This window comes from Mustela nivalis (genome assembly GCF_964662115.1).
Source record: "Mustela nivalis genome assembly, chromosome: 10".
Lineage (NCBI taxonomy): Eukaryota > Metazoa > Chordata > Mammalia > Carnivora > Mustelidae > Mustela > Mustela nivalis.
This window is the reverse complement of record NC_139029.1, coordinates 43,914,233-44,058,411: the sequence shown is the minus strand read 5'-3', so window position 1 is coordinate 44,058,411 and position 144,179 is coordinate 43,914,233. Positions and strand designations below refer to the sequence as shown.

Here is a 144,179-nt window from a genome sequence, read left to right as displayed (position 1 = left end):
CTAGGAATGGTTATGTTCATGATTGCATAGACACATGTTCTCAGTGTGACCTCATTATATAAATAGAATTAGCAGAAGTTTTGGCCACACTGAGAACATGAGGGGATGGGCCAAAATTCCAATAAAATAAATTTGAGGCAAATAGAAGAAGCAACTTTCATACAGTAGAAAATGCTCACTCCTGGATCAAATTGCTACAAAATGTTACACAAGCTCTTCTGAATAAGAGTGGTTTACACTTTTTTTTTTTTAAAAAAAGATTTTATTTATTTGTCAGAGAGATAGAGAGAGTACAGGCAGGCAGAGGCAGAGGGAGAAGCAGTCTCCCCACGGAGCAAGGGGCCCGATGTGGGACTCAATCTCAGGATGTTGGGATCATGACCCGAGCCGAAGGCAACCACTCAACCAACTGAGCCACCCAGGCATCTCGAGTGGCTTACACTTTTTGAGCAACTAATAATGTGTCTGGGAAGGACTATATGCTTTTTGTCCATTGCCTTAGTTACTTTTCTAAACAACATGGGTAGGTATGTATCTTCCCAAATTAGAGATTTTAAAAGACACAAAGAGATTGAGTAACTTCCCCAGCCAGCAACGGTATTTGAGGTTTGACTTTTGAGTCTTACTCAACATAGTTAATTTTAATTGTAAAGAATAGTTGGATGTTCACTCATTTAAATAGTTCTGCACAAACAGTATTGACTTTCTCTCCCAGAACTTCAGTTGATCTTTGGTAATAAATTAGATTTCTAAGTTCCTCCGGTTTAATGTAAAAATAAAAATCCATTTGATGTTACCATCTTAAGTATGTGGCTAAATACATAATTTCTTTTTTAATTGCACTTTTGAAAGGGTATATGTCTGAAGGATAAAGAGTATACCTTTTGGTCCTACTAGTTTCAGTTTAGCTGAAACCAAGCCCTGGTGATTTACTTTTCCAGTGTACATGAATCCTAAAGAAGCGACAAATTAAAAGGTGTCCTATTTAACTGCTAGGCGGATGCCAAAATAAATCAGGCAGACATATCTGCTTTCATTCTGTGCTGGAGAGCAAACCCTTGTTGTTTTGACAGTAACTGTTTTTTTGTTTTACTGAGAATGACAGTAGGAAAAACGCCTAGAATAAAAACAGGTTTCATTGAAATCAACCTTCAAAGCTATGAAAGCTTTTAAAAGGTATTTAAATTCAAAGGAAATGTGAGCAATGGTGCCTGAAAGATTAGGGGGAGAGGATAAAAAAAAAAAACCTAAGCAGATCTAAATAGCTTCTAAGCCATTTAGTGACCAGTCCTCAGTATTTCTGTGAAAATCTGAATTATCACTGCCACTCTTGTGTTCCTACGCAGTGTCACTCTTGTTCTAACTCTGATCTCTAAATCTTTGTGCAATTGAAGAAACTATGCGGTCCTCATGTTACAGCCTAGGAAACAAACTCAGTGATGTTCTGGAGAAGGTATCAATGAACAGAGCCAAAGAGCTCACCCAGAGGTCCTCACAGTGCCCAGGATCCGATTCCCAGATCCCTCCTGTAGTTCATTGGTGCTTCTGTCTGCAGGGTGTTTGTGATGTTGAAATGTCCGTGCACCCCCCTATAAATACTTGGGGTCTTTCTGCATCCAATTCTTAGTAAGGACTATTCGATTAGAAAAATCACACTGAGCATTACCCTGACTGATTCTGGACAAAAACTGATTCTTAAGCAAAGCGACTGTAGTTGTTTTAAAACAAAGGGGAAAATTCGGTTTTATCCCCAAGAACAGTAATGGCTCTAACCCAATCCAATGAATACTTAATTTCAAAACAAAACCCTAGCCTTCACTTTATCTTCCAAGGTATGGAGATCTGAAGAGGGAAGCTTTTTGAACAAGGTTTCTGTGCATCTTTTGCTGGAAAATATTAATGACTGCCAAGTGGAAAACGTCTAAATATTCTTGCGAGACCACAGCCTCCGGTGACTTGGGCCTTTAATCTTCGGAACCCCTCTCACCACCTCTGTCACTCACGCTGGGGTCGCAGCCTGGAGAGGGAAGCAAGCAGGTGGGGTTGGAGATGGAATCCTTGGCAGTCCTGGCTGGGACACTGTCCACAAGAAAAGTGCTGAACTCCTCTTCTTCATACTCTACTCTTAACACTTCTGCTGTGTCTCCCCTTTGGGAGTGTGGGGAACCCTAAAATCTGTCCCATTTCAGATCATATGTCACTGACACTTATAGCTCAGAGCCAGGAGCTCAAGAATGCAAGAACTTAATAGTTAAAGGAAAGTTGTCTCCTTTTACCTGTCTTGTTTGCTTCATTGAAGGAGAAAGAAAGGATCCATGCTCACATAGTCCCATGTGTATCCTTTTGGGATAAAGCAGCATCATAATGTAAACTAAAAAGAAAGGAAGCTTTACTCAATGGTGCCCACGTTCATCCGAAGAGAGGCAGTTGGTACCAAAGGCAAACAGGTAGATAGTATCCTGAGTTGTTGTTGTTGTTGTTGTTGTTGTTTTGTTTTGTTTTGTTTTGCTTTGCTTCTCTCTATTGGGCACTAAACTAAGACAACACCAGGGAAGTAGAGATTTGATGGAATCTCCGCCCTTTGCTTATCATTCGTCTCTTTTGTCACATAAATGGAGCACACCCTCTTTACTGATGGACTGATACAAAGCAGCTTCCTGAGAGTGGACTCTGAATTCCAAAAGTCTTGGTTTTGGTTCTGGCTGCACAAGTTGCCCCTTGTCTGACCTCAGATGAGTCACTTGAGCTCTCTAAAATTCAGCTCACTCACATGTAAAATTGAGACAAGAATGTCTATCTCATTGGGCTATTATGAGAAATAAATTTGATAATTCCATACCTGGAACATAGTAAATGCTCAGTGCACATCACCTATTATTAATATCAAAGACAGTCTGATAGCTATTGTGTATTTTTGTGCTTAATTCTTTGACTTTATCCTTTATCCTTTCACATCCATTCTCCCAGCACAGCATCTCTGCTAAGTGTGCAGAATGGCAGTGAATGATTATTATCTCTATTTTATTGTCAAAGAAAGGCAAAGAAGCATACACATACCTTCTTTGAAATTTTTTCATTGGCAAAGCTTAAAGCAAAACGTACCATGGATTTGTTCATGTAACAAGGAGTTATTAAACACCTGCTGTGTGCCAGGTCCTGTGATAAGCACTGGAAATTCAGAAATTTCTCTTTTAAATGCATACATGCCTGTCCCTACTTCCAGAAGCTCAAAATCTGATGGGGAAAATAGGTTAATAGATGAGTGAATTATAGTAGGGTTAACGCTGGCATAAAGGCACATGCTAACATTATGGGAGTGGTCGGACAAGGCTATCCAAAAGTATTGATCATGGAGTTGGGTCTTAGGAGATGAATTGGGGTTCACCCAGAGGACTTGGCAGCAGAGGGGAGGTCTTGGCGGAACTGGCCGGGGCAATGAGCATGATGTGCCCGCAGTGGCTATAAATGAAGGGAGAAAATGACTCACTTTTGAAGCTGTTGAAAAACAGAAAAACACAAGGAAAAAAAATACAGTTTCTCAACTCATATTTCAATGTTAGAATAATAAAACATCAAAAAGTAGTGCAAATTATATCCTGATCTTTCTAATGAATAATCAAATTCCCAAATTAAATATTAACAAATTAAACACAGCTGTAAACCATGACTAAATAAAGTCAATTCTTGGAATGCAATTAATAGGTCAAGAGAAACTGTCTCATCTTAGTGGATGCCAAAAAGGCATATGATAAAATTCATTATCTTCTTCAGTTGGAAACTGAATTAAAGAATTCCCTTCACATGGGAAAGAACACCTATGTCAAACCAGCAGCGAGTATGAAACATAACAGTGAAACTTGAAGGCATTCCATTAAAATTGAATGGAAGTCAAAACTGTCAGCTGTCATCTCTATTATTAACATTATGCTGAAATTTGAGGCAGTGCAAGCACCAACATAAGAAAAAGAAATCAAGTATTTAAAATGAGAAAATTAGCAGTGTTTACAGATTATATATGCTTTTTTTTTTTTAAGATTATTTATTTATTTATTTGACGGAGAGACATCACAAGTAGGCAGAGAGAGAGGAGGAAGCAGGCTCCCTGCTGAGCAGAGAGCCCGATGCGGGACTCAATCCCAGGACCCTGAGATCATGACCTGAGCCGAAGGCAGTGGCTTAACCCAGGCGCCCTATATATGCTTTTTAAAAAAATATTTTATTTATTTAAGAGACAGCAAAATTTAGAGAGATTACAGAGGGAGAGGGAGAAGCAGACTGGCCAGTAAGTGGAGAGCCCAATGCAGAGCTCGATCCCAGCACCCTGAGATCATGACCTGAGCCAAAGGCAGATGCTTAACCCACTGAGCCACCCAGATGCCCCCAGATTATATTTTATAATGAGAAATATCTATCAGAAGCTGTATGAACTAATAAGAGAATTAGGATTGTTAGTTTAAGTATATAAAAATATTTTCAATGTTGTTATAAATAACCTTTTAGGACCCTTAATGGCATAAATAGATTCCATTAATTATAGCCATAAAAATATATACCCAAGAATAATTTTAATACTATAGATGTAAGATCTAGATTAAAAACTTTACAAAATTCTAAAACTTTGTCAAAGGGCATGAAGTAACTAAACAAATTGAGGAAAGAAGGTTCAACATTATAAAAATGTCACTTCTCCCTGATTATAGGTGGTCCCAGATTTATGACGGATCAACTTCTGATTTTTCAACTTTTACTATGTGTGAAAGCAGCACACATTCAGTAGAAACTATACTTTGAGATTTAATTTTTTTAAAGACTTATTATTTATTTATTTATTTTAGAGAGAGAGAGAGACAGAGACAGAGACAGAGAGAGAGATGCTGGGCAGGTCGCAGGCAGACACACAATCACAAGGGTAAATTGATGCACTTAAAACCATCCTGTTTTTCACATTCAATATGGTATTTAATAAATTGCTGGAGATAGTGAACATTTTATTATAAAATAGGCTTTGTGGTAGATGATTTTGCCCAACTGTAGGCTAATTTAAGTGTTTGAGTGCACGTAAGGTAGGCAAAGCTAAGCTGTGCTACTAAGTAGGTTAAGTGTATTAAAGGCATTTTTTGACTTACTATATTTTCAACCTAAAATGAGTTTATCAGAACATAACCTCATTGTATGTTAGGAAGATCTGTAATTTATAGAACTACAATTCCAATCTATCTCCAGTCACATATTCATGTTCAATCATATTCTGATGCAGATCTGAAGGAGAAAAGCTAATAAGAATATCCAAAAATATAAATTTAATGAGAAGAAATTTATACTATCAAGAAGATCTCAAAACATAAAGATAAAACAATTTAAAATTATTGTTAAAGGGTGAAAAATAGAATGATCAATGAAACAAAATATAAGATAAAAAAGTCTAAGAAATTATAATTAATTAATGTGTAATTGAAAGTATTCAGATCAGTTGGGCTGAAGACTATTCAAATAAAGGAACTGGGATAATAAAGACTATTAAAAAAGTTAGATTCCTGGGGCACCTGGGTGGCTCAGTGGGTTAAGCCTCTGCCTTCGGCTCGGTTCATGATCTCAGGGTCCTGGGATCGAGCCCCACATCGGGCTCTCTGCTCGGCGGTGAGCCTGCTTCCTCCTCTCTCTGCCTGCCTCTCTGCCTACTTGTGATCTCTCTCTCTGTCAAATAAATAAATAAAATCTAAAAAAAAAAAAAGTTAGATTCCTACCTCATACCATATTGTTAATGAAATTCCATATAAATGAAATATCAAATGTATATAGACGTGAAAGTGTTTGGGAAAACATTAATATTTATATAAGGGTAAGAGAGCTACCATACGTATGCAGAAAATTTAAAAAATGAATATGCAGATAGATTTAACTTCATAAAAATTTATACTTATGTAAAATAATGCCATAAAGAACATTAAAAGACCTTAGAAAATAAGGAAAATATTTATACTATACATTATAAACAGAGCCTTATTGTCCTGACTATACAGAAAGTTCCTAAAACATTTAGAAAGAGTTTATAGAAACACTGGTAAACAATATGAACAAATAATTCCTAAGGGAGAACTACAAAGGCCCATAAACAATAGCTAGATACAGAGAGCAACTTAATGTTTCAGTAGGGAGCCCATTAACTGGATGATGGTATTATGCAGCATTTTTTTTTAAAAAAATGAAGCAAGTCTAAATATATGAAAAAATGTCAAATATACATAAGAAGATTGGGTTTGGTAAGTTCCTGTTTCTATTAAAATATAAGAAGTATGCATGTAAGTGCTTATGTTATCCATAGAAAATATTTATTATGGTATTCAGGAAACTTCTCATTTATTTAATATATATTGAGTGCCTGCTATGTGCTAGACATTGTTCTATACACTGGGGAAGCCAAGCCCTCACCCTCATCTAGCAATGTTAGGCAGATGCTAACCTGGGGGGAGGGTGGCAGGGGGCTGGGGGGAACTTAAGGGGAAGAAGACAAATTTCTCATCTAAACCTAATTGCACTTTTTGAAATGTTATATTACTAAACACTTTACGTTTCCAATATTGCTAATGGTCAAAAAGTGTGTTTTAAATACACACATTTTTGTAGTAAAAGAAATTCAAATTAAGTCAGGTTCACTGTTGGCTATCAAATTAGCAGTGACTAAAAAGGTGATTGGTAAGGGTATGAGGAAACAGACACCCTCAAATACTTGGAGTGCTTAATTCAAAGATATTTTTAAATCGAAATCAACATGGTAATGTTCCACATGGTAATTCTGTGTGTGAAACTGGAATTTTAAAGATAGGAATTCCCATGGCAGTGAACAAATGTTTATGAAGATGTTCTTCACTTTTGTAATATATAAGGGAGAAATACTGGAACTCTAAATCACCAGTGCTATGAGACTGTAAATGTTATGTATGCCCAATGGGATGCTGTTCCCAAATGATCAGTGATAAGCTCCTTGAAGACAGGAGCCATATTTCTTATCTTCAACATCAGTAATTAAAAGTTTATGAATATGGACTGTGCAGTCATTAAAATAATGTTATAGAATCTGTATTTTGTCCTAGGGTTTCCCATGCCACTTTTTTTTATTAACAATTCAGTATAACAGAGTATAAAATCATCTATACATTATGATTCTAATTTGGTTGTATAAGTATATGCATTCACATACATTCATTAAAAAAAAAAAAGACAACCTACAAAAACCCTGGTAGTAGGACTACATATAACTTCCATTTTATCCTTTGTGCTGAATGTTTTTGTTTTATTTTACATTTTCCCGATGATGAATATCTCTTACCTTTTTAAGGATAAACAAATAAATTTTAAGAAACAAGGAGACAATATGTGTTAAAAGCAGGCATCACCATAATGGGTACTATTAGGTACCCATTTTTGTTTTTGTTTTGTTTCAGAGACAGAGAAAGAGGGCAGAGGGAGAGAGAGAATCTTAAGCAGACTCCATGCCCCGTGAGGAGCTCAATCTCTTGACTCTGAGATCATGACCTGAGCCAGAATCGAGAGTCAGACCTTAACCAACTGAGCTACCCAGTCACCCCATTTGTGAATTTTTACCTTGTGCCAGATACTATGTGAAATGCTTTACTTAAATGAGTCCATCATCCTCACTAAAGCTCTGAGGTTTAAATTCCTATTGTTTGTGTCTTTCAAATAATGACAGTAGGTTTAAAAAGAAAGCACCCAGGTTACAGAAGCAGCTGTGTAAGATTCACACCCAGAGTCTGACTCCAGACCTCGAGCTCTTAGTGATACCAGCTTGACCCTTCACTTAGCATCAGTACGAAAAGTACCCACTGGACTTTTCAGAGGTGGCTTGGTGATGTTGGACAATATGGAGGAAGAAGAGGGTTTGGAATCAACACAACTAAGTCAAGCACATAAGCAATTTTTCACTCTATGCTTCAAATCACCCTAATGAAGTAGTTGCTTACAATCTGTTCATCCTGTTCTCGAAGAAAGCTGATCTTTGGACAAGGTTTGAATGACTCATGATCATCCTCTGAACAGGTTCAAAGACGCCATAAGAATGACCCAGCCCTCTGCCCTGCATGCATTCTTCGAAAAGGTAAGAACAGTTTGGGGAGGACTGGGCCAATGCGTATGTTGCCAGCCATGAGTGCTAACACAGCACACACAAAATTCCACTGTGAAATTCCTAAGAGTCAGCAGCAGTGGGTGAGTTGGAAGAGGATCCAGAGGTTTCTATTCCCAAGCAGCCACCATCTGCCTTTCTTCTCATGGCTGTCCTAGTCCTACCACCACCTGCCTCCCCCCACCTCAAAAAGCCATGCCACGATCAAGGAAAACATCTAAGTCAATCTATGGAACCCATAATTTATGATTTACAGTTTCTAACAACATTCTCTTTCTTTAGCATATACTCTTTATTTTAGTAAATATAAAAATGAAAAACACAGTAAAGATAAAATATGTAACTATAAAGCTTGCTTCTCACCTGCGCTCACTGCCACCCTGTTTTGCTGTTTGTTTTTTGAATATGACAATAATTTTAACATTATGGAGAAAACTAACTCTTGACCATGCCCTTCCATCCTTGATCCTTTCCCAGAGAAAACCAATTATTCATTCAGCCTACTCTTCTAGACTCTTCTAGGTATTTATACTCACAAATGTTGACTATAGAAACACAGTTTTATCTCATAGGTGTTTGCTTTTTAAATATGTAAATAGTATGCTATGCCTGTAACTTGTTTTTCTTCACTGAGCCATGGATTTGGAATATCACCTTTCATGAACACCTAGATGAATAATGATAAGTGCATACGTATATGTGTGTGTGGGAAACTGAGGCACAGTGTTCCTACAGTAAAGCACACAAGTCTTCAGTATATGACTCAAGTCCTAGCTGCTCAGATCTGTCACCTAGTAGCTCTATGACATTGGGTGAGTTAACATCTCTGAGCTACCATATTGTCATCTGTACAATAGAGATGGGAATAGCGTTCTAATGAGGAACAAATGGGCTGGTATCTGTCAAGGGCCTAGCATATGCCAACTCTACGCTCATGCCTGTTATGTATTAATGAAGCACCTGAGGTCACGGTGAGGAGCAAAGGTCGATTTGTTCTTGCAGCCCTCCCTGGCTGCTGGTGCTCCTTATGCTCCATTAAAAATTCTCTCTCAGAAGCAGGAGTGGTGACCAAGCTCACCCTTCCTATGGGAAGCAGGAAGTGGCTTGAAAATCAACTATGGAGTGAGTCAGTGTGATCTCTCCTACCCTCCTTCCGAGGCTCTGCCTGGGCCACCCCATGTGGCCTGCTTCTCAGCCTTACCCCTTCTTACAACCCCAGTGGGCTTCTCCATTGCAAGGAAAAGTAGGGTGGGGATAGCAGGCCAGCCTTTACAGGAGAATTCTGGCAATTCTCCTTGAGCACTTGAGCACATGTGTCCTTCTGTCCCTTCTCCATCCCGCAACCACGGCAGGATATGCCTTCTGAGTGGTCACCTTGTCTTTCCTTCTAAACAATGTCTGATGCATGTTAAGCGCGGCTCTGCCCATGGAATCCAGTCTTCTAAGAGCTTCCATGGTTCCATGTTGTCTGTAGGAGTAAGTCCAGAGGAGTCAAATATTTCCACCGAGGCTTTCAAAGATGGAAGAATTAAAATCACCATAAGCAGTAAGGTTTCTGGAATTTCAACATGAAGCTATACCCTGAGCCGTTGCTGAGTCTCCTCCTCAGATGTCCCAGAAGCCTCCTTAGCACCACCCTGCTGGGCACTCAGCCCGTTCTGACCACAGAGGCCTGTTTATTAGGGGTTTGGAGCTGGCTTTGCTATCCAGTCAGAATGGATCCCCTCAACCCCTTCTTGGTCAGGTCCTGGACGCGAGAACCCAGTGCCAGTAGTGGGGTTTTAGTTCCAATATTTGATGCCTACACCAGTGCTGCAAAGAGACTGGAGTCCTTCCAGGGTGGCAGCCAGCCTGCTTAGTGTCCTGACATGCTTACCCAACCCAAGCCTCTGATCCCTACCCCCGAGAGACAGGATCCCATCCTGTCAGGATGGAGGGCTGCTTCAGGTCTCTCTTCAGTCCCCTAGAAATCTCCTCTAACTCATTCCAAGGTAGGGCAGACCCAGTTGTCCGCTTCCCCTAGATGTGGTAATTTGACCTTGGCCATCAGCCCCTTCCAGCTCCTCACCCTTGAATGTCAGCCCAGAGTCTCTTCCTTGGCCAGTTTGTTAGTCATCTCTGACATCCATGTGTCCCCTTTACCCCAGTCCTTCTTCCCTACTCCTCCTTATGATCAAGTCTTTTTCGTAGACACCGGTATTTGGGGCGAGGGTTAGCCTACCCACATTTTTGTTTTGTTTCCACACAGCTCTCTCAGATGAGTGTTCTTCACTAGCATTTTATAAAGGCAGAAACTGAAATTCAGGGTCAGGAAGCACCCCTTCTTATACATAGAGCAACCGGGATTTGAACACTGCCCCCACAGGCTCTTTCTATCTATGCTTCCCGGGGAAAGTGAGAGTGAGGAGACTGTCTTTCCCCTTCACCCACCTGGCTTTCAGGAGGCTCCTTGGCCATGGTTGGCTCTGACACCTTTCTCCAGTTCTTTCCCATTTACCTGAACAGAGAATGGGAAGAGCTTAGCTAGTAACTGTTACACTCATATGTGAGATTCACCACTAACAAGCCAGGTTCTCCCAGTGGAAACATCTGGCTTATGGATCATGAGGAAAAGGTTTTATCAAACTCTGCACAAGCTTACCCCAAAAATAATATTCTACAAAGCCATCCACGCTTTACCCTGATAGCGTTTTAGGTAGAGCAAGGATTGCATTTTGCAAATGGTGCTCTAATTTGCAAACCAAGTGCTGCACTGGAAACCATCATCTCAAGAAAAATGTGCCGTAGCAGGTCTGCTTAGCAGAATCCTCGCAGATTCATTCTCCACTAAAAGAAAGCTGACATTGCCAGAGACACAAAGAAAGTGGCCAATGAAAGTATCTCTGCAACTGTGCCAATTTCAAGTTAATTTCATTTTGTGGATGCTAGTGCTATCCCAAGAAATAGGGAGGAGTGTGGCAGGGGGAGTTTGTGAGGCTGAAAACTACAGGAGGGAGCCTTTATCAAGAAAGCAAAAGACAGATTGAGAAGAGCCTCATGATCACACAGGAAAGCTTGGGTACAAAATGTCAGGAGGAAGAGTCAGACACTCCAGAACAGGGGGCAGAATGTGGACAGAAACAGCTGTCAAAGTCAGAATACAAAGTGTTGGGTTCAGAATCAGGGGCATAAGGCAGCTCAGCACATGTGAGGACAGAGGAGCGTTCCTGAAGGAACATCTGCCGGCCTCTGTGACACTTTGGAGATAGTACCTTGGGGGATCAGTGGGGAATATGTTTTCATGGATAGTTAGATGATGTGGGGACATGGCTTTGCTCTTCTACTAGACTGTAAAGTTGGTGGAGTAGGGCTTGGGAGAAGGAGCCATGGCATGTTAATTCCATTGTCCTATACATAGCAAAGCCCAGCACATAGTAGGTGAGCAGCAAAGGATACCAAAGAAGCAGGACCGAGAGAAAGGCCCAGGACCCAAGTAGGAGTCCTGAAGTTGATGTGTAACTCTCTGTCTGCGTCGCCGGCTCGCCTTGGGTCAATCACTGTAGCTCTCTGAGCCCCAGGTTCTAAATTAAGCACAGAGGTTGGATGGTGAATGTAATGTGTTTCCATGTTATACCATAGTCCTAGTCTCTGAAGAAATCCGTCTGTGGATGACAAAGGCTGTTTTGATAGGGTTGTTACCATTCTTACCAACAAGGCAGTATCAAAGCCAGACTGCTCTATAAGTGCTCCAGGTATCAAGTGAATGAAGACATGTGCCTCCCCTTAAAAGAGTGAACAGGTGGAGGAAGGTGCAGCAACAAGTAGCTAAGGAATTCCAATCCAGTGTCCTAAAACCTGTTCTAGAGATAGGACTGTGGGGCCAGAAGAGGAAATGGTTTCTTTTCTTGGGCTAGTCAGGGAAGGCTTGGCAAAGGAGATGACCTTGGAGGTGGATCTTGAAAAAAATGGACCTGAGCTCCGGACAGAGAATGAAGTTCTGAATAAAAAGTCAATCTGAAAAACAATTCGAGGGTTTTGAAGGGGCGGGGGGTGGGAGGTTGGGGTACCAGGTGGTGGGTATTATAGAGGGCACGGATTGCATGGAGCACTGGGTGTGGTGCAAAAATAATGAATACTGTTATGCTGAAAATTAAAAATAACTTAAAAAAAAAAGCCAATCAGACAGAAGGCACCAGGATTCAAGCCAGAATAGAAAGCATTTTCTCATAGAAGGAAGGGAAGGGAGGGGTAAGAAAATGATGCCATGGGTACATTTGTTTTTGTCTTACCTACATTGTTGAGTAAACTGCAAGAGCTGAGAAAGTCATCACAGAGCATGGCAGTGAATTTCAGTTCTGGTGCACTAAAGCTATAGAATGTGAGTTCTGGAAGAAACTTAAAAATCACCCAAACTAACATTTCCTAACATGAGCATTTCTTCTTTCTTCTGTGCATCCTTCTCCCGCTGCCTTCTTCTTCCTCACCCTCATTTTTGAGGTTAGAAAATGGGGGGCTGGGATTTAAGTAACTTTTTGTTGTTGTCATTTTTGTTTTGTTTTTGTTTTTATTTTTGTTTTTTAGTTTCCAGCTAAATTTGGGCTGTGAAACACAAATTACAGGTGAACGCTCTCAATTTAAACCGGAGAAAGCTGGGGCCTGATTAAAGGAACTTACTTTCTCAAGGCCTCGGAAGTAGTGAGTGGCAAGGCTGGGAAGAAAGCCTCAGACCCTCCACTTCCTTGGCTCAAGGCAATGATCCCCATAACTTCTCCAAGCTACAGTGAGAACATCTGCACTCCTCACCAGCCTTTCACAAAGGAGGGCACTAGTATGGGGAGGATGCGTCCAGGGTCTGGAACTGTACCACTGTAGGCCAATTCCCAGACCAATGGCTGGAATCCTGCTCTAGAAAGATTCCAGGATATTCTTACGTATCCCATGGCTCTTTTTTTTTTTTTTTTAAGGTTTTATTTATTTATCTGACAGAGAGAGACAGCAAGAGAGGGAACACAAGCAGGGTGAGTGCGAGAGGGACAAGCAGGCTCCCCGCTGAGCAGGGATCTTGATGCGGGGCTCCATCCCAGGACCCCGGGACCATGACCTGAGCCAAAAGGCAGACACTTAATGAATGAACCACCCATCCACCCATGCGACCCCTATGGCTCTTGTTCTTTACCCTTTGTTTTTTACACAGCGCCCAAAGAAACTACCCAGGTGTTCCCCGGAAGATCCTTTGGTTTATCGCCATTCCCTGGGGGTTTAAAAGTTGGGGAAAGAAATGAGAGAGAGGGAAAGAAAAACCAGACCCTAGTTTCTGTCCAGCAGAGGAGAACGGAGGTTTGGCATAAAGCTCTTGGCTAAAATCCTACCTTTATTTTATGATTAATATTACCATCATTTTAATAGTCATAGCTAACATGTATTGATCTTCTGCTATGTGTCAGGTGCTATGCAAGTGGTTTACCCACGGCATCTTTAATCCTTACAAAGTCCCAGGAAGGTTTCATCATCTCTGTTTTGTTTGTGAAGAAAGGAATGGGCCACGGCTTGCTTAAAACCCTCAGCCAATGGTGAGTGCTGTGAAGTGTGTAAACTTGGCGATTCACAGACCTGTGCCCCTGGGGCTAATCATACATTATATGTTAATAAAAATCTTTTTTAATTAACAACAACAACAACAACAAAACCCTGAGCCAAAGTTACCCAGTGAGCAACTCGGCCGTGTCAGGATTTGAGTACAGAGGCCCCCGACTCCAAACCTTATTTTTAAGAGTGGTGTGACCTTGAGCGATGCAGGTTCCTCATCTGTGACACAGTGGGTGATAATAAAAATTCATGTGGTGGAAAGACTCACAGAACAAATAAATCAAAATAAATACAATAACTCCTACCTATCAGGACTGCTGTCGGAATTAAATGAGTTGATATGGGAAAGTGCTTTGTAAACTGCGATACACCATACACATTTTACCAGTATTATTATTTCAAAAAAATATGGCTGCTCCCATACAATAAAGCAGTCCACGGCATATATTTATGACAACATGCCGAAGAAACAATTTCCATTCTGATGGGTTGCCTCCCTATCATGTTATTAAAAGGTTAAGGAAAATGAACAACGGAGGATTAAGATTAGATCTTTCACACATGAAACCACAAAATCAATAGAGCCCCGGTAATCCATCCGGTGATAGGAGGAAATATACCCGAGGCGCCAGGAACGATTACTCAGAGAAATGTCAACAGGTATTGACAAGAAATCTGGCAAGACAGCCTTGGCCTGGGCGTAGCCCCTGCCTCCCTCACTCTAGCACCCTCCTGGCCACCGGAGCCTCAGACTCACCTTCCGGAAGCAGAGCCCTGAGGGGACTGGGGGAGAGGGGGTGCTTTTCCTGGTTCTGCAGATTTTGGTTTTTCTGCAACTGGGTCAGAGCTGCTTGGGAAAAATGACAGCCTGAGAAGCCCCGTGGGGACCATGTGATTACACCTTCTCCTGGTCGCTGGGAAGCCCAGTTTTTGAAGCCTGCTGTGATTATCCTGACGCTTTGGTGTCATTATCACTATCGTTCTTATTCAGTCTTTAGAGGACAGCGGCATTCTTCCTGGACACCTGTGGGATTCGGGTCCATGGCCGGAAACTCAAAGCAGCAAGTTCTCTCCAGAGGGTTTCTTCTTCCTGCCCAGCTGCAAAGCGATGCCGGGAGATCGAAGGAGAAGATGGAGTTCTGGTGAGTGCTGTGGTCAGGTTTTCTGTCTAGTCCGAGATTTGGCTGAGTCGCCGATCGAAGTCTGGCCCTGGGGTACCCTATGGCAGGGTGACCTGTTGATTGACCTGTGTGGCTGTAGGATTCCGCATCTGTGTGAGCCCCCTTGCACCGTCCTGGTGGAGGATAGGTCGTTGTAGATGGTAATTTAGTAATGGTTCCAGTAGGAACAGCAGCAGCGCGTACTGAATGCCTCCTGCACATCCAACACCGCAAAGGAAATTTACTCAGATTGCCTCAACCCTTTCAACCCCCGTACAAGTACTGTCCTCTCTGCTTTATGATGAAGAGGGCCAGAGAGGTAAGGAAAGCTGCCCACAGTCACATAACCAGTGAGTGAGAGATCTGAGATTCCAGCTGAGACTGTTGTGCCTCCGACGGTCACCCTTTGCCCACTCTTTGGCACTGCCTCTCAAGAGTACAGATTCTCAGAACGGAAGCAAGTGCTGGGACTGGGCTTCATACCTGGGCAGAACTGACCTCTCAGCAAAGGGACAGCAAAGCTCACGTGTCCATGGGCAGTGGAAGTAACGGGAACAGACACTAAAAAGAGCAGAGGTTGAGAGCAGATTGGAGAGGCCTGGGATGATTCTCGAGGGCTTCAGAAGGAGCCCCGCTACCGAGGGCAGCATGGGAAGGACAGGGAAGACTTGGGGACCCGCTTACTAACCCTTAGAGCCCACTTGCCAGCTGTCCTCCTAGCCTCTGGGAACACAGGCTGGTGGATGTAGGGATACAAGACAACCGAGGCACTTGCTCTGCAAGCCTGTGAACACAAGACAGCTGGTGGCCAGCCTCTTTATGGCTTTGTGTCCCCTGGGCCCCATATCTAGTGGCTGGGCTCCAGACCTCACCTACTTTCAAGTTTCTAAGGGAATCCAGGGGACTCTGGCTCAAATGCCTGGACAGGTTTGCCCCACCTCGGTGAGTCTGCCTGGATCTGCAAAACCCAGGTGTCCTGTCCATAGGACGTTTCATACATACCGTGCAGCTGAGAACCTGAGACTAAAAAGGGACATGCACGGGGGCATGCAAGTGGCAGGAATGAGTCCCAAGTCCCATTCTCTAGTGCAAATCCCAGGACTTTCCCTCCCCCTCTGCTCTGCCTCATAGAAGAATCTCAAAGCTGGGGCTGGCCTCTAGGCATTGAATGGAACTCCACCTCTGGAAAGGGTCCCCTTGCTGTCCCTTTCACACGTCTCCAGGGAAGTCCTTGGAGTTCAACGTCAGGGTCCACACAGGGGAGGCCTGGGGACTGGGGTAAACCCCTACACTTGATGTACAAGCTGAGTAATAATAATGACTAATACATATAAAAGGTACTCATCACATGCCATGAATTGTTCTAAATGTTCTACATCATGTTAACTCATTCACCTTCAGAAGGGTCCTATGAGGGAAATACAATTAGCCCCATTTTCCAGACAGGAAAACTGAAGGGAAGAAGCATAGCTAGTAGGTGCCAAAGTCCACTGCCATACACTGAACGTCTGTGCCCCCGTCCCCCCAAAAAAGTAATATGCTGAAAGCTAATCCTCAGTGTGTTGGTACTTGGAGCTGAAACCTTTGGGGCATGATGAGGTCATGAAGGTGGAGCCTTCTGGAATGCGATTAGTGCCCTTACAAAGGAGACCCCAGAGTGTTCCCTCATCCTTCCATCATGTGAGGACCCATGAAGCTGGAAAAGGGCGGCGTGTGATCCAAGAGGGAGGCCCCCATCAGACGCTGAGCCTGCTAACACTTGATCTCAGACTTCCAGCCTCCAGAACCGGGAGAAAGAAATTTCTGGTTTTGCCAGAAAATTTTGCCACCCAGCCTGTGGTATCTTGGTTTGAGCAGCCCAAGTAGTCCAAGACCCCTGATGCCCCACTTTTGCCCCAGGCAGGTCTCTTGCAGAGTCTGTACTTCCCACTGCCCCCACAGGGCCCTTCTCAGGAGACAGGGAATGCCCCCACCCCTGGCTCACATGTTGGGACTGTGACATCAACAGCCGGGGTCCTGGGAGCATCTGAGAAGGGATAGTCACAGAGCTAACAGTCTCACGTACTCAGGATGCATAGAAACTTGCAAAGCAGTATCTGGAATCATAATCAAAGCTGTCTATCTACATTCACATAGGATTCCTAAAATATCTTATTTGTACATCAAACCAACATTAAAAAAAAAATGTGTTGGGTTCGTGAGTCGGTATGACTTAGATACCCAGACGATTCAGCCTTGACACCAACCCTGGTGTTTATCAGCCCTGTGCAGGCAGCTGAGCTCGCGAGACCAGGCTTTTCCTGTTCGGTAAATGCCGCAAGGTTGCATGCCGGCTGTACGTTGACAGGTATTCCTGGCCCCTTCGGAAAAGAGGGCTGTTATTCTGCTTTTGCCCCTCCGGGTGCTAAAATCTTCACATCGATGGGCAGATATGGTGGCCCATCCAAGTCAAATAGCTAGCTGGGAAGATATATAAATTGGAAATTATGAAATTAACAATATGAATGTTAGCAGTAATGATAGTAAGAGATAACATTTATCAAAATCCTGTTCTATGTGGTGCTGTGCTAATAAGCACCTTGGCAGAAAAGGGAGGTAGCTTGACACAAGGCCACTTACCCGGTGAGGAGAAGAGGCAGACTTTGCACATTCTCTTTCTTAACATGGATAGAACGGGAGCCTAGGATTCCATGTCTTGTCAACTATGCAGTTCAGTGAAAATATGTAGAAATGACTATGGGGATGCTAGGCTGGAGTTCTGATGATGGAACAGACATCTTCCTCAGCTAGGGGTCCAGTCTCTGTCCAGGGAGGACCAGGTCTCCTGCTTTGATTTACTTTTAATCTGTTGATTCACTTCGGAGTGTCCTTGCTCTTCTCCCCCATGCTCTGTCTCACGATTGGCATCATTTCCATGGATTGGGGTCCTTAAACCCTTTGAAGGAATATCTTGGCCTTTACACCTGCCGATTCTCAAAAGCCAGTGTAAGCCCTGATCCCAAATGAGACTGGAGACAGTGTTTCCCTGTGGGTGCTGTTGTGGAGAGCCATCCAGCAGATGCAAGGAGTCACGTAGACGGGAGTGCCTGAAGATTGAGGAACTGAGAATGATTGGTTTAGGAGGATGCGGGTGTGCTCATGGCTGACACATGAGCAGCACCAGGAGCCAAGAGAGAAACATTATTACTGCTTGAGAACAATAGAGCCCTATGTGGTTACATAAGGGTCCAAGGACACTGCATGCACGGCGTTATGATTGGCCAAATAGGGAGGGGGGCGAGAACGGGTGAACTTTGTGCATAAATACTGCTGAAAGTGCTTGGTTTGCTGCGGCCGCCATTAGTCTTAGTATTAGTAATAAAAGAAGTTTGCCACTCACCTCGTCTGCGGGTCGTTCTTGCGGGCCGAGAGCGACATGCTGTTACACTGGTGTATTTAGATCTTGGTTCAAAAGCTCTGCCTATTTCTAGGAGCTGTATTTATTTTCCTAACAGGAGTAGTTAAAGAAAGGTACTTCCAGACTCTTTTGGGGGAGAAAGAGGCTCTTCCTCATTAAGACTTCTGTTTTAAAAACAAACAAACAAACAAACACCTCATTTTTTCTTTTAAAGATTTTATTTATTTGAGAGAGAGAGAGAGAAGCATAGGGAGAGGGAGAAGCAGACTCTGTGCTGGGCAGGAGCCTGATGCAGGACTTGATCTTAGGACCCTGGGATCCTGACTTGAGCTGAAGGCAGATGCTTAACTGACTGACCAATCCAGATGCCCCCCAAACCAACCTCATTAAACAATGTCACTTCCTGAATATGGTACCTGGTCTCCAAAATGGTTCCCAATGAACCACACCTCCCTGTGTTCATACCCCTGTACAGCTCCCCACACTGAATCTGGGCCAGCCCTGTGGCTCACTTTAACCAGTAGAATGTGATGGAAGCAGCGTCACACAGCGTCACACCCAGCTCCAGGCGAAAGCCTCAAGAAGGTCTGGCAGCTACTGCTTTTATGCCTTTGGGAACCCTGAGCTGCCACGAAAGAGGTCCAGCCAGGTGGTGGAGAGGCCTTGCTGAGTAGCCACCTGGGTAGGCAGAGGCCCTGAGGAGGACCAAGGGCACAGTCACCCTGACCCAGCCAGCCCTGAGCCGTCCAGCTTCCCAGCTGAGTCACCAAACTTCTGAGTGGTCATCTCTACCACCCCTGTTGTGCCACCTTCCACTTCTTGCCCTAGAGTCACAGTAAAGTAATTGATATTTTCAGCCACGAGTGTTGGGGTTGTTTTGTGTGGCGATACTGGAGAGCAGAAATGCCCTGTGACCCTGTGTCACTTCAGCAACTCAGAAGTCTGACCGTGCCCTCACTTCCCCCTTTGGTTTAGGGCTTCCAAGTGCAAGGGAATTTCCCAGAGTTCCTTCCCTCCACCCCCAGCCCCCACCCCCACAATGCCATCAGCAAAGTCTCCTTTACGACTTCGGGTTACTTAAGTCATCATTACAGGTGGAGGCGGGACTCCTTGTGTGTATTTCTTTGATGAAACCGGAAGCTGCACGAGAGCTGGGAGCCAAGAGCTGTATGTATCTCTGCGTCTCTCACTTGGGCACGGTCGGCAATGAAAATCTAGACATCCGAGTGAATACCAGTATTGGTGTGAAGTCCAGAGTAGCCGAGGCACAGAGATTGAGAAGTCATTCATTCGCCGGGCTGAGGAGTTTGTGCGTGACCCACTAGGGAGGGAATGAACAGATGAGCGGCGTGGCTGAAGTGGCCTATTTGCCACAGTTAATCCATAATATCAATGCAACTACATAATCCATCAGGTTGTCCAAAGTCCCTCAGGTAATTAGTTGCCTGGCACATTGCCAGGTGGAATCCCGTTTCCCTGCCTCACGTGTTTCTAGCATTCCTGGAAACATCTGATGCAGAAAATGAGAACTCAACATTTTATTTTTAAAGAATTGCCTGCACTTGAATATCACAACATTTACAGCAACGGGCTGCTCCACATTAAACTCGAGATGTTTCCTTGCCAGAGCCAATGAGACCAACAGGTGACCTGAGGTCAGTAAAAGATCCTAAGACGGCGAGAACCAAAAAAGGTGTTTACGAGAAAACATGATGGATAGACCCTGGGAACCACAGGTGACCTGTCACTCACCCACCTTGCCCACTGTGGCTTCATGGTCCATGCCTGAAAGCTTTCCCCGCTTTGGGAACTCTACTAAGAGCATGATTTTCACCACTGTCATCGCTCTCCTGTCTTCTGCTGTGTCTCCTTTACCCCTCTCCTCACACATACTGTGGGGTCCTCTCTGATCAGCACCCTGGTCAGTGACTGGGAGCCAAGGGACATGCCCACTCTAGGCCCTCAGTCACCAGCACCAAATCAAATGGCACCTAAAGGGCTCTCTCCCTGGTCTTCCCAGTTGTATTTGGCAACAGCCTCCCAAATGACGGAGACAAAGCCTGCAAAATCACTTCTCACAGCATGCTGGCCCTCCCTCCGTCACCTAGGAGCACACTGCCGGCCTCTTCTGCCGACCTCTCTTCACAGTGCTGGCCATCATCCTCGTTGCTGCTCAGCTGTTCCTGGTACTCTTTCTTCCTTGTCGTGAACTGCGTGCTGCATACTTAGTGTCCTGTATCTGTGCCTTCCAACTTACAGCCAGAGAGAAGTCTGTATCTGAACTTCAGACCGTACGCTATATGCATATGCCTGTACGACAGGAGAAACATGACACCTGCATGTCTCTGTGCAGAAATACATATCCATACTTGCATAGAAAGATACACATGATAGAGGGCATAGAATTCCCTCATCTGTCAACACAAAGGACAGACAAGAACTTGGAAGAGACCATGAGCCTCCCCTGCTAAGAGGATGCCGTCTCTCTGCTCCTACTAGCTGTGTCATACTGTGGGCTGCTTGGACGACTGTCTGGAACCCCGACTCCTCCAGCGAATGCTGGCCCATTCCTTGGAGTAGGGAATGAAGATGGTGAGGAGGGTGTATCCGTGTAGATAGTGCTAGCCGCCATCACAGGGAGACGCTGGAATGTCTGCAGCTGGAACACAGGAGAAGTCTAATTTTCATGGAGGCATGTTGTTCCGAGCAGGGAGTGCAATGGACTCGGCTCCACATGATGATGCAGGAGCCCAGGCTGCCAGATGGTCTGCCCTCTAGACACCAGCTTCCAAGGTCACCCTAGAGTCCCCATTCAGCAGGCAGACTCGGGGAAGAGAGGGTCAGATGGCACAGGAGAAGGAGTAATGGCACACCTCGCTTCACTTCTCCCTGTATTCCACATGACTTTCGTCACAGGGCCAACTTGAATCACCGGGGGTGCCTTGCAGGAAAGGATAGGGACCCCAGGACAGTTATTCCATTTACCACAAAACAAAGAGACTTTTCATTCATTTTGCTGGCTCTTTTTCCCCCTGTGTTATTCCTCCCCTTTGGAAATAGAGGTCTTCTTTTCTCCTTTGGATTGTTTTCTCCCACTTAGTCCTCCAGAGACCTTGCTGCCTGTGCAACCTGCCCACCTTCTTTCTGGCCCATTTTTTAAAAAAATTTTTTATTTTTTATAAACATAGAATATATTTTTATCCCCAGGGGTACAGGTCTGTGAATCGCCAGGTTTACACACTTCACAGCACTCACCATAGCACATACCCTTTCCAATGTCCATAACCCCACACCACCCTCTCCCAACCCCCCTCCCCCCAGCAACTCTCAGTTTTTTTGGTGAGATTAAGAGTCACTTATGGTTTGTCTCCCTCCCAATCCCATCTTGTTTCATTTATTCTTCTCCTACCCCCTTAACCCACCCCCCATGTTGCATCACCACTTCCTCATATCAGGGAGATCATATGATAGCTGGCTTTCTCTGATTGACTTATTTCGCTAAGCAGGATACCCTCTAGTTCCATCCACGTCATCGCAAATGGCAAGATTTCATTTCTTTTGATGGCTGCATAGTATTCCATTGTGTATATATACCACATCTTCTTTATCCATTCATCTGTGGATGGACATCTAGGTTCTTTGGGTGCACGTGCCCCTTCGGATCACTACGTTTGTATCTTTAGGGTAAATACCCAGTAGTGCGATTGCTGGGTCATAGGGTAGTTCTACTTTCAACATTTTGAGGAACCTCCATGCTGTTTTCCAGAGTGGTTGCACCAGCTTACATTGCCACAAACAGTGTAGGAAGGTTCCCCTTTCTCTGCATCCTTGCCAGCATCTGTCATTTTCTGACTTGTTAATTTTAGCCATTCTGACTGGTGTGAGGTGATATCTCATTGTGGTTTTGATTTGTATTTCTCTGATGCCAAGTGATGTGGAGCACTTTTTCATGTGTCTGTTGGCCATCTGGATGTCTTCTTTGTAGAAATTAATGTCTGTTCATGTCTTCTGCCCATTTCTTGATTGGATTATTTGTTCTTTGGGTGTTGAGTTTGCTAAGTTCTTTATAGGCTTTGGACACTAGCCCTTTATCTGATATGTCGTTTGCAAATATCTCCTCCCATTCTGTCAGTTGTTTTAGGTTTTGTTAACTGCTTCCTTTGCTGTGCAAAAGCTTTTGATCTTGATGAAATCCCAATAGTTCATTTTTGTCTGGCCCAGTTTTGAACTGCAGCGGTGCCCATACCCTGTCCTGGGGAAGGAGCTCCAGTGCATATAGCCTCCTCCAGCGAGGCTGTCATCACAGCAATTCTGCCATGGGCTTTTTGAAATCAGGCTCCCAGGGCCTAAGGAAAAGCCTGCAAGTGAAAATCCTAGAGATCAGGGGATCCCAGACACTGACTAGGACTCTGGAACAGTAGGACACCCCAAGCGGTCCAGGGAAGGTGAACCTGGAATGCACTTTAATCCACAAGACCCTGAGTGACAAAGAAGGAAATGGGTGGCTATGTGCCTGTTGAGCAGCTGCCAGGCTCAGCCCTGGGGACTTTATAGACCTTCCTTAACACAGAACCATTATATCAGTCATAATGACCCCACCCGTGCCAAGCAGCACTGTCCACAAAGCCCTTTACAAATAGCGTGTAATTTACTTCTCTGGACAGCAGAATGCAGACATTAGATGCATGCCTTCCTCCCTGATGGCTGATGTTGCCCGGGGTCAGCCCCCAGCTCCCTCAGCAGATGGTCAGAACCACCTTCCAGCCAGGCTCTCTGCTCCAGTTCCCTCCCTGAGATCCATCCTCTGCACTGCAGCAAGAAGCAAGGGTAATCTTCCTCCCAAAGAGAACTGTCCCCTTCCCTCCCCTCCCAGAACTCTTCAGTAGCTTCCCTGGGCACTTAGGATACAAATCCGTGTCATTAGCACTGCCCATGTGGCCCTCTGTGCCCTGACTCCTGCCGGCCTCCAGTCCCATTGCCTCCTGCCGCTCAGGCTGAGCTCTGTGCTCCCACGACACCATGTGGCAGATGGTTCCCTGAACGCTTGTGTCTTGAATTTGCTGGCCCTTCTCCCTGGGAGAACAAGTGCCTTCCTTTGGTTTGCTGACTCGTCCTCACCCCTGAGGGGCCAGCTCAAACATCACTTCTGAGAAGTCTTTCCCTCTGACCACACACATGCACACCCCCACACTCAGACGCACACACTTGCACATGCTCATCCACACACACTGTCCCATGTCCATGCATGCACACATTTGTGCCCACGTTATACACGAGGGGCTCGAGCAGCACTTTCATCACACTGTGCTGCCCTGATGTATTACTGTGTCTGTTTCTCTCGCCACGCTGTCAGCTCTTATGGGGAAGGTTTATTACGTATTCATCTTTCTACCTGGGCACCTAGCATTGTGCCTGACATGTAGTAGGCTTGCAATAAATGATTATTGAAGCATTATTTCAACAAGCCTGCATTTTAAACTAGGGAAACTACTGCTCGGAGGGCTTAAGGGATTTGTCCAGGATATAACCTCATAAATGGGAGAAATGAAATGCTAATCTAGGTCTGGCTGATGCCTCCGACACTTGCAAATGCTCCACACTCCCTCTAAAGGGAACACATGATTCTGGGAGCTGAAAAAAGTTATCTCTCTTGAGGGAATTTTGCCTTTTTGTCTTGTTTTTACTTCTTTAGAATCTCAGGTTTGTTTGTTTGTTTTTTAATATGAGGAGACCTGTGGACTTTTTTCCTCAGAAAATGTACATGCACACCAAATTTGGTGAAACAGAGGAGTGCTGTCAGTCAGAATAGGGTAGCTATTGCTGCAGTAACATACAAACCACACAACGTCATTGACATAACACAAGAAAAGTTTAATCCTCAGTCCTAAAGTTCTCTGTAAGGCAGCAGGGGCTCCTCTCCAGCTCCCTCAAGACACTTACCTCCACACATGCTTCCAAATCACAAGGACAAGAGAAGAGAGAAATGAAGAAGTCGCAGCTTTTGTGGGAAGTCACCTCTCTGTGGCAGACTGCAAAATAGCCACAAATTCCCTCCAAGCTTGTCTGCACACCCCTTTGCAAAGTGACTCTGCTCTTCCGCCTATCAACAGGTATGATCATTGTCTCTGTCTCTTGAGTGTGGATTTGGCCATTGCTTTGGTGAATGGTACATTAAGAAATATAATTCAAGCAGAAGCTTACAAGTCACTGTGCCTTGGCATCTGTCCTTTCTTGCTGCTCTTTGGAACCATGAGATCACCATGAAGAAGGCTGAATTAGTCTATCTGGAGACCTGTGGCTCCTTGACCCAATCATGTCAGTCAACAGCCAGCACGGTAAACAGAACGGAGGAATCCTCAAGCAGGTAAGGCCATCCTGTGTCAGGCCAGCCCCCTGTCAACACACCAGCTGGCTGAGGTTGCATGAGTGAACCCAGCAAGCCCAGAAGAACCAGCCAGCTTAGCCCAGGCCTACTTGATGACCCAAAGAATTTTGAGCTAGTAAATGACCATCAATTTATGGTACTAAGTTTAGGATTACTTGTCATGCAGCAAAAGCTAACTAATACAAAAATGGGTACAGGCTTGGGGGGTAGAAAACTGCCATGATAAAACCTAAAACATGTGGAATTGATGATGGAAATAGAGGATAGGAAATTAGCTATCAAAGACTGAAAAAAGTGATGTCTTTTTCGTGGATCCATAGACCTAAAACTGCGGATTTTTTTTCATAATCATTTTTGAAAGCTCTCTCTTGCTCAGAGAAGAAAGCTATGGCCAGAGAGTGGTGAGCTATGGCTATGGTGCTGATCCTGAATCCATCCTGGAACCTCCTAAGAGGAGGGCAAAGCCTTGGAATTACAAACAGAAGAATTTGGGAATCAGGGGGAAAAATTGTATATGCCCATAGATTTGCTACTTAGCAACCTTGGAATCAGTTATGGAACCCCATCTCAGAGACATGAAGGATGACCCTTAGTTTTTAGCTTATTGTCAAGCTCAAACAAGATGATATATGGGAAAAACTGTTAGATTCTAAGAACTGCCCATGAAGAACACATTTTATCATTGAGACCTGAGGCCACTGTTCTCCTGGCCTGTCAGCAGGTGAGCCACACCTGAAACCACCAGGGGGCGCCATGAGGTTGGAATGCCCAGAGACGGGTTGGAGCCAGTCAATAACTAAAGAACCCCAGGAGAGTCCCTTGGGAAGGCATTCTTGAGAAAGTGACATTAGTATGAAACATGAGTAACGAGTCCTGTTTAGCCAGGTGGCACCCATTCCGGGTGGAAGAAACAGTATGCACAAAAAAGTCTGGCAAGAGAGCACCCAGCCATTCAAGTAACTGCTCTCTCCACGTGCAGGTTCCTCTATGAGCCCAATAGGTTGAGGAGTGGAAGGGAAGCCTTATCTTAAATGAAGGCAGGTAAAGGAGAGGACATGGATCTTTCTTTAAATGCAATTTTCTGCTTGTTTACCAATGATTAACTACCACAATCAATTGTGGCAAAGTTCAGGTCCCTGCATCCTTTGGGACAACAGCGAGATCGTGCCTGGTGCCTGGGGTAATGATAACTGGGATGCGCCCGGGAGGGTCTGACAGCAGGGTTTGTGTTCTGTGTTCTGGACTCAATCAACGGGAAGGCATGGCCGCCCTCTGTGGCTTTGCAGCCACCCCCTCGCTGCTCTTCCTCGTCTGCTTTTCCAGCCCCAGCCGGGCTCCTAGGGCAGATGTGGCAGGAGAGGCGGCAGGCTGGCCCTCTTGAGTACACCGGCCTGTGTCAGGAGGGAGGTGAAAAGGCTTAAGGCTTTATACATTCAAACCAGAAAACCTTATGAAGTAGATATTCATGAGTGATTATCCCCATTTTTCAGATTAGAGGACAGTCTTAGAAAAATTGCGTAGCTTGTCTAAGGAGACAAGTGCAGTCTTTCTCCCAGCCCACCCTCAAGCTGCCTGCTGCCTGTCCCTCCCCCACCCCACCCCGGGTGCCCTTGTCTACACCGGCAGCATTAGCGGCAACAGGCAGGTCACCCACTATGTTTATCCAGTCTTTCATGGGCTGCAGATTGGTTTTGTAAATGCCAGCTCGGTCAGTGCTGTTTGGACTTTAATCTGTTGATTCTGAGGAATCAGGGATGGTTTTCAGCGAGCTGTGTTCAAGAGCTTGGTCATTTGCACATTGCCTCCAAGTGTGTGCTGGGCTGCTCCCCACCCCGCCCGCCCGTGCCTGTGCTCCTCACCACCCACAGGGCAGGTGCCTAGCCAAGAGGTGCCCCTGACCTTGGGTTCACACTGGAGCTGAAAACCTGAAGACACCCATCCGACATGGGGTCACGGGGCCTCTGGGAGTCATTTCTGGAGGTATTGCAGTGCCCTTTTGCTTGGCTTAGACCATTTGCAAGAGAGCCTTGGGAGACGTTTTCCTTTAATCCCACTTATGGGGGAGACCACATAGAAAGGACAGGGCAATTGGCACACTCTTCAGAATAATAAAGAGTTCAATGTGAAACACCCATCGAGGCTCAAGGCAAACGTTGGTTCACCATACAGGAGGGGCACCTGCCTTTGCAGTGTTCAACCTTAGCGGGAAGACAGTGAGGCCCCCTGCCCTGTGATGTGGGAGAGGCGATCGGTGAATGGGTATGGTGTGGATGGAACTCTCTCCAGGTTGCTACTGACTGTGTTTGTGTAGGGCTCCTAGCAAATATGGGAGACGTAGGTAAAGTCGGCCAGTCCCAGTCATCTACCGCACTTCCCAACGAGCTCAGGGAAGCTCTGCTTCCCCCTAATTACAGTCAAGCTCCACGTAGGTTATGCAATAACAAAACCACGTATTTGGATGATTATGCTCTTCCAGTTATCATTTTTAGAATGCCTACTTGGAATTAGAGACAGTCAATAAAAATACCAGTTGGCTCATAGAGAAGGCACCAAGAATGTGCCAGGCACTGTTCAAAGTGTTGTAAAGATTAAGATTTATTTAGTTTCTGCAACAACCTTGTGAGTTGGATACTATTATTATTCTCATTTTATAGATGAGGTTAAGTCGGCCTCAGAAAGGTTAATGATTGGCCATGCACGGCTCACACAGCTAGCGAAACACAGAGACGGTTGCAACTGAGGCAGACAGGTTCTAGAGCTCTTACAGCCTCTTGTGGGCCTGGCTGGCCTTCCGACCCTGCCTTCCACTTCGCAGTTAGAGCTCACATCTCTGAGGGTTTAACAAGGGCCCGTTCTGCTCACTTGGGTTACTTTACTTAAACCTACCCACTTTGCAAGTGAGGAAACTGAGGTGTGGGGGTAAAGTGACTTGCCCAAGGGGACAAAGCGAGCAAGTGGCAGAGAAAGGATTGAATGAACCCAGCATCCTGGACCTCAAGCCCATAGCCTTCACTAAACAGCCTGTCCTCTTGGTTGATCCACACTTAGGATTTTCCACTGTTCCACCTGGTGTCCAGAGTTAGAGGTAAGTACCCATCCGTGCAAAGTCTAAGGCATTTCCCGGTCACTGCTGGCTCTCTGTTGACTTTGCTGAACTGTTTGCTCTATGGGGACAGAAGCTGAGGGCAGTGCTCCCTGTGCAGACCTTTCGTGGACCTAGAAGTCCCGGAGGAGCTTGGTCCCAGACTGAAAATGAAGACAGCTGGGCCGCAGGCGTGGAGGGCCCTGGCAGAGCTGGTTCTTCTCTGTGCTGCTCTGGGTGCTGTCGGTTTGCCTGGCTCCAGGTAAGTGATGGCTACAAATGATTCCCCAATCAGTAATGTGACAGGGAGGATCATGCTGACCGCCTCTTTGTTGCGGGCCGATGGAATAAGGAACAGCTCTCAAAGCAATTTGTGTGCATTTGATAAACGAAGATCAACAACTGTCTTCATATTATTGTGGAACCAAGCATCTGACTTCAACAAACGTTCCCACAAGAAACTGACATGTTTAAATGTGTTTTGTCACGCTGAGAAGAATGGGACACTTGTTCTGTGTTCTGAACAAAGGCCCGGTGTGACTCTTTATGCAAAAGAAGGCTTGTTATGTATGGAAAAAAGAGCCAATTCATGTCAATGATTTTAATTTATGAGAGGGATCCACTGTACCTGCTCATCAACCCAAATTCTTTGGGCCCTCGGGTGTTGTCAGGCTCTCTCTCTCTCTCTCTCTCTCACACACACACACACACACACACACACACATACACATAGAGCCACACGCACACAAACACACACACACACACACACACACACACACACACACACACACACACTCGGTATGTTCCCAGCAGATAAATGCTAACTGATTTATTTCATCATTTTTTGTATTGTTAGTAGGATATAAAACAGGCTAAAGAAAATATCTGAGTGAAAGCTCAGAATTGGGCTCCAAGGAAGAAAGCGCCAGTGATTTGGCCATGGGGGAGGGGGGTCCTCCCCATACACATTGCTCCCCTACCTCATGGTAGGGTCCTCCCCTACCACAAACGCTGAAACACTCAGGTATCCCAGGTCACTTTGCAAGCAAACGTCTGGGAAGAAGGACTGTTAGGGCCATTCCTTTTGATCATTCCATAAATGTTGTCTGAGTACAACCTCCCAATACCCAGTGGGTACTGGCGCTCTATTGAGCCCCCAACTGTCACTGGGCACCGCCCCTGAGACCAGGATGGTGCATGTTCTCAACAAATTGGTACTCAACAAATTGATAATATTATGATTATCAAGATTATCAAGAACCTCAACTCGGCCCCAAGAAGAACCAAGCTGCCAAGGCCTGCCTTATGTGCACACACTATGTATATGCAGAGAAGGAAAAAAGACCCATGGAACTGTGTCTGGAACGCAGGGTGTAAGGGGCTCGTAGCAACCCTTTGCATAGCAGTGACGCCTTCACAAGGCTCCTTGTCAGGCTCTGAGGCTAGAGATGAGTCAGGCACAGAGTTCGTGTTCCCATGGAGAAAGCCAAGCTGTGAGCCCACGCTGTGTGTACTGTTGCGAGAGATGAAATAGGGACAGGTGGGAAGCAAGAGAGGGAGTGACCAGCTCTACTAGGCAGGCAGGGGGCCTGGAAAGGCTTCTAGAAGAGATGGTGTTTGAGCTGAATCTTTCTATAGGAATAGGTGTTTGCCAAATGGCCAAGGGGGTGAAGGATGTTCCGGACGGAGGAATCACCATAGACAAAGGCACAGAAGGAAGAGAAACCTGGTGTGTTTCTGAAACTTCGAGTCTGTTTCAGGAGGCCTTGAGCACAGGCCAAAGTGGGGTGCTGCCAACGACAGGATCAAGTGGGAGTAAAGCAGGATCAGAGCAGGGAGGTGCTGAAGAGCCCTGGGGTGCCATCCCAGGAGCTTGAACCTGACCCTCTAGGCAATGGGGAGCCATTGAAGGGTTCTAAGCCAAGGAGAAACACCATCATATTTATGTATTAAAAGTTCACTCTGATGAAGGAAGTGGAGGTAGGAGTGGGTAAGTAGAGTGCCTTGTTCAATCCTCCAGCCCTGTCTGGAGATGGGTGTTAATCTCTATCCACGCTATGTAGAATAGTAAAATAGCCTCAAAGAGAAGAAGAGACACCCTCAGGTCTCATCAGTCTCAAACCCATGCCTGGATCCAGGTTGGGTGTTCTAGGGTCTCCCTCTGATTTCCCCTGGGATGTCCCGAGCACAGCATGGATTCGAATTCCACGCTTGCAGTGGAGGAAGAGCCTTCAGCTCTGGAGCAGGAGAAGCTGAGAGCTCCCTCCTGTTAGCTGAGGAAGTTTTTTGTCTTTAGTTCTTACAATCAAGTCAGATGGAATCATCACATTGTCAGAAGACCGGTTGTTGATTTATTGCCCCTCTGGGCTAGGCACTTAGAAACATTAGTTCTAATCCCCCGCAACTATTTGAGGTAAGTGCTATTGTTTACGGTTCTACAGAGACAGAAGCCAAGATGGGGATATAGTGTAATTCACAAGGCTACTCACTTCATCTGGAAGAGAATATGGATTCACATCCAATTTTTTTTTTTCTGATTCTGGGGCTCCTGGGTATCCCTGCTCCGTCCTGCCTGTCACACGCATGATCCCCTCCTGAGCTGCAATGTGTCCCTGACTTGCTGGGTCCCTGTGCCGTTTCTCTATCGCTGGACCACACGTTTGTTGCCTTCAGATGTTGCTTTAAATTTCATGACTACAACCACCACTGACAGAGACGGGAGAAATTGAAAACCTGCCACCCAGAAGCTGTCCCTTGTAGCAAGGAGGAAGGATGCCAGTTGAGGAGGGAATGAGGCTGCCTAACAAATTGTGTGTGACAAGAAAGTTGTTGTGTCAGGGGATTTCTACAGAAAGCCAAAATATATTGACACACCCCATCTATATAAGCTGATGGCTTGCAATTTACTGCTGACCTAATCCTGCCTTACTCGATGGATCCATCTTTATTTTGATCAGAGACTCTGGTTAGAAAGAGACGAGGAAGACAGGGATCTGTGAAATACGTCCTGATGTCAGCCATAGCCTTCTATACACCTCGAGGAAAGGTGCATCCCTGCCACGCCTTCTGTAGATGGATATGTTCCAAGGGCTTGGAGAAGGGTGTTTATTGCAGCATTGTTTGCAACTGCAAAACACTGATCAAATGCAAATGTCCTTCAAAAAGAAAAAGAATAAATTCGATGCAATTTATGCCCTTTGATAGAAGATCTAGGTAAAAGAAATGAACTAGCTCTCTTTATGAATCTGCAGGCATTGGGCTCAAGACCTAGAGTTTTGGCTGGCAAATGCAACTTGCACAGTAATATACACGGTATGAGGAAAGCAGTGCTATGTGTTGCGCATACGTATGCATATGTAAAAATATTTAAAGGACTCGAGGGATACATGGAAATTCCTGACAGCAGTTTCTTCTGCAAAGGAGGAGAAGGAAATGGAACTGGGGCTGGCATCTCATGCAGATGCGAAATGTATAGGGTTATTTTTTATTTAAAAAAATGAAAAGACTAGGGGCGCCTGGTTAGACTGGTCGGTTGAGCATCCGACTCTTGAATTCGGCTCAGGTTGTGATCTCAGGGTCATGAGATGGAGCCCGGGGTTCGGCTCTGGGCTCCGTGCGGAGTCTGCTTGTGATTCTCCCTCTCCTCTTCCTCTGCCCCTCCTCCACTCTTGTTCTCGCTTTCTCTCAAATAAATAAATAAATAAGACTTGAAGATAATACTCCAAAACGTTAGTAATTGGCAGTCTTGGGCCGTGAGTATGTGAATGTTTTTTATTTTACTTTCTGTACTTCTCTGGGCATGTTTAAGTGTTCAACACTAAAAAAAGCGCCACATTTTGAATGACAGAGTCAATTCAATGGGTCAAAAGGTCCATCTGGTTTGTTTCTGTAAAAATCCACAGGCGTGAAAGGAACATGCTGTATCCCTACACAGAGGCTGGGATGTACAGATGTGACTTAATGCCAGCCTTTCTTTCAGATTTGCATTCTGCAGTACTAATAACCCACGCGCATCTTAACCGATGTAACTGACAAGCATACAATTTATTCAGCTGATTACTTCATTAGGCTGCCACCTCCATAATGAAAATGGGGTGCAAAACGGAGAGATCTGGGGGCTATCACCACTTTTTAACCAAGTCCTCTCTATAAACGATAATCTTGCCTATTAACGGGCTTTGAAATCTTAGAGAGGAAAATAATTGTGACGCTTAATAGTGTGTGTTTATGCATTACTTATCTACTCAGTCTCAACTGTGGCCCAGAATTGGGTTGATAGTTGCAGAAAACACAATGTTAACGGCGTCTGAATTGGAACAGGAAAGGGGTACCCTGCTGAGCTGTCAAATATATACTTAGGAGAAGCTGAATCACAGACAATATTGTTTGTCAAACCTGGGCAGAATAGTAGGTAAGAGTGCATTCTGAGCCCCCCCACTGGTATGTGGCATCCTGCCTCAAGTAACCGTTTTAAAGCAGCCACCTGTGGTTTCCAGGAGAGTCTTTGACCTTTCGTTAAAGATCCAACTTTACTAGGCAATTGATTTTTGCTGGTCTCTGGGGCAGTTGTGGAGATGGATTTCACTGTAGTTAATATTATCCTCTTTTTAGGACTTTTGCCAAGTGAGAATGTATTGTTAATGACCTTGTCTGGAGTGATGTACAATGTATTTGAGTCGGTGGAAACTACGTGATGCTCTCCCTAATGACTCAATCTTGGGCACGGGCATGGAAGAAGCCCTGCATAGAGAAGGAGGGTACCAGTGGAGTGGGTGCTGGCCCGGCTCCTTTGTGGGCAGCATGGGGAAATGCATCCAGAGGCTCTAGAGTCAAACCGTGAGCTCAGACCCCACGATCACCCCCTGGCTCTGTGACTCTCGGGCATTTCGCTCATCTGTACAAGTGGGATGTCTTCTCACTTTGCTGCGAGAACTCAGTGGGTCAAATAGCTCTCACAGGGCTTGACATGTCCTGGGTGCTCAGCAAATCTGTTTTCTTTCTCCTCTCTCATGCCTTGAAAAGGAACACAGATTACTAGGGAATCTTATTTTGTTATACACTCTTCTTGGTGGAAGAAAATTAAAATCATAATACACCCATCATGTTATGCATGGGGGAAATGGGATGCCTAGACAGATTCACTGCTGTGTTCTTTTATTCACCCTTTTACTGAATGTCCCACTAAATGCCAGGAACTCAAGAAAAAGCCACAGCTGGATGCAGAAAGAAAAAAGGGAAAGAAAAGGAGGAAGGAAGGAAGGAAGGAAGAAGAAAAGACCATCCAGTCCAACCTCTCCTTTCCCAGGGCATAATGCAAAAGTGCACAGTGACGGGGGAGTTGCTTAAAGTCCTGCATCCAGCTGTGGCTTTATTTCTTGTATCTCTATAGCAGGTTAGAGTTTATAAAGTGCTTTTACGTGTCCTCTCTTAGATAACCCTAGAAATAGCCTTGTGAGATAGGCATGACTCTCCCATTATAGAGATGAGAAAAGTGAACGTCACACAGGTGGACAAAGCAGACCAAGAGGTCCCCGCTGCTGACGGACTGCCTTCTGCTCGGAGTTCAGTTCTCTTTCAGCCGTAGCTAGCCAAAGTGCAAGGCACTCAAGTGTTCAGTAACGGTTTGCTGGATGAATTAACCGATACTTGAATGATAAACGAATAGCCTCGCACAACTGAGCACATACGTGTTTATGGAGTGGGGGGGAGGTGGCGGTATGTGTTCTTAATTCTCCTCTGACCCTGTCCTCTCGTGATGACCCCTTAGAGGTGAAAGGCCACACTGTCTGGAGTCGAACGCAGTCAACGAGAGCCTTGCCAAGAGCCGACAGACGCGGAGTGTGGGTGTTGTGCCGATGCCTCTTGATTGTGAACTCTCTAGCTGGTCCTCCTGGACCACGTGTGATCCCTGTCAGAAGAAAAGGGTAAGTACCCTGGCCTTGGGGGAGCTCTAAGCTTCGAGAACCCTTAACTCTCGGCAAGGCTGGCTGAGGCAGTGCTGACAGTGCTTGGCACATAGTAGGACCTCAATAAATGCTGGCTTATTTAGTTAATGCATTAGTTTCCTCTGTGCTGCCTTTCTTTGACCCTTTCTTCATCCTTCCAGTTATTCTCCTGGCACACCTCTCCTTGCTCGTGTTAACAGCCTCCTAGGGAGACTTCCTGCCTCTGACTTTGCTCTCTCACTCCGTCTTCGTGGCACAACCAGGGGAGCTATCAAAACAACAGAACACTTGTCTCTCTCTGACCATTTCTCATTCTTTCTCTGCCTTTATTCATGCTCTTGTGACCCTTCCCACTTCCATCACTGACCAACACCTACTCGTAATCTGAAACTCTACTGATAAGCCACCTCTTCTGAGACCTTCCTTGACTTCTCAGCCCGTTGCATAGTGAGATGGGCAACCTTCTGTGGGCTGTAATAGCTCCCTGTTCTTCCTGTCATATACTTTTCCTTAATTATTTACCTTTCCGTGAAATGAAGGTTTGTCCAATTCTGTTTCTTCAGGGTAGTCCCAATTTTTGGAACTTTTTAGGTGTCCCATAAATCTGTGATGTTTGATCTCATGATATTTTCGGACAACTCTAAGGAAGGGGAAGGCAACTGTGACACTTCCCATGAGGCAGGTGGGCAAACAGAGACTCAGACCCTTCTGGTGGTTCATCAGATTCACCTGGTAATAAGTAACAGGCCTTGAACTCAGGCTTCTGTCTTCTTGTCTAGTGTTCTCCCACCAAAATAAAATAATAATAATAATAATAATAATAATAAGCCACGAGGTCTCTGTAGTATTTGTCCTTCAGGTTCCCATGTCCTAAGAGGGCTGATCCAGGATCCCAGCTCTGAGCACAGCAGACTTGTCAGAGAAAAGAGAATGTCATTTCCCCAACTCCTCAGGACATCAAAGCAGCCATGGACTAAGACCCTAATGAAGCTGTAAAAGTGGGTCCAAGATATTTACACAGTTAACGGGATCTTTATGGAGAGCCGTGCAGGAACCTTCAGTTCCCAAAGTGAGCTTTATTGCTGAAGTTACCAACATCGATCCAATTATCTGTAGAATTGCTTCATCTGCACCATAAACCAGGACGACTCAGCATGAGTCAGCCAGTGAACCAGCCAGAGCTCTTTGCTCGGAGTTCGCGACACACTTGCCCGCAGTGGGTGACATCACTCTCTGCGGGGTCACTGGCTGGCGGCTGATCAAAACCTTTCAACCGGAATTTTGAGATGTCTCCCTTCCATCATTTCTGCACTCCTCAAACCCATTTTGTCTCTGGAGCCTGGGGCTGGTCTTCTAGCTCTCTTCTTTGCAGACCTCACTCTGTCCTGCCAGCCTCTGTCTTCCAGGAAGAAGGACCCTCTGGAAATGCAAAGGGACATGGGTGAATGGTTGTCTGCATTTTGCTGGGTGGCGGAGATTGGATTTCCAGATGCCATACAAGTAATAACTGTGGTTGGTTAACACGGCATTCTTCCAAGGGGTTGTTATCCTGGTTTGTATCCTTTCGTTGCACCAAACTCTTACCTACAACTAAGATTTGAAAGCCGCTAACTCTGCTAATTTTCCCCCCATAACTGTTTCTCATTGCCTCATAATGAAACACTAAATCTAACCTCATTGAAGCTTGGGAGACCCTGCATGACCTGCCCCCCTGCCTATACCTCCCCCCAGCTCTGGCCACATCTGCCCTCATATACTCATCTCTCCAGCCATGATGAACTTCTTTTTGTTTTCTGGAATGAGGCACACTCCAGTCTCTCAGGTTTGGTATAGCAATTTTCTCTACCCAGGTGACTCTTCTCGACCCTCCTCACACCACCTCTTCCTGTTTACCTGACATCTCTACTCATCTTTTGGGTCTCAGCTTAGTTGTGACTTCACTCTCTCCTGAGTTTGCATCGGGGGTGCCCCCTGTCAACGTACAGAGCGCTCTGTCCCTCCATCATGGCGGCCATCGCACCGTGTTGTCACTGCCTGGTGCTTACCATCATTACCACCACCATCTGCGACGACCTCCTTGAGGGCAGGCTAGAGGGCAGGACTATGATTAAAAACAAATAAGCGGTTATGGAATGAATGAGTTATGGGGATGAAAGGTAGAGCATAGGGAGTATAGTGAGTTGTATTGTGATAATGTTGTATGGTGACTGATGGTGAGTATGGTGACTGACTCACACTATGGTGAGCATAACATAATGTACAGAGTTGTGGAGTCTCTATGTTGCACACCTATACACCAATGAGTAATGCTGTCAACTATATACTTCGATTGAAAATAAAAGGAAGGCAAGGGTGAACACCTACCCTGTTCAACATTGGGTGGCTGAATTAAGGTTCTGGAAATTCAGTTTTTTTGGAATAAGCAAACAGGAGGTTAGAGAACTATGGACTGCTAAAAATTATCAATAATAATAAAGAAAAACAAGTACAAGAAACCGTGTGCCAACTATGTACCGGAAAACATCATGAGATTTCATATAGAAATCATATATGTAATTGAAACTCCGTCATTGTACATTTAGGTCATTCGTTACCCCTATTTTGTAGATTGATAAATTGAGATCACAGAGATAAGGTAACTTGCCAACATCATGTCACTCCAAGGTATCAGAGTTAGGTGCACCTGCTTTTTCATTTATAAGATATAGAATAAACAAGAATACATGAATCGACCTATTGGCTTGAAACTGTCAAGCAAAGCTGATTGCAACATGGACCCTTGAGTGTATCCCTCAGTTCCTGAGGCCCCCGGAGGCTCTGCCCTTGGTTCACCTTGCTCCTCTCTGCCATAGTACAGACATGTCTACTTGCTCCAGCCATCTCAGTTCTATGGGGAACCGTGTAACTTCTCTGACAAGGAAGTTGAAGACTGTGTTACCAGCAGACCATGCAGAAGTCAACTGCGTTGTGAAGGCTTTGTGTGTGCACAGACAGGTATAACGGGCTGCAAGAGTGGGAGGGGAAATGTAGCAAATGAGGTGATGACACCTGATGATGGGGGGACCAGCCGTTACCTAGTGCTCAAGGTCAGGGTCATGTATCAGGCCGAGAGGCCTCCTTGATATCTCCCTTTATGGGTGTTATTTCACAAAAACAGCCCTATAAATTAGGTGTTGATATTATTTCCATTTAATGAATTGGGAACTTGAGACTTGGGGAAGTTACTTGCTCAAGATCAGACAGCAGGTAAGTAGAAGAGCTGTGATTAGAAATTGGGGAATGCACATTACATCCATTGACATGAAGGCCACCCAAAGTGTCTGTGCTGAAATCAGTAATCCTGAGTCAAGTCTTCTTCTGACTTTGTGGCCTATGAGAAGTCATTTAATCTTTCTGCATGTTGGTCCTCTCAATAGAAAGTTGGAAGTGATGTTAACACCTTATAAGCATGCTCTGAGCAATAGTCAGTAAGAAATTTTTGATTAAGGGAAAGAAGGAGAAAAAGGACAGACGGACGGACAGGGGAAGGACGGAGCATACAAATGAATGATCATCTGCTGTGAAACTAAGTAAACACTCGTCTTTCCAACTCGTTTATCTTGCGAATTCAAGCGAACCCATGTCTCTCTATTTTTCCAAGTCTCCAGCAAAAATATGAATATTTGGATCCGAATTATCTCAATGGGAGATGCAGCTCTCCACATTCACTATACCCATGTGGACTGTGCTTTGGGCGTATTTAAGAAAGAGTTAGAGATTTTTAGAGCTATTTCCAGGGCTTATTGCAAATGCAGAGTTGTATGTAATAAATCTGAAAGATTTTACAGCGTGTCCATGGACTCATTATGGCCAGTGTTCCATGATTCTGACCGAAGCCATAATGGTTATTCAGGTAGGCTTTAGTTTAAGTGCCTTGTAAGAAACATTTGAAGAGCAGATTGACATTCTGCTTTTAATATTGGTTAAAAGTGATCGGACACATCTAAGGAAAGAGGGTCACTTGTCTTACAGGCTTTATCTCACAAGAATATACAAATAAAAGAGTCAAATCGGAGGTGGGGGGGAAGGGAAGCCTTTGAAGGAAGAAAAGTGTTACAAATGTTGAACATAGAGACCAGATATTTTTGGAGTTTAAAAATAAATGGCTGTGGTGTTGAAGGCAGTGCTATTTAGTGGGAAGCATTTGTGATTAGAAAGTTATAATTTCTAATCCTGCTGCAAATGTTTGCCAGTCTTGTGCATTTGGCCCACCAAAACAATAAGAAGGGTATTCACACTTACCTAGAACTTACCATGAGCCTTTACTCTTCCACTTATTCATTTAACCCACCAACAACCCTGGGAGGGTAGGTATGATGACTTCCCCATTTTACAGGTAAGCAAACTGAGGCAAGGAGGTCAGGTAAACTGTGGAAGGTCACCCAGCTAGCACTACTTGTAGGACCTTCCAAACCCACCTCACCTCACCAGCCTCAGGGAGAGAAGTCTAGACTTCCCTCCTGTCTGGCCATTTCAATCCCAGCCAGGCAGACACTTTCCCTTCCTCCTCCCTTAATAACCTCCCCTTCAAGAGCATTTAGAAGTGCAACACTGGCTTCTTGGGGGGGGGGGGAGATACACTGTTAATGCCTTTACTGATCCACCCTGATACACAAGGACTAATCAAAATGGCCTTAAAGGTCCAGCGAAATGTCTGGCACATAGTAGGTGCGCACACCACCTTTGTTCCCCTCTTGGCAGCCACAGGACTATGGGTAACGCCCTTTCTCCTTCCAGGGAGGTGTGTAAACCGTAGACTTCTCTGCAACGGGGACAATGACTGCGGAGACCAGTCTGATGAAGCGAACTGTAAGAAGATTTTAAAAAAATGTCAGCATGAAATGGAGCAGTACTGGGCAATTGGCCGTCTGGCCAGTGGGTAAGTTACTATCCTCCTGTTGTGTAGATGGGAAGGCACGGAATCAAATGGAAGTCTGGAGGGGAGGAAGGGAGCGGATATTAACACGATTCTTTCCTTTCTGAAAAAAGATTGTAGTGGAAGTGGACATTTGTAGCTGCCCTCTGAAGAAGGTTCCAGGGAGCTCCAGGAGCACGTCCCAGGGACACATAGAGGCCACACGGAGGGCTGGGTTAGGAACATAGGTGAGGAACAGTAGCTGTGCATGAAGACCATATGGGCTTTATGCCAGGGCTGGGGATGAACGTTTATTTAACACTTACTGTGTGACTGTATTATGTGCTTTCTAAGCATTACCTCTGAATCCTACTGACAATGTGTAGGAGAGACATTTTGTGTGTTTTTTTTTCCCTAAGATTTATTTATTTACTTTAGAGAGAGAGAGAGAGAGAGAGAGAGAGTGCACTCATGCTGGGGAGAGGGGAAAAGAGAAGGGGAGAGAGATTTTTTTTTTAAAAGATTTTATTTATTTGTCAGAGAGACAGAGAGACAGAGAGCACAAGCAGGCAGAGTGGCAGGCAAAGGCAGAGAGAGAAGCAGACTCCCTGCCAAGCAAGGAGCCCGATACAGGACTTGATCCAGGGACCCTGGGATCATGACCTGACCTGAAGGCAGCAGCCTAACTGACTGAGCCACCCAAGCGACCCGAGAGAGAGATTCTTAAGCAGACTCCGTGTGGAACCCATTGTTAGGCTCGATCTCATGACCCTGAGACTGTGACCTGAGGCAAAACAGGAGTTAGACACTCGACCCACTGCACCCCCCCCCCCAGGCACCCAGACAACTTGTAGGGGAGGTTTTATCTCTTTCTGTATCTCTAGGCCCAGCATAGGTTCTGGTCCAGAGGTTGGGTTCCTAGGTAGTTAGTGAAGAAATGGATCCCTGAGATGGGTTTTCAGTCAGTCAGGGTTTCAAACTTCTGGGGGCCTCTGAGTTGCTCAGTCCTCTGGAGATCAGAGAAGCAAGGTCAGAAAGGACCAAAGTAGCCTGGTGTTTGCCCTCCCTTTCTGCCACATTCTACAGCTCTTAGCCTCCAGGAGGAAACGTGAAAGCCTCCCCTCACATGCACTAGAAATCATTGTATATGAGGCAGCCTGGGGAAAACAGTAACCCTGAGTGGAATTCACCCTCTTCTTAAGCAAAAATCAAATCTCACTGCTTAAAGGTTGCCATTAGAGAGAAAGAGAGAGAGAGAGAGAGTCTCCTATGGAGAGAGAGAGAGAGAGAGTCTCCTATGGATAAGACCTGCTCTCAGCACCATCTTATAAGCTAGTTATTATAATCCACACCTCCTCAGTAAAGAAACTGAGGCCTGGAAAAGGTAAGAGAGTTCCTGGGGGTCACATAACTGAGAGGGTGATGGAGCAGACATTCCAAGCCCAGGAGTAGAGCCACAGCGGACCGTGTAGGAGGGGACAGAATGACTGCTCACTGGCCATGGAACCTCAGGTGAGGCATGCCTCTATGTGGGACTTTGGTTTTGCCACCCGGAGAGGGAAATCAACAATACCCTTCTCTCAAGTTCTATGAGGATCAAATAAGCTCATGGGATGGTAGCAGACAAGTGAGAGGCAGCTTGTGCAGGGGGAAGGATGCCGGCTGGCAGTGAGACCTTGTCAGGTTAGTTACCTCGCTTTCCTCCTCTGTGAAATGGGAATCATCATCTCCATCACTGTCTCGTAAGGACTAATCCTTATAAGGAACCAGTATGTGTAAGCTGACTACAATGGCTGCCTCCACTAAGCAAGCACCACACTGTACTGATTAAATAAAATATAGACATTATTACAGTACACGAAACTCTGATACAGGAAAGAGAGCCCAAGACAATTCTGTTAGGACCAGAATCGAGGCCAGTGCACAGAGCTGAGAGAAGACAGAGCTCTCAGTGGTAATCTGAGCTGGTCAGGAATGGAAGCCTGCCTTCAGAGGCAGTGAGAAATAAGGCTACAGACTGGATTTTCATCTCTTCTAAATTGACATAATGACATCTGCCCCGGGCTTGGCGGGACGCTCTGTAAGGTGATCCGTAGGTAGCATTACCCACTGCTGTGTCTGTTTCTAGTTGGCTCCTCAGTAAATGATGATTGTTTGGTGTCTTGTGATGGAGATCGTATAAAGTTTAAGATGGAAACCACCACCCTCAAGGGCACTCAAGGTACCATGCTGTCTTGGCAATCACAGCTTTGTATTATAGCTTGAAATCAGGCAACATGCCCCCAGCTTTGTTTTTCTTTTTCAACATTTCCTTAGCGAGTCAGGGTTTTTTCTGGTTCCATACAAATTTTAGGATTATTTGTTTCAGCATTTTGAAAAATGCCATTGGTAATTTGATAGGGTTGGCACTGAAAGTATTGATTACTCTGGGCAGCATAGACATTTTAACAAGTTTATTCTTCCGATCCATGAGCATGGAATGTTTTCCCATCTTTTTCTGTCTTCTTCAATTTATTTCATGAGTGTTCTATAGTTCCTTGAGTACAGATCCTTTACCTCTTTGGTTAGGTTTATTCCAAGGTATCTTATGGTTTTTGGTGCTATGATAAATGGAATCGATTCTCTGATTTCTCTTTCTACAGTTTCATTCTTAGTGTATAAGAAAGCAACTGCTTTCTGTGCATTGATTTTGTATCCTGCCACATTATTGAATTGCTGTATGAGTTCTAGTAATTTTGGGATGGAGATTTTGGGGGTTTCCATATAGAGTATCAACCACATCATTTGCGAAGAGAGAGATTTTTTCTTCTTTGCCAATTTGAATATATTTTATTTCTTTTTGTTGTCTGACTGCTGTTGCTAGGACTTCTAGTACTATGTTGAACACCAGTGATGAGAGTGGGCATCCCTGTCCTGTTCCTGATCTCAGTGGGAAGGCTCTTAGCTTTTTCCCATTGAGAAAGATATTCTCTGGGTTTTTCATAGATGGATTTTATGAAGTGAGGAATGTTCTCTCTGTCCCTATAATCTGGAGAGTTTTAATCAGGAAAGGGTCCTGTATTTTGTCAAGTGCTTCTTCTATATCAATTGAGAGGACCAGGTTGTTCTTGTCTCTTCTCCTCTTATTTATGTGTTCTATCACATTGGTTGATTGGCAAATGTTGAGCCACCCTCAACATTTAAATCCCACCTGGTCAAGATGGATAATCCTTTTAAGGTACTGTTGGATCCTATTAGCTAGGATCTTGTCAAGAATTCTGGCACCCATATTCATCAGGGATATTGGTCTGAAATTCTCCTTTTTGATTAAAAGCTTCTGCACAGCAAAGGAAATAATCAACAAAACAAAGAGGCAACCCACAGAATGGGAGAAGATATTTGCAAATGACATTACAGACAAAGGCTGATATCCAGATCTATAAAGAACTTCTCAAACTCAACACCCAAAAAACAGATAATCAAGTAAAAAAATGGTCAGAAGACATGAACAGACACTTTTTCAAAGAAGACATATGAATGGCTAACAGACACACAGGAAAATGTTCATCATCATTAGCCTTCAGGAAAATTCAAATCAAAACCACATTGAGATACCACCTTACACCAGTTAGAATGACAAAAATCAGCAAGGCAAGAAACAACAGATGTTGGAGAAGTTATGGAGAAAGGGGAACCCTCTTACACTGTTGGTGGGAATGCAAATTGGTGCAACCACTTTGGGAAAACAGTGTGGAGGTTTCTCAAAAAATTAAAAATAGAGCTACTCTATGACCCAGCAATTGCTCTATTGGGTATTTACCCCAAAGATACAGATGTAGTGAGAAAAAGGGACACATGTACCCCAGTGTTCATAGCAGCAATGTCCACAATAGAAAGAATGGAGACTCCCTTCAACAGAAGAATGGATAAAGAAGATGTGGTCCATATATACAATATAATATTAATCAGTCATCAGAATGGATGAATACATCAACATGGGTGGGACTGGAGGAGATTGTGCTAAGTGAAATGAGTCAAGCAGAGAATGTCAATTATCATATGGTTTTACTTCTTTGTGGACCATAAGGAGTAGCATGGAGGACATTAGGAAAAGGAAGGGAGGAATGAAGGGGGAGAAATGAGGGTGGGAGACAATCCATGAGAGACTGTGGACTCCAGGAAACAAACTGAGGGTTTTAGAAGGGAGAAGCATGAGGGTATGGGTGAGCCTGGTGATGGATATTCAGGAGGGCATGGAATGTGTGGAATAGTGGAAGTTATATGCAAAATATGAATCATGGAATACTACATCAAAAACTAATGATGTACTGTATGATGACTAACATAACATAATAAAAAAAGCACTCAATATAATGGGACAACAGATACACAAATAATATCAAATATTTATCATAGGCTGGGCAGTGTTGAATACCTAACAAACATGGGCATATGTAATCCTCACAACAGCATGAAGCAGGAATTGTCCTTGTGTGAATTTTTAAAAAGTAACACACAAAGTATTTGCCCCAGGAGTACAAGTCTGTGATTCATCAGTCTTACATAATTCACAGCACTAACCACAGCACATACCCTCCCCAATGTCCATCACCCAGCCACCCCATCCCTCCTACCCCTCTCTCCTCCAGCAACCCTCAGTTTGTTTCCTGAGATTAAGAGTCTCTTATGGTTTGTCTCCCTCTATGGTTTGGTCTTGTTTCATTTTTCCCTCCCTTCCTCTATGATCCTCGTCTTATTTCTCAAATTCCTCATATCAGAAAGATCATATGATAATTTTCTTTCTCTGATTGACTTCTTTTGCTTCGCATAATACCCTCTAGTTCCATACACATCATTGCAAATGACAATATTTCAATTTTTGATGGCTGCATAGTATTCCATTATGTGTGTGTGTGTGTGTGTGTGTGTGTGTGTGTGTGTGTGTATACATTCCACATCTTCTTTATCCATTCATCTGTCATCTAGGCTCTTTCCACAGTTTGGCTATTGTGGACATTGCTGCTATAAACATTCAGGTGTACGTGCCCCTTTGGATCCCTGCATTTGTATCTTTAGGATAAATACCCAGTAGTGCAATTGCAGGGTCGTAGGGTAGCTCTATTTTCAACTTTTTGAGGAACCTCCATGCTGTTTTCCAGAGTGGCTATACCAGCTTGCATTCCCACCAACATTCCTTTCTCCACATCCTTGTTAACATCTGTCATTTATCTCACTGTGGTTTTGATTTGTGTTTCCCTGATGCTGAGGAATGTTGAGCACTTTTTCATTTGTTTTTGGTCATTTGGATGTCTTCTTTTCAGGAAACCAAGGTACAGAGAGGTTAGCTGGTTTGCCTGAGGTCACATTGCTAGGAAATGACAGAACAGGGATTTGACCCCAGGTATCTGACCCCAGAGTCCCTGTTCTTACCTATTTTGCTTAACCATTCTCATATGGAAAGTATACACATATAGGGTAACCCTTGCTTGAGGGGACAGGCACAGGGTCTTAGGAAGGCCTCTAGCTTTAGCACAGCCAGTGTTGGTCGAGGCTTCCCATGAGGCAACAACAGAGCTCAATCTTGAAAGACAAGTAAGAGACAAAACACTGAGCAGCTAGAAGGGCATTCTGGGCACAGGGAGCAGAAGCTCCACAACAGAGAAGGAGCAGAGCAGATTGAAGGAACAGCAAGCTTCTCCCAATGACTGGGAATAGGGTATATGATCATGGTCTGGAAGGGCCACGGAGGAAGCCAGAAAGCTGGTTTGGACCACCTACCAAGGACCTTGAATGCTATACCAAGGAGTTTGGGTTTCCTGCATTGGAGTCCGCCAGTGAAGATGACATAGTCTGATGACCCTAACCTCTCCCCCCTTTCCATGCCTTCCCTGCAGGATAAATATGTTCACCAACAGATTTGAGGGCCCGGTCCTGGATCACAGGTATTACGCCGGTGGATGCTCCCCCCATTACATACTGAACACGAGATTCAGGAAGCCCTACAATGTGGAGAGCTACTCCCCACAGGTATGTGAGAACCAGGGAGCCTTTGCAGGGCAGTGGAGGGAGCACATACAAAGGAGCCAGCCAGCAGGGAACCGAGGCCCAGCCCTGTGGCTTGCTAGCTGGGGGCGTGTGGATGCATCCCTCTTTCTCTTTGAGCATCAATTCTTTATGCGTACAATGGACAGTTCTTTTCCTCAGGACAGAGAGGCCAGGCTGGCGTACCACAGGCGGTCATGGCAAGAGTTGCAGGAGCTGAACTGGGCAAGCAACAGTAGCAAAGCTGGCAGGGAAGACAGAAGTAGGGCTGCAGATTTAGAGTCTCATAGACCTGGTGGCTCCTCAGGAGGGCAGCTGAGTCAGCCTATGTGATCTGAGCCTCCGTTCCCCCCTCTTTCACGGGGGGGGGGGTGGGGTGGTGGTGCTGGGAAGGTTCTGCCCCACAGGGAGAGGATTAGTGAGACTCCATGTGTCATTGCGGAACACACACAGTCAGCACGTGGCTTCCTGGGGAGAGGGAGCATGCTCAGCACGGATAAACTGCTTTCCTGTGGTTACTGCCGAGCCCTCACCTATCAGAACCAGCATTCTGCTAAGGTTTTGAAGTCATAACGTGCTCTGTCCATCTAAGCCTGTGTTCCTACAGACATGCCCACTTCAAAGTAGAGCTCACAGACAGTGGGAGGCTGGGACAGGCTCTGACCACAGCGCGCGTGCATGCGCACCCGCACCCGCGCGCGCCCGCGCACACACACACACACACACTGGAGATCAAGGGAAGGACGTGGGTTCCAGGCCTGGCTCTGCCCCATCCCAGTCTTACTTTAGGTGGAGCTCCTTCTCCACACTGGGCCCCAGCTTCCTTGTCTGTGAGATAAGCAGGCTGGACTACATATGAGAGAGTAGTTGAGGAGAGTTTCTACTTTTATTTTTTTTTTTAAGATTTTATTTATTTATTTGACACACAGAGAGAGAAATCACAAGTAGACGGAGAGGCAGGCAGAGAGAGAGGAGGAAGCAGGCTCCCTGCTGAGCAGAGAGCCCGATGTGGGGCTTGATCCCAGGACTCTGAGACCATGACCTGAGCCAAAGGCAGGTTAACCCACTAAGCCACCAGGTGCCTGAGTTTCTACTTTTAAAATCATGCAGTCCTGAGGGTTAGGTTACTACTTCCTCCTCCTCCCACTCTTCCTCCTCCTCCTCTTCTCCCCACACATACTTACTGGCCGAAAAAGAGACATAGACAAGCACAGCCTGCCCCACCATGCCCACTGCCACCCACATGGTCTCTCCTTTCAAGGGAGGATCTCAGAGCAGCCATTTATCATCCTGGTTAAAGTAGCCCCCGACCTGCCAGGACACATGTCATAAGTTTCCTCTCTGCAGAGCCCGTGTCTTCTGAGGGCCGTGTCAGGTGAAGTGTGTGTTTTCCCCATGTAGACTCCATCCCCAGAATGCGCCAATGGGAGGAAAAGCCATCGTCTCTGTGTTACACATGAAGAAACTGAGGCATATGAAAGTCAAGTTGGTCACCCAAGGTTGTTCAGCTGGAAAACACGTTCTACCCCAGGCCATGCTGGGAATCCCTTCCTCAGCAGCTGAGTGTTTATGCAACCAGAAGCTGACATCTGGGGGGTGGAGTCCACTGGGGACGGGTCCCTCCAAGGCCATCCAGGCAGTGTCTTTGGCAGCTCCCCTATGCACAGAACAATGAGCACTGATTTTTGAGCAAACAGCTCTTCTACGTTCTCTGGAAGGCTCTTTCCCACCATGTCACTTCATTCCCACCTTTGACCAGACTTTGTCGGCAGTCGGCTGCTCCCTCCTTACAGCCTCCTCACTGGCCTGTCTCTCTGACCCCAGATTCATCCCCTCCAGTCCAACCCCTGTGTTTTACCAAAGGGAATTTCTAGAGGCTCAGCTATGCCCCTGTTAGCTCATCTTTGGATCAAGTCCAAATTTCAGAGCAAGTAATGCAGACACCTCAACATTTTGATGCCAGCACATTCCCTCACAACGCCTGTCCCTTCACATTCACTGTTGCATCTTCTGGGTCGACCACACCAGAATCCCAGCACTTTGTAGAACACATCCTGTTCATTTCCACCTACGTGCCTTTGCCTAAGCCATGTCCCCGAGCCCTCGGGAGAACCCAAGTCGAGCCCCCACCTGAGTTTTGCCCATAGTCTGTCTCTCCTTCTGGATTGGGAGCCATGGGGCTAGAAAACACAGTCAGCCTTGAGGTTTCTATATCCAGAGCCTCCAGTTGAGATCCTTACCATAAGAATATATTCTTACACCATAAGAATGCAAAGGATATCTGTTGACTTGTATGGAACTGATGTGAGTCAAATGAAATAGAAAGCATTTTCTTTTTTCCTCCTTTAGACCCAAGGCAAATACGAATTTGCACTGACAGAGTATGAATCGTACTCAGATTTTGAAAAAAATGTCACAGAGACCGAAGAAAGCAAGTTTAGTTTCAACTTTGGTTTTAAAATACCTGGAATAGTTGAACTTGGTATGAACTTGAAAGATGAAAATAGCAAACAATTTATTAGAAGAATCAAACGATTCTCTCACACTGTAAGTACCCTTTGTTGTTCTTTAATTTCTGTATATCCATTTGAGTTTTCATGCTATATTTTTTAGTTTTCTTCTATATTTGTGTTCTCTCACTTTCTAATAGAGTTTACCCCATGGTTTTCCTTTTTTTTTTTTAAGATTTATTCATTTAAGAGAGAGAGAGAGCACACAGTGGGGAAGAGGGAGAGGAGCAGGCAGGCTCCCCACTGAACGTGGAGTCCGACGCAGGGCTCGATCCCAGGACCCGGAGATCATGACCTGAACTCAACGGACTGAACCACCCAGGCTCCCTTCCCCGGGTTTTCATCAAGGTTTAGATTGTAGCTTTTCCAGATCAGATCATCTCGGGAGGTGTTCCAGCCCCCAGCACGTTAACTCCTAAACGTTCTGTGGAAGCTCCCTCCAGAATGTCACCCCAGAACTCTTCTTCTCTGACTTCTCAGAGCATTTGGTGGGGTCAACTGCGCCATTGCACACCTGCCCCTCCTGCGTGTTTGCTGCTCCTTATCGCTTCCCTTTCCGGGTTCTAATCTCCCCACCTGCTCTTTATTTAATTCATGACCATCTTCTCTTCTTATCCCTCGACCACGCCGGGTGATGACAACTTCCATTCTCCTCCCCTACCCCCATCCCCACCCCCCGCCACCAGGGCAAGCTGCGCGCCTTCCTCACTGTTTCTGACCTTCCTGTTATGCTTTGACCTGCACCGCACACTCTTACAGGCCTCATTACCTGAAGTCCTCATGTACACTCCAGAGCAAGCTCTTCCTCCCCTATTTTCTCCATTAAATAGCATTTGTTTCTTTCCAATTTCCTAGGCGAAGCATTGCAGAATCATGGTTTGCTCTCTCTCTTTTCTTCATTTCCACATTATTGGCCACCAAATCCTTCGGTGTCACTCTCCCATATTTCTTTTTTCTTTTTTTTTTAAAGATTATTTACTTATTTATTGGACAGAGAGAGACACGGCGAGAGAGGGAACACAAGCCTCCAGGGGGAGTGGGAGAGGGAGAAACAGGTTTCCTGCTGTGCAGGAAGCCTGATGCTGGGCTGGATCCCAGGACCCTGGGATCATGACCTGAGCCGAAGGCAGATGCTTAACGACTGAGCCACCCAGGCACTCCGACTCTCCAATATTTCTCAATCTAACTCTGGTTATATCTTAACTAGCCCAGACCTTGGACCTCTTGCTTGGTCCCCCTGAAGGGTCTCCTTCTCCCGACTTCTCCTTCAGATGTATGTGCTGCCAGAAAGACGTTTCTAGGATACTAATCTAACCCTGTCACCTGCTCCCTCTTGCCTGTAAGATGAGGGTCAGAGCCCATGAGTTGGTGGAAGAGGAGTAATTGGACCAGGAAGTAATGGGATATGATGTCGGAGAAGCAGGTGACAGGCAGCCTTGGGGAACCTTGAATTCCTCAGCCAGAAAGGTGCATTTTGTTCTCTTGTCCCCGAGCGTTTTCAACATGAGTGCGATATGTTAGAAAATGGATCTGAGCTGACCATGGAGGAGATCAAGTCACCTGTGATGCTTCATAGGAGGAAAAAGTGGTGAAGGGAGCTCAGAAAGGTCTACCGACCAACAGAAAATGAGTAGTAAACGTTAACGTGATTGTTACAGTCTTTGCATGTTTTTCCTTACCTTCTAGGCTCTGTTCCACTTGGGGGCACAGGCTGTTTCTTTTAACTTTGGGCTTAGGATGGCACTTAGTAGGTGCCTAAGATGGAAATAGAGTGATGAAGGGTGGAACTGATGAGAAGGAACGTACTTCATTGGGGAGCAAAAGAAGGGTGCCATCTGTTTACTCCTTTTCTCCTGCTCCCCACCGCCCCTCCCACGCCCACCTCCCTGATTCAAACAGCCAGTTACAGTGTGCTTACAGTATTCTGGGTGTTAGAGTAGACTTGAGGCCTAGAGACAGATCCACTCTCATTCTTGCCTTCAAGCTCACAGTCTAGGAGAAGAGGCAAACATGTATGCAGGTAACTAATGATTAATATATGCATCGGTTGTAATACAGGAGGGTGCGTGCTCTGAAGGAAACAGCAACAAAATGCAGTGCTGTCCTGGAGAATGGAGTGCATGTCTGGGAAATTCAGGGATAGTGTCACACAGGCAGCAGCTGCTGAGCAGTTGCTTAAAAATATAAGTAGATGTGCATCCGGCAGAAAAGGCAGGGAAGAGCATTTAAGGCAGAAGGAATAGCATGTGCAAAATTGTGTTATGAAGAGAATGGCAGATTTGAGGAACAGTGAGAAGTTGGACTGATGCTGATGTAGGGTGTGGTGGTGGGAAATAGGAAGGTATGTATGGGGAGGCGTACTCACTACCAGGGGACAGAGTGGGAGTTCCTGTGTTCACAGTAAGGGAGCAGATTTTATTCGGAGACAATGATAGAGAGCCAATGCAGGGTTTTGTTTTAAGTCCAGAGGTACCTCATAACCCAGGCATACCTCAAAGATACTGCAGGCTTGGCTCCAAACCACTGCAATGAAGTGCATGTAAAGTGAGTTAAGCAAAGTTTTTGGTTTCCCAGTGCACACACGAGTTATGTTCACGCAATACTGCCGTCTCTTAAGTGTGCAATAGCATTATGTCTAAAATTACAACGGACATACCCTAATTAAAAATACTGCTAAAAATGCTAACCGTCATCTGAGCTTTCAGCAAGTCACCGTTACTGATGACCGTACCAAGGATCATAATAAAGAAGATGTTGAAGTATGGCAAGAATCACCCGCATGGGGCACAGAGACACAAAGTGAGCAAACGCTGTCGGAAAACGGTGCCGACCGCTTTGCTTGACACAGGCTGCCACATACCTTCAGTTTATAAAAAAACATAGCATCTATGAAGGGCAATGAGAGAAGGCATGTGTGGGATACTCCCAGAGTTTTAAGACATCAGCTCTGATTGGAGCAGGGGAGGCAGGCTCGAGAAAGAAGGGAGATCCGCGGGAAGGCTTTTATCAACATCCGAGCAGGAGAGGACACCTGCGGTATTTAGAGAAATCCCAGAGCACGGCTCCACTTGGAAGGGTAAGGAAGAAGGGAGAGTCGTGAGTCTCTGGGATAGGACTAGAACGAGGCGAGCGTCAGGTAGGGAGCAATGAGGAGCCCGGGAGGTTGGCACCACGGGAGCTGGCATGGCCTTCTAGAACTGATAGGTCAAACTGGCTGTAAGTTTGAAGACTGGGGCAGAAGGTGCCTCGTGAACGCGACCTCTCTCTCGCATCGTCCTCTGCCTACACATCAGTGTAGGAACCTCTCACCTCGGATCCCTCGTACCTTCTGCTCTCTATGCTTCACCGAGCATCACCCTCTTTCAGTCTGGCCCCCACAGCTGGGGGCCGCAAATATTTCCTGTAAAGGGCCAGATAGTAAATAGTGTAGGCTCTGTAGGACCCTAGGGTCTCTGTCACAACTACTTACCATTCTGCCATTGGGGGGTGACAGCAGCCGTGGAGAGTATACGAATGAAAGGGCGTGGCTGCGTTCCAGTGAGACTCCATTCATAACCCCAGTCACGTGATTCGGGGTGCAGGCTGTAGTTTGTTGTCTTGTCGTACACTACAGTGTCTCGCCTTCCTAAAACACTTCTTTGACTCACTCTCGAGAGGCCTTTCTTCAGAATCTGAAAAGAGGCTGCCTTGGCAGGCAGGTAGACCCCCCCCCCCCCAGAGTGGTCCTGGGTGCACTTGCTGCTCCTCTCCATGTCTGCCTCTGGCCGTTGACCCTTCTCATCGCCGCTTTGCCGCTCTGAGGGGGTGAGTTAAGGGCAAGCTCTCCCACGCTGAAAGGACATCGAAATATTTACGAGAAACCAACCCTTGTCAAATAGGCCCATCTTCACCCAAGTATCCTCAAGGAATCGTAAGAGTGATGACCCCAGGCCAAGAACGTCGGATGGCATTTGCAAAGTTCATCTTCTCGTTCCAGATTCCTAACTTTAAAGGTCTGGTTTTCCCTTGTCGGTCTTTCATTTAGAAAAGCTCATTTCTGCATGCGCGCTCTGACCTTGAAGTAGCACATTACAAGCTGAAAGCCAGAAGCCTGATGCTCCATTACGAGTTTCTTCAGAGAGTCAAGCTGCTGCCCCTGGAGTATAGTTACGGGGAATACAGAGATCTCTTCCGTGATTTTGGGACCCACTACATCACAGAGGCTGTGCTGGGGGGCATTTACGAATACACACTCATCATGAAAAAGGAGGCCATGGAGAAAGCAGGTACACGGCCCTGGGGACTGAGATTTTCCTGCTGGGGCCCATGTGAGCTCTGCAAGGTGGTAGGGAGAAGCTTCTCTTAGTTGGTGGGAGAAGAGGTACAGACTCTGCTTCTAGTTCTTCTCCCTCTCTGCCTATAGTTTCACTAGCAGATCTCCCCTTTTTAATAACCTATTCCTGTGGGTCCTCTTCTACCCAACCCTCTGTCTGGGTGGTCCTCTTTTCTGTAACTACTATCTCTAGACAGCATCCCCCTAGCTCTTGACTTTAGATGCCTCCAACATGTGGAACCCCCCCCCATGTCTATTTCCACCCTGACCCTCCTCCCTGAACCCAAGAGCTTACATCCAAACGACTCCTTGATGTCACCATTGAGACGTCCATCATCCAGCCGCACCTTACCATGCCCCAAAAGTCAACTTTCGCTTTTCTTTCCCAAATTTGTGTCTTCCATAGTCACCCACATCTCAGAATGGTTTTACCATCCAACCAGTGGCTCAAGCCAAAGACCTAGGAGTCAACCTTGACTGTATTTCCTTCCTTCTAGTTGATTAGCAAGTCCCATCAGTAAGTTTGAGGTGAAACCCAGGATTCTGCATTTCAAACAAATGTGACATGATGTCAGTGCTGTGGATCCATAAGCCACATTTTAAGTAGCAAGTTCATAGATTATTACACTAGGCTCCAAACTAATATTCACCTCCTATTGCCCCCCTGAAGTCTCTTCTCCCTACACATAAAATTACAGGACTTTCGAACAATGGCAGGCCTAAGGTGTGACTCATGCTTCCCAATCCCATGTTCTTTCCTCCAACATGGTACTTGACAGCTGAGTTGCCCTGGGTCACACAGTTCACAAGGGCAGGCAGAGCCAGGGTTTGGTTATAAGTCCATTGTACTTGCAGGAGGACACATGGCATATGATGTATGTAAATTTAAGCCAGCGTGGCCCCAGTCCCACAAAGGTCAAAGAGAGCATCCTCCATCCCACTGGTTTCCACTGGTTTTCATATTTCTGCAAATATGATCCTGATACAACATTGGTCACACTTACTTGACCACAGAAGCATTTTTTCTTGTAATACTAATACAAAAATTACAAGAGATATTATCAAGAGATTTGTATTTCAAGGAATGTGTCTGGGGGAATACTGATGAACCCTAACACCACTAGAACAGCCCAGGCATAGACTTGCCCTCCTCTCCTTGCCTGGCCTCCAAGTGCCGACAAGTCACACCCAAGTTCTCAACAAGCCCAGGAGGGGAGGATGCCTTGTGGAGAATTAGGGAGGAGCAAGTGGGAAATGAGCCAAAATATGAATAAATAGGAGAAATTGGCCCCTTCTCTTTGCCAGGTCCTAGACTGACACTTTAAATGCATCACCTCAATTAATAAATGAGCAAGCTCTCTTTTCTATAGCCAAGCGTAAAAAAGAGAGGGTGAGCAGAAGTGGGACAGATGGTGGCAACCTAGATTCATGGAATCAGTCCCTAGAGGGTTGCTATCAGGAGCCACAATTTTAGAAAGCAACTGAGTGCTTCTGCTCTTTGGAGAGTGACAATGAGCCTCAGAGCCTCCAAGGACCCTGAGGGGAAGTTGCTGTCCATCTCTCATGAGGTCTCCATGCTGATGTTAGCCTCTCCTCGCATTGAGGTCACCAAGTTAGCCACCCTTTTATCTGAACCTGATTCCGTGGGGCTCCCCTGACATCCAGGAAGGGCAAGGCCTTTGGAATGGACAACAGGAGAAGGGACAGGGTGAATTACCTCTAGGTCACGGGCCTTTCTCGTGCTTCCTTCAGATTACTCTCTTAAGCATGTCCACGCCTGTGCCCAGATGGGTTTTAGAGTCGGCGCTGCTCTTAAGGTGGCCTATGTCAAGCTCGGTGTGTCGATGGAGCTATGCCAGGATATTCTGAGAGAAATAGGAGGTAAGTGGCAGGCGTATGTGACTTCCGTGGTCATCATCTTTCCCTTCCTCGAATCCCCAAAACTGAGTCACTCTCTAAGCCAAACACCGGATATTCTAAGACATTTCAATTAAAATAATGATTCATTCAGTAAAAACTTATTCAGCTCCTATGATACGCTGGACATACAAAAATGAATAAAATTGTATTCCTATCCCCAGGGCGCTCACACAAAGCGGGCAAACGCTTAAAGCAACAATGACAAGGCGGCAGTAAGCACCAAACCCAGTCTGAAGCGTCAGGACAGGCTTCCTAAGGGAGGGAGCTTTGGGACTGCCGCTCGAGGAATAAAGCAGGAACGTTGTTTTTAAGGCAGGAGGAAAATGACAATGGAAACTGACTCCGGGGGGCTGAGAGTTGGCCTATCTGGAGGTTGGAGGCAGGGGTGTCGGGGCCAGGTAGAGGAGGCGAGGGAGCAGGTGAGGATACTGGCCCTTCCCTGAGACAAGGGTGGGACAGAGACTAAAAGAGCATGTGAAGACGTAAGTCATGTAGCAGAGCCCACACGGCAGGGGAGCCCAGATTGGGGGCTGGCGTAGGGTCCAGGATGTAATGCCAAGTGTCCGGAAGCAGGAAACCTGGAGGTCATTCAAGGGAACTGGGAATCAGTGCAGCAGGTGGAGTAGGATAGAGAGGCCGATCCGCAAGGACTTCGTCCGTGACCTCCGCTGCATCCCGAGGAGCAAGCCTGCACCGGCTCTACTTCCTGAGCTTCTACCTGGGATGGAACGTGGAGAAAGAGTTCCCCAGCTACAACAAAACAAAACAACAAAACTGTAACTGCTGGTCTAGGACAATCGCTTGCACTGGTGACTGACGTCTGGTTGATACTGTTTATTTGCTCATTCTGGTGGGCCTGGGTTGGAAGAGACATCCGGCCAGAGACGCATGCATAGAACACAGGTGCTCTTGAAAAAAGACTTACGCGGTGCACAGCTGGCTCGTTCAGTGGGCCTTGCCCCTCTTATTCTCGGGCTTGTAAGTTCCAGCCCCACACTGGGTAGAGAGATGACTTGAAACTAAAATCTTGAAAAAAAAAAGTAAAGAATTAAGAAGACTTGTAAATTAACCCTCTTTCCCTCTACCACCCTGCATGGGTCCCTTGATAGAACATTGCCCAGGACCCCGGAACCCTTGCTAACTACAGCTGCTCCGTCCCTTTTGGTGAAAACACCATTCTCACTTCCGTGTTAAACTCATTTTTCCTGTCTTAATAGTTTTACTGCCATATGTATCCCCAACAAATACAGCTTAGTGTTGCTTGTTTTGGTTTTATTTTGTTTTAAAGATTTTATTTATTTATTTGACACACTCACACACAGAGACAGAGAGAGCACAAGCAAGAGAAGCAGCAGAGGGAAAGGGAGAAGCAGGCTCCCTGTGGAGTAGGGAACCTGGTGCAGGACTTGATCCCAGGATCCTGGGATCATGACCTGAGCCCAAGGCAGACGCTTAACCAACTGAGCCACCCAGACACCTTTGTTGCCTGTTTTTGAACTTTATATCGATGGGATGTGATCTTTTCAGTTCTGGGTGTTGGTTGTCTTTTTTTCCCATTCATCGTCATGTTTTTGTGTACAATGATAGTCTCTGTTGCTGCATAGTATTTATTGTATGAATACAACACTTTGTCCATGCCACTGTTGGATTTGGGTCACTTCCTGTTTTGAACAAGTATAGTCACTGGGGCTTTGAACTTTTTTCCGCAGCCGTCTGGTACACACATGCAAGGGTTTCCCAGAGCATGCACTGCGAGTGGGATTATTGGGTTGTAGACTGCGTATTTTTTCTGGACTAGTTCCAGCAAAACTGTTTTCTGCAATGCTTGTACCGCTGTGTACCCCTGTCAGCGATGTGCAAGACTCCCTGTCTGTGGTCCTCAGGTGTGGTAGGCTCAGGGCTGAATGGTTCCTCGACACCACCTCTTTTGGCATTGGGTCCAAGGACAGATGAGAATGCGAAGATTGAATGATATGCTTGAGGGCTTTCTGGGAAACTCTGTGAGAAGTCAAAATAATAACCATTTCCTAGTAGACACTCTCTAGAGGGTATCTATCACATATGAAGCCCAGCCTTTACAAATGATCCCGCCTCTGTTATCGCATACACAGAAACACTTTAGCTAGAGCTCTGCAGCATTACCAGGATAAACCTTTTCATCCTTAATGCCTAAAATTTCTTATCTGCAAGTAAGTGAGTAAATACATGTACAACAATTAGATTACAGGCTGACACATGAATGATCACTAACTCATCTCCCTGTCGACCTACATACCTATCTATGACCCATCTATCCATATATCTGTATATATATTTATACACGTGTGTATATATTTATCTGTCCATCAGCTCTCTATCTCTCATAGACTCAGTGACATTTATAGATGTCCCTTCCTTGTCCTGCCCCCAACTTAGGTCCAAAAGATTGAAAGAGCTGCCTTTTGCCCCTTGCGCCATGACTTCCTCTGCTGGGAGGAAGCCACCTTGTCCACCGGCACCTGCGGGATGAGTTTAATAAATATTGCGGTAATTAGGTAATTGATTGGGTGGCAGTAAATTCCAAGGTGCTGAAGTGGGTCCCTTGACATGCCAGTTCTCTGTGTCCATTCCAGAGAGAAATAAGAGAAACACCATGGTGGAAGACTTGGTGGTCCTTGTGCGAGGAGGGGCCAGTGAGCATATCACCACTCTGGCCTACAAGGAGATCCCGACGGCAGAGCTGATGCAGGAGTGGGGAGACGCGGTGCAGTACAACCCAGAGGTCATCAAAATTCAGGTACAGCTGGGGACGCCTGGGTGGCTCAGTCGGTTAAGCATCTGTCTTCAGCTCAGGTCATAATCCCAGGGTCCTGGATCGAGCCGCACATTGGGCTCCCTGCTCAGTGGGGATCCTGCTTCTCCCTCTCCCTGCTGCTCCCCCAACTTGTTCGTTCTCTCTCTTTTTCTCTCTCTGACAAATAAATAAATAAAGTCTTTTAAAAAAATGCCCGGGGCTTGGGATACAGAGCTCAATAAGACCCATGCCCTAATCTCGAGGCACACACATTATTAGAGTGGATAATTCATCTGGATCAGACCAATAACAATACACTGTTCAGTACCAGCTAGAGACCTTTGAGTCCCTCCCACTCAGGCCACCCAAGTTGCTAAAGGAAACTCACCATTGGCTTCTAATTCCAGCCCTCTGAAATTGATAGGATTTCCATTTCAGCAGAGAGCCACCCTTTCTGTTATTTATTTTAGCTTTCATTCATTCAGCCAACAAATAGTTGTTAAGTTCCTGTGATGTGACAGGAGTTAAGACACTGGAAGAGAACACAGGAAGCTGTGAGGACGAAGCCTGTGGCACATGCCGAGCTGTAGGACATATCCAGGCACGGCAGTCTGACAGGACAGGGTGGTACCTCATGGTGATCGCTGACATTTCGAGCACCTTCTACATCCATGACACTCTGCCAGGGGTTTTAGGAGTATTATCTCATCGAATCCTCATGCCTCTGCGGATTGCATACGCTGATTTCCATTTTGTGGTGGATGAAATTCAAGGTCACAGAGGTTGCGTCTGTCTGTGGCTGCTGGAAAGCCTCTGTGAGGTCTGGACCCGAGACTTTGACTTCTTCCCTCCCCTCCAGATTTTGCTGTGGGTTTGGTGAATAGCAATGAATGATCCCAACCACCTGTTGCCCACATAGGAGCAGTTTTGCAGCCTTAAACTAAGAAGATGTTTGCTCGAACAAGACTGTCATACACCTCCGTGGTTGTGAGTCCTTGCCTATGGGAACTTCTGCACAGGGTCCACGTTCCATCCTCGGCCAAGCTTTTCTTGCTGTTGTCTGTACAGTCACTGGTTGTCTGGCATCCACCACACCCCTGCCCCACGTCACTCCCAGAGGTTTAGTCTTGCTGCCAAGGAGAGGTGATGAGGGACTGGAGCTCCTGACAGGAAGCTCTGTAGTTCCCAACCCTGGTAGCTTCCCACAGTGTTTTTACTTGTATGTCAAATGTACAGTTTCTGCAGAACAAGAAGTCTGCCATTCAGATCCTCTGCTTGGCTATGTGCTCAGTAGTGACACTTAGGGTATAGCCGCTAACAAGCATCTAGGAGGATAAAGTCAGCCAAAGGTTGTAGGCAGCTCGAGAGAAATCTGGGATTGGTGAGGTTGTGGTGACATTGCGTGGTATCACAGATGGGCGTGGGAGTGAACAGAGTTCAAGAGAAAAGTAGATCCCTGGCCTTTACATGTCACTTATAGTTGACTTGCATCTTTTCCCTAAAATTGAGAATTAATGGAGTTTTCTTTGGTTATCCACCTAAATAAGTTGGGTGTGCCAGTCTGGGCATTGGGAACATCAGGTGCCAAGCATGTGATGTGATTATGGGACTGTGGGGGGAGGGGAGAGAGAGAGGGAAGGAGGAAGAGAGGTAGGGCGGGTCAGCATGCTAAACACCTGAGGCAGACTGGTACGTTACCCTCAGAGGTGCCGCGCTCTACCAAAGGCTAGTGGCTTCCCAGTCTGCGTGTGATACAGGGAAAAGTATCATAGCCACTATCAGTGTAGTGCTGGGAAGGGCTGTGTGGGCGGCCGAAGAGAAAGATGAAAGACTCAGAGATGTGTTCAGGAGCTGGAGAGGAGAGATGACTGGAGGCTCTTAAAACCTTCCTTTGTAAGTCCCGGACCTGAATTAGAAATGTACGATCTGGGCATCCCACTCTTGCACACACTCTTCCTGTCAGGAGAAAACTGCAGACGCTTTCACATTATCCCCCCATAATTCTCTGCGGAGTCAACTCACCAGGTGGAGCAGCGATTACTTTCCAGGACAGCAGAGGCCACTGGGTCAGCAATTCCTAGACACCAGCGTGTTGGCTGGGGCTTACAGCCATAAACCATGCTTGAAAGATCAAGACGCGAAACACGATTCCTGTAGGAGCTGGGTGGACGGGGAAGAAGAGCACGGAAGAGCCCATTCCCACTGTTTACTGGTAAAAATCCATCCTCAGAGAAATGGCTCTTTGCTCAAAGGACTAAAAAAAAAAAAAAAAAAAAAAATAGCAGTGATACATAGAGTCCCAAACACCAAAGGTTGAAATTACGTTCAAGACGTAGAAGAAGAGCCTCCATCGAAAAGTGGGAAAATAGAAGTCAATTGCCTTTGCTTTGTGTTTATAAGAAGATTTAAGAAAATGAACTAAGGAAGTCAAAAAAAGGAAGCTGAGCTATTGAGAAAGGTAGTGGCTGACTGTAGGAAGCCCCAGGCACAGTGGCAGATGAAAGCCTACATTAGAAACTGTAAAGAACAAATGGAGTCATTGGTGTGGAACGCACTGTAAAAATGTTCTTATGTAGAAGCAGAAGACCAAGAGATGAAAGCAATGACGTAAGAGAAATATAATGGAAGGAGAGTACAGAGGGAGACGCCAAAAGCCCAAGGACTTCTTCCTGAGAAAGCAGCATGATAAGAAAGTGAAGAGTTGACAGATTGGGCAAGTGAAGAGGCAGGACGTCCAGTTAAATTTGAATTTCTGACAAATAATAGGTAACTTTTTACTAAAACCATCCCCCAAATATTTCACAGGACATCCTTGTCCTATACACATATTTGTTGTTTATCTAATATTCAAATTTAGCTGGACATTTTTTATTTGACTGGCAACCCTAGTCACCTACTCTACCATCCATGTACATTTCTATCAGTAGTCAGGGTGGCTGAGTTGTGGTCTAAGGTCCAATGGCTGGTGGAGAAGCCATTGTACAGAACTCGGGCATTGCCCAGGGTAGAAGGAAATGATATAGTGAGTGATGCTCATGTAGAGGTCAGGAAGGACTTGGTTATGCTGCAGTAAAAATGAGAAGTCCCAAATCTTAGTGGCTTAGTACATCAAAACTTTATTTCTCAATCACACAACATGTCCAACGCATATTAAAGAGGAGGTTATTGGCAGTGCTCCTCAGCCCCCAGGTGATGGAGGCTTAATGTGGTCATGTGCTCCCAAGATCACCGCAGCGGTGCTAAGGAAGGGGAAATGTCATCTCACTCTGTCCTAAAAGCTTCACCCAGGAAAAGACCCTTCCTCTGCTTACTCGCCACTACTCAAAACAGGTCATGTTGCAAACCTGCCCTTCAGGAGGTCAGGGGATCTCAGCCCTACTAGGTACCCAGAAAGAAAACCAGCTCGTCATTAGCTGGTAACCAGTGATAATCACACCTTTCTAATGGGGTGATTATCTAAAGCAACGTACTCAAAGATTCTAGAAAGACAAATGATTCTGACTGAGAGAAGGTTTAAAATACAGAGGTTGTGGTCACCTTGCCTGGTAAGAAAATGTCACACTTGGGCTGCTGGATCTCACCCACAAAATAAATTGTGAATTTCAAATAGGGAAACCATGAGTATAAGTAAATGATAGCTAACACACCAAAAAAAAAAAAAAAAAATTGCCACAAGTGAAATTCTTAATGTACAAGGAGTGATACAATTTGTAAGAAAGACACATCTCAAAAGAAATAGACAACTTTCAGAACTATGATGGTGAATATATAGGCAAAATGTTTCACTTTTCTAGGAATAAAAAATGAAAATCAAACTAACAACATGTTTTACCCATCAAATTGACAATGATTAAAAATCTATAATACTCGATGTCACTGAGAGTGATGAGATGGACACTTTTATAAAATGAGTTGAGAATAGAAGTTGATATAAGAGTTTAGGCGAAGAATGTAACCATCTATAGCCAAAACATTAGAAATGTTTATAGCTTTTGATCCAATAACCTCAAATGCAATGATCAACTAAAGGCATCATTTTAAAAGTTGGCAAAGATGTATATATAAAAAGATACCTTCTTTTATGTTATTTGTAGTAGCAAAAGAAAAGAAGAAAAAGGAAACAAAAACCTAGTAACAAGAGAAGAGATGAATACCTTGTAGTTCATCTGTACAACAGGGTTCTAAGCGGCCCTAAAAAAAAAAAATCATTTTATCAAAGAATATTGAATGGCATGGGAAAATGCTCATAACAGGATATTAAGTGAGGTAAGTGGAAAACACAGCAGCCCTTCTCTTATGCCACTAACCTGTTATAAATACCTGCCCATTTATCCAAAAATATACACTGACAGGACACAATCCACAATGCTAACAGTTCGAATCCTTTTCTGCCACTTACTGACGTGTGACTCTGGTCTATCTGTTTAACTTTGCTGTGCCTCAGCCTTTTCCTGTGTAAAATGGGGAAGGCAACCTTCCTCATGGGATTGTGGTAAAGACTAAGTTAGATCATGTATATATTTAGTTAAGCACCTAATAACTGCTGCCAGTATAATAATTAAGTGTTATCATTAAGAATGGTGATCACCTGGGGCTCCTGGGTGGCTCAGTCAGTTAAGCATCTGACTCTTGATTTTGGCTCAGGTCATGATCTCAGAGCCATGAGATCTAGCCCTGCATCGGGCTCTGTGCTGGGCATGGAGTCTGCTTGAGGATTCTCTCTCTCCCTCTCCCCCTTGCCCTCCCCACTCACCCTCTCTTTCTCTCTATCAATCAATAAAATAAAGAAGGAAAAGAATGTTGATTACCAGGGTCTATTACAGGGAACCATGTGAAATTTAATAAATTTTGAGCACCGTCCCTTTGCTACAATATGATAAATAAAATTTTCACAAGGGGAAGTGTGCTTAGGACCCAATGATCAATATGAAGAGGGAAGACTGTGTATTGGGGGGAGAAAGAAGGGAGAAAGAAGGAAAGAGAGAGGAAGAAGAGGAGAAAAGAGAAAGAAAGATGGGCGGGGGTAGGGCCATCAAATGAAAGAAGGGACAATACTCCCTACTACGGTAGAACAAAAAGGGAGGTGTGGAATCCAGGGGTCGCTGCTGCATCCCAAGGCAAACCGTGGTCTGCAAACTTTGGAGAACATCAGCACAAAAACAGGAAATAGGAATAATCAAGCCATTTTTATCAATAATGATCATGAACTAGTAAGAAAAACAAAAGCTTTGGTTCAGATTCCTGGCTGTGACGTTGTTCAAGTCACTTAGCCTCATCTGAAAGCAGCGCTAACCATTGCTACCTCGTGAGGACAGAGTCAGATCACGTCAACCCCCAGCCCCAGCTGCTGGCGCGCAGTACACGTCGGAGGTTTATTCCGGCTCTGCCTTTGACTTGCTCTCTCTCCTGGAGCCAATCTCAGTGCTTATAGGAGAATGCCTGGGGGGTTAAAGGCAGCCTTTCACGGTGCTCAGGCAGTGAATGCAGATTGTCGCAGGAGCTCACACTGGTGAACAGCAAACTCCCCACTCCCCCCCCCCAGCCCTCCCCCACGTGTGGCCAGCAGGCTGGACTGTTTCGCAAACCGCCTCTGGATCAATTCATTGACCACAAAACGGTGAGACAATGGGACCACCAAGGGGCCTTGCTTTGCCCACTGGAGCGAAGGTCAGCATCAGATGCATTAAGAAATGGAAGCAATTTTCTTCCCACTGGAGGCTTCTATTAGGCATGATTGCCTGCATTTAGACAGACCCTAAACTCTCCAGTGCAGGATTAGGGCAGGATCACAAACGAAATCTGGAGAGGAACCTGGCCCTGGAGCTGAAACTAGGGGCAAGAGGTTCCAAAACATTTTTAACTACTCCTTTGCACTTTGCCTCAGACTTTTCCTAGCCCATCAGCACCACCACACTGGTCTGTGGCTTCCACTTGTGAAAACACTGCCATGTCCGCAGGAGACCAGCAGTGCTCTCTTTTCGTCTAGGTCCCTGCTGTCCACCCCCTCTCCTCCTGGCCAGCTGCTGTTGCCCTGGTGAGGCCTCCCATCCCCCATTCATTGGCCCATCCACTTTTTTTTTTTTTTTTTAAAGATTTTATTTATTTACTTGAGAGAGAGAGAGCACACGGGAGCCCAATGCGGGACTCGATCCCAGGACCCTGGGTTCATGACCTGAGCCAAAGGCAGACACTTAACCAATTGAGCCACCCAGGTGCCTCTCCCACCCACTTTTATTAGCTGTTCTCACAACCCTTGGGGCTGGACCCCAGAGATACAGAGCTGAGAGTATAGAGCCCTGATTTCCAGCAGCTTATCTTCTAACTCAAGAAGGAAAAAGGGAGATTTCAACTCATTAAAAAAAAAATGAATGACTGCAGAGGAGCAAAGAAATAGAATGTGTATCAGTTGAACAGGGGGTTGTATGCTGAGCACTTCATGATGGGAAGGTGTTCTGTGCACTTTGGAGCTCAGGGAAAGGCTTCATAATGGTGGCTCTTGCACAACGTGAATGATTTTGCCAGTTTTGTTAGAGGAGGCGATGTTGGGACAAAGCTATAATAGTTTCAAAGAGTGTCTTGAAAAATCACCTCCTCTTCCCCACCAAAGACAGATTAACTGCCTGCTCCTCCCCCCACATTCCAAGTTTGCACAAGCCCTGTAATTGCTGTGCTGTAAGCACCGGTTACTATGTATCTCTCTCTCTCTCTGTCTCTCTCTCTCTCTCTCTCTCTCTCTCTCTCTCGGGATTCCTGTGGATTTCATCTTACTCGTTACTTACATTTAATGCTTGGCACTTGGGAGGTATTCGGTAAGAGCTGACCTGAACTTGAGTTTATTGGTGGATATGTGGTGGGATGGGGCATCCACCTACACACTGGGGCATCCGTCCAGTGCCAGATGAATCCAGGCATCTCCAGGCACCAACTCCTTGCTCATTCCTGTGGAACCTTGCTTCTGCCTTCTATCTGATGAACGTTTTCTGTTGAAACGCCTGCCTTTCTGCTCCCCAGACAGAGCCTCTGTATGAATTGGTGACGGCCACAGACTTTGCCTTCTCCAACACAATAAAGCAGAACATGAAGCAGGCTCTGGAAGAGTTCCAGAAGGAAGTCAGCCCTTGCCACTGTGCTCCCTGCCAAGGGAATGGATTCCCTGTCCTGAAAGGTACCATTTCCCCGCAGCTGGCGTCCCTGTGGACGACATCATCTGGAGGGGTCTGTGCCAGGGCCAGAACATATCATCAAATCAGCATACCCTCCAGGGTATCTCAAGAAGAGTTCTAGGTCAATCCCTAGTCCTCTTCAGAGGCCCCAAGGACTGGCCATAAAGCCTTCTTCATTTTCTCAGAGGGAAAAAATAGCCCCCCAGACATTTGGAGCCTCTTAAAACTGAGCTTCTCCTCTCTGATCAGGCATTAGAACTCCCTGAGACCTGCAGAGCTACTGACGTTCAGGCCCCCACGTGGATCATATGAGTCTCGAGAAGGCCCTTCGTTAGGATGGGTAAGACTTCTCCAGGTAGTTCTAATCTGCAGCCAGGCTAGGACTCGCACCTGCCCACGTCCCCACCTCCCCGGAGCACAGTGAGGTGAGATGGGACCCAGGGGCCCCCTGGGCTCAGGTGCAGTTCCTAGGTGGAGAGCACAATGTCCCTCTAAGGCAGTCTCAGCCCGGGCTGCAGGGGAGAATCCTGGGCCTCAACCTGGAACACTTAAAGTCAATCACTGGGATTGGCCTTTGAAAAAGCCCGCCAGATGATTGCCCTGGGGAGTCGGGGCCGAGAAGCCGATCTACAGCTGAATTCACTAGCCCACAGGATCCATGACTTCATGAGCTTACAAACGAGTGGGAGGGCTAGAGCTGAGCAAAGAGTTACCCTGAAGTGTACCGAGCATTAGAACAGGGGTCAGTCTATCTCCCAAGAAGTCAAAATAGGCAGCTAAGTCGTGCTCCTCTGGCCGCCTGAATACCTAAGTTCTAGCAGCATAAAACTGAAGGACCAGGCTGGGAAGGTGCCATCTGCAACGAAGGGGAGGGGATGGACTTGGGGCAATTCTCTGGGCCAAAGAAGAGGCCCTGGGCTCTGCACGTCCTGACCTACACATGGTGAGGAGATTGGGGATGGAGGGAGTGACAGCAAGGATGGGTCACTTGAACTTGATCCCTAACTTTTGAAAGGGTCCATAGACAAAAGGACGAGACGGATACAAAGCGGAAGTTAAGCAGGGCTTTATTTCGCGCCAAGCATCGAGAATCAAACTGACCGACCAGGGCTGTCTCTTGCAAAGAGGCGACCCCTCCCAGTCTCACAGACTAACTGTGAGTAAAGGCCATGTGGTTGAGCCTGGCCACACACAGGTGGCCAATCGAATTACAATTCACCCCATGATAGTCATTTAATGCAGCCTATGATCTTGGCTGGAATCGGTGCCTTTGTAGGGCGCCGGATAGGCGGGGCTCACACTCCTTGGCAGGTAATCCGTGCGCTTTCCCTTGATTGGACATTTCCACCTGGCCAGACACGTCCTTGTATGTGGGCTCCCTTATCAGGGGCTGGTCAGTCATATTTCACCAGTTCTGTTTCTAAGCGCTTTTCTCTTGGGGGGAAGGGGAAGGTTCAATCTAAGTTTACTGCATAAACAACAAAATGGCTCGCTCTGGCTAAGTAGGGCCTTACACTTTAAGGATCATATCTGGGGCCACTGCCATGGGCAGAGCAAATTTGCAGTTGGCTGAGGCGGGGGATCTTATGCACCTGTGGTGATGGCTGAGGAAAAATCCAGTCCAGCAGGAAGCCAAAATAAGGTATACAGAGCAACTGGGTACAGCAGATCCCCACCCAGCGGGGGAGCTGCCTGGAGTTAGGACAGAGCCAACTCAACAAAGGGGACACAGGAGAAGACTCACTCCCAACAGATTGAGGAGTATGTGTCTAGCTTCTTGGACTGGGTGGATGGAAGCAAGGCAGAGATAGTGAGAGCCTAAGGTTGGGAAGTTCTGCCATCAGAATGAGGACCCCCCCCCCAAGTGGGGGAGTGGTCAGCAAGAAGTGGGGTCAGCCCATCAGCTCAAGGTCTTGATCTAGAATTGCTGAAATCCCCATGCCTTTGTGTGAACCCAGAAATTGGAACCCACCTGAAGATGTGCACTAGTGTGAGGGAGACTATGAAGCCAGAGACTGGTGCTTCTGGGCCTGACTTAAGGTGATCCTATGAAGGGATTCTGTGGGACCCAGATGAGAGTAACTCCCAGGTGACAAGTTACAGGTTAGCATACGGAATAACTTCCAAAGGATCAGAATTGGCCAAAGGTAGGATGAGATTTCTAAGGACAGTGAGTTCCCCATCACTAGGAGTGTTCAAGCAGAGGCTGGACAATTAAATGCATGGGGCGAAATTGAGCACCAATGACCAATGGCCCCAGTGACCTGTAATGTAGCTTCTAGCACTGGAAACTTACAAGGCTGGGTCAAATGTCGGCTCAGAGTAATTTTCCTCGGGAATGCTGTGTGAATCCTCATGATGGTAATAAATACCCTTCGTGAGCAAAGGGCCCTTAAGGAAGGAGTAGGTATTCTTGGCCCTGAACCTTTTTCTCTGAAACCATTCAACTAAATGTTTCTCCTATTTTAATCTAATGGCAGTGTCACCACTGTAATGAGGAGGGCTGAACTCGGGAGTTCTGTTTCACATGGTGTGAGTCACGTTCTCTCTGCATTGTCTTTCCAGAATCACGCTGTGAGTGCATCTGTCCTATTGGAGTCCATGGCACAGCCTGCGAGGTCACCCATGAGAAAGGTAAGCAATCTTTGAGAATTGGTCAAAAAAGGGAAATCTGGGGAATTCCAGGGGATAATTCAAAAGGGCATAAAGAGCACTGGGGATGTCAGGTTGGGAGCTGGATACTATGAAATTTCCATCCTGGCTCCTGATTTTATAATTCATTATTTTCACACCTAAAAGTGCTTTGTGTCATAGGACTATCAATGCATGGAATTTGCAGGTTATTTCTTTGAATCATTCTGGAATGCTTACCTTCCTTTTTTTTTTTTAACTGAACTCCTATTCAGCCCTCAAAATCCAGCACAGATGCCCCTTTTTTGTAGAAGTTCTAACTCTCCACCCCTGAGTAAAATTAGTTAATTCCTCCCATGCACTCCTTAGCACTTTAAACATATGCCTATTATAGCTCTTAGCATATTATATTTTGCATTGTGTCTGTCTGCCTCCCCTCTGTGTGTAAGCAGAGATCATGTTCCATTTATCTCTGTGTCCCTGTGGCCCAGCATAGTTGCTGCTCAGCAGTAGGGGCTGAATTAACAAACAAAAGACTAGGCTATCATTAAGATCCTTTCCAGCTCTCAAATTCTTTGGCCAGTTTATTATCTGAGTTCTCTACATGCTCGCAGCCCTCCTCCTTCCCTTCCCTTCCCTTCCTTTTCTTTTTGGTGATACCATTAAAAAAGGAAACGACGCATCCAGTAAAAACAATGTACTACTATGTATTGGGCACCTTGCTGAGTGCTCAGACTCAGTGTGGGTTCAAGTTTCACATCTGTCATTCAGTAACTGTGACCTTGAGCAACTTATGTGACTACTTGGTGCCTCAGTTTCCTTATCTGTAAAACGGGGATGATGGAATTAACTACCTACTAGAGCTTCTTGGGTTTCACCTGCAACCTTTATAAAGCCCTTGGGAGGAGGCCTAACACATTGTAAGGGCAAAATAACTGTTGGTTAGTTTGTTTCAGAGCAAAATGAATCATGTCACTTCGTATTTGACATACATTAGATCCTCTGGTCCTCACCATAACATCACAAAGTAGGTACTATCAATATCCCCATTTTACAGATGAAGAAACTGAGATGCTTTGTTGGTCACTAATGAACTTGCCCAGTGGTCACACGGTAAGAGCAAGACCACAGGTTCAGGTCCAGTGTGCCTGCCACAGCCTTTGCTCTTGACTCCTGCCTGCACTATTTCCCCCAGTGAAATGCGAGGATTATTCTTACCCACCCCACCCCCTGCCACCACATTGCAACCAGGCCCCACACAGGGCTATGCCCCCAGCAGGTAGTGCACAACCACAGGATTTCTCCTGGTTGGAGGAGACCCTGGACACCTCCTACTGGAACCTTCTCGTTTTATGAGTGGGCAGGCCCAGAAGTACTAAGCAATGCATGGGGAAGGATAACTGCCCATCAGAGACTCTGACAGACGCCTGATATATTGTGGTAGAGAGAATCAGTCACTTGTCAGTGTCATCAACAACCAAAAAAAATCCTCAAGGGGAAGGCAAATATCGGGAAGGGGAGAGTGCCGTGTCTGTTATTACTTCATATAACACACGATGCTCGCCGATCACAGAGCTCCTAGTTTATACATTGACAAGAAGCAAACCACCCAGCATCCTGTCACTAAGAAGTGACTAAGCTGAGAGCCAGTCATGCAACAGACGTTTACCAAGGCCTCCTATGTGCCAGCTTAGGTGTGAGGGTTCAGTGGTGAGCAAATCAGGTAAAGAGCCCACCGTCATCGAGACTGCTGTTCAGCAAGAAAAGACCTACATCATTTGAATTGTCCCAGAAACACATTTAAAGTTTTGTTTAAACAAAACAAATGTGTTTTGTTGTAACTTCTATAAAATGGCCGGCGAGAGCTTAAAATATGAAGAATTGGTGGGGAGTTAGCGGTCAGGGCAGTTTCCCTGCAGAAACAACCCTCTACCTGAGATCTGAAGGCCGAATGCGATTGACCAGATGAATAGAGGAGGAAAGAGTATTCTGGACCAGGGAAACAACATCTGCAAAGGCCCTGTGGCAGAAGGGAGTGTGGCAAGTACCATGGTGTGCAAGAAAGACAGCTCACTGAAGGGAGGATTTGAGAGCTGACTCCCAAAGCCTTTTGGCTTCTACCCCCTACCCCTCCATAGGGCACCAGGTCTAACAAGGGCTAATCAGTGTTCACTGACCTTCTTTCTTCTAGATGTCCCCATTGATGGGAGGTGGAATTGCTGGTCAGACTGGTCTCCATGTTCTGGAGGACATAAAACAAGACAAAGGCAGTGCAACAATCCACCTCCTCAAAATGGAGGCAACCCCTGTGTGGGCCATGCTTCAGAAACACTTAAATGTTAACGAAGAAGTGCTTCTTCCTACCGTGGGCTGCCCCCTGTGAGAGCTCTGAGCCCTTAGGAACTCAGGCCCAGTTACCTCCTACCCACTCCCACCGGGGGCCAGCCCAAGGGTAGAGGGTGGTGCCATTCAGGGGGATTAAAATAAAAATGTTATTTGCAAGATGTACATGGATTGAACTAAGAGTGAGTTAACCATGAACTACAGGTTCCTTAAAGGCGTAAGAATCTCGGTCATGCGCCCTTTGCTCATCTGTCTACCTTTGTTCCACTCACGTGCACTTACCAGCTAGGAACCGTGTTATGAGTTGTTCCCATGGAAGTCCTTCCGTCTAGAACAACTGGCATAGAGTAGGTGATCAGTAATGAATCAGTGACTAGATATGAAGTTGTTCCGCCCTTAAGGACTCCCTGGACTCATGTGGTGACAATGGCGGTGAATATGTATTGAATGAGGACAACGTCCACAGTGGGGCTCAGTGTGTTCATTCAATCCAGCCTCATGATGACCGTACAAGGCCAATGCATATCAGGCCCATCCAACAGCCTCGGGAGCTGGGGTTTAGAGCAGTTACGTGGCTAGTCCGGGGCTGCGCAGTTAGGAAGTGATGAGCTGGGCTGCAGACTGGGTGCTTGGGCTCCAGAGAGTTAGACTTTTACTGTCATGTTGTCTTCCCCTCAGTAGTTGGGCATTTACTGACGAAGAATTTTTTAGGAACTAAAATGTAGAAGAACGTTGGTTGTGTGTGTGTGGTATTGACAGCCTCTACCACTGCCTCCTGAGGACAATGGATCCTGGTTCCTCCACTCCCTTGGAGGCTGAGCAAAGGAAAGGTGAGGTTATGCATGTCAGAAGCAGCAGTTGTGGAGCAGAGCTGAATGATTGTGACATGAGTAGGTGCCCAGAGAAGGTCCTGAGCTGGAGAAAAGAGCAAGGGAAATTAATCACTGAATGAGAGACAGAAGGAGGGAAGGAGGAAGTGGGGAGGGAAGGAGGAAGGAGGAAAGGAAGATGTAGTAGCTGGAAGAGGAAACATACCAAGGTGAAGTTCAACTTGATGGCTCCTTTCCTTTCCAATGTGCAATACATACCTTCCCCTACCTCTGTACGTTGTTCCACTTTGTTCCCTCCTGCTTTTGTCCACATCCCATCTGGGTGAGGGGGCTGTTTGAGGAGGGAGAAAAAGAGGGCACTTAGTTGATCTTTGGTTACCAAAATCCAAAATGTTTCGATTTTTTAGATTGAGTTGAGTGATCCTTCAGACTTTAGGGCTCTCATTCATCCCATCACCTCGAAACAACCCATCAGATTTTGTTTGCTCTTGGATGCTCCCCATCTGGTTGCAGAACTTCATGTGAATTTGTTGAAATCAAACTGAGGGTGGGGGAGGGGAGAAGTGGTTGAAGGTGAACCGGTTTTGTTCATTTTCAACCAATTTGTTCTCCGCCGCATCAACGGCGTCCGTTTGCCTCTGGGCTAGGTGCTGGGGCCTGAGCCCTTCACACGTCCACCACGCCATGGCATGGGTCACCGCCACCTGCCAGTGTGGCCCGCCCAGCCATCTGGGATGGAGTCAACAGAACCACCCTGGGAAGGAGCCGGTTCAGACGGCTGGGGGTTGGGGCGGCAAACGCGCTGGTTCTCGGGCTGCCCTCGCCGGTCCCTCGCCGGTCCCCGTGGCCCTCCCACTGAGCCGCGGGGCCAGGGGGCCCTTGTTTGCTCTGATATTATTGCTTTGCCGTCTGCTGTTATTTCAACAGGCTAATCCAATAATGTTTTATCTCTTTCATTATACCGAAGCCGTATAATTTTCTTGAGTTATCATCTATCTTCTTTTAAGGTTCCCCAGAGACGGGGAAGAGTGGTTCTGTCTTGGGTTGATGGGAGGCTCCCAGGAAGCCTGCACGGGCACGTCGAAGCCAGCTCCGCCAAATTAAATTCCGAATCTCAATCACAGCCACCGCTTCTAATGGGAAATTTAAGTTGATTATGGAGATGACAGCCCAGGTTCACGTTTATTGCATTTAGCAGAAATTGTTTATCCTATTAAATACGGTCTTGAAGGAGAAACAATTGAGTTTCGGAGCCCCGGTGAATACCCAGGTGAGGCCCAGGTACTGCTAAACTGTGTAATAATTATATTCTTATTTGTGGGCTGAACTTCCCCTCGTGGCTCTTTTTGCAAACAAACCCATTTAGGAGGAGGCTGAAACACGGCATTAAGAATTAAGCAAGATAAATGCAGGCTGGGGTTTTGGCACATCTCGGCGCCCGTAGCTCGCAGTGGCGTGTCTGGGAGGGGACTGTGGGGTCTGTGGGGTGCAGTCCAGGCAGGGTAGTTTGGCAATGGTCCTGGAGGCTTGAACACACCACAAGATACCTGCATGAGGGAGGGTTTTGCATCTAAGAGCGTGAATCTCTGAAATGCCGTGGGCTCCACCATGTGTTTGATGGGAGGGGAGGGGGTCTCTCCCTCTCTGTTCCTCCCTGCATGACCTTGGGCTAATCACATACCCTCTCCAGGAATAATAATTATTATAATGATTTTAACAGTAGTAATAATAATAACAGCTGCCGATTAGCGAGCTCGGTCTATGGAGTCTTTCAACCGAAATGAGCTCAGTTCTTTAACTGAATAGGACGGGGGAGAGAGATTCATACAGTCATGGGGTGACTCGTGGAGAAAGCTCCACGGGGAAACACGGTCCTTCCTGCGAATGGGCTCACTGTGCAAATCAAGGTGAGATGCCAAGGCTGGGGGAAACGGCCCCTGCTGGCCCAGAATCCAGCGGAAAAAGCCATCTTTGTTTTAAAGAAGAGAACTTTGGCCTGTTCCCAGGCGCTGATTTGAAAAGCTCTCAGGAAAAGAGTGGGCCTGCAGCAGAAAGCCCTTGGGACACCAGCCAGGTCTCCCTGGGGACCTTCTGATGAGTGTCTTGATAGAGAAATATTTTGTTTTACAGACTGAAGATGTCCTTAATGACATTATGTCTACTTGCCGGCGTCTCTGGGCTCTGAGGACATTGTGTTATAATTTACTCATTTACCATCTCCTCTTCCGTCTCACGTATCCTGTCCTGGAGGAAGGCTAGTGTCTACTGCACTTTTATGTCTCAAGAACCCAGCGTCCTGTTTGGCACAGCGAGCGACTGCAAATAATTATTGCATGAATTCATGACCTAACAAAAAGGAACGTGACAGGGCAAAGGGCAGAACTTTTGCAGGCCGGTGAGAAACTCGAGTGAATTAGTAGCACATGATGGTAGTGCCATGAAATCTGGGGTACAGCAACCCTAAGTAAGAGGGACAATGCCCATAGCAGGGGAGCTGGGGGAGGCACCTTCAGCCAGCTTGGAGGGTAGCATAATGAGCATGAGTGAAAGGAAAGAGAGAGAAAAACAACCAGTGTCGGCGGGGGGGGGGGGGGGGGGTTGGGGCTGATGGTACTTGGGGAGGGGTGTTGGGGACACCCCCGAGGGACCACCAGAATTCCACAGAGAAACATTACAGAGGAAGAGAGCAGGAAACTCTGCAACCATTGGTGGGGGGAAACTGAGAAGCATGTTTACAAATGGACGCCCACAGCAAGGCCCCAGAGGATTAAGGGCCAGCCCAGTCTGTGGCAGAGGTAGGAAAGGAACAAAGAACCCCTTCCCCTCTCAAATGTTGTCTCCTGGCATTCTGCTTCCACCTTCTGTTTTCATCTGCTGGTTCACTCAAAACCTGGAATGCCCACCTCAGAACGCAGCCCCTGGAATAGTATACCGTAAGCCTTGGAGATTCCCTCTTCATTGAAGGCCGTCGCCAGGAAATCAGATTTTTTTTTTTTTTTTTGTACAGCGTTTTCCTCTTGGAGTTCTCTTTCTTGAATGGCAGGCCAGATTCCATGCTGAGGTAATCAGAAATGTAGGGTTTACTGAGCCATCCAGGGAACATCACAGCCTCCTGGGCTGACCTGGAAACCTGGATGAAGAGAAGCCAAGGGGCAGGTTCTTAGGAGCAGGTGCTTTGGGGCCATGAGGCCTGTGTGTGCGACGTTGTCTGGCTTTGTGGCTTGTTAGCTTTGTGGCTTTATGCAGGCGCCGTACCCATCTGTGCCTTTATTTCTCCATCTGTAAGAGGGGGACAGTTACAGTAGCGACCTCCTGGGTTTGGGGAGCACACCAGAGCCGATTCACTGATGTGGTTTCCGGGGATTCTCAAAACATCAACAAGAACAGTGGTTTGTTGGTTTGTTTGCCGGTTTGTTTTGAAAAGTCACTTAAGACTACTTTAAAAACATTTCAGTGCTCAACCCGCTATAACCATGAGAACAAAAAAGACATAAAATAGCTGAGCTCCTAGGAGATGTCTTCATAAAGGACATGGAAGGCTTTTCTAGCCCAAGCTCTGGGTTATTAAGGGAAAATGTAACAGCATAATAACTAATATTTGCAGAGGGCATTACCAGCTACAAAGAACTTTCACACACCTAATCCGGCTTAATCCTCTCAATGGCTACAAGAGGAAGGGTTTATTATCTGCCTTTGACAGGTGATGAGAAGACGCCTGGGACAGACTGTGCCATTTGCCCAAGGCCACACAACAGGAAAGGGGCAGCCCTGCCTCAGTCCCTCAGACCCTAGTCTCCGGCTACAGTAGAAGCAGATCCAGCAGGATCATACAGCTGGTGCCTGCTCACCTGCCCCCTTGCATAGAAGAAGCAGAGGGAGGGCCCCAGTCTTACATCTCTGCAGCAGGGAGGCCGAGCTGTTTCAAAGGACTTGCAGGCAGACGGATAGAGGTGTAGGACCCAAGGCCACCACTTCCTAGCAGAGTGGTCTTGATCAAGCCATGGATCCCCTTTGTGCCTCGGTATCCCCATCAGAATATGGGGCCAGTCGTCCTCGCGGCACAGTGTGATGATTGAATGACATGACAGACGCAGACGGACGGCTGTCACCCCAAGGGCCTGGCACGCGGCGGCTGCTCGACTGCCTTTCCACTCTTGGGTGCTGAACGATCCAACCCTCTCTACCATCTGCCTCTTCTCACCCGGCCTAGCATCTGTCTCTTTCGGGGCATGTAGATTGCCTTGTACAGAAAGGAGAAGGAGAAGAAACGGGGATTGTATTTACAGTGGGAAATCCTTGGAGGATTGTCAAAGGGAGGCCAGTGGCTGGCGTGACATTCACCTCTGTGCGGGAGACCGCCCCGGAGCCCGGGCGCTGCCATTATCGGCGGCGGCACCCACCAGTTATCTCGCGTCTCCACCTTGCAACCCCAGGTGTTCCTTCATCCATCACCCGCCCTCGTCCCGGGTCCACTCCCCCTTCCCCCTGCCACCTCCTGCCTGACGGGCCTCCTTGTGAATAAGCCGGTTTGTTCATATCCTGAAAACTATCTGATTCTGGCCCCTTTTACCCCAAACACCATCCATCCATCAACTGCTCGCTCTTGCTTGGTTAGGAAAATGGGAATGGGGGAGGGAAGCAAATAATAAAACTTCTCAGCGGCTATCTCTAAGGAAACAGAATGGATAGATAGATCCGTCAGACGTGTATCCTGGCACTGGACAGCCAAGTCCATTTGTTACAAACTGGTTAGGCAGGAGGATTTATCTTACATTTTAAGCTGCTAATATAGAAGGGAAACAGTTTCCTTTATCTCTCCCAGGAGAGTTGGGGGGGGACCCCTGAGGCCACTGATGTAGAATTTTTAACTTGATTTGATGGGCTTTCCTTCACAAATGTAGAAAAGGGGGTCTCTCTCTCTCTCCTAAGTTTACACAGCCTCTTGGAAGGGGGTGGGCTGTCTTCTGATGCATCAGGAAGACGGCAGGATTGGGAAGTCCTGTGAAAATATCTTCCATGGGGTTCTCTCTCACAAATCCCTGACCCTGCATGCTAAGGCCACTTCAGACACTTTGTTTCTAGCATGGAGGGAGGGACCCAGAGAGAGAACAGCAGCTGACAAACTTTTACCAGGAAGCTCCTATGTGCTGGGTGTTCTGCTAGGTGTTGGGGCTCCAAACATGAGGACAAGTTTCTGTCTGCTCTGCAAAAGTCACTGGGTGTGGGAGACAGACAAGTAAGCTACGGTGGTAGATTAGAAAGTGCTGGAATACAGAGCCATATGAAGGAGTGGCGCCTGACGAAGTATGGGCTAACCAGAGGGGTCAAGGTTGACACCTAACCTCTCGCCTAAAGATTACTGGCAAAGAGCTAAGAGAAGAGAAAACAGGCGAGCAGGGCCCTCCTGGGCAGTATGTGCAAAGGCCTGGCGGGGACAAAAAGCCTGACCTATTTGAGGAACTAAACTCGAAATCGTTCATTCAACAAACATTTTTTGACCCTCTATAAGGCACTGGGGATCCAGCCATGAAAAAGTTTGCATATTAAAAGGGGGAGGCACACCTAGAAAAATAGAAGAATAAACGAATCTATAATCTCAGTGCTAAGTGCCATACAAGAAAACTAAGTGGGAGTAAAACCCTTGGAGGGGTAATATTTGAGCAGAGACTTGACTGAAACCAGAGTGTAAGTCTTGGATGTGCTCATCTAGAAGATGAGCATTTCAGGCAGAGGGTTCTGTAGATGCAAAGGTCCTGAGGCTTGATATGTGTGAGGAACCACAAACAGCCTTTCATGGCTAGAGCAACACGATTGAGGGAAGGAATGAACAGAAGGAAATGGAAGTCGGAGAGCCAAAGGTAGACACACAGGGCTTTGTACCTCCTGCAAGGGCAATAGATTTTTAGTTCGAGTGCCTCATAGAACCTAAAAAAGAAGCTGAAGTTGGAGTGGCACATTGGCATCCAATTCTAGAGAACCTTGTGAATCCAATTAAAAACCTTGGGTTTTCTAATAACGGCTGTGGGGTGTTGAACCACCAGGAGAACCTGAGGTGAGCAGGAAAGTGGCATCAACAGAAGTTTCCCCAGTTCCAAGCACCAGCTGCCCTTAGGAACGTCTTGGGGACCAGACCAAAGGTCTGAACTCAGCAGTTCCCAGCAGTGAATCACCACCCACACCACCTGACCCATGCTGCTTCCTCTGCGGTGTCCTGCCCCTTCTCTGCCTTTCCTTCTTTATCTAACTCCACTCATTTCCTAGACGCCAGTCCATCCTCTCCTCTGGGCTGTTCTCCCTGCTCCCCACACTGGGGTAGCCACCCTCCGGGGCTCCTGCTGGCATGGGATCCCTTGTCATCCCCGGCCCCCACACTCTCATAGGGTCAGAACCACGTCTGACTCCTCTCTGTGTCTCTGGCACCTGGCACAGGAGCTCCCCAAGGGGCTTTGCCCATTTCCCAAGTGAAGGGGAAGCAGTCCCCATGGCCTTTGTGGAAGAGGTGTCCTTCCACTAATCCGCATCAGAGCCCCTTCCTGTCACGACCCCCAAGAGCTTCGTTCTGCCATCTCTCATTTCTGCAGCATGGTTTTTGAAGCCTGCCCTTTCTCTGTGTCCATTCTCTTCACCCTAAAGGGAAATAGAGTTCAGAAGAGATTCATTGAGTGAACTCTTTAGATCTTCCTCTATCTCAAAGAAGAAAAAAAGCAAAAAAGCCTCTCCTTACTGCTTTCCCTTCTGTCGTTAATTTACTTTCCAAAAGACACCTTGTCAAGCTGAAGATTCTATCTTTAAGCCGTGTTTTTTACACCCACTACCTACAAAGCCTTAGATGATAGGTCTCCTGAAAGGACCTGAGGGAGAATATGTTTGACGAGCTTTATGCCTTTGCTTGGCAAGAGAGCCAGGCGTACTCGAAGAAGGAAGGGCACTGATCTGGAGAAGGGTTGCTGCTTCTGAAACTGTCCCTGCCACTGTATTGTGATTTCTGAAACTGCTGGGGAGGCAGCATCGTTGGAGGAGCAGGGCAGATGCTGGCGCTGGTTCCCTGGCTCTGGCGACAGGAAGACAATGGCATGGCTCAGGTGGTGGTTGGGGCTTACAGGTGATCCAAGCAGTAGCTTAACCCCAAAATTCTCATCTCCCACCTAGATGACTAGCTTTTTTTTTTTAATTTTTATTTCTTTTCAACATAACAGTATTCATTGTTTTTTTTAAATATTTTATTTATTTATTTTACAGAGAGAGAGAGAGAGAGAGAGAGATCACAAGTAGGCAGAGAGGCAGGCAGAGAGAGGGGGGAAGCAGGCTCCCTGCTGAGCAGAGAGCCCCATGTGGGGCTCGAGTCCAGGACCCTGAGACCACGACCCAAGCCAAAGGCAGCAGCTTAACCAACTGAGCCACCCAGGCATCCCTTCTTCTTGTTTTATTGAAGTATAGTTGATAACAGCTTTAAAGCTCCCAATATCTGGCTTGTACTTCCAGACATTTGGGCTTCATAGGTCTGGGGTACAGCCTCTGGACATCAAGGTTTTTTAAAACTCCCCACCCAGGGGCACCTGGGTGGCTCAGTGGGTTAAGCCTATGCCTTTGGCTCAGGTCATGATCTCAGGGTCCTGGGATTAGGCCCTGCATCAGGCTCTCTGCTCAGCAGGGAGTCTGCTCCTCCCACCACCTCCCTACCTCTCTGCCTACTTATGATCTGTCTGCCAAATAAATAAAATCTTAAAAAGTAAGTAAGTAAATAAATAAATAAAACTCCCCACCCAATTCTACTGTGCAGGTGAGTTTGAGAACTACTGCTTTCATGAAGACTGAGCTTGAATGTCCTCTGTAAATTGCACACTCGACCTCCTCCAGTTACTAGCATGTAACTACCACTCCCTAGTGAATAATGAATGGAAATTAATTACATATGTAAATTAACTTTTAAAGAAAAAGCAAATTAATGACAGAATGAGAAGGAGTAAAGGAGTCTTCTTTCAGATGGAAGATCTAATGAGTTCAGAAATGAAACTTATAAACTCTGTTTTAATTAATAATAGTTACAATAGTAATAATAAGAGTGATGCTAATAATTCCAGGTGCCACAGGCACTGTGCTGTTTTATATGACATATTTACTTTCACCTTCTTCCCCACTCTCCATTCTTAACACGTGCACCTGCACGTCCCCCCTCCAAGGTTCTTTCTCACCTTCAAATTTTGTTACGTGTTGAATTTCTGTCTTAAAGGCCTCCTCCTTCTTTGCCTAGTTTAAAAACCTTCAAGGTCCGGATCAAGCTCCATTCCATATATAAAATGCACACACCACCCAAGGAAAGTAAATCTCTCTCCCACCTGGCCTCCTTTGACACTTATTTTGGCATTAACTCAGCAATTAATTCCCTGTGTCCCTAAAACCCCTTCTTGTTGTTTCATATCTTTATGTCTTATGATTACTATAAAAAGACTGAGGATCCTGGGAAGACGGGAAACATCAATATATATCAATCAACAGGTTTTGTTTTTTTTTGTTTTTGTTTTTGTTTTGTCTCTATTGGAAATGCAGAGTCCACCACCAAGGAGCTCTCAACCTATAGGAGAAACTTAGAGGTAAACAGAAACATCAGTGAAACACAACTCGTTCTCTATTTGAGGCATGACTGGAGTGCTGTGGGAATACCAAGGCAGGCTGGTGCTCCTGGCTTTCCCATAGCTGACAGGGAAAGTACACTGATCAGCATTGGTTGGCCCTTCTGGATCCTGCTCCAGTCTCGGGATTTGACCCATTTGGACCGCATGTCTGAACTGACTCTTGAGTTCAGCCCCTCACTTCACCCTAAGGTCGCTTGTTAGGTCCCTCCCAATTCAAGGCGCAGGGCTGGCCTCTCCAGATACAGCGCTCCAGCAAACAAAGCTGATCACTCACAATTACCGTCCCAGGGGAGAAAAGTCATAAACAGGGCATAATGGCAGTTGGTATAGAATTATTAAGTGTGAAAAAATGCAATGAAGGAAGAGGGTAGTGTGCCCTGAGATGATAACTGAGGGAAATCTGTTATTTGTGGTAAGAACTTAACCAAGAGAGATTAAGTGAGGGAATAAAGGAAAATACTGTTGAATCCGGGTGAAGGAAAATTGAAGAAACTCAAGTCAGTCTTCATTTTTTTTTCTCATTATTTTAGTGTGCCTGCTTATTCTGTCAACTAGGAATGGTTCTACGAATGAACAAATATTGTATTAAAGAACTGAAACAATTCTCATCATACTTTGTTTTATTGGCCATTGACGGTTTCAACCACACCTGCTGGCCTCATACCTCTATAACGTCCCATAAATCCCTCTAAGGCATGGATTGAGATTTCTCCCTTGCTGTTTTGGTTTTCTGGATGATCTGAAGTGCTGTGAGCAGGACCCAGCCCCTAGTTAACCCCCAGCACCCGGTTGTCTAATGACTCGAGTAATAGGACGGTTAGTGGCTTGTAGATGGTGCGGTCTGGTCCTGGGCTCAGGAGTTGGCAGAACAGAGAAAAAGTTCATGTCGATTTGCATTTTCCCTCAGCTGAAGGAAGTCTTTATCCAGCAGTCGGTGCAGGGGGGTGACATCAATGGCATCGGTGCGCAGAGGCCCTCAGCAAGCCCGGGTCTGCACTTTCCCCCCCGGACATGAAGCACCTCCGTTCTGGGGTGCGGGGTTGTTGCACTCTCTTCTCCTCTCCTGGGTGCCTGCTCTACAGGCAGACCAGGAGCTCCAGCAGCTCCAGCGACCATCCGCCTTGGCTCCTGCACAGATAATTTCCCAGGGGAGGAGGAGGTTAGCCTACAAGAAGCAGCTGGGACTATCAGGAGGGCAGCCCAACCCATTGCCCTGGAGTGGTCGGCAATCTCTCCTTAGGGAGATGCCTGGTACAGCCAGTCCAGACCTCTGTTTTCGCCACCTTACACTTAATTTGAAACTCTGGGTAGAGTAAGAAGAGGACACTGAGAGTGGTTCGATGGAAGATAGAGAGGCAAGTGAGCCGGGAAGGCGCACTCCTCCAGAAGAATGGCACAGAACCACTGGAGGGTGTGAAGAGCAGGGACCACCCCCCGGCCGGGGGTTCACAGATGAGAGCTAGCCTGACAGCCCAGTGGAGAGGCTTGCTGGGCTTTTGTGAGTGTTGGCAAAGCAGACCTCCTCCAACTCTGATGGCAGGGGCACAGTGGGTAACAGGGGCTCTGCGTAGAGCATGAGAACATAGGCACTGATCATGGGTTGCCCCTGGAAATCCAGCTCGTGCACCCCCCTGGCCTGGAGCTGCTGCCTCCTACTGGCTCTGTGCCTTAGGGAAGACCCTCTCTCAACCTGAGTTTTCACCTCTGTAAATAAAATAGCTGAACTAATCTGGTGGGGTTTTTCCATCATTTTTTTTCATTACTGTTTCTCCCCCACACCACCTCCCGCCTGCCCCGTAAATGAAATCTCATACAGCCCCAATATGGCAGCCAGATGAAAGTCAGTCTGTTTTATTTGAAGCTGGGGTGTCTGTCAGGTTTGCTCTGCTCCCCTGGGGCAGTCCCTAAGACTGCAGGTTTCCTCAGTTCCCAGTGTGAATATCACTGGATTAGATTATCTTCAGGTCCCTTCCAGCTCTGTAATTATACTCCCTGGTGGGACAGACACAGCGGACGTCTATGTCTCTATTTTTCTCACTTCTGTGACTTGGTCCCCATAAGCAAAGGTTTGCAGGGAAAGTCCTTGGGGACCAATGTCAGTGGGTGTCCATGGTAGCTGGCTTCCCAGTCTTAGATTTCCTTACCAAATTAATCTTTGTCAGGCTGAACTTTAGTCTAGTGTCCCCAAGGCTACCTGATGTCCACACGGTGCTTATAACAAGGTTGATGGGATACCTGTGTGCTGCCTGCAATTGACTGAAAGTAGTCTTCAGGAGAAATGGGCTGTGAGGAGAAGGACCCATCCTCTGTGCCCTGCCATCAGCCCCCAGATCTTTGGCATCATGTCTGCCTTCCCCAGGGCCCATGGTGTGTACATATGACTTAGCATGGCCACAACTGAGCCCAGCACTGAACCACTGAAGAGGCATAACTAGGTAACCCACATTCCCTATTCCCTTATCTCTGTGGTCTCAGACAGGGATCCAAGGAATCCAAGCAAGTCACTGGGACTGCGGGCCCATGCTGTAACTGTAATTAGTAAGGCAGGACTCTGAGTCAGGATAGACTGATAACCATGTTCTAGGACATAGCTTCCCTTCTCTCTCCCCAAAATAATAGTCAATGCAATCATCTCAGGCCCTCTGCCCCCATCTCCGAAACTTCCCGACTCTTACGATGTACATTAGTAGAATGTAGGATAAGAGCTTGGGTCCTGGCATGGGTCCAACCCCCTGGGTCCAAATCCTGCCTCTGACAGTCACCAGCTGGATGGCTTTAAGCAAAGTATGTCTCCTTCCTCCTACCCCAACTTCTCATCTGTGAATTGGGGCTAATAATGGTACTTATAACATTTTTGAGGGAACATAGGAGTTTATGCCCAGGGAGTATTGAGATAGTGTTGGCTCAGAATAAGGATGTTATTCTTTCTGTCCACTGACCTGTGGTCCCTCTGGAAAAGCTGCCTGGCCAATGGGGAGAATGAAGGCTGAAACCCAGCCCACACTTTGCCTGAAAAGTTAAGAAATCCCAGGACCCAGGATCTGGTATCTGTCAGCCCTGAGAAGTTTCTTTGTTTTTTTCCCCATTTACCCATCCATTATGCAGTGCCTTTGTTCAGTTTCCATGAGGGAACTGTGCCAGTCTTTGCCCTGGTAATGAGCCTACTTGTTTTTTATTCTCTGCACTCTCCTTCATAAGGACCCTGGGATTCACTCATCATCTTGGCTCACCATTCTCAGAATTCCTCCTACAAGAGACAAGGCAGCTCTTCCGGGATTTAATTAATTAATTAATCCCTTCAACCAGCAAAGGCGGGTTTTAGGCAAGGCACCAAACCAAGACAGTCCCTCTCTTGGTGGAGTGATCTCTTCCTCTTACGTATTATAATAGATCATTATTATTTGCCACGTGTGTTAGTGTCACATCAACACAGCCTGTGAGGAAGGTGCTGATACTCTCCCCACTTTTCAGGGAATTCTGGGATGAAAGTTGGCAACATTGGTATTCAAAGGCCTATCTGCCAACAGAGCTATGCCATCTTGCTTCCCATTGAGAACTACGCCCCCAGTGAGGAAATTATAACCCATCATCGCCTCATTTTCAAACAAGGCTCCCACCCCATCTACTATGGGCATCAACAGTTTCTCTTATGGACCTAAGAGTAGTACCTTAAATATACCTATCCAGACTTTCTTTTTTTCCTTTACATTATCTTCATTGCGCTTGCCAGTGGAGATGGATCTATGTATTAGTTGGGCAACCCATGTGTTTTCGTCATCATTCCATGCACGGCATAGGTAGCTTTGTATGGGCAGAAAATTGAAAGCTTAGGGATTTGAGCTAAATTCTTGGAGTAGAGATTCTTGAAGCTCCAAGGAAATTTAAATGAGTGAGATGAGCCCCAGAAAAAAAGAAATGGTTTACCGGTGTCTCACAGGAAGTTAGTGAAGTGGTTGCGACACACATCTAAGTCCTCAGACTTGTTCATCTGTGAAGGATATGGATTCCTAATCCTTGTTTGAGGGCTTTCCTCCCCGGGACCAGTCAGTTCATGCTATACCACAGTACTTTGAAACCCGTCTTTCTCCAGCCCTTTTGAGTTTTGGCTGTAGTTCTGAGTACTTTAATGCCAACTATTTAACTCTTGTCATGAATTGGATTGTGTGCCCCCAAAGGTAGGTTCAAGTCCAAACACCCATCCCCTGTAAATGTGACCTTATTTGGAAATAGGGCCTTTGCAGTTTATATCATCTTAAAATGAGGTCATGATGGAGTAGGGTGTGTCCTGATCCAATGACTTGCTTTTTTTAAGAAGAGAAAACACAGATGGATAGTGGAGAACACTGTGTGACGATGGGGCAGAGATTGCGATGGCACATCTCCAAGCCAAGGCCTGCCAGGGATGGTCAACCACCACCAGAAGCTAGGAGAAAAGCCTAGAATAGAAGTACCTTCAGAGCCCCTGGAGGAAAGCAGCCAATATACCTGAAGTTTCGACTTCTAACTTCCAGAAGTTTCAGACAGTAAATTTCTGTTGTTTCAAGCCACACAATCTGTGGTAATTTGTTACAGCAACCCTAGGAAACTAATACATCCCTCCAGAAATGAATCCTACTGTCCATACACACCGTGGCAAACAACTGATCTCATCTGAGAGAGGGTCTTGGTAGCAGGAAGAAAGCAGAAGAACCATTAAAGAGGGGAGGAGGAGTCAGCCATAAAGCAAGAGGTCACAGAAAAAAAGAGGCTGGGAACCCCGAGGTCTTTTCTGTGCTGGCCCCCCTGAGCTGGGCCAGGTTTGCAACTGAGGATACATGGGCCTTACCCTCTTGCTCCATTTTCTCACAGGCAGAGCCCTTGCGACCCATGGGGCACTGGCACTTGCAGCTGGTGCCCTGGAGGATGGGCTCCCCGTTATTGAAGCAGGGCCCACAGCGGCAGGCATTGAATTCCATCATGTACTGGTCCAAAGCTAGCTGCAAGTTCCGGCGTTTGGTCTCCAGGGGCCCCAGGGTAGTGTGCCTCAGCACCTCATGGATGGGCTGCATCTGTGGGTGCGAAAAGAACAGAGAGCCTCTCCCTGGGCCTCCAGATTCCCAGGGCCCAGCCACTGGCCATCAAGCCCCTGGAAGGCCTGCTACGTGCCAGGCACCGAACTAGACACTCAGCTCTACCCCACTGCATTGGATCCTCATTACCACCTAACTCCAGAGACTCCGAGTGTTCGAGTGACTCACTCAGGATCACATAATTAAGTGTAAGAGCTGCTCTGGACATGAGCCTGCTTAGCTCTGAAAGCTGTGGTCCCCCAATCCCAGAGGAAGAGAGCTCTGTAGCAATCTACGCCAACTCTTCAGCCCCCCTCCCGCACTTTTAGGAGGCAGAGAGAGGGTAAAGTATTATGTGTATTTATGTGGGTTTTTTTCTTGATTGCTAACTTTCAAAGCAAGAATTTAAATTAAAGTCCGTGATAGGTAGCTGTGGGGGCAGTGCTGAACACTTCTCCTATTGGTATCAGCTTGGAGAGATGTGGGGAGGAGGGGGTCATTTGCATTTGAGGCCACCACCTCCCTGTTCCAGGAATGACTATAACCCAGGGTTTCCCAACCTCAACAGGACTGCATTTCTGGCTGCCCTGGGGGAGGGCAGTCCCAAGCATCATAGGATGTTTAGAAATATCCCAGGCCTCTACCCACTGGATTCTGGTAATAACTTCCGGTTGTGAAAACAGAAACTATCTCCTGACATCGCCATCTGTCCCCTGTGGGGCGAAATCGATCCCAGGTTGGAAAACAGTAAATGTGGTAGAGAGCCATGAATCTGGAACCAGAAAATCCAGCTTCGAGTCTCAGCCCTACGAGTCCCAGCTATGCGATCTGTCTGGTTACACGGGAGCCTGCCTTCTTTGTCTCTAAAATGAGAACAATCCTCTTGCCTTACTTTTACTATCACAGAGTAAAAGTTTAAAAAACGCTGCTCGCATCCTAGTTATGTGGTCTTTCCTGTCTATCTCTAAACCTCAGCCTCATTTTCTATAAGATGGGAACAATAACCTACTTCCTGGAATTCTTATGAGGATCTAAAGAAGTAATGAATGAGAAAACATTGCAGAAGGGAAGAACAATATAAAGTAAAGCACCATTTTTATTCGTTAGATGTGATGATGGAGGGGGGGGAGACAAAATCCTTCATAGGGTTGTCTTTGGCATGATTTTAAGGCTATATTTTAACTTACAGTTATACACTGAAAGCTCCTTTACTGATTTCTCATTTTATAGGACTGTAACCCAAAACCCTGAGATGGGAGTGATTTGCCAAGGTCACAGGGCAATTCAGAGATAAGACTGAGCCACACTTGGGCAATCTCTCTTCTCTGGAATCAAGAGTTAATAGAGGGCACATGGCACTAACCTCGAGTGGGTTCCTGGAAATGCGTACAGAAAGACCCGTGACCTTGGCTTGTGGTCATAGGTTGCAGCAGAGGTCGCAAGCCATGTCATTTCAGAACTGGCTGGGCTGCTAGCCAAGGGCAGATGACCACTTACTGGAAGCTCAGAAAATTTGGCCCTGTTATTAGGAAGTTAGTGCAGGATGTGCTGCTCTCTGACCCTCATTACAGATAATTCTTAACTCCAGGGAAGGTAGGACCATTGGGCAACTTCCCTGTGACCTTCTAGTAGGGCTCAGCACTCAGTCCCCTGCCTCTTACTCCTCACTCCCAGAATCCACGGGAAATGGGAAGGAAGCATTCCTTAGGAATGGCAGGTAGGAACTTAAAGGAGGGAGGAAGGATGGAGAAAAAGAATCTTAGAGCTTGAAAAGATATTGGCCATGGTTTTGTTCCCATTTTATAGTTAAGAACACAGATTCAGAGAAGGCATGTGGTATGATATGAGCAACTCAATATAACCTAACACATAATAATATATAACATAGCACAACATCAAAACATAACATGATCTCCATATTCACTCAGTCTAAGGACCTGCCAAAACCCAGTAGTACTAAAGGGCCATGCAAGTGAGTAAGCTATTGTCTCCACTCTGAGTGTCAGGTTCCAAATAACCCTGGCTGGACTCCTTGCCCATTGTTTGTCTCTCTGTCTCTTTCTCTCCCCCCAGCACTTCAATGCATCCTTCATATATCTGTAAGCATCCTTTTTTAAAAACACAGCTCGAGCTGTGTCACCTTCCTCCTCTGTAATCTATTACCACCTTAATGCATCAAATCCAAACTGTTCAGGGGACAGCCTGTGATGTGAAGAGACCATGGGTATTAGCATCTATTGGACACAGCTCAAGTTGGGCTCTGCCATTTACCGGCTATGGTATCTGTCCAGCTTCCTTAGTTTCCATCAACATATCTCTTCAACTGACACTCACTAAGTACGCACTACTCTTTCCCTAACCTTGTGATGTAACATTTTATTATCCCCATGTTGTAGAATAGGGAACTAGGGCTCAGAAAATAAAGTAACTTTATGTCCAAGGTTATACACTGAAAAGGTGGCAAGCCATGATCCAAATTATGTCTTTCTCATCCCAAATGTAGGCCCTTTCCCCCAAAGACAATATTTGGGCTTCTCCAAATCATTAATATCAGACTTCCCCTTGGAGGCTTTGCTCAAGGAAAACACAGAATTCAACTTTTGCCCATGAAAGTTTATATATTGCCCCTGATATCAATTTTACACTTTTTACCCAAATGACTAATAGCTTGATGATAGCAATTTTCAGACCCTATGTGAATTACAGGTGCGTGGAAATAGTCCCTTACTTATTGGAGAAGAAATGAAATCAGGGTTAATCCATCTGACCTCTTTCTTCATGGAGAGTAGGGTATTATAACAGACTTTTAGGTTCAACTCTTGATATATATTTTAAGAAGAGGAATGTATCTATACCTTGGATTTTAAATATACTCAGAAAAAGGACAAGAGTCAAGAGAAAATGGGCAAGAAAACAATAATATTTTGTTTTAAAGCCCCAAAATACAATTCTTTCCTTAATGGACTACCCTTGCCTAGGAAGAGAAATAGTTTGACAACTGGTGGAAGAGTCTGTTTCCTTTGCACTTTGAGTACAGTCTCACTGCCTTTGTGAAGTTAGGGATTTAAGGCAGGGTTTCTCAATTTCAGCACTATTGACGTTTGGGGCCAGACATTTCTTTGTTGTGGGGGCTGTCCTGTGCGTTGAGAGATGTTTAGTATCATCCCTGGTCTCTACTTAGTAGATGCCAATAGCACCTTCCTAGCTGTGACAACCAAGAACCTCTCCAGATGATGCCATATTTCCCCTGAGGAGTGAAGTATCCCCCCCCATACTTGAGAACCATGGCTTTAAAAAAAGTGCTAGGGTAGAGGGGTGTGAGAACAGATTGTGAGGTCTGAAGGCCTGAAATCCAGGCAGCTACACATGAGCCCTGTGACTATAAATGGCTCCCTGGTATCTTAAAACCTCAGGTCCCTAATCCTTTCCATGGGAAGACTCACATCTGGACCAGAGGTTCATTGTGATGAGGAGATGGGATCCCTTAGAGCAAAGACAGCAAAGACAGCTGGGGAGCACAGCTCATTCTTGTATGGCCTGTGAGCTAAGGATGATTATTTCATTTGTAAAAGTTTGTAAAAAAAGAAGGAGGGGAATTTGTATGATAGAGATTGTATGTGGCCCACAAAGCCAAAAATATTTACTATCAGCTCCTTTACAGAAAAATTTGTGAACCCCTACCTGAACGAATGTGATTTTAAAGTCTTTTCTGGATAAATACAAGTTCCCATTTTTTCATGTGGCCTAATCCTGAAGAAATTCTGGGACTACTGGTGTAAAACTAGGCTCTGCCCAGATATTAAGCTTCTGCTCCCAGCGGTCCTGTGGCCCCGGGGTTTGAAGTCACGCACTCCCTACAGTTAGGCGTGGGGAAGGCCACCAGATCACTGTGCCGTTACATTTAATCTTGTTCTTTGATGGGCTCATAATAAGAAATATGAAATGATCTGGTCTGCTTCACTTTCATTCCTCATGGACGTAGAGTTTCTTCAAGTGCGAAAAGACTTACCTCAAAATCAATAACAACAGGACTATACTTTAATGACCTCCCCCAGGAACGATATGTAATGGTGCTACTGTTTTCAGATAAGCCACCGCCCCAGCCAGAACTGCCACCTCGCACCCGAGAAATGATGTCTTCCACACCCATGGCCTTCAAGTCGTTTACTGCCATCAAAGAAGAGAACTGCATTAGTTCATTTTCCAAAAAGCCAAAGGACTGGTTGGCAAGCCCCACTAATGAGATCTGGGACAGAGTTCCTGTACTCCCCTTAGAGCTGTCTCCCACACTTCTACCTTGCTCAGTTAACTCAGGACAAAGCAGAAGAGAAGGACCAGAGCCTAGGAATAGACCCATCCTCTGAGCTAGAACAGATACTGGGATGAAAGCCCAGCCCTGACCAGCATGGCAGAGGGAGAGGATGGGAATGTGGAGGATTCATTCATGCATGCATTTATTCATTCAGATGCCCTGTGCTTACTACCTGTCTACTAGGCTCAATTAAATATCATTGTGGGGGGTGCCTGGGTAGCTCAGTGGGTTAAAGCCTCTGCCTTCGGCTCAGGTCGTGATCCCAGGGTCCTGGGATAGAGCCCGGCATCGGGCTCTCTGCTCGGCAGGGAGCCTGCTTCCTCCTCTCTCTCTGCCTGCCTCTCTGCCTACTTGTGATCTCTGTCTGTCAAATAAATAAATAAAATCTTTAAAAAAATATATCATTGGTGCTAACAAAAAATAATGATTATCATAGGTGCGGCAACAGGTATCTCTTTGGGGCTCAGAAGGGGCATGGAGAAAGATCTACAGTAGAGGAAGGAAGGTGGTCAGGGTGAAAGGTGAGTTGTCTAGAAAAGTGATGAATTTTTGGAGGTAAATGGCGAGAGGAGGGAAGAACGTCACAGAGAAGAAATCATTTAACTTAAGGCCCTGGGGCATGAGTAGTCTAACACAATGGGAATAACTTGAACCAGTTTTATGTCTACTTCATCCACTATATTGTAAACTGTTTCATCATCCCTGTACCCTCAGTATCTCCCACCTGAAAGAAAAATACCCCGCACATTTGATGAATGAATGCATGCATAAATACTCACACTAACTTGTTCAGGAAATGCCACAAAATATCTGTGTGCAGTCTTTCTCTAATAATTGTTCCTTGATCTTGGTAACTATGTTCTTCTCTCTCAGAAGACTTGTCTCCTCCCTCTGGACTATAAACTGAGAGGCCTTCATCTCGATAGTCAACTACCCAGCTTCTGTCTACACATTTTTTTTTTACACATTCCTTTTATCCCAGGTCTTTCTTTGATCTTTATCTAGTGCTCAAAATCTAGAAGGGAGCACTTTCTAAAATCACATCTTTCTAAGATGACCTTAGCCCATGGTGCATTCAAAGTAGAGCCACAATCAGTCATTGGTTTGGGTATTTAGTACCTAGGCAGCACAACCATTGACTGAAATGGAATCAGCTGAGGGGGAAAATCATGTCCGTGCCCTGAGTGTATGTCCAGGAAAACCTATCTTCTCTGTGGGAGACCAAGTACTCAATACTTACTCTCATTGCCTCCTCCGGATTTTCTACAGTTGCCCCCTGATAACTGCCCTCCAATGCTTAAACGGTCTGAATAGTCATATTCAATGCCCACAAAACCTCCAAAGCATGTCTTGATATCTGTGATGGTAAGATCTGCAACAGGGAGACAGAGACACAAAATGCTGAGATGCTTTAAGACCGCGAATGTGGTTCATCTCCCACTCCTAATTCTCCCCCTTCATTTTTCCCTTCTAATGGGAGATGAAGCATGAGAAACTATGGACTCTAGGAATCAAACTGAAGGGTTTTTTTTGTTTTTGTTTTTGTTTTGTTTTGTTTTGTTTTGGTGGGGGTGGTGATGGGTGAGCCTGCTGATGGGTATTAAGGAGGGCATGGATTGCATGGGGCACTGGGTGTTATACGCAAACAATGAATTATGGAACATTATGTCAAACACTAGTGATGTACTGTGCAGTGACTAATGTAACACAATTAAAAAGAAATAAAATCTATTTTGATAATTCTGCCAAAAAAAATCCAAAAAAGACAGTGACTATAGAACAACTCCCTCACAGCAGTTATAGCTTGCTTTAATTTTGGAGTCCAACAGATCTAGGTTGAGATCCCAGTCCTTTAACCCAATTTCAATTTCAATAGTCTCTTGTATGAGGTTCAAACCCAAATAATTCTCGAAATGAGAAGGAACGTATACTGCACATACTGGTTGCTCAAAAGCGTTGGTTTCCTTTCCTTTGCACATTCTCCTTGAGGCTCCTTGAGGCAGGGGTTCTGCCTCATCCATCTCCATATACTCCTCACACAGAACCTGGCCTGTGACTGGCACCATCTTCACTCTGCCATTTTGCATACAGTACCCCTTCCTTTCTCCCTTTTTTCCATTGTTCCAAGGTCTACTCAAGCTCTAGTTCAAATATGTTCTGCATGATGCAGATTTGGATCAGAATACTTCCTTCTTTCCTCAGAGCTACCAATGTGTTTTGTGCAGACATGAACAATCATATTTGCACAATTCTTTTTTGCCCAGGTTCTCTTTGTACCCCAGAAAGGCCAGAGTGTTGTTATATGACGGGGTCTCCATGGGCAGTCTGCCTGCCTTCTGGCCCCATAATAACTGAGTCCCGCATTAGCAGTCCCCATATTTGTCTACATCTGGGGGCCCTTGGAGGAACCTGAATCTTGTAGAAGAGGAGCATAATTCTCAAAGCAGTAAAGTCATTTTGTCACAATCCCTCACTCTGTAAGTGAACAGAGCTGGGCTTCCAGCCCTTCACTGGGCTGGCAAGGTAAGGCTAGAAAAGTCAACTAGGGCAGGGTACTGACCATTGCTACAGAGTCCAGCTTTATCTGCAGCTCGGGTTTTCTGAAGGTTTTCTGAAGGGGTTTGTATTTTTTGAAATATCATTATTTTTTTTTAATTTAAATTCAATTAGTGAACACATCGTACATCATTAGTTTCAGATGCAGTGTTCAACAATTCATCAGTTGCATAAACACCCAGTGCTCATCACATCACGTGCTCTCCTTAATGCCCATCACCCAGTTACTGCATCTCCCACCCACCTCGCCTTCGGCAACTCCATTTGTTTCCCATGTTTCAGAGTCTCCCATGGTTTGTCTCCCTCTCTGATTTCCTCCCATCTAGTTTTCCCTCGCTTCCCTTATGGTCTTCTGCACCGTTTCTTATATTCTACACATGGGTGATACCGTATGATAATCGTCTTTCTCTGATTTACTTATTTTGCTCAGCATAATGCCCTCCAGTTCCATCCATGTCAATGTAAATGGTTAAGTAGTCACCATTTCTGATGGATGAACGATATTCCATGTATCTATATACCACATCTTCTTTACCCATTCATCTGTTGAAGAACATCTCGGCTTCTTCCACAGTATGGCTCTTGTGGACATTGTTCCTATGAATAGGTACCTCTTTGGAATCACTACATCTGTATCTTTGGGGTAAGTACCTAGTAGTGCAATTGCTGGGTCATAGGGTACTCTATTTTTAATGTTTTAAGGAACCTCCATACTGTTTTCTGGAGTGGCTGCACCAACTTACATTGCCACCAACAGTGTAAGAGGATTCCCCTTTCTCCACATCTTCTCCAACACTTGTTGTTCCCTGTCTTGTTAATTTTTGCCATTCTGACTGGTGTGAGTTACTTTTAACTGCAATTATATAATAATTATTACCAGCCCTGTATTATTATGGCAACCACAAGGGAAAAATAATTTTCATTGTTTATTCAATTGAGCTATGGATTAGATCTAATATTTTCAAAGAAGTATCAAGTAACCAAGTTCCTAGTCTGTGTCACTGTCAAACTACAAACTCTGTGAGGTCAAAGATTTGTTCCTTATTCACTACTTTCTTGTCAGCATGGCAGCACAGTGTCTCCTGTGGAGGAGGCGCTCAGTAACCATTTTCATAATAAGTGATTGATGAATGAAACAAGTGAGCGAATAAATATACACCAGGAGTCCTGTGGCACAGGCTCCTGACAAAAAAATCTCAGAAGTCAGGAATCCTGAATTCAAATTCCAGTCACTTAGATAAATGGATGAAGAGGTTATGGTGTGTGTGTGTATGTGTGTACACACACATATATGTGTGTATGTGTGTGACTATTATGTGTATAAGGTTATTATATATGATATATATAGATATATCTCTATCTATCTATCTATCTATCTATCTATATATATGATTATTCAGCCTTAAAAAAAAGAGATCCTGCCATTTACGAGAGCATGGATGAACCTGGAAGGTATCATGCTGGCATGAAGTAAACCAGACACAAAAAGGAGAAAATGGCGGGATCTCACTTATATGTAGCCTCTAAAAATGCCAACTAAATATATGGGAGCAAAGACTAGAAAGGCAGTTGCCAGGGGTGCAGAGGTGAGGGGGTGTGGGGGGTGATGCTGGTCAAACAGGACAAAGTTGCAGTTTTGTAAGATGAATAAGAAGAGACTTGATGTGCAGCCTGATGAAGACAGTTCATCATATCACGGGGAGTACTGAACACTTGTAAAGAACGTAGATTCCCATAGACATCGGAAAAGGGAACTGTGTGAGAAGATACGTTAACTAGCTTCACTGTAGTCATCATTTCCCTTTGTATACGTATATCAATCATCGTGTTGTACACCTTCACTGTGGACCCATGTTCTGGTTTTAAAAAGCAGGACTAAACAAATCCCAGGCCCAGGCACGCTGTATGAGTTGAGAAAACTCCTGTGGTCACACTGGACTGCAGTTTTCCTATTTATGGAGAGAGGGGCTGGATTTGTCCATCTCCAGGCCCCTCTGTGCCACTACCCGCCGCCCCCACCCCTGCGCCTGGATCTCTGAAATACTCCTGAGCTGGGAGGGCCTGGGAGGCGGGACGCTGTGAGGCTGCGAGCACCAACACTCAGCACTGAGCCCGGGGCTTCTCCTGCCACTTCTGTTTGAGTACTTTTAATCGTTAATGCATTACTAATTGAGGAAGATTTAGCATATTTAATTGTTTTGATTAAAAAATGCTTTGCCGGTGATAAACAAAAGTGGGGAAGAGCATTCACAGGCAGAAGCCAGTGGGATTACAAGGGGAATGGTGGTGGAGGGCTGCCGGCTTACGGTGACAGGGCAGGCTGATTACAGGGGTCAGGGGTAGCTGGAGGGCACCTCCAGGGCCCTCATGCTCACGCAGGTCTGCCACAGCCTGTTGATTTGAGCAGGACCACTTGAGTGCAAAGATTTTCCTTCCAAGAACACCAAAGTTGGGTACCAGCCAGCAAGGGAAGGTCTGCGACTTCAGAATCTTCAGATGTGAGAGATCTGAGAGCATCCTTGGACACCCAGCCCACCCTTCTCATTTTTAGATGAGATGCCTTTGGTTTATATAGGTGACTTATCTTACCTAAGGCCACATGGCTAAGAAACGGTAGAGCTGAGATTCAAACTCAAGTCCATCTTGCTTAGAAGCCTGTGATATTTTCATTAATGCCAGCTATCACATCCAACTAAAGAATTCTGCTCTCAGAAAAATTTAGTGAATGCTGACTGGGTACCATCCCCATCACTTTGTGTTAGGCAGTGCAGACACTCTGAACTAAATAGGAATATGATGAAAATCTGAATAAGCAAAATCTCGTCCTTGAGAAGCTAGCAGGGTTGGGGTACATACTAAGCAAAAACTAAGGTGCACCCCAAGAGTGGCATTTTTCTATATAGGAGGGTTAGGAGAGGGTCTCACACCAGAAGCTATGGGGGGTGGGGTGGGATGCAGATCAGAGCTGTCTGCGAGGACCTATGGGAAACCAAGGCCAGTGAGCTTGGTGGGGGGTGGGCATAGGAGGTCAAATGCCGTGCCAAGATCCAAGACTTGAAACTAGTACTGAAAGCCAAAACACAGAACCATACACATCTTGCTTCATTCATCTAGTAAAAAGCAGAGGAGGGGGAGGGGAGAGGGAACAGAGAAAGGTCTAGAGCAATTGTGTGGCACTTGCCCAGATGGGTGTGTGGCCTGAGTGGTGGAGTGACTATACCAGCTGACCTTTGAACAACACCAGGCTTTGAGACGCTGACCCGCCACACCGCTGAAAATCTAAGTATAACTTTTCACTCCCCCAAAACTTAACGACTCATAGCCTACTATTGACAGGAGGCCTTACAGTTAACATAAACAGTGGATTAACACATATTTTGTATATTATGTGTATTATATACTATGTTCTGAGAGTAAAGTAAGCTAGAAAAACTGGCATTATGAAAATCACAAGAGAAAATACATTTACAGTACTGTACTGTATTTATTGGAAAAAATCCACATATAAGTGGGCCTACATGGTTCAAATCCATGTTCATAAGTCACATGTATTTATAGAAGCAAACAATGATCAGCCATGGCTCCACACCATGGGTTCCTTCGATGTCAGCTTGGACCATATCATACCGGCATTTGTGTCGGGGTCTTGAACTCAGTGAACTCTAGAGTTGAGGTTCCCAAACCCGGCTACACAGTGAGATCATCTGTAGCGCTTATAAAACATACAGGTTCCTGTGCCCCACCTTTATGAGTCCTAATGCTCTATTTCTGAGTCATCAGCAATCTTTATTTAAACAGATGACCCAGATGATTCCTTGTCAGCACATCTGGGACCAGATATTGAGTAGCATGGTTCTACAGAGAACCCTGGTGGCCTGTCCCAGAGCACCGGCCTCGGCCCTGTCTCAGTCAATGCCTTTGTCAATGCCTTGGATATGGACTCGGCAGGCAGGCTCATCTTCTCCACCCATAAGAGATAACTAGGAAAAGCCAAGGATCCTTCAGGTAAAGAATCAGGGTTGAAAAAGCCCTCAAAAGGTTTGGAAGGATAGACACACCAAGAATAGCAAAATGAGGCTCAGTTGGGAAAGCTATAACTTCCTTCCCTAGGGAGAAAATACCATGTGTGAACACAATAGGGAATGGGCACCGCTTAGAAAGCAAGAGAAAAGGTTGTGGAGTTTTGGATAACTTCCAGCTCAGAAAGACAATGAAACCAGGTAAAAAACCAGGGGAAAATTATAATCAATAAAGTAAAGGAGGGGATAATCTGCGTGTGTGTGGTGTGTGTGTGTGTGTAGCTTAGAGAAACCCAGAATCTGATACAAAGTTCTACAGTCCATATTTTTAGGAGGAAATAAGGAAAGACGACTTTCGCTCAACATTGTTTAGACTTAAAAAAGAAGGAAATCCGGCCATATGCAACAACATACGTGAATGTTGAGGACATTGTGCTAAAAGAAATAAATAAGGAAGGACAAACATGCATGATTCCACTTATAGGAGGTATATAAAATAGTCCAACTCTCAGAGTATAGAATGGTGGTTGGCGGAAGGGGGGAGAAGGGAAATGAATTGCTAATCAATGGGCATAAGGTCTCAATTATGGAAGTTCTAGAGATCTGCTGTCCAACATTGTCTCTATAGTTAAGAAGCCTATATTGTACACTTACAAATTTGTGAAAAGAGTAGATGTCATGTTAAGTGTTCTTTTCAAAAAAATTATTTATTTGTTTGAGAGAGAGAGAATGCATGTGCAAATGGGGAGGGGACAGAGGGAGACAGAGAGAATCTCAAGCAGATGCCCCACCAAGCACAAAGCCTTAAGGGGCCTCGATCTCAGGACCCTGAGATCACAACCTGAGTTGAAACGAAGACTTGGATGCTTAACCAGCTGTGCCAGCCAGGCGGCCCTCATGTTAAGTGTTCTTATCACAGAAAGACTAAAGAATGAAAAAAGCAAGTAGGGAATGATTGGGGAAGAGTAGCATGAGGGTGAAGAAATTCAAAGCCATATCCTTTGGGAATGTTTGAGGGGATGGGGATGTTCACCTGAACAAGAGAGGAAAGTTCTCTCTCTAAGAGAGATCTGTGGAACTAGATTCAGCTCTCCAGAGGATTGTCTTGAGGAAGAGGAGTTAGGCTTACTTGCATGGTTGCAAGGCAAGAACTAGGACCCAGAGGGCAGAAACTACAGGAAGACAGATTTAAGCTCAGCATAAAATAAATCTTCATTATGGTCACAGGCCAAGGAAATCTGAATTGTTTCATAGAGGCAGTGAGCTCCCCATCCTAGGAGGGTACCAAGGAGAGACTATTTGCTTGAATGGGGCATAGTGAAAGAGTTTGAAGAGTTGACCTGTGGTCTCTGAAGGTTTCTTCTAAATCCATGATTCTGAAACTTTAAGAACACACCAGAACACCTGGAGAACATTTGAAACAAGCGTGATAAGTACTTAATGATGTGTGCCAGGCATCCGGGAAATAAGGATGAAAGAGCATTTGCTCTTCGTGAGCTCACAGGCAAGTGTGAAGAAGTGGAAGAGAACAAATACTGCCCTGTGCGAGGAGAGGTGTGAAAGAGGCCAGCATAGTCAGAGGAGCCTTCCTTGGAGGTCAGACGAAGGCTATCAGAGGCAAGTCTGAAAGGATGAGTAGGGATTAGCCAGATAAAGAGGGCACATTGAAAGCAGAGGGAGACCATGTGGAGGTCTTGTGTCTCTAGCAACAAGATTCTGCTCAGAAAGGCCAACCTGACCTAAACTCAGGAGTACAAAAGAGGGAGAGGGCAATCAGTGGGGCAGGTACTGGGAGCCCTTGGGTTCCTTCCCACTCTAGCCTGAACCTGAGAAGAACTGTTGGGATGTCCAACTGGCGGGCCAGGAACCGAGAGGACATGTCTCTGGCCACCGTGTCTACTGCTCCTTTCCACCGGGTCTTGGCAGTGCTACAGGTCTGAGAGCTGTTCTCACCCTTCTTTGGAGAGGCTCCATCAGTGTGGCTCAGAGGCAGAACGAGGAAGCTTGACTTCTGAGGTGCCAGAAGGCCATAAGTCTGTCACTCCTCAGATGAAAAGCATCAGGTGGAAAACAGCAGGTGTAATACATTATTTATCTCTTTGCAACAAACAAATGTCATGCAGGTTGCTGTGATCTATTTGCTTTGTTGCTTTGCTACATTGGTTACCTCCAAAGACAGCTTCAGAAGGAAAGGGAAAGACTCCTATAGCCTATTTTATTCCATAACATTAGAAAAGATGATTGTTGAGCTTGGAAATGTAGGCTAACTTCACCTGCTCCCTCTAGGCTGCTATTTATCTATTAAAACTCACGCTTCTCCCCAACCGCCCAAGAACAGCAGTGTAAGTACCTCTGTGCCTTTCATGTGCTTTTTCCTCTCCCACTCAGTTCTAGAAAGCCTTCCTTCTCTCCCAAGGGCCCAAGTCTGTGTCCCCACAGAATCCTTGTGTGTCCCCCAGGGCATCCCTCAGCGCCCCTCCAGCATAGTATTTAGCAGACCTTAGCAATTGTCAGTTTCTTGGTCTGTTCTTCCAATTATCCTACAAACTTATAAAATTGCCTCTTGGGTTTACAGGTCTTGGCACAGAGCCTGGCATGTGACAAGCCCCCAGGAGTGCTCAGGGATGGGCTGATCCCACCCAATCTAGACATAATGCCTCTGAAATGTTTCAGTAGTCCTAGATCTCCTTTTTGGCTAATGATACAAATCATATCTTTGTAATATCTCACACTTGATTAGGAGATGATATTTTGTAAAGCATTTTCATCTGTATTATCTCATTGGAGGCTCACAACAGTCTTAGGGAGCCAGGAGGATTTCTCTATTTAAGAAAAAGCCGTAATTATGGTGGTTAAGAATCTGAACTCTGGAGTCAGGGTTTTACATTCACTAGTAGTACTGGATGAGTTACCTGAACCTGCTGGGGCCTTATTTTCCCCATTTGTAAAATGGGAGTGATAGTTTCCCGACATGGGTCCCAGAAAACAGTGTTGGACACAATTAAGTGTTCAATGAATCTTCACTATTATTGTGAAGTTGCTTGCCCCAAATGCCATAACAAACAGGCCCAAGAGTCAGGGTCTATGTACGGTGTGTTACACCCAAAGATAGTACATGCTTTAAGGCATCACAGCAGTGTTAACTGTGCACAGAAATGCTGCTCGTGTGGCACAGGAACAGTGGCCCCCCAAGCCCTGGGTTCCCTGATCACCCCATTGTACAAGGCTGCTCAGAGAAAGGAATCCATGCTCCCAATGGGCAATGTTGGGACTGTAGTCTCGTGTTTCCCTCCTGATTACTAACAGGTATCTTCAGAGACTCTGGCCCTTCTGGACGATTTTGGCCATACATATCTATTCAAATGGCTGGCTAATGGAGCCATGACAAGAGTCAGTAGAGCAGAGATTCTCAGTCTCTCTGGGACAGAGACTGCCTAAGCCAAATTCACTTCTGCACACTTACTATCTGGGCAAATTGTCTAACCTCTGTATTCTCAGGATTCTCATCCATAAGGTGGTAGCTTTTGTGGTACCTACCTCATAGGGTTGTTTGTGGTGTTTAAGTGAGTTAAGCTGTAGTGTGTACGATGCTTGGTGTGGTGCCTGGCTCAGAACCAGCAGTAATGGTCAAGCATTACTGTTATGACTACTGCCCTGAATGTGACAGTATCCCTAGACTGGGCTACTGGTCCCTGATGCTGAGCCTGGAAAATCACGGAACAGTGGAACCTTAGGAGTTTGTCAAAACAGATATTTTTTTAAAAATATTTTACTTATTGGGTGCCTGGGTGGCTCAGTGGGTTAAGCCTCTGCCTTCGGCTCAGGTCATGATCTCAGGGTCCTGGGATCGAGTCCCGCGTCGGGCTCTCTGCTCAGCAGGGAGCCTGCTTCCTCCTCTCTCTCTCTGCCTGCCTCTCTGCCTACTTGTGATCTCTCTCTGTCAAATAAATAAATAAAATCTTTAAAAAAAATAAATAAAATATTTTACTTATTTATCTGACAGCAAGAGAGAAAGCACACATATGGGGGGAGGAGCAGAGGGAGAGGGAGAGGAAGGATCCCCACTGGGCAGGGAGCCAGATACAGGGCTCAATCCCAGGACCCTGAGATCATGATCTGAGCGAAGGCAGATACTTAACTGACTGAGACATCCAGGCGTCCCCAAAATCAGATTTTCTTAATCCACATTTCTGGAGTGTGCCATGAATAAGGGAAGATTGAGAAAACACCCACATTTGGTAAGTACCTATTATGTGCTAGGTAAATCTTTCCCATGTGCTATCCCGTTTCATATTCACACATTTCTCCATAACAGGTACAATTTTTCCCATTTTTGAGATGACTAAACAGAGCCTTAAATAGTTGAAGTCACTTGCCCAAAATGATAGACTAAGTAAATAGAACTGTGATTGAACCAAAGTCTGTGTCCAAAGCCCATCTCCTCCATGCCACATAATATCACCTATGGGAGAGAGGCCAAGTGTGGCTCTGGGGGTAATTTTGACATGATCACACCTTTTTCTCCTTTAAGGCTGGGGCTGTTTCAGTGACAGAGGTGGAAATTCAAAATCAGGGCAAGATCAGGAGAATGGTGTCGAGAGTGTCTCAGTTCCATGTGTATGTAAATGACTTAGTGGGGACGGGGACAAAGCCAAGACATCAGGAGTCTGTCAGTCAATCAATACCATCCATCACTATGAAGTCTGGTTGTCATGGTAACTGCGGATAAAGCCTGGAGCCTGTTAGAATCTAGTGCCTGTCTGTTCAGGGTGACTGGTTGGTTAGCAGGCACAGCAAAAGACCCTCTGGGCCAGGCCAGACAGCTTAGCCATAAATATAAGACCCTTCACAATCAGATTCTGGCCCAGCTTACCCTTGGCACTGTCCAGTCCAGCCCGAGTCTTTAGAAATCTACCCCGACTCTGCAGAGTGCCGGAAAGCTCCAGAGAGGACCCAGCATAAATGGCTTGGATTCTCAGCCTCTTTTGCTAGGAGGACACTGAGCCTTTGCTGTGGACCAGCCTCCGCCTATGTGCAAAACTCTGGGAACACCTTGTTAACAAGATGCATGATGGAAACAGGCAGGGGCAAAGTGTGGTGTATCTAGCTGAATCCCAGGTGCACTGAAGTACCTAAGAAGCCTCCCGACCCAAAACTATAGAGACAGAAAGTCTGCCTGGAAGGGTCCTATCTAAGCAGAGACCAAGGATGGATAATCCCTGGCCAGGTGGAGAAAAAAGGGTTTGGGGAGGGGGGGGTAGCAGAAATCCAGGTAGAAGAAACAGCACATTCATTCTTAGAAAGCCCCAGGGAGGAGGAGGAGGGTGCGATTAGGTGGAGGGACCACAAAAGCATAGTACAGCACAGCCCAGTGCTGAGTAATGGGGCTAGAGGGCTGGGCAGGGCCAGAGCATGCTCCCTTGAATACTGACCATCTTATCCAGGGCCAGGAACCCTCCTGTTCTCAACAGTCACCTTTGCTTGGCTCCAGCAACTTGTCATGCCGGAAACTGCATTCTCTCTGTGGCTCTCTGGAGCCCAACACTGACTCCAATTCCAGGTTACTGATGTTATCACTCTTCCTGCTCTAACTCAGCCACAGGATCGCTGTCATTGACACACTGGCCTCACGGGCAAGTCCTCTACAACAGAGTGCGACCTTTGGGTGAACCCGGACACACGTCTCCTACCATTCACCCTCACCCATTTGCTGCTTCAGTCACGCTCCTGAGACGCTCTGCCCAGAAAGCCCTAGCTCCCTTCTGTGTTAGGCAAGCTCCTACTCCTAAATTTTGGAAGTTCAGGTTTGAATGTCTTTGGAGTCTAGAAAAAGGGAGGGCAGGAAAGAGAGGGTTGCTTTCTCCCTTGTGCTTCTACTGTATTTATTTTCATTTGAGCATTTTCACATTGTATTTTTCTGAGTCCCCAACTAACAGTACATTTCTCCAGGGCATGGAGCTGTGTCCTTCATCTCTTGATCATGGGTTCTCGTTGACTGGATGCGTGGTTGGAGGGATGGATGGATGGATGGGTGGGTTGGTGGAGATTAGATTAGGAGAAGGGTTCTCCTCAGAGATTAAGTGTTTCCTACCTCCTATTTTGGATAAGAAGGAAAAATGTTGTTTTCTACTCAGTACCTTTCTGAAAGGGAATTATAGGCAAGAAACAGCAATAATATATAAATGCGGAAAACATGAGAATCTGAGGGACTTGAATTGCACATTCATCCTACCCCAGTGACTATGCGTACACAACTTAATCATCTGGGCTGCATTGTCTCATTCTCTTACAGGAATAAAACATGCACAGCCCACATTACCTTGTTCCCCATCACTAATTGATCACAGCACTGTTGGGATGAGCACCTGTCCTGGGTCATAATCCTGTTAGCATCTGCTATTGAAGCCAGCTGCCATTACTGGCTTAGACCATTTTTCTGGCCATCAAGGCTCTGAGGTTCACCTCTTTGAGTGTCGTACATGCCAGCACACTGTGCTTGTTCCTGGCCCCATGATTGTACCTAAGCTTCAGAACACACAACCACAAGCTGGGCAGGGGAACCCTTCACAATTCTGCCAGTAACAGTTCCTGATCAGCAAGTCAAAGTGATCCCAAACTGCGTTTAGGAAAGAGTATTGAGTATAATCCTCTTCTAGTAATTTTTAAAACCTGATTTATTGTTTCAAAAAAAAAAGAAATGAAAAAATAAAAAGGTAAATGAAATAAAATATCCAGATAGACCCCAAGAAGCATGGAGCTGGAGTTAGAAGTCCTTGTGTTGGACCTCACCCTGCTCCTAGACAATGGTTTCACCTTGGACATGACATCATAGCTCTCAGAGCCTGGTTTTCTTTGTTTGTAAAATGGGGACGGCCATAAGACAAAAAATAGCATTGCCAAGAAGCACCAGTGAGACGATATTCATGGCAGCACTTGGTGCTGCCTACCACAAAGCTCAGGTAGAACTCCCATCTCTCACTGCCATTTGGATAAACTGTCTCAATAGATGAGACTTTCCAGGCCTGTCTTGGCAATGATTACTTACATCTCCCTCTAACTTTCTACATTGTCTGCCGTCCTGTGATGGTTACTTTTATGGGTTGATTTCACCAGGCCATGGTTATGTCCAGATATTGAGTTAAACATTATTCTGGGTGTTTCTGGGAAGGTATTTTTGAATGAGATCAACGTTTACTCAGTAGACTGAGTAAAGCAGATTGTTCTCCCTAATGTGGGTGGGCCGTACCCAATCAGTAGACATCCCAAATAGAACAAAAAGGCTGACCATCTCCTGAGTAAGAAAGAACTCTTGCTATCTGACTGCCTTCAAGGTGGGACTTCAGCTTTTTTCCTGCCTTTGATTCATATTGAAACATCAGCTCCTCCTGGGTCTCAAGCCTACCAACCTTTGAAGGAAATAAACTGTCAACTCTCCTGCGTCTCCAGCTTGCCACTTACAGATCTGGGGACTTGTCAGACTCCCTAATTGTGTGAGCCAATTCTTTAGAATAAATTTCTATCTCATATTGTTCTCTCAAATCAGTTAGTTAGAACTTCAACTAATAAACCTCCTAATGACTTCCTTATGGTTACTTGTGATTTTTCCTTTATTTAAAGTAATGAAGTATGTATCTATAGTCAGTGGGACATACTAGATGGTATTTTTAATGCTTTCTTTACTATCCTGGAAACTAAGCAATACTCGTTACTCCATGATCCAGTCCACATACATCCAGATAAAACAAGTTTCAAACAAGTTGGTGCAGCCTCTTTGGAGAACAGTGTGGAGATTCCTCAAGAAATTAAAAATAGAACTTCCCTATGACCCTGCAATTGCACTACTGGATATTTACCCCAAAGATACAGATGTAGTGAAAAGAAGGGCCATCTGTACCCCAATGTTTATAGCAGCAATGGCCATGGTCACCAAACTGTGGAAAGAACCAAGATGCCCTTCAACGGACGAATGGATAAGGAAGATGTGGTCCATATATACTATGGAGTATTATGCCTCCATCAGAAAGGACGAATACCCAACTTTTGTAGCAACATGGATGGGACTGGAAGAGATTATGCTGAGTGAAATAAGTGAAGCAGAGAGAGTCAATTATCATATGATTTCACTTATTTGTGGAGCATAACAAATAGCATGGAGGACATGCAGAGTTCGAGAGGAGAAGGGAGTTGGGGGAAATTGGAAGGAGAGGTGGACCATGAGAGACTGTGGACTCTGAAAAACAATCTGAGGGGTTTGAAGGGGCGGGGGTTGGGAGGTTGGGGGAGCCAGGTGGTGGGTATTATAGAGGGCACAGATTGCATGGAGCACTGGGTCTGGTATAAAAACAATAAATACTGTTAATGCTGAAAAAAAAAAAAAAAGAACAGATCGGTGGTTATTTTCAGGTGAGGAGCAAAAATGGTTGAGGTAAAAGGTACAAACAATTATAAAATGAAGTACAGTGATTTTCGATGATAATCTATATTGCATATTTGAAAGTTGTTAACAGAATATCTTAAAAGGCCTCATCATAAGCTACATATATTTATAACTACATAAGGGGAGGGAAGGCACCTAGATTTGTTGTGATCATTTTGCAATATATACAATATCAAATCATTGTTATACACCCAGAACTAATATATATCAATTATACTTCAATTTAAAAATATAAAACAAAGATATCTCCAAGTATTTAGAAATTGAAAAAGTTTTAAATATGCAGTGGCCAAAGGGAGAAGTCACAAAGAAAAGTAAAACATATATTAACAAATTGAAAATAAATGTCACATATCCAAAAAACAAAAAAACAAGTTTCAATACTTCATCTTACTTTGAAGCACTCAGATATTTCCCAACCTGTTTTACTCTGTTTTGTTTTGTTAAATGCTCATCGTGACCCACTAACTTTCTTTTACAATCTACTACTGGGCTATGACCTGAAGTTTGAAAAATCCCAGGAGAAACATCTCTGAGACACAGCATGTTGGTTAATATCACAGAGTTTGACCCCTGGTTCCACCAATGAATAGCACCATGACCTTGAGCAAGTTATTTAACATCACAGTTCTTAATTTGTAAATTGGGGATTATAGGATCTTCTTCCCGGTCTTTCCTGAGGATTAAATGAGACAGTATGCTTAAAGTGTTTAACTCAGTGTCTGCCACACAGTAAAATGCTCTGTTAATGTTGACGGTCTTGTCACCTCTGCTGGAGCCTGAGCCTCTCGTATATGGTATCAGAATGAATGATAGAAAGTGTGAGAAAATGTGAGCGCGGGAGGATAAACATTTGGACAATATACAAACTCTATGCCAGAAAATGTTGATTCAATACTGACTGAATCCTGTTGATTGATTTACTTAGGCTTTTTGGATCTCAGCTTTCTCTCCATAAAATTGGGGAAAATACTAATACACTTCCTCATATGGTATTATGAAGATTATCTGGAATATTAGATGTGAGTATTTTACCAATATCAGGAGTTATTATACATAAATATATTTTATTAAAACCAAATATTTCAGGGGCACCTGGGTGGCTCAGTGGGTTAAGCCTCTGCCTTCAGCTCAGGTCATGATCTCAGGGTCCTGGGATCAAACCCCACATCGGGCTCCCTCCTCAGCAGGGAGACTGCTTCCCTCTCTCTCTGCCTGCTGCTCTGCCTGCTTGTAACCTCTCTCTCTGCATCAATAAATAAATAAAATATTAAAAAAAACAAATATTTCAGTTAGCTCTAAGTACAATAAAGTTTAAAAATTAACTCATTTTAGGTGGCAACCAATTTGGTTGTCTACACAATAAATCATTTCTGACTATAATTGGATGATTATGACAAAGAGAAGCACTGTTACCTTCTATACACCCTTGATGAGAGCAACCATGTGGTATCTAGACAGCGCTTACCATGTTTATGTGCTTAATAAATGTTGAATGAAAAACTGAAGGAATGAGTAAGTAAAGGAAGGGAGGAGGCAGGGAGGGGGAGCATGTGGAATTATAACTGACATCAACTTCAATGCTCACTTTGGCATCACATGTACTAGAATTGACATGAACTTTAGTGAGCTTTAATTGTGTTTCTGTGGCTTTTTCTACCCTGTGAGTTAGGTGGTAGACCAGCTAGCTGGTCCAGGGCCCCTGGCTGGAAGGGGATGCCACCCACAGTGGCAGGAAGAATGTACTGTGCTCTTGCTGGAAGGGTCTTTCCCAGGGTCACTGTTATCTGGCTTCCATCAAAGGGAGGAATGATGGAACACAGGCACTGATTTGGGCCGAGTTGTTAACACTTTGAAAGATAGTGATGAGAATTCAAAGTGACCTTGATGAATGAGAGAGGCAGTCCCTCCAAAACAGGATGAAGTACCAGGGACATAAATGAATGACCTTGATCCAAAAAATGGGCAGGTGGGGGAGAAGGCATGATTGCTGAGGCTCCAAATCTACAGCAAAAACATTGGCCACTGCAGGCTGGACACAATGATAATGATTTCCTTTCTATTTGAACAGTGTTTCAGAGCTGACCAGTTGCAGGGCCTATGAGACAGGCGATCTTATCCTCACTTTACAGATGAGAGGGCAGTTAACATTATAGGGTTAATAACTGAAAAGCTGGGAACAACATAAAGCATGTGGTAATGAAACCACCGTAGTACAACTACTACTGGTAATGTCTTTTTTTTTTAAGATTTTATTTATTTATTGACAGAGATCACAAGTAGGCAGAGAGGCAGACAGAGAGAGTGAGAGGGAAGCAGGCTCCCTGCTGAGCAGAGAGCCTGATGTGGGACTCGATCCCAGGACCCTGAGTTCATGACCCGAGCGGAAGGCAGTGGCCCAACCCACTGAGCCACCCAGGTGCCCCTGGTAATGTCTTTCAACTCTTACTATATGCCAAGTGCTGGGCCACATGCTCACATAAATAGTTTCATTTCATACTCACAAGAATCCTATAAAGTAGGTACTATCACTGTCTCATCTAAAAGAACAGAAAACTAAGGCACAAGGAGGATAGTGAATTTGTCTGAAGGTCACTAGGCTAATAAATGGTGGAGATGAGATTTGAATCCAGGTAAAGGTTCTGAAACAGAAACTTTTCCAACAATTGATATTTATTGGGTGCTTGTTAGAGGCTGAGCACAGTATTAAATATTTTCTGTGCATATGTCCATGCATTTTTCATAAGTATTCTGTGAGTTAAATGCCATGAATTCTTCCAGCTTAACAGGGTAAGAAACTGAGACTTAAAATGATTAGATAACCTGCCCATGATCACATAGCTAGTAAGTGACAGAGCCCATGTGTTCAACCACGGTGCTATGCTACTATTATCCTTCATTTGAGGGGAGATGAATATCTAAATACTTACATGGAAGATGCAGTTAGAATTTTGCTTCGACAAACCTTGATTATCATTCCTATTGGGTCCTGAAAAACTGAGGTTTAGAGAAGTTGTGTATCCTGATCAAGGCCATGTAGCTACTAACCGGTGGAACCAAGATGTGTACCCAGATGTGTCTGACTCCCAAGTTTAGGTTCCTTGTTACCATGACACTAGCATGTGTTTTCCTTCTGTAGTTCTTGATCACATGACTTCACAACTTGCTGACCCCACCTGGAATCTGTAATAGTAACTACTTGGTCACATAGTAACTCCTTGATCACATGACTTTACGACTAACTGACCTCAACTGGAATCTATAATAGTAACTACTGTTTGGACGGTGTTTTACTTATCAGTGCTTTTAAAAAATATTACCTAGAGTAATTCTTCTAACAGCCTTTAGAGTAGTTTATTGTCCCATATTAGTGATGGGAAAACTGAGACTCTGAGACATAAAGTATTAGCTTTCAGATGGCAGTGCCTACATGAAAAGCAAAGTTATCTCATTTGGAAAAAATATTTTTACTTCCACGCTGTCTGCTTTCATAGGTCCAGACAGTGCTGCTGGTTTCCTTCATAGGCAAAACATCAGCAGAAGTCATTTTCCTTAAGGTCTTTGCAGAGTCTTGCAATATGGTCAAAATCCATATAATCATGAACCTTAGAGTCTTGAGGACCATTCATTTACTGTCTAGTGCATGCATGGTTTCCATTACAGCATCCCTGATAAAAGTTTCCAATCAGATTTACTTAGATTCTTTGATGTTGATAAAACACTGTATTTCCTGTTACATTTTTGAGAAACAAAGGGCACAGAAGCTGAAACAGATGTGTTAGGACCTATTTACATTAGCCACAGAAAGGAGTCCAGAGCGGACCACTACCATGTTTGTTCCAAAGGTGTTTATGGAATATCCGCTAATCTCTGATACTTTTCTCATTTTATGTTGTCAACATGGATAGAGGGAACTGACAGAGAAAATATGGCATAACCCAGTGAGCAATGACATGGAGCTGGAAAGGAAGACCCAACGCGTAGGTACCGAGGAGGTGACTAAGGAGACGTGTGAAGAGAGAGGAAGTCAGAATTATTCCCAGATTGTGAGTCTGGAAAAAGGCAGCTTGGATAAGAGGCGAGAAGCCTGGACTATAACTCAAAATAGCTCCTGTATTTTTCACTTACTAATGGTAGAACTTTTCAGCCTCATTTCCTTCATCTGTGGAAGTAAGGACGCCTCTTCTTGCACAGATCTTTGGAAGATTAGAAGATACACAAACAGCCAAAGGCATGAAAAGATGCTCAACATCAGCCATCATCAGGGAAGTGCAAATCAAAACCACAGTGAGAAATCACCTCGCACCTGTTAGGACATCTATTATCAAAAAGATAAGTGACCACAAATGTGGGTGAGGATGTGGAATAAAGGGAACCCTGTATGCTGTTGGTGGGAATGTCAACTTGTACAGCCACCATGGAAAACAGAACGGAGGCGCCTCAAGAAATTAAAATAGACAATCCATTGATTCAACTTTTGCGAACACATGCGAAGGAAATGAAATCATTATCTAGAAAAGATATCTGTACTCCCATGCCCATAGAAGCATTATTCAGATTAGCCAAAATATGGAAACAATCTAAGTCAACAGATGAATGGATAGAGAAAATGTGGTGCAGATATACAATGGAATATTACCCAGCTTTTAAAAAGGAGATGCTGTCCTTTATGATGACATAGATGGACCTGGAAGACATTATGGTAAGTGAAATAAGGTAGACATAGACATACAAATACTGCATAGAGGAGCCAAAAAAAAAAAAAAATCAGCTTCATAGAAACCAAGAGCAGAAAAGTGATTACCAGAGCTGAGGGTAGGAGAAATAAGAAGAAGTTGTTGAAAGGGTACAGACTTTTAATTATAAGATGACCAAGTTCTGATGTATAACATGGTGACTGCGGTTGATAACACTGTATTATATCATTGAAACTTGCTAAGAGAATAAAACTTAAGAGTTCTCATCAAAAAAAGGTAAATATGCAAAAATGATATGGGGTTTCCTCCAAAAGTAGAGTTACCACATGATCCAGCAATTCCACAACTCAGTATCTATACAAAGAGAATGGAAATACTAATTAAAAAAGATAGAGGCACCCTTATGTCTTTTTGATAACAGCCATTCTGACAGCTATAAGGTGATATGTCATTGTGGTTTTGACTTGCATTTCCCTAATAATTAGTGATGGCAAACATCTTTTCATGCGCTTGTTGGTCATCTGTATGTCTTCTCTAGAAAAACGTCTTCAGATTTTCTGCCCACTTTTTAATTGACTTGTTTATCTCCTTGTTCTTAAGTGGTATCAGTACTTTATATAACTTGGATATGAACCCCTTATCAGATATATTTTGCAAATATTTTCTCCCGTTTAGTAGGTTACCTTTTCATTTTGTCAATGTTTCTTCACCGTGCTGAAGCTTTTTAGTTTGGCCTAGTTCCAGTTGTTCATTTTTGCATTAGTTTCCCTTGCCTTTGGAATTAGAGCCCCCCAAAATTGCCAAGACCAATTGTTTCCTGCCTCTATTTTCTTCTAAGTGTCTTATGGTTCAGGTCTTACATTCAAGTCTTTAAACCATTTGTGCTGATTTTTGTATATAGTGTAAAACAGTGGTCCAGTTTTTCCCACACTATTTATTTTTTTTTAAAGATTTTATTTATTTATTTGACAGACAAAGATCACATGTAGGCAGAGAGGCAGGCAGAGAAAGAGAGGAGGAGGAAGCAGGCTCCCTGCTGAGCAGAGAGCCCGATATGGGGCTCAATCCCAGGACCTGAGATCATGACCTGAATTGAAGGCAGAGGCTTTAACCCACTGAGCCACCCAGGTGCCCCCCACACTGTTTATTAAACAGAGTTTTCTTTCTCCATTAGATATTATTGCCTCCTCTGTCATAAATTAATTGTCCATTTATGTGTGGGTTCATTTCTAGGCTCTTTATTCTGTTCTGTTGATCAGTATATATGTCAATACTATGCTGTTCTGATTACTTTATCTTTGTAGTATAGCTTGAAGCTAGGGAGTGCTATGCCCCCAGCTTTGTTCTTTTTTCCCAAGAATGTTTTGACTATTTGGGGTCTTCTGTGGTTCTACACAATTTTTAGAATCATTTGTTCTAGTTCTCTGAAAAAAAAAGTCTTTGGAATTTTGATAGGGATTGCATTGTACCTGTAGATTGCTTCAGGTAGCATGGACATTTTAACAATATTCTTTGAATTCTGTGAGCACAGAATATCTTTCTATTTATTTGTATCTTCTTCAATTTCTTTCATCAGTGTCCTGCCATTTCAGAGACTTTTACAAGACCTGTACACTAAAAACTATAAGGCATCCTTTTATTTTTGATGCATGGTTTCACTCTGCCTTTGAGGGAGAAGCATTTTATCTAAAGGATACATTAGAAGGAAACAGCCTTGTAAATCCTCTGGGATGAACCCAGAGAGGATCTGAGGCAAATCCAAGGACAAAAGATTCCTCCAGAGCTAACCAGCCAGTGTGTTCACTTAAATCGCTCCATACCAAGCTCATCTCTTTGAGGACATGCATGTACACCACACGGTGTGTTTCTTAGAGACAAACACTTTAGAGAATATAAATATTATTATTTGATATGGATCAAAGATACACAGAAAAAGACAGTAACAAAGAGGACAGACAGAGAAATAAAATCACCTGAAGAGAAAGGAGAGACGGAGGATGACAGAGACAAAGAAGAAACTAGACAAATATGAAACATGGAGAGAAGGGTGTTCATGATTCTATTTGTCAGAGGGAAAGAAGGTAGATATTTTTGTTCTTGGTAGGTTAATATGTAAATGGAATTCTGATTTATTAGCGGTCTCCAGCAGATGAGGTGATGATTAGCACATTTCCATATTTATAGAAAAGCAACACTAACTTTCCGGATTTATAGAAAATCAGCTCTTCACAAATAGCAAATTGTGCTATTATCGACATATGGTTTTCTATAAACAGAGCTGAGGTAATTATCCTTGGGACAATTTGTTGGTGGGCTCCTTTTGAATATTAACCACATTGGAAGCCCATCTCTGCCTCACAGATTTTAAAGAGGAGGGGCCATGAGAAACCCCAGACAATTAATTAGTAATCCAACACCAAAGACAGAGCCCAAATGAAAGGCTCTATCCAGGACCACATGGTGGAAAGACCATAGGTCCAGGGTTCTGATGCCAGCTTCCTGCAGCCCTGGGCAAAGTAATTAACCTCCCTGAGGAGCCCCAGCATTTATGGGCTAAAACTGGGATAATACCAACCTCCAAGTGTTGTCAAGAAAACGAAATGAGAATGTATGCAACAGCACTGGAACCTAGTAGGTCCTCAACAAATGTGTACTGTGCTTCCTTTCTTACATTTTTGAATGATTCTTTAAAAAGTTGATAAAACTCCTTTTTTATATTGACCTATCATCCATAGTTTTGTGTCATGACTCCATATGGGTATAGCTGGAAAAGATTCCTTGAAGCAATGACTTCTATTCACTACCTGTAAGCCTTTAGGATATTCTCTAGTCTCTTCTTTGTTGTTGTTGGGTAAAATGTTGTTAGTGATCCAGATGTTGATTTTAAGACCTGCTGTTAGGAAGGAAGTACTCTGCTGCCGGAGGGTGGGGACCATGTTTGAATTTGCTCACCATCGTATCTCCAACGCAAGTACATAATAGAGACTCAAGAGATACTTGAATTATAAAGAAATGGATACATGGATAGGTGGATGAATTAACAAATGACCCCACCAGGAATCTAAATGAACGCCCCCTCTCAAACTCCATGTCTTGTTTTATACACTCACTACACACTTAATGTTGTGCTGAGAGTTAAAGAGATAAATACATGTCAGACCTAATCCTTACTTTCAAAGATCTTGCTATCTAGATGAGAAAAATATTATAATTTGGAAAATTTTCTTTTGAAGATTAAAGAGTGTGGAATTTATGTGAATGTGCTAAAGGAAAGAAATGGACAGCCTGGGCTGGTGCAGTCAGGGACCCTTCTTGAAACTGGGAATTTGCTTTGAAATAGGTATCGATTTCTCAGCCTTCTACTCACTCATTGACGAGGTCAGTCATTCTCAAACCGTAGTGAGCGCCAAAATCACCAGGAGGGCTTGTTAAAATATAGAGCCCTGGGTCCTCCACCCATTTCTGATTTAGTAGATTTTGGATGGGGTCCTGAGAATTTACATTCCTAACAGGTTCCCTGATCCTGATGCTGCAGTTAAAATCCACACTTTGAGAATCACCTTTCTAGCCATTTGGCATAAGACCATGAAAACTCCTGATGCCATGCTAGGGAGTTGAACCATTCAGCATTTTGGGCAGATAAGGGATATCATTGTATCCATAAAGTAGAAAGATCCTTCTGGGAGCAGTTTTGAGAGTGGATTGCAGAGGTGGGCCCTCCCCTAGATTTAAGAGCCAAAGCAGCGGGAAGTGATAGGTGGGAACCCAGTTGAACCCTTTAAGAGTGAACAGGGAGGAACGGGGCGGGGTGAGGGCCGCTCTGGAGCCATACGAAGGCTCTTTGAGATCTGCAGGGTACAGGAAGGGGAGGGATCTGGGATGGCTCCAGGTTTCTAGCATCACAGACCGATTATATAGCTGTTCCGTTAACTAAGAATCTATATTTGTAAGTTTTAACATTTTAAATAACAAAACCCCAAATGCCATTTGTTATCAAGAAGGTTAACAGTAGTGTCATTGAAAACACATAGTTTTGGGGAACCAGACAAGTCTGAATTCAAATCTTGTTTGTGATACTTCTTAGTTAGTCTTTGCGCCCTTCTGGACCTCAGTTCCCCGTAGGCAGTAATACTCTCAGCTGGGATGGCTACCTCAACATTCTTCTTGGTTCTTCTCTCCCTGTTCTGCCCCCAGTCCATTGCCACCTCCACATATCTCCCTTCTGTAATTGCAGCACTGCACTGTGCCACCTTCTACACAAGTATTATGCCTGTTACCTTACCCTGCTGTCCCCCAGGAGATCATGCACGGCTCCTACACAGTGCTCAGAAAACTGCAAACTACATCCTGACGTATGCATTGGCTGCTGTTTGCATAAAGCTTTGTTCTACTTACCATGTGATTTCATTTTCTCTCTGTTAATTACCAGGATATATTCATAAACGCCGCCCATCGATCCAGACGTTATGTAATGAGTGCCGTAGTCATTGATGAACTTGGCATACATGCCGTAATTGTACTGCTCTGGGAGCTCCATTAATGACTGAAGCATGCCTTCATCCAGCATAATATTGTCCCTCCTCATCTTAAAATGAGCAGTCTGCACCTTTGTGGAAATTCTCATGAAGCTGTATGTCTGCCAGCAACCACCACCATGGAATAAGGGAAAAGAAGAAAGAGAGGCCATATTTTACTACATAACATAATGTGAAAGGTAGCATTTAGTAGCTGTGGGAAATATGTATATTTACATATAAACACATGAGCATAAATACATTATTAGTAGTCTATTTTACAAGCATCTGTGAAACACTGAGGTGTGCCTGGCTGTCTTTCCCATGCCTGTGTCTCTGTTCTCACCGCCCCTGTTCAGGTGCCCTTCTCCTCAGCTGTCATCTGGATTGGTCCTTGCAGTGTGGTTCATGGTGCTGGTCACTCTGTTCTAGCCCCAGTCCATTGTCACCTCCGCATGCCTCCCTGCTCTAATTATGGCACTGTATGAAGCAACCTCCCATGCAAGCATTCAGTATCCAGTTACAATTATGCTTAGGAGTATTTTTGATGACATGGCAGGAAGCGCCAGCCTTATCCATTGATGTAACTTACTGAACAAATACATGTAGGAGCCTGTAGTCACTTGCATTGTGCTAGGAGCAGAGAATGTGATCTTGAATGAGAGAGAGGTCCCTGCCATGATGGATCTTACGTTCTAGTGGGAATCTTGCACTGTTAAGGGATAAAGTAAAGCAGGCTCCCGAATAGTAAAAAAGAGGCAGGACTTGGGTCATATTGAGTTGGTTTAAGAGGCAGGGGATTGGGACACCTAGGTGCCTCAGTCACTTAAATGTCTGACTCTTGGTTTTGGCTCAGGTCATGCTTTTAGGGTTGTGAGATTGAGCCCCACGTCAGGCTCCACACTGGAAGTGGAGTCTGCTTAAGATTCTCTTTCTTTTCCTCTGTCCTTCCCCTGCTCAGGCTCTCTTGTGCGTGCACTCTCTCTCTCTCTCTCTCTCTCTCTCAAAACAAAAACAAAAATGATTAAGAGGAAGAGGGCTGTGTATGGGCATTATTTCCAAGTAAACCTTAATCCCAAGGGATAGTGAAATTTTGAAAAGACCATCTGCCTTGAAAAAAGTCCCCATGACCATGTGATAGTCGAATCTCAGAACAATACTTTCCCTTCAGAGTGACAGCTGACTTGTGGCAAAGCTCCAGAACGTAATTTATATTGTTAAATAAGTTAACTTTCATAAGTCCTTCATTTTCATCATCCAGGATAATTTTTGAGCCCCAGCTAAATCCACAGTGCTGGTATCAATATTGCTGCGGCTTTTCGGTATATTTTGAATCAGTTCAGTAAATACTACTCGGGCTCCTGACGATTCCTCCGTTTTCATTACTCCCTACGCTTCCTTCCCACCCTATGCATCCGCTGGTTGAAGGCCTTGCTATCCCGTTAGTGTGAGGCAATCTGTCATCTCCAGGCCTTTGCACACTGCTGTTTCCCAGGCCCAGAGCACCCCTCACTGACTCCCGCCTCTCTTCGTCAGGACAACCTGTATTAGTTGCTAGACCCCAGTCTAGGTGGATGGATGTCCCTTCCTCAAGGAAGCACTGCCTGGTCGCTCAGATTAGCAGGGAGTTAGTGGTGAACATTTGATGAACCAATGAATGATGGACGGAGCATACCAGTCCTCCAATCTATTCCGAAAAGCAAGGCTTGCTTCCGAGTTCTTCCCAACCTAGTTTACATGGCCTGGCTGTTTCTCTTTAAGACATTACTATTCTAAGTATTTCCCTGTTTGCTCCAGGTAACCATGAAAAAGAATGGGGTGAGGTGATAAGAGTTCTCCTCTTATCATTCAGTTTTATTCCCTTTGTGATGATTCTGTGTGTGAAAGCATAATAAGAAAAACAAACATGATTACCACTGATCAGACATTTCCAATTACCCAGGCAAATGCAGGTTCAATTACTACTGTACTTTTTAATACAATTAAGGTAATACATGTTCCGTGTAGATTATGGAATACTGTTTGACACAGGCATTATGCTGTAATACCTTCTCATTATACTTGTTTAACTCCTTCAAGAACAAAGAGCCTCGTGACCCAGATGCACCCACATCCACGGTCACAGGACTGCCTACGGGGCCCACACCTGCAGTCACTCCGGCCGACACTGATATGTCATTTTTTACTTTAGAAAGGAGGTCATGTGCATCTTCGTGCAGCTCTGAGGAGAGTCTGGTGTCTGCCAGAGCCTGAAAAGGAGCAAACAGATGTTAGCTCTGTACACACGGTTATATTCTGATTTGTGCTTAGTATTTAAATCTTTGCTCTGTAAAATATCACAAAGCAGATTATCATCGATAATTATGTTAAAAGGCTACTCCAGGGGCGCCTGGGTGGCTCAGTGGGTTAAAGCCTCTGCCTTCGACTCAGGTTATGATCCCGGGGTCCTAGGATGGAGCCCCGCATTGGGCTCTCTGATCAGCAGGGAACCTGCTTCCCTTCCTCTCTCTCTCTGCCTGCCTGTTTGCCTACTTGTGATCTCTGTCAAATAAATAAAATCTTAAAAAAAAAAAAAAGGCTACTCCAGGCATCCGACTGATGCTCACTCACGAAAATGCTGAAAATACGGCAGTTAGTTTAGGTATCGCTTAGTGGCAGTGCTGAAATATTTATTTAAATACGCACACACACACTCATGATTCTGATAAAATGCTATATTGTTCTGGGGATGGATTTCTTCCAACTGATTCGTCCTTCCCGTAGAGAAAGAGGCCCATCTCTGCAATGGAGGCACCCAGAAAGCCACATCTGGGTGCAGATCTGGGAGATAAGGAGCAAGGAAGCCGAGCCGGTGGGGGGCACTCTAGGCAGACTTGTGCTCTCATGTTGCCCCATATGTGGGATTCTTTCATTCCAGGCAGGCAGTAGGCTTGTATGTCTCTGCCAGCTTGGACTGAGGCATGGTCCTGTGCCTGGCCTGAGCTGAGAAAGCAACGGTTAAGCACATGAGTGGTTTGCTTGGCCATCACAAGAGCATGTGTCTAGATGGAGCCTAATTATTTTGGGTCCCAAGTGTCTATGATGAGCTCCCCTTCCACCTTGGGACGGAAGCATAGCATAGGACTCTGTTGCTTTAAAGCGCTGAGATTTTGGAATCCTTTGTTGTGCAACATAGCCTCGTCTGTCTTGCCGGACACGTAATCCCCAGACCATCCTTGGGTTTAGGGGAATGGCGATGTCTGTGTCTTCCTCCTAGGCTTACCATAGGCTTGATGATAGTAGTGGAAGCCCAGTGGGTGGTGGGGGGACCCTATAAACCTGGCCTTGGCCTTCTCTTGAGAAAACTGGGGGAGGGGGAGTATGACTAATAATTGTCCATAATCCTTGAATCCTACCATCTCTCTGTAAAGATAGAATGCATATGACTACATGCGTGTAATGTGTATAATCTCTCTTCCCTTCTAAACGACATAGAGCTGGGCTCTGCCGAGCTAGATCTAGGTTTGAATCTTGTCTCTGCCACTTAGTGCAGTCCACCTTTCAGCCTGACACTTTATCCCTCTAAGTCTCTGTGTGTTTTTCCTTTCTAAAATGGGGCGGTGATCATCTCCACCTCCTTATATTGTTGTGAGATTAAATGAGAGGCTTTGTATGGAGGTATACGATCTGGGGCATAGTAAGCACCCAAGGGTGTCTGTATGTCCCTCCATTCCCCATTGTAGGGACATGGAAAGGAATGGTCTGGTCTGGTCATGAGCCATGGGGTGCTCTGGAACTGGTCATGAGCCATGGGGTGCTCCATTCCCCATTGTAGGGACATGGAAAGGAATGGTCTGGAACTGGTCATGAGCCATGGGGTGCTCTGGAACTGGTCATGAGCCATGGGGTGCTCCGACTGCCCAGGAAACCACAGAATTTTAGAGATGGAGAAGATTTAGGGATCATCCACATCTTGCAAACACTTCTCAACAGCAGAACCGTTCTATAAACAAAATCCCATATGGAAAACCAAGGTAGGAAAGTTATCAGAGAAAGACAAATACCATGTGAAGCATACAGGAAAAAAGAGAAAAACAAAACAAGATTCTTAAATATGGAGAACAAACAGGTGGTTACAGAGGGAAGGTGGGGGAGGATGTGAAGAGAATTACGAGTACACTTATCATGATGGGCACCAGGTGCTGTATGGAGTGGTCGAATCACTATATTGTACACCTGAAACTAACTAACACTGTATGTTAACTGTACTGGAATTTTTTTAAAAAAGAAAGAAAGAAAGAGAGAGAGAGAGAGAGAGAGAGAGAGAGAGAAAGAAAGAAAGAAAGAAAGAAAGAAGAAAGAAAGATGACCAGTGGGCAGCTGCCCTTGATGAGATGGGGACCTTGGGCTCAGAGCCCTGCCCAGCTACCTTCTGTCCTGACCCCCAATTTATACAGAGGGAAACTGGGCCCAGGGAGGGACAGGGAGCTGCTCAAGGTCTCAAATCCTTCTATTCTAGCAAAGCACAACTGGAAATAGGACTAGCAGAGAACTGGACCTCGAATCTATTTCATTGATTATGGAATGGAGCCAAGATGTGGCAGGTGGGCGGCCACACTTCGGTTCTGCCTCTCGTCGGCCCCGTCCTTGCCTGTCAGTGACCTTCAGCATGGAGCATGTGTGGGGGCAGACAGAAAGGGAGCTTCAGCCACCAGCAAACTCTGCAGGAAATAGAATCTCCGGAAGCTAGCAGTCCATGTCCAGCAACTGGCCTCTCTCCCTCCCCGCCCGCACCCTGCAGTGGCCTGCAAGAACCCTGTGCAGACTTACCACAAAGTGGTACATGAGGATGTTGTACGGTTTCCGGAAGTACTTCTCATCCTCTCCGTAGTAAAGATGCTCACAGGCGGGGTCATATCGAAGCTCCCTCCATTCCCCATTGTAGACTGTCTCACACTGGCCCCCAAAATACCTGGCATCATACACGCTCTGGGCTTCTTCCTGGATCAGGATATTGTACCTAAATCGAAAAGGCAGGCAGCTTCTGGGAAAGAACACTGGAAAAGCAAAGATGGCATCCTCTGGAAGATGTTACTGCTGGTCTAAGCTGTGGCTTCTCAAGCTGTGTTCTGCAGACTCCTACGGTTCCTCAAAGTACCTTAAACTTCATTTTGGTAACACTGGAAACCTGAGTGGGCTCAGCCAGGCCCTCCATTTCCCTTTGACCAAAGCAGCAAGCAGCTCCATCAGCACCTAGAACAGTGCTCCCATGAGAAGCTACTCTTAAAAGTGTGTTGTGTGAGTTACAGAGGAATGAATATGCATCATTATCAAAACTCCAAGCACAGAGCCCAACAGCCGGAGTCCATTTCCCAGCTCTGCTACACGTAGCTGTGTGACCTTGGGCAAATCACTTAACCTCTCTGTGCCTCAGTTTAGTCATTTGTAAGAAGCAGTTAATGCTATTGCCTCAGAGAGTTCAATGCAAGTTCAACATGGAAAGGAACCAGAAAGCTCTCAGTATATATTAAGTACTGAATAAATGTTGCTTTGCTGTTTTTGTTTGTACTGTTTCAGAAAAAGGCTCTGTGGGTTAAAAAAAAAAAAAAAAAAAAAAAAAGGTTTAACATATCGACTCTCCGTGCTAAGGTAAAAAGCTAATCCACAGAAAGACCATTGTCTCCAGGACAGCATGGAATGTCAGAGGGTGCAATTTGAAAATCGTGGAGACTGCTGTTTAATTTCTAACTCAGTCACGTACTAGCTGTGTGAATCTGGACAGATTCTGGATGCATTCTGAAGCTTGTTTTCTGCATTTGAAGAAGAGAAATAATAAAACTACTTCTTGTGGGTTTTGTGACATCTAAATGAGAGAATTAAAGTGAAATGGAAGTGAAGTTGTAGTACAGATTAGGCGCTCCAGAAATGATACTTCCTCTCCCCTAGCTCAGTACTCTTCCAGAAACACTTTCCCTTGCTTCCCCCTCTGGGGTATTTCATATCCATCTGCCCAAGAATTGCATTTTAGGTCATAGATGGTTGAACGGTATTTAGGTACAAACAGTGTCACACAGGTGAAATACAGCTTTAATATTCTAAAAAAGAGAAGGTTAACTAAACAAAAGCATTTCGATTTGGTTAAGAGATCCAAGGCCTAATAATCAAAGCCTCTTATGGTATAGATAATAAAATGATTGCTTGTCTCTGCCTCTCAAACTCCTATTCAGCCTTTAAAACCCAACTTAAACATTGCCCTCTCTATCTGACTTTCTTTGATTATCCTGGACAGATAGTTGCTCCTTCCTCTGTATTTACATAGCATTCAGTGATTACCTGTTATATTGGTTCCTTCCTTCCATGAAGAGGCACAAAGGCAGAAGATAAGCAGGAGGTTAACTATGAATAAAACCTGCCTTTGAAGGAATAAATGGATAATTATAGAGCACCTGACATATAGTACAAATTCAAGGTATGTTACCTTTCTTCTTCACCTCTTCTCTCCGTCTCTTTCTTCATATTAATGGAAGTGACGTAGTAATAGCTATGGTGAATTGAATACACACTCTACCAGACATTTAGCATACATTAACTTTCAACCTCATGACAATCTTACAAATGCAGAAATTGAAGCTCAGAAAAAATTAGATAATTTGCCTATAGTCACAGCTAAATTTTCTTTGACATTAAAATCTGGGTTCCTTCCTTTCACTTTTCCCCTTACTTTTCTGTCTTTCTGCCCATTGAACATGTTTCTGCCTTTGGGTTATAAATACGGGCTCTCTGGTGGGCCAAACAAAAAGTCAAAGGAATAATTAGTCCTAAGATTATACTCTAACCTCTAAGCATAAAAGGTTATTAAGCCTAGGTACTCTTAGTAAAGCTGATTGCAGAACCCACCAGACTGAAAATGGAAAGATATAGAGAAATTCCACTTTTTGGAAATCTATGCAGAAATATTCACATGTACAAAGATAACATACAAGGATGTTCATTGCAGCATTGTTTATAAGAGGAAAAAATGGAGAAAATCTAATTATCCTTCAATAGGAAGCAGCCAAATAAATTTTCATGCAGTTATACCTTGGGAGAAGAGTCAGCAATTTTTTTTAAAAAAATAAAGGACCAGATATTAAATATGTTAGGCTTTATAGGCCATAGGTCTTTGTTGTAAATACTCAACTCCTGTCATTGCAGGGTGAAAGCTGTATCCCAATAAAACTTTAATTACAAAAACAGACAACAGGCTAAATTTGGCCTTGAGGCCATAGTTTACTGACCCCTGTTATAGAACACTGTGTTGCTTAGAAAAAGAATAGAAAATGTGGGGGGAAATCTTCAAAAATATATTATTAAGTTAAAAAAAAAAGCAAGTTACACACCATATGTATAGTATGATCCCATGTATGTAAAATAGACTTATGTCTATCATGCACAATACCTATGGGCATATCTTCCATACAATATATATTGTCAGTGCATCGTTTACATGATCTGAAAGTCCTACACCAAACAGTTGACAGGGGTCAGTTCCAGGGAGAGAAGTGGGGGGCGTGACAGAGTGGAGTACAGGTTGGGGATGGCGAAGGAAGAGTTTTGGTTTTTACCTCAAACATGTATTCTTTAAAAAAAAAAAGATTTTATTCATTTATTTGACAGTGCACAAGCAAAGGGAGTGGTAGGCAGAGGAAGAGGGAGAAGCAGTCTCCCCACTAACCTGGGAGCCCAATGTGAGACTTGATCCCAGGACCTTGGCATCATGATCTGAGCTGAAGGCAGGAGCTTAACCAACTGAGCCACCCAGATGCCTGACATGTATTAATTCTATAGCAATAAATAAAAATCTAAAAACTAGAACATGCTTAAATTAAAAAAAGGAAAAAAAAGGACCAGGAAAGGCTTCTGAGATCTTGAGCAGAATGAAAAACTGCCAAGTGTCAGCTATTGGGAGTAGAGACGGGACCATCCTGCTGGTCAAAGCACACTCAGGAAGTACATTTCAATGCTCCTTTGACTCACATGAGAGCAAGGTCATGGTCTGCGATCTTTTTGCCAATAAAGAGGGAATTCTTTTTATCAAGTTAACACCTCACTATTTCATACTTCTATTCTGTTTAGCCCACATTCACTTTAAAAATCAACAAAATCCCCTTTTATTAGTATTAGGGGCTGCATTGTGTCCCCTTAACATTTAGATGTGGAAGTCTGGGACTCCAAAACCTCAGAATTTGACTGTATTTTGGTGACATGATTTCTATGTAGGAATTGAGTTAAAATGGGACCATTACTGGGCCTTAATCTAATATGCTCATGTCCTTATAAGAAGAGATTAGGGAACACCTGGGGGGGGGGGCTCAGTCAGTTAAGCAGCTGACTCTGGATTTTGGCTCAGGTCACAATGAGTCCCGGGATTGAGTCTCCACGCTGGGCTTCACACTCAATGGGGAGTCTGCTTAAGGATTCTCTCTCTTCTTTTGCCCTACCTCTGCTTGCATGCACTCTCTCTCTCCCTAAAATAAATAAACCTTTTTTTAAAAAGAAGATGATGATGATGATGATGAAGAGGGACGCTTGGGCAGCTCATCTGGTTAAGCATCCATCTCTTGATTTCAGTTCAGGTCATGATCTCAGGGTCATGAGAAGGAGCCCTGCATAGGGCTCTGTGCCCCTCCCCCTGCTCTCTCCCTCTTAAATAAATAAAATCTTTAAAAAACAAAGAGAGATTAGAACCCAGACATCCATAGAAGGAAGGACAAGCCAAGGAGAATGGCATCAGAAGAAGCCAACCTACAACCACCTTGACCTCAGACTTTCAGCCTCAAGAACTATGAGAAATCAATTTCTGTTGCTTATAAGCCACCAGTGTGTGGCATTTTGTAATAGTTACCCAAGAGATAGTCCCCCGAGTGGACCAGTATCCCACCTCAGGGAGACAGTGGGAGCTGCCTCACCAGACACATGGCAGAAAGATCTTCTTCTGTCCTTAAAATAATACTCGTGATTAAAGGGCAACCATTCCCTGCTCCCAAACAACCTGAGGGCAGGACTCACCCCAAGGCCACTTTCTCTGATCCTGGAATGGGGTCATACAGGGAGCAGTCAAATTCAGGGACCCTGGCATCTTCACAGTCATCCTCATCAGAGCCGTCAAGGCAGTCATTGTCTCCGTTACACACCAGGTGGCGTTTCAGGCAGCGACCTGAGAGAAGAGAGGCTGTAGATGCTTCCAGAGCCTCCAAGACTCTCCCTCTCCCGGTGACCTGTATCCTTAGTCACCAAATCCATCCCACTTCTGAAACAGCCCCTCACCCCTTTCCATGATCATCTCTCCATCCTCACTCCTTCTTCCTTCCAGCCTCTCTGTCTCCCACCTGTAGCCTCGCCCCCAGCTCAGGCTCTGCAGCAGGCTCCTCTCTAAAACTCATGCTCCATGTGGCAACTCCTGTGATCTCTCTAAAATGTCAACGTGGCCATGTCATCCCCCTACCCCATAGCCTTCTGTAGCTCCCATTCCCATTCTTCCAAATGCCACAGTCTGGTCCCCAGTAACCTACCGGACCCATCTGGCCTCTCTTCCCAGAGCCCTGACCTGCAATCATTCTGCACCTATTGCCAGTCCTTAAATCCCTGGATTTGTTTGCACATTCTTGTTCTTAGCAAATTCATTGCTGCTTTCTAAGTCTCAGTTCAAGTGCTATTTTAAAGCCTGTTCTGACTTCCCCAACACAGATCAGGGCATCCCTGCCAGTGAGGGTCATTGGACCGTGGGCCTGTGCCCATTACACTGCCTATCACCCAGTATGGCCACCGACTCTCTGTAGGTCTCTCTCCCAAAGAGACGAGGAGTACCTCGAGGTCAGGCACATTATCTTTTCATATCCGGGTCACCAGCAGTGAGCACCCTGCCTGGCACATACATGCGCAGTCAACATTTATTCAATGAATGGGTGACTGAGTGAATTGTACCTTTTCTAAACAAGTCAACAGATATTCTGACAAACTCACATCAAAATTACTTGGGGTACTGGGTTGGCTTAAAATGCAGATCCCTGAACCCCATTCCAAACCTACAGAATGACAACTTTCGGGGAAGGGCTGAGCAGTCAGCCCTTTAACAAGCTCCTGGGTGACTGTTTTTCACATTTGGTCTGGTGGAGCACAGCTGTTATCCCACTGGATGCCACTCACCTGTCTCCTTACACAGGAAATCCTCTCCACACTGTGCTTGACTTATACAAGCTGTGGGACTGTGACAGCTGATTTGATCCCAGATGTCGCCGCTGCACATGTTTCCCCCAAACTTGTTGGGCTGCAGGAGGCTCCGGTGTCGGTACTAAATTGGATATTGAAGCAGACACTTGCATTGTCTATCAATCAAACAAGATTTGTGTTGGCGGATCTCAGCTCAACATAAGGACTAACTGTCTAATGATTGAGAGCTGCCTAAAAACCTGTCTTCTGAAGGGATGAATGTTCCTAAATGGTGGTGTTCAGCCAGAGGGGGCAGGAATATAGAATAGGGCCTCCAAAGATCAAATGGAAACCTTGTTAGGAAGGATCTCCCCCCCCCAACCTTCAACCAGTTGGTACCTACCTATCTTTCATGACTCATTAGCGCACCTCCTCTACATATTCTAGAGTTCCGTGTGCCTCCTTCTCCTCTCACTTGTAAAATGAGGTTGTTGTTATCCCTGGTCTACTTACTTATTTACCTTTCTCACTAGTTTAAGAACAGTTTGCATGTAAGATGAAGAGTGGCGAAAGGAGGACCTTGTCTTACTTGGTTTCATACCCTTGACACTTGATCTATGGTCTATGCAGGAGGCACTTTTATAAGCTGTTTATTGCTTTCCCTCTATACCATTTCTTCTGGTCATGGCATCCTCTCTTTCCTTGGGACACATCTCATACAGTTCAGGTAGGGAGGAGCTCACCCCTCAAGTTATGGGAATGCGTAGGTTTGAACCAGGTCCAGCCAACCAGAGCACCATATCTGCCAAATTGCAATGATTGGTTTAAGGTTTGGTTCATAACTCAACCTTAGAGCAATAATTATTCTCCCTGAAGGTTTTCTTTCAGAACTATTGGAAAAGATCGTTTCTTTTTGCTGAAGTTGCTGGGAACGGTGGGCATCAAGTGGTCATCTAACCTACTATGTAGAAAGAGCCCATCCAAGAGATAGAGACAACATCTGAATCCCTGGGTCCAGCTTTGATTGCACACAAGCAAACACCTGTTCAAAGAAGAACAGGACGAATAAAAATGCAGACCCATCTTGGAGCTCTCTGGTTTCATGATACTGCTTTCTATATGGTGTACACCTTCAGGCACAGGTGTAGAAGGAGGAAGTTGAACCCTAAGATATGTGGAGATATTTCCCACCTTCAAGTAGCTAAAGTCTACTTGAGGAGATAAAATCGATAATAATAGGAAACATGCTGTGTGGAGAGTTCCATGTAGAGTGTCCACAAAGGGAACTTGCAGCACTATATTTTCTGCTCCTTCTTGCCTTGGCTCAGCCCTGAAGCTCCTCCTTTAAGACTGTTCATAACTGAGCAGGAAAGCAATAGTTTGAGCAATAAGGAAAGTGGGTTCTTAGCCCAATCCACCCACGCGGCATTCCTCCCCCCACTCCCTTCCTTCCTTCTCTTTTCTTTCTTCCTTCCTTTCTTTCTCTTCTTTCTTGTTTTGTATAGTTGGTGCACAATATTAAATTGATTTCAGTTGTACAACGGAGTGATTCAACTTCTCTATGTTTTAATATGTTCATGAGCATAGCTACAATCTGTCACCATACTATGCTATTACAGGACCATTGACTATATTCCCAATACTGTACTTTTCACTCCTATGACCTATTTATTCCATAACTGGAAAACTGTATCTCTCACTCCCCTTACCATTTTGCCCATTTCCTCCACTCCCAACCCTCTGGCAACCATCATTTTTTTCTCTGTACTTCTAGGTTTGGACTGATTTTTGTTTGTTTGTCTATTCCTGAATTTATTTCTTGCTTGCTATACAAAGTAGCAGTGCCTGGCACTTTGCGTCTCAGTTTCCAAATCTGTAGAATGAAGTGGTCAGCCGAGGCGACCTCACTAATTACAGTTACTTATGATTCTTTCACTTGTGTCCTGTAGACACAAGAGCCTGAGCATGAGAATTTAGACTGACTGGGTTCAGACCCCAGAGTCACTTACCAACCAAGAGCAAACCATTTACATTTTCTGAGTTCCTGTTGTCTAATGTCAAGTGAATGTGATGACCCCACACTTTGAAAGGGTGTTGTGAGAACTGAGTGAGAGAATGTGTGAGGAAAGCACCCAGCCCCATGTCTGGCCTTTCACTGGTGCTCACTGAACAGAAATGGTGTCTGCATCATTATCAGTGGAGTCTTTTCCAGCGGATTCCACTGGGTGCGTGTAGAACAGCACAACGTGGCCCTCTCTTTCCTCTTGCCTACTTCTGTCTCCACAATTTCTCATTAGTGAAGAGACAGAAAGGTCGGCAAAAAAAAAAAAAAAAAAAAAAAGGTGAAGAGCAAGCCTATCTGTTTGCCTTTCCTGCCTCCCCATTAATAAGATTGTAAACTCAATGGGAAGAGATTATAATTAACGATCAATTTGGGAATATTAGGATATTTTCATTCTCTTCCCACATCTTGCCAAGATGCAGTACATAAAGGAGGCCTCAGCATACCACAGTAGAGCCACGTCTTCTCACTCTTTATAAAGTTCACCAGAGTTTTAAGACCTGCAATTACCAGTATGATGGTGATGGTAGCTACCATTTTTTGAGGGCCTACTACTGGCTGGACACTTCACATTCTTTATCTCATTTAATCCTCACAAGTGGAGGAGGTTACGTGTCATTCTGAATTCCATTTGAAGCTGGGTTGGAACGCCAGTTCTGCTACTTACTGTCTGTATGTCTCTGAGTAAATGACTTATCATCTCTGACCCTCTGTTTTCTCATCTGTGGGAGGAGAGATCTGAGAGTCTTGAGGAGACTAGTGATAAGGCATGTAAAAAAGTCAGCACATTGGCCTGGTTCCTGGAATGCACTCACTAATAATAGCTATAACATCAGCATCATTTTTGTAGCCAGCTACTGGGATACTCCAGAAGGATTTATGGCTGAGTGGGGGGGGGGGGGGATTGGATTACATAGCCACTAATATCACTTACAACTCTCTACAGGGTTCATGGGGAGGCAGTGGAGTGAAATGGTCAGGCACATGGGCATTTGGGGATCAGACCGGCCAAGTATTGAGTCTAGACTGTGCCTCCTTCTTTATGGGTAACCTAACCAAAGGGACAATGATTTCTATCTATCACAGTTGGCTATGAAAGTCAACTAAGATGATTTATTAAAGCAGGAGCACAGTGCCTGGTATATAGAAATCATTTAATAAATAGTAACTATAAATGCTATCATCATCCTTCTTGTGGTTTCTGTGTTGGAATGCTGGTGCAGACACAAGGTTCATTCCCACCAACTCTCCATTTCCTGGGTTATTATCAAATAATGAAGACATTGCTCTGCAGAGAGGCTGGTGCAACTACTCCCTTAGGGACTTCTCCGTGTTGGTGCCTCTGTTGGTATCATTAAGACATAATTTTCTTTTCTAGCTAGTCGATAATGTTTCTCTCTAGAAATGCACATCTTTGTTTGGGTGATTTTGAGAGAAGGGGAAAAAACATATTAATAAGAAGAAATTAGGGGTGGTCTTTTGCTTAAGTAATTAACAGAATTTAATGATTTTAAGGATTATTTTAGAGAGACGTGCTTTTTTGAGTCACGAAAGGAGTAATTCAATTCTGATTTAAATAGTAAACCATTCACCTGTGCTATCTATGTAAACTGCAACACATGAGGAAAAAATATATATCGTTTAGATGTATAATAAGTTAAATAATGGCCATGCAAAGAAATCAAGTCCTAGTCCTTGAAAATTGTAAATGTTACCTTATTTGGAAGAAAGGGTCTTTTGCAGATATTATCAAGGTTTTTGAAATGAAGAGATTATACTGCATTATCCAGGGAGGCCCTAAATGTCATCACAGTGTCCCTATAAGGCAAAGGCAGAGGGAGATTTAACACAGACACACAAAGGAGACCCACGGAAGAGGAGGAGGCAATATGGCCGGAGAGGCAGAGATTGGAGCATGGAGATCGACCGCAAGGCAAAGATCGCCAATGGCCACCGGAAGCCAGAAGAGGCAAAGAGCAGATTCTCCCCCAGAGCCTTCAGAGAGAGTGTGGCTCTCCCAGACTTCCGGCCTCCAGAACTGTGAGAGAACACATTTGTTGTTTTAAGCAACCCAGTTTGTGATAATTTGTTACAGCAGATTCAGAAAACTAACATAGGCTATCAAAGCAAGATGAGATTTTGGGAGCTAAATAACTTTGCAGCGTGCAGTCTAGGATTCCCTGGTGTATCTCAGAAACAGGAGAGGCAGAATAAATAGTATCATGCTTAGGAGCTAAATAGACTAGGTCCAAATTGTGTTTCCAAATTGTAGGTCCAAATTGTAATGATTTTGAATTCCATGTGACTCTGAACAGCTCATCAGACCTTCACAGAGTAGCCCGGCCTCTAGCTGGGAAGTGGGCCTGGAGGCAGGAGAACCAACAGCACGCTCTGCACTGCAGAAGCTCAAGGTGAGGGAAGAGTAGGTCTTGAATTGGGCAGCAGGAGTTGGTTGGATATTGAATATTTATTGCATGCCAGGTGCATGAAAAAAAAGAGCCCATTGCATACCTTACTCATTTAATACTCAAAATAACTATATGCTAGGAGTACCACTACTGTTTCCATTTATAGATAAGGGATCATAATACATGGATCAAAATACATGTCCAAAGTAACACAGCAAAGAAGGTGCACAGCCAGAATCTAAACTGAAGAATCAGAGCATGAACCCTTGGCCTTGACAGTAATGTGTCAATACACGTGGTTTAGGCAGGGGTCTACCAACTGGGAGAGGTGAGAGCCTGGAGGTGCCTCACCCTGGATGCATCCAGTAAAAACATGTGTTGTCTGTAGAGATTTTAAAATAGTGATAACATAGAATAGAAGTTGTTATCACCCCAAGCCAGTGATCTTGAACAAGGTCAACTTGAATACCCCCTTTCTAGTATAGCAGAGTCCTCCCCAAGTCCCTCTTCCCTTGAGATGCCGCTGGCTTTAGTGACCGATTTGGACTCTTCAAAACCATGTCAGCGGGCAAGATAGACTCATGTCTGTTCACTGGGTGTGCCAGTCTTTTCAGTCCGTGAAAACAGAATCCTCAGGGACATTCTTGGGTTCATCTCAGATCCCCATGGTTCATTAGTCCCTCTCGATGACCACCCTTGGAGGGCAGCAGACTGACCACGACCCAGAGAGGCCAGAGGAAACAGTGTGCTCTTGTCTGAGCGGCCACCTCTCTGCCCACAAGCCATAGCATACGTATCTTTGGCAGTCTCGCCCAATAATGGCTTGTAAACAACATCAGAAAAAGTTTCACCATCCACGTGCCCATGGCTTCCAAATACCTATTTCTAGACCTGATTTCTCCCCAGGCCTCTAACTTTATAGACCTGTTTATCTCCATTTAAATGCCCAGTATGCCATTCAAATATTACATGGCCCCAAACTGGTCACAAATGTCTTACCTTTTTGTCCTGGCATGGTAGGCAGTCCGTCCACTCTGACCAGTGACTGAGCTGGCAGCTAACGGCTCTGGGACTGGAGTTCTGAACAGCCCGGCTTACTCTCCTAGAGACAGGGGAGACCTTTGCTTCAATTTTTAAGGCTCTTATCATGGTGCTTTTTAGTTTTGTTATAAATTGAAAAACATCTTTTAATGTGAAGGTATCTTATTAATATGAAAACAGATTAATTTTTCCCCAGCTTTGTTGAGGTATACATGACAAGAATTGTATATATTTTAGATGTATGATGTTATGGTTTGGTATACATTGTGAAATGATTACCACAAGCAAGCTAATTAACACAGCTATTCCCTCACATAGTTGTGTGTGTGTGTGTGTGTAGATCTAGAGATCTCCTCTCTTAGCTAATGTCAAATACACACTACAGTACTATTAATCATAGTCACCATATTATACATTAGGTCCCCTGAACTTATTCATTTACAACTGAATATTTTAATAATTTGACCAACCCCTCCCCCTTTGTGGCCATGATTCTATTCTCTAGTTTTATGAGTCACACTTTTCTAGGTTCCACCTATAAGAGAGATCATGCGATATTGGCTTTCCCTGTCATTCTTATCTCACTTATATAATGTCCCCCAGGTTCATCCATGTTGTTGCAAATAGCAAGAGTTCCTTCTTCTTTAGAACCCATCAGATGTTGAATTTTTTAATCTTTTAAAAAATTTTTTAAAAAATTTTAAAATTCAAATATAATTAACATACAGTATTATATTAGTTTTAGGTATACAATATAATGATTCATTAATTCTGTACATTACTCAGTGCTCATCAAGATAAATGTACTTTTAATCCTCTTTATCTATTTCTCCCCTATTCCCCACCAGCTCTCCTCTGGCAACCACCAGTTCGTTGTCTGTATTTAAGAGTCTATTATTTTCTTATTTTCCCTTTTCCTCTTTTTTTTCTGTTCATTTGTTTCATTTCTTAAGTTTCACATATCAGTGAAATAAAATGTGTTTGTCTTTCTCTGTCTGGCTTATTTCAATTAGCATTGTATTCTCTAGATCCATCCTTGTTGTTGCAAATGCAAGATTTTATTCTTTTTTATGGCCAAGTAATATTCCGATATATACACACAACATCATTATCCATTTATCTATTGATGGACACTTGAGTTGCTTCCATATCTTGGCTGTTGTCAATAATGCTGCAATAAAACAAGGGTGCCTATATCTTTTCAAATTACTGTTTTCATATTCTTTAGGTAAATACTCAGTAGTGGAATTACAGGATCATATGGTAATTCTGTTTTTAACTTTTTGAGAAACCTCAAGACTGTTTTCCACAGTGGCCACACCAGCTTGCATTCCCACCAACAGTGTACAAGGGTTCCTTTTTCTCCACATCCTCACTGACACCTGTTGTTTCTTGTGTTTTTTATTTTAGTCATTCTGACAGCTGAGAGGTGATATTTCATCATGGTTTTGATTTGCATTTCCCTGTTGATCAGTGATGTTGAGCACCTTTTCATGTGCCTGTATGTCTTCTTTGGGGGAAAAAAAAGAGTCTGTTCATATCCTCTGTCCCTTTTTAATTGGATTATTTAGTTTTTTGATGTTGAGTTGGTGTTGGATATTAACCTTTATCTAACATATCATTTACAAATATCTTCTCCCATTCAGTAGATTGGCTTTTTGTTTTCTTGATGGTTTCCTTCACTGTGCACTTTTTATTTTGGTGTGGTCCCAGCAGTTTCATTTTGCTTTTGTTTCTCTTGCCAAAAGAGACATATCTAGAAAAATGTTTCTACAGATGATGTCAAAGAGACTGCTGCCTATTTTTTCTTCTAGGAATTTTATGGTTTCAGATCTGGCATTTAGGTCTTTCATCCATTTGAGTTTATTTTTGTGTATGGTCTAAGAAAGTGGTCCAGTTTTATTCTTTTGCCTGTAACTATCCAGCTTTCTTAGCACTATTCAGTGAAGAGACTATCTTTTTTCCATTGCATATTCTTGTCTCCTTTGTTGTGGATAATTGACCATAAATGCGTGGGTTTATTTTTGGGTTTTCTCTTCTGTTCTGTTGATGTAAGTGTCCATTTTTGTGCCAGTACCATACTGTTTTGATTACTGTAGCTTTTAGTATATCTTGACATCTGCGATCATGATATCTCCAGTTTTGTTATTCTTGTTCTGGATTGGTTGGGCTATTTGGGGTCTTTTGTGGTTCCATAGAAATTTTAGGATTATTTGTTCTGGTTCTGTGAAAAATTATCTTTTGTATTTTGGTAGGGATTGCATTAAATCTGTAGGTTTCTCTGGATAGTATGGACATTTTAACAATACATTTAACAATTTGACAATACTGTATGCAGGTGTGGTATGATGCTGGTGGGTTTATATAAATTATCTATTTTAATTATCTCTCTTAATTTTAATAGATTTCCAGTGGAGTCTTCAAGGTGTTCTATGTATACTATCATGTCATCTGAAAATAATGACAGTTTTACTTCTTTCTTACCAATTTGGATATGTTTTATTTCTTTCTCATCAGATTGCTGTGACCAGAACTTCCAGGACTACATTGAATAAAAGGAGTGATAGTGGACATCCTTGTCTTGTTCCTGGTCTTAGAGAAAGAGCTCTCCGTTTTCACCAGTGAGTATGTTAGCTGTGGGCTTGCCATATATGACCTTTAGTATGTTGAGGTATGTTCCCTCTAAACCTACTTTTTGAGAGTTTTTATCATTAATGGATGTCAAATTTTGTCAAATTCTTTTTCTGAATCTATTGAGATGATCATTTTTATCTTTCATTTTATTAATGTGGCATATCATGTTGATTGATTTGTGAATATTGAACCATTCTTACATCCTTGGAATAAATCCCACTAGATCATGGTGAATGATCCTTTTAATGTGTTGGTGGATGTGTTTTGCTAATATTTTGTTGAGGATTTTTGCATCTGTTTTCATCAGAGATGGCTTGTACTTTTCTTCTTATGTGTTGCCTTAGTTTTTTGGTATCAGAGTAAGGCTGGCCTTATAGAATGTATTTGGAAGCTCTCCTTCCTCTTCTATTTTTTGAACTAGTTTGAGGAGAATAAGTATTAACTCTTCTTTAATAGTTTGGTGGGATTCATCTGTGAATCTGTCAGGTCCTGGACTTCTGTTTATTGGAATTTCCTGATTACTGGTTCCATTTTGTTAGTAATAGTCTGTTCAGATTTTGTTAGCTTCTAATTTAGTTTTGGAAGATCGTCAATTTCTAGGAATTTACCTATTTCTGCTAGGTTGCTCAATTTGTTGTCATATAATTTTTTGTAGTGGTCTTTTATAATTCTTTGTGTTTCTGTGGTGTCAGTTCTCTCCTTTCTCTTTGGATTTTATCTATTTTGGTTCTTTTTCTTGATGAGTCCAGCCAAAAATTTACTATTTTTTTTTATCTTTTCAAAGAATCAGGAGAACTAACAATTGTTTTTGAAGACTCAGAGTAGCAGAAATCCCAGTGGTTAAGAACATGGAGTTTGGGGTGAGAGGACTAGCTTTGAATCTTGCCACCTGCTGACTTGGAAATCTGGTAACTTAACATCTCTTAGCTACAGCTTTCCCATCTATGGGAAATTTTTAACTATGCTAAAAACAACATTACCTGATGGAGTTATTGACAATATGTTAAAATACTTATGAAGTATTCGTTAAAGGTTGGCTTTTGTTATTACGTTAGGATGTTCCATGAATTACCTCATCATTTAATTCTCTGTAATGATCCGAGGAGGCAAATATCATTAGCCCCATTTATATATAAGAAAGCTGAGATTCCTAAGAGCTAAGTAGTCCCAGAAGTCACAGCCCAAGGGTGACAAAGGCAGAATTTGACCTAGCTGGTTTGATGGCAGAGCCCATGTTCATTTCCTCATCATGCTGCTGCTTCTTCGTTTCACAGACCAGCCAACAGAACTGAGAGAGTGAGAGCCTTGCCTAGGGTAGTGCAGGTAGAAGGTAGAAACTGGTCTTTCTCCAAGGCCATGTTCTTCCTGTTACCCCATGCTGTATCCTCAGAGGTTAAAGAGCTTGCCCAGGTCACACAGAGTGAGGTGGACAAGCCACAAGCTTGCCTGGCTCCAAGCCTGAGCTTCTTCCCACAACATCATTGCTGCTACTGCAGGGTTAGAGCATGGTCAGCCCACTGAGCAAAGATCGTAGGAAGACTGTCTGTTATCTCCAGTATTACCATAATTTCGGAGAGCTAGGCAGCCTCTGTTTTGACGAATGGCATAATTATCACCCTAGCGTAGGAGAAAGGGTGCTTCACATCTCATACTAGTTATTCCATGAGTCACTAGTCGTGATGAATGATGACACCCAGGTTGAAACCCAAGACAAGGAGCCTTGGGGAAAGCAATGTTCATCTTTAACACTGGTTTTCAAACTTGGATCCCAGGACTCTTATACATTCTAGTATACCATGGAGGACTCCAAAGAGCCTTTGTTTAAGTGGGCTGCATCTACTGATACTGATACTGATTCAAAATCTGAACAGAAATTTTAGCAATATGTATTTATTGATCTATAGATAGGTACATATTTAGCAATATATACCTATTTTTTAAAAAGATTTTATTTATTTATTTGACAGACAGAGATCACAAGCAGGCAGAGAGGCAGGCAGAGAGAGAGGGGTAAGCAGGCTCCCCACAGAGCAGAGAGCCTGATGCGGGGCTTGATCCCAGGACTCTGGAATCATGACCTGAGCTGAAGGCAGAGGCCCCAACCCACTGAGCCACCCAGGTGCCCCAATATATATCTATTTTGATTTTAATATCAAACTCATTACATGTTACAATATATGCCGTAATTATATTTGAAAACAGATTTCCTTGAAAAATAATTAGTGAAAAGTATGTCATTAATCTACATGTTTGCAACTGTGTTTTATGTTTGAGTTAGTAGAATGCAGTTCGAGTCTCATTTCTGCTTCTTCATTCAATCTGTTGCTTATGTTGTTTTGATTGAGAGGTCTTTGAAGAAAATCAGCCTCTTAGATGTATATAGTTGAAAATATTACACAGTTGAGGGGAATTTTAACAGTCTTTTCAGATCACTGTGGGTATTCTTTTTTGATACTACACCACAACTTTGACAAGTGGTAATTTTTTAAAATGTTAGTTGTAATATGGAATCTGAAATCATGTCAATGAATTTTTTTGCACCCTCTTACATTAAAGTCCACTGGTCTCTGTGTATTTTGAATGAATCTGGCACTCCTACATGATTTTTGTAACACCGGGCATTGGAAATTTGGAAAATAATGGTTCACTATGCATATCTTAACAATGTTAACACATTTTACTCTCCAACATAAATTAGTCAAATTTGTTAATATCAAATATCAGTGATCTCATCAAGCTCAGTGGGTATGTTTTCCAAAATTTAGATTTTTGTTTGAAACCTCAAAAATTTTTATCATTGATAACAAATGCTATTATTTGGTTTCCTTGAAGCGATGGGCTCCCTGTTCATTTTTGAGACAATGCCTGCCAAATAAGTAAGCCTGAATAACGATAACTTGGCAGCTATTTTGTTGAGAAAAAACAATGTTCAAGGGAAAAAAATTGGTTAATTGCTTTTCCTTAAGACAAGCATCAGACTTCAGGATAACAGAAGTTCATAGTGCATTCTTCCCCATTTTGTCACATCGAATATTTAAATAACTTGTATTCTAAGATTGAGGCATTTTTCTCAGAGATTCAACTTTACTAACATTCATGATTTTTATTGTTTATTTTTATTTTATTGATTTTTATTCAAGAGAGGGACTCTCTTAAGTCAGACTTAACTTCTTTCCTGTTTGATACACTGCCAGTGTATCATTTTTGTATTGATACAAACTGATACACTGTTTGATATCACTGTCTTGATTTATACTAAGACCACAGTATTTTTATCTGCCATAACTTTTGCACCATCAGTGAAAATATTAATACAGTGGAAATGGCAAATGTCTTAGTGTTATTATGATATTGTGGTGAACCCACCGAGCCCCTCTGAAAAGATCTTGGGGACTCCCTGGAATCTGCAGGCCACTGTTTAAGAAACACTGATCTATAAAATGATGTTGGTATGTAATACCAGTGCTCCTGTCCCTCCAAAAGCTTCAGCACTCGGCTCACAAACTTCCTCTCTATTCCAATTCCTTCCATCACCCTGGAAACCCTGTCAGCCCCATAAATGAGTTATTCAACACTTGCCCCTCAGTCACTCCTTTTCTTCATCTCCATGGACCTTTTTCCTCACTCCACTATCTTCTATGGTCAATCCTGGTCCTTCTCACTCTCTGAAACAGCTTCTTCTCCAAATCACTAGTCCATGAGTCATCTGTGAATGGTTATTTGGGGGTTCTTCTCCTTCTGTATTAGATGCTCAAGGATTCTCAGTTCACTTTCATTTGAACTTCTTTGGAACTTTTACTCTTGTGACACCCAAGCTTTCAGTCAATAATATCCCCTCCTATTTTAATTTCCCTTTATAACTAGTTTTGAGTCCATGATCTATCATTTTAAAATCATAATTATGTCCTAAATGTCCGGACTCTACTGCTCCTTTAATCATGCCTACCTCTAAAACCCAATCCTGAACTAATCCAACTCTCCCTCTTGATCTGGTTAACGCCTAGGTATCTTTCAATGTCATCCTAAAGTTCATTTCTCTAGGGAAATATTTTTCCTCCCCTCATCTGGTTTAATGAGTCTCTGCACATTTTCTCAACACTTAATTATCACCTTTGTAATATTTGTCTAATTTTTGTCTTCATCAGATTGTAAGCTCTATGAAGGCAGATACTGTCTGTATGTTTGTTTACTGTTCCTATCAGGGTGCCAGACCCAATGAAAGTGTTCAGTGAATATTTAGGAAAGGGGAAATAAAAAAGAATGAAAGGAGGGGAGCAGGGAGGGTGAGGGACAAAAAGGGAAGAGAGGAGGGAAGGGGGAGAGAGGGAGAGGAAGGAAGGAAAGAAAGAAAAGAAGAGAAAGAATGAAACCAATTTACAGGAAATAGAGTGACATTGTTTAGAGACTTACTTGAACCTAATCTAGGGTTAGAAGCTAATTAATTAATCCTGATAACTAGACATTCAAATGGCTCAAGATTCTGTCTATGTGTCATTTTTCTGATAAACCATCCTAAGAATAAAAGTTTGAAGTATGGGGACATGGAGAAAGACAGGGTTCTAATCATCAAAAGAAGGGTAGAAGATACATGGTGAAGGTTTGGGAACAGAAAATGACTCCAGGATTAGTTTTGCATCTCACTATGGAATTGTCAAGATAATGTCAGTGTAAGCCCACAGAGACTGCATTATGATGTCAAAGTGGAAGGAAACAGTATTAATGGAAGGAAGCAGAAGCCTAGACAGAGCAGGGCTTGTGTTGCTGTAGTTTTTAAAAGCTTTGTGACATGATGTCTAGACAGAAGCACACATAGTAATGCTATCACTGAAGCAAGAGTACAGAAAGTATGCAAGGACCATTCATTAAGTCATTATAGGGCTCCAACCTTTTAGCCAATATCAATATGTGCAGTATTTTCTCGTATCATTCCAATGAATCTTTAAATGGAGTTTATTTTTTGCTTATTATAAAAGTAATACATTCTCTTTAAAGAGAACATAAAAGAAAAAAATGCCTCTGACCCTCCCACAATTAATATTTTGTTATATTTCCTTCTTCTCCATTTTCATAATATAATTGAGGTCATACTGAGTATTACATTTTACATCCTGATTTTCCACTTAATACCATAGCAGAAATGTAAAGTATTTATGATGGCTACACATGGTTCCACTCATCTAACAGCAAAAAATTAGATTATTGACCACCCAGTGTTTCCATATTCTAAGTTCCTTCCTGAAGATACTTCCTGTAGAATGGGATGGTTGGGTTGAAGGATATAGGTGATTTTAAGGCTTATGACACTGTGGCCAAATGGCTTTCCAGAAGAATTATATCATTTTTTTTAGGAAACCATGGATAAATCTGTGATCTAGTAAAGCTCAGCAAATAGTTTTAAAGCATCACCAAAAAATAAAAAAACAAGAAAAGCATCTCCTAACTGCTGAGAATGTACTCATGCAATAACCCTGAGAGTCAGGAGTTTTTTTATTATAATTTTTAGTTTACATCTACTTTGTTATGCTACAATGAGCAAGTTTCTTTACCTAACTGGCTTTTAGGGTTTTTTTGTTTTGTTTTGTTTTGTTTTTTAATCTATAGAATCACCACAAGTCAATATAGTACTATGGCAGGATTTCTCAAAGTGGTCTCTGGGGAGTGCTCAACCTGGGGTTCGGAAGGAAGAGAAGAAAATATACATGTCAAATTTGGATAAATTGCATACAACATGCTACTCTTAGAAATATAAAATGCAACCTATTAAAGGCCCTGGGAAGTTCTGCATTCTAATTTGCACAACCCAGCATTTCCCCAATTTCTGAATACATCATTTCTTGTTTCATGTAACATCTGTAAGATTGTGTAATGCAATTGAGGGCATACTGATCTAACAAAAGTGGTTTGAATTCCACCAAGCATGTATTACAATCCAGTTTCTGCTATCTACTGAACTTTGATTTCCTTATAAGTGAAAATAGGATACTAATAACTTGTGAGACTGTTTTGCATATGGGCTAAGATCATGAATGTAAAGCCCCAAGCACAAGCCCAATGTACATGTCAGTTCCTTCTCTCTAACCTTCTCAACCGCATACATGCTCATCAAAACTCTCCATCTTTATCAAAATGGTATTGAATGTCTACACTGGATAGGGCTGTGAACTAGTGACATACTACCCATCTGGCTTTTTTAAACAGGGTGGCACAGAAGGCAAAGGGCCTAAAACCTGGAGTTGAACATGCAATCTCTGGGTCAAATGCTTGCCCCTGCAAAGTGTCTACCTCAGCAATTGAGGTTAGAAGGCCTAACCCTGATTATTGCCAGAGGATCATCCTATTACGTTGGCTCAGCTTATATTTAAGACTGATTATCACTAATTATATCATCTTGAAGCAGATCCATTCAGTTATTACATGGAAATTACATCATGAAACTGAAGTATTTTAAGTTGACTTTGAAAGTTGGCTGAGTCTCTGGTGATCTCCATGTAGCTAAATCCGGTGGAAAGTTTTCTGACTTGGTCTTACTTTCCTCTGTTAGCCATTGTTCCCTTCTTGATATTGGCCTGTCTTAGACAGCTTCAGCACCACACTTCCTGCCTCCCTCCTGACCTCTGTGGCCAGTTCTTTTTGAGTTCTCTACGAACTAGAATGCCTCAGGGTGCAGTACTGCCTTTCTTTTCTCTTTCTGCTTCTCTCACTCTTAGGAAGGTGAGAACATTTCCTGGGCTTCCCATGACTTTATGCTAATGCCTCCTCACTTTAGATCTTCAATCTAGACCACTCCATTAAAATTCTGTTTTCTTTATCCAAGTCAGTGCCTCCGAGGCATGGCAAACTTTCAATGGCTCCAAATATCAACTTTTTATTTTCTTCTTCTTTTTTAAAAGATTTTATTTATTTATTTGACACAGAGAGAGAGATCACAAGTAGGCAGAGAGGCAGGCAGAGGGGGTGGGGGGAAACAGGCTCCCTGCTGAACAGAGAGCCTGATGTGGGGCTCAATCCCAAGACCCTGAGATCTTGACCTGAGCCAAAGGCAGAGGCTTAACCCACTGAGCCACCCAGGTGCCCCTTAACTCTTAATTTTCTTCTAACCAGATTCTCTCTCTGTTTTATCCACATCCAAAAGTAGAATCACAGTAACACACAGTTGCTTAAGCCAGATACCTGGCCATGGTCTTTAACTACCTCCTTCCCCTAACCTCTATATCCAATCCTTTGGAAATTTCTGTCATTTTACTTTCAAGATATATGTCAAATATCTTCCCTTCTGTCTCCCTTTACTGCTACAACTCTAATTTAAGGTACCGTTATCTCTCACCCAGATCACTGCCATGGCCTCCTTGGGGACCTCCCACTGCAGCTTCCTCCCATTCTTCTCTGCACAGCCACCAGGATGATTTTTATTTTTTTAAATTAGAGAGCAGGTAATCCCTGTCCCCCATTATAAGACCTTCTGGTGTTTTTTGGCTGGCGGGTTGGTTGGTTTTTAGTACACAGATTCTTCATCATGGTCCCAAGGTCCCCTGTGATCTGGTCTCTTGCACATTTTGGACATCCTTTCAGGGAACAATCCCCTACTCTCATGCTGTTCCCATCCTTCAGGGCCAGGAGCATGATGGGCCATTTGCCACTGGAAGGTCTTCACCGAGGCTGATCTCTCCATTCTCCCTTATTCTTCACATGGCCTCTCCTTACTGTCCTACATCCCTCAGCTTAAATCCCATCTCTAGGACAGCCACCCTGTCCTTACATTACTATAATACCCTCTATCAAAAGGCCTTATTAGTTTCCTTCATAGTACTTAACATAGTTTTTTACTGTAATGTTTTGTTTACATGTTTATCGACTCCATCACTACACTGTAAATTCCATGAGGGTAGGAACATTATCTGTCTAGCACCTAGCATACCTAGAGTATGCACTGAATGAATAAGTGGACAAACAAATGAATAGATGGGAATAGATGGATGAAATGAACAAAAGAAAAGTATCTTCTATGTGCTGTGTGCATACAGAATTCCACACAGAACTTCTGGTTCTAGGCACATGCCAGGTTTTCCTGCAGTGTGTTTATAATGCTGTTTCCCCTGCATGGAATAATCACACCTCATTCATCTGGCTGTAACTTCGCAGTTCAGTTAAGCCTCTCTTCCTCTAAGTAGCTTTCTTTGACCTGCCTGCCCTATGTTAACATCATGCCATATACATAGAGTTTCTCATACTTTATTTCCATCTCTACACTGCAGGATCTATAAGGCAGAGGTCACAACTATATTGTTTGCAGGCCAGTGTTAAGTGTGTACTTTGCATATGGTAGGAACCCAGAACAAATGTTGGGTATAAATATATTACCTCATTCACTTTTATATTATTTCATTTAAATAATAGAAGAACCCTGTGGGGTGGGAACTATTACACCCATTTGATAGGTAAGTAAAACAGAGTCATAGGGAGATGAAATAAACTTGCTTAAAGGTATATAGGTAGTAAAATGACAAAGCAAGGATTTATATGAGGGGTGCCTGGGTGACTCAGTGGGTTAAAGCAAGGATTTATATGCCTGGTAGAGAGGTCTGGTTGTTATGTAATATGCTCCTTCTCTCTCCCTCTGGGGCTCAAGTTTTCTCCTTGCCACACAAGTGGATGGATTAAACCTGATGTTGTCTGTGTCAATCCTAATTCCAAAGGTCTGTGATATAGAAATGATGGAAGCAGCAGACAAGCACATTAGAAGAGTTACTGCACATATATCCACGTATGGAGGGAGACTCATGAACATGATGATAAGGGGAAGACACAAAAGAATCCCAAGGAAACTTTTAAAGCTGAAAATCATTACACAGAAATGAAAAAACTCATTGAATGGCTTAACAACAGATTAAATACTGTGGAAGAAAAGATTAGCAAACTTGAAGAAACAGTGACAGAAACTATCCAAAATGGAAGAAAAAGATAAACAGACTGCAGACAACAACAACAAGAGTAGAGCCTCATTGGTTTGTGGGATATCGAGCAGTCTAACCTATCTATGACTCTACTATCAGAAAGAAAAGAGATTATGAGACAGAGAACATATTTAAATTAATAATGGCAAAACTTTTTTACAAATTTGCTGAGAGCTATAAACCTATAGAACCATACCAAGGTGCATCATAATCAAATTGCTGGAAATCAGTAATAGAAAATTGTAAAAGCAGTCAATTTTTTAAAAATGACATATTACACAAAGAGGAAAGCAGATTTTTCCTCAGAGACTATGCAAACCGAAGATAATGGAATGACATATTTAAAGTGATGTGATAAAGGCAAAATAAAGACATCTTCAGGTCACTGAAAATGGAGAATTCATCAGCAAAAGTCATTCTGCATTGCAAGAAATGTCAGAGGAAGTTACTCAGTGAGAATAAAAATACCAGAAGCTGTATCATATTATTTGAAAGTAGGCTATGATAAATTATGGATATATATTGTAAATCTAAGAACAATAACAACAGCAACAAGAAAGCAGAATAGTTAATAAATCATTTGGAACTAGAAAAAATATTAAATCTAAAAGATAAAAACCAGAATTAAAGAACAAATGGGACACATAGAAAGCAAATAAAAATGTGATAAGCAAATGCAGAGTTGTCAGTAATTACAATTTATATAAATGGTATAAATACTGTGATTAAAAGACAGTGATTGTTAGATTAGATACTGAAGCAAAATTCATTTATGGGCTATCTACATGAAGCATACCTTAAAGTACGAAGAGTCAGATAAGTCAAAATAAAATAGTAGAAAAAACTCACCATGCAAACAATAATCATAAGAAAGCAAGAATAGTTATACTAATAATAGACTGTAGAACAAAACCAATTGCTATGGATAATGAGAGCCTTTCATAATGATAAGGAGGCAAGTCATCAAGAAGACATAATTATTCTAAATATAGATAGATGATAGGTAGGTAGATAGATAGAGAAACAGAGTTTGAAAACACGTAAAGCATAAACTGCTTCTTTTTGCTTTCAGGAACTGAAAGGAGAAATAGACAAATCCACAAAGATAGCTGGAGACTGCAACATCCCGCCCTCAGTAATAAATAGAACAAGAAGATGAAAACTTGAGCAACATTAACCAGCTTGATTTAATGATTGATTTAATTAGCACTACACCCAAAAACACAGAAATACATGCTTTTGAATGCACACAATATATTCACTAAGAGATCATATATTCTTTATTATAGAACAATCTCAAGAAATTAGAAGGACTGAAAATTATTTAACCTTTTTTTTTAAAGATTTTATTTATTTATTTGTCATAGAGAGAGAAGCGAGAGCGAGCACAGGCAGACAGAGAGGTAGGCAGAGGCAGAGGGAGATGCAGGCTCCCTGCCAAGAAGGAGCCCGATGTGGGACTTGATCCCAGGACGCTAGGATCATGACCTGAGCTGAAGGCAGCCGCTTAACCAACTGAGCCACCCAGGCGTCCCTATTTAAACATTTTTATCTGATGCATTACTATTTTATTTAAGAATGTGGTTTTCTTTCTTTCTTTTTTTTAAAGATTTTTTTAATTTGACAGAGAGAGAGAGAGAGATCACAAGCAGGCAGAGAGGCAGGTGGCAGGGGTGTGTGTGTGGGGGGGACTGGACTCCCTGCTAAGCAGAGAGCCCAATGTGGGGCTCGATCCCAGGACCCTGAGATTATGACATGAGCTGAAGGCAGAGGCTTAACCCACTGAACCACCCAGGTGCCCCAATTTTCTTTAATTTTCATACAATCATTTTATACATAAGCTTAAATTTATTTTACAAATAACATGATCAGGCATATATTACATTTTTTTAGAATTAGATTATTTCTTGCCCAGCATTATAATTTAATATTTGGAATTTTTAAAATTATTATTATTTTTTATTATGCTGTGTTAGTCACCGTACAGTACATCACTACTCCTTGATGGAGTGTTCCAAGATTCATTGTTTACATATAACATCTGGTGCTCCATGCAATACATGTCCTCCTTAAGTTGTTTAAACTTTTTAAGGCAACACACATGCTAAAATGTATTATTTATATAAAAGATGTAATGGAGATCTATTGATACTTGAGACTGGATATTACAACTGGTTTTCATCATCATGATTTTATTTTATTTTCTTAAAGATTTATTTACTTATTTATTTGCCAGAGAGAGAGCACAAGTTGGGGAGCAGCAGGCAGTGGGGGAAGAAGAAGCAGGCTCCCACTGAGCAAGGAGCCCAGGGCGGGACTCAAACCCAGGACCCTGGGATCATGACGTGAGCTGAAGGCGGACACTTAATTGACTGAGCCACCTAGGTATCCTTCATCACCATTATTTTTAAATGTTTTTCTCAATCCCATATTTCTATTAGGGGTTGATAATAAGCAAATGGTAAAGAAGAGCTCATAAAAATAAAAATGTACCAAAAATTTTAAATTAAAAAATTTTTAATTTAAGTGTACCATTGAAAACATAAATGTACATCATCTCTTTTTCTCACTGTTAGGTTTCGTATAAGATTTTATTTGGAGCAAAAAGTGTGACACTTAAGTTTTGTAAATGTTTGAAAGCACTGACCAAACTTGCTGATCCATGCCAACGGGCACATAATACATTTGTTCTACCTAATTCTTGTCCACCATCTGAGAGAATGGAAAGACCAAAATATGACAATAGCAACCACACAACACCGCGGGCAGTAGTTTCCACTGAATGTTTGCAAAGTACCAGGCATTGTCTTGGGTACTTTCATCCATTTGTTTCTCTGAATTTCCTTCCATTTTACAACTCCGAACACTTACGTAACTTGCCTGAGATCACACCGACAGTCAATGCCAGGGCCATAATTCTAACCCAGTAAAATCATTTTACCATGTAATCTTCCATTTTCAAAGCCTGGGTCAGATAAACTGGCATTAGACACATAAGACCTCATGATTTCCTACTTCAGCACTTTGTGAAGTATTTAATTGGTTCTCTTTTGCCTAGACTTCAAATTTGCCTCTTCACTGGTCTGTCTTCTTTGATAAGTTCATCAAACATCAAGAAGCTTTGTTCATTTTCAAAAAGGATTACAATGATAAGTTTTATAATTACGAGTATCTCAGCAGAGATTTCCTTTACCACTGTTCTCTTGCCTTTATCTTGTAATTATTAGAGGTGAATTTTCTGATTTTTCAAATGCATATTTGCTTTAAATACAAGTCGCAAATGAACTGCTTGTAAAAAATGCCTTTCCCCCTCCTGATCTGTTACATAAAGGAAATCTCTCTTGCTCTAGCATTTAAAAGCAATAATGATTCAAAATTAAATCACTCAACAAGAACTTGAATAAAATAGCTCAACTTAAAATCTTCAGTGTTTGGGAGACAAGGACTGCTTTCAAACTACCCCAAAGCTAAAATAAGGGGCTGTTTAAGCACCATTAACATATTTGATGTTAAGATATAAAAACCTGAAGCCTGGCTGGACAATTTAAGGAAATGAAATGAGCAAAATTGCAAAGTACCTATGAAAATATCACTTCCATTCATTACCCTACAGCAAAAGGTAAACTCATTTTAAGAATGAAATGACCCAGCATCTCTATAGTCTCTCGCCTTTCGCAAGATGATGTTATTAACATTGCCTAATTGTATCTCCCCTCAAACACTATGAGATGGGAATTTTCATGATTCACAAACGGATGAGTAGAGGTTAGCTGTCTGACATTACTCAAGAGAATTATTATTTATTAAACCAAGTATACTTTATATCTGGGAACTTATTTCATATTCATCAGCTCTTATAGATGAGACATTATTTTTCTCATTTCCAGCTAAGGAACCTGAAGCTCAAAGAGATTAACTGGTGCCCTCCAGATTGCCCAACTATCGAGTATTAGATCTCAGATTAGATTAGACTGAGTGATTTGTATCTAGGTCCATCGGACTCCAAGGACATGCTCTTTTCACTGCCCTGCACTTCTTCACTGGATTGGTAATAATATGAAAGACATCACATTCCATCCTAAAATCACCTGTTGCAAACATGAAAGTGTCTTAGCACCCCACTCGGTGATCCCTAGGTACAAATCTTGCAGAATTATGACCAACTCACCGGTTCACCTTCTCCTGAATGGTTACCCCAGGCTGACAAGTCATCAAAGACAAGATGAAGAAAGCAGCAGCAAACATTTCATCCACCCTATGTTACTTAGAACGAATAAAATTATTCAGAGAGCAGGAGTCAAAGATGTCTTCAGACTGGGACCGGTAAGATCAATGTAATGTTTGGAACCAACAGAACTCGCTCAATTCTCATTGAGATGTGGTTAATTAGTGACTAGGGTATTGATTAGCCAAACACCCTAAAATCTCAGACACCAAAGGCCACTGTCCTTCAGATCTTTTGAAAAATGATATCCATATGGTTGAGGAAAGGAGGATTTGCAACCAATACCAGTCTAGCAAAGAGATCTTTTTTTCAGAATGAGGCAAAGCCAAATTAAGAGAGAGTCGCAGAATTACTCGATCTTTCTGAGTGACTCTTGGAACTACTAAAGTCAGATCAATTTGCTTTTTAAGACTGAAACAAGGCTAACACTGGTCTATCAGCTTGGTCATAAACAGCTGCCCAAATGTAGAAAATGCTAATAGTTACATAAAGTTTCTACAATGTGTTGCCAAACATCGGGAGCCTGAGAGCTGTTGTAAATGAATGGACTTTCTGCTTTTCATCCAGATATTAGATATGAAAACCCAGCATATTTGTGTCTTGAGGGGACCAGATGTCTTCCATAGACATCTCCAGAAACATTCTTTAGAATTACAGTGACAGCTACACAGCTGCACCAATGATCTCATACCTACACACATTCTCTTACTCTTCCAGACATATTCATAAATTAATTAAATAAGTAGAGATGGAGAGACAGGAATAACTGAACATGTGGCAGCCCTGTCATATGTCTTATTTTACTGAGCCCTCACAAGTCGATGATAGAGGATTGATTGATTTCATTTTGCAGTTGAAGAAATGATAGTTCAGAGAAGTTAAGTAGCTTGTCTAAAGCTATCAGCCATCTTGATCTCTTTGGGAATACTTAAATTCTCTCATTAGCAGGATGACCTGGTAGTATCATTATTCATCTCAAATAAAGTTATGAAAAATTTTAATGAACAACTTGTATGCTTAAGAAATATTTAGTTGTGGAGATTTTAATGAGGCACTCAGTTGGTTTTGCCTCTATCTTTTCAGACATTTAGGCAAGCATTTGACAGAAGTGGAGACTGTTATGGGTCCTAAAAAAACCCCTGATGTCCCTGATTTCTGCCTCTTTCTCGCATGTGCGAAGGAGTTTTTGAGTGATGTGAGGAGAAAATCAGAGGCCCACTAGGAGTCTGTAGTGGTGTCAATGAGGAGTTATTTTGCCCTTGAGAGGACCTTTGGTAACATCCAGAAACATTTATGGTTGTCACAACTTTGGAGATTGTGCTCCTGGAACACAGTGTGTGCTAAACATCTTACAAAGCATGGGAGAGCTCCCCACCCCCAGGCCCAACGAGGGATTATCTGGCC

The 144,179-nt window shown here is 44.2% G+C and overlaps 2 protein-coding genes across 2 annotated transcripts; one reads left to right on the top strand and one right to left on the bottom strand.

The window, feature by feature from the left end:
* The first annotated feature begins 27,388 nt into the window (after positions 1–27,388).
* Positions 27,389–68,406, top strand: C8B (complement C8 beta chain). The gene is made up of 13 exons (XM_082688111.1): positions 27,389–27,732; positions 27,824–27,991; positions 33,497–33,653; positions 36,527–36,668; positions 38,451–38,592; positions 44,442–44,574; positions 46,939–47,136; positions 51,124–51,364; positions 53,164–53,292; positions 55,944–56,107; positions 63,116–63,269; positions 65,833–65,901; positions 68,090–68,406. The coding sequence occupies exons 2-13, from the start codon at positions 27,900–27,902 to the stop codon at positions 68,239–68,241; spliced, it is 1,773 nt and encodes a 590-aa protein (XP_082544237.1). The 5' UTR covers positions 27,389–27,732; positions 27,824–27,899; the 3' UTR covers positions 68,242–68,406.
* Positions 68,407–78,306: 9,900 nt separating this feature from the next.
* C8A (complement C8 alpha chain) lies at positions 78,307–142,882 on the bottom strand. Its single transcript, XM_082688112.1, has 11 exons — positions 142,719–142,882; positions 126,924–127,026; positions 121,452–121,596; positions 120,315–120,462; positions 116,097–116,286; positions 113,336–113,536; positions 111,169–111,409; positions 88,305–88,436; positions 86,762–86,919; positions 82,530–82,752; positions 78,307–78,832 (listed from the first exon to the last, which is right to left on the bottom strand). Exons 1-11 carry the CDS (start codon positions 142,793–142,795, stop codon positions 78,681–78,683), a joined length of 1,770 nt encoding a protein of 589 aa, XP_082544238.1. The 5' UTR covers positions 142,796–142,882; the 3' UTR covers positions 78,307–78,680.
* Between the last annotated feature and the right edge of the window lie 1,297 nt (positions 142,883–144,179).

What these genes read in the sequence shown, in the direction of transcription:
- C8B (XM_082688111.1), top strand. Translation starts at nt 27,900, where the DNA reads ATGAAGACAGCTGGGCCGCAGGCGTGGAGGGCCCTGGCAGAGCTGGTT. An exon ending in TGGAGAGCTACTCCCCACAG is followed by an intron (nt 44,575 to 46,938) that starts GTATGTGAGAAC and finishes TTCCTCCTTTAG; the next exon opens with ACCCAAGGCAAATACGAATT. An exon ending in TGGATTCCCTGTCCTGAAAG is followed by an intron (nt 63,270 to 65,832) that starts GTACCATTTCCC and finishes TTGTCTTTCCAG; the next exon opens with AATCACGCTGTGAGTGCATC.
- C8A (XM_082688112.1), bottom strand. Translation starts at nt 142,795, where the DNA reads ATGTTTGCTGCTGCTTTCTTCATCTTGTCTTTGATGACTTGTCAGCCT. An exon ending in TACCATGCCAGGACAAAAAG is followed by an intron (nt 121,597 to 126,923) that starts GTAAGACATTTG and finishes TATCCAATTTAG; the next exon opens with TACCGACACCGGAGCCTCCT. An exon ending in AGAGAAAATGAAATCACATG is followed by an intron (nt 88,437 to 111,168) that starts GTAAGTAGAACA and finishes TCCCTGTTGCAG; the next exon opens with ATCTTACCATCACAGATATC.